The sequence below is a fragment of the Anopheles darlingi genome, chromosome 2 (assembly GCF_943734745.1).
Source record: "Anopheles darlingi chromosome 2, idAnoDarlMG_H_01, whole genome shotgun sequence".
NCBI classification, from domain to species: domain Eukaryota; kingdom Metazoa; phylum Arthropoda; class Insecta; order Diptera; family Culicidae; genus Anopheles; species Anopheles darlingi.
In genome coordinates, this window is record NC_064874.1 from 70041681 (window position 1) to 70185859 (window position 144179).

At 49.5% G+C, this 144179-nt stretch overlaps 2 protein-coding genes across 4 annotated transcripts; both read right to left on the reverse strand.

Moving 5' to 3' along the window:
• Positions 1–20480: 20480 nt before the first annotated feature.
• LOC125952431 (thioredoxin-like protein 4A) lies at positions 20481–21157 on the reverse strand. The gene is made up of 2 exons (XM_049681891.1): positions 20976–21157; positions 20481–20911 (listed from the first exon to the last, which is right to left on the reverse strand). Exons 1-2 carry the CDS (start codon positions 21051–21053, stop codon positions 20561–20563), a joined length of 429 nt encoding a protein of 142 aa, XP_049537848.1. The 5' UTR covers positions 21054–21157; the 3' UTR covers positions 20481–20560.
• A 1987-nt stretch (positions 21158–23144) lies between these two features.
• Positions 23145–114238, reverse strand: LOC125952308 (kinesin-related protein 8). Of its 3 annotated transcripts, none has more exons than XM_049681728.1 (8): positions 114130–114238; positions 107840–108659; positions 30923–31921; positions 30561–30852; positions 24266–24397; positions 24002–24189; positions 23736–23922; positions 23145–23638 (listed from the first exon to the last, which is right to left on the reverse strand). In XM_049681728.1, the coding sequence occupies exons 2-8, from the start codon at positions 108160–108162 to the stop codon at positions 23453–23455; spliced, it is 2307 nt and encodes a 768-aa protein (XP_049537685.1). In that variant the 5' UTR covers positions 108163–108659; positions 114130–114238; the 3' UTR covers positions 23145–23452. The 3 variants fall into 3 exon arrangements, with proteins under 3 accessions (XP_049537685.1, XP_049537686.1, XP_049537684.1); XM_049681729.1 differs by having other exon boundaries at positions 114032–114232; XM_049681727.1 differs by having other exon boundaries at positions 113977–114232.
• Between the last annotated feature and the right edge of the window lie 29941 nt (positions 114239–144179).

Consider the following 144179-nt stretch of genomic DNA (forward strand, 5'->3'; position numbering starts at 1 on the left):
AGGGGTGGAAAATGCTGAGAGGTACCAGGCGCCTCCATCGGTCGGGATGCAACTTTTGACGAACGCGTCGCGTCGCTCACTTTTGCGCCCCCAGATTGTGTCCGTTCGGCATCAACTTTCTCGTAAGCAGCGCGGCACTGCGACGACCAAAAAAAAAGGGGGGCCACAGAAAAGAGACCACACACCGGACCACAGTAACGGGCCAAATGCACGTGGCGTCCAACATGAAAGCTTCACTTTGCGCGTTGACAGGAATAAACCGTGAAATGCTGGGATACTCAAAGAGAAAGAGAGAGAGAGAAAAGGGCTCGTTTGCTGGTAACTATGCATTTCGTTAGAAAAGCACAAACGCTGCAACAATGACAACACATCCGATAACGACCACAACAGCAGCAGCAGCAGCAGTAACGGCGGCAGCGGCCGCAAGTTTGTGGCTTACTTTCGTTCGGTGGTTGTAAAAGTTGTGGATTAAAAGCAACAAACTCTGCGCCCTCGGTCTGCAACCGCGGACCACATTTTATGAAACAAATTCACACCGACGAGGATTACACGGTTACTGCTGCTTACTACGAGCGAAGGTACGTATCAGCATCCCATTAAATGCTATTTAAACAATGCACATCTCCAACACACATTTACAGCAGTAGCAGCAGCATCAGCTGGTACGCTGATTGATTGAAAAACCTGCCTAGATACGAAGGACGAACCATTGCTGCGCCATGCTTGATTGAACAGTACGTTCGCGTCTGCTAATCGCTTCATGATCGAAACCATTCCCGAGCGGTAGTGCTGCTGCAGATCCCCCGCTCAGAGATCGAAAACTCAATCTTCATTAATAATAATTACTTCTACCGGTGGTCCTGCGTCCCCCACGCGAAACATCATCTACCAGGGATGCTAAGGGAGCAAAAGTTACCGAGAGGAATTATTAGCGTACCAACAACGACCACCGTTTGTGTGTGTGTGTGACTCGACGAAGAGCATCAGCGTCTCCCCGGTTCACTGGCTACACATGCTACAGGTTCTGATTCCTCGTCTGTGCCGTACGGTACGAGGTCGAGGTGTATGTGTGTGCTGAGTGTTTTAATTAAATTTTAATTAGCCTCACATCACAATCATCGAGAACGTTTTGTTTGCTTCGACCTATGTGCCAGTGACTGTGCATGTGTGTGTGTGTGTGGCTGTGTGTGAGGCCGCGTCAGTGGGGCGTGTGTATTCCGAAGGGTCACAATTTATGGTCTCGTGTGCTGGCGACGGAGGCCACGAACCAGCAAACAATAACATCCTTTTTGATGATGCTGCAGCACCGCAGTGCCAGTAGTCATCAAGGCCGTCATTCAGTCATTGAGACAGGGAGGGGGAAGGGGAATTGGAGAGAGGGTCTCTCCGCGTATATGTAACCGGTAAGCTCGTCGGTGGTGGTGCTCGACGGGTTCATGCCATGCATGTTGCATGTCGCGCTGTGCGAAGGTGCGTTGGCGAGGGCGGCCAAATGGCGATAGACACCGACCGGACGTGGTGCGCTTCCGGTGCTCCGGTGGAGCGACGCATTCAAAATGCCACGACAGCGGTACGGTACTACGGTCCGGCCGGTGGCCGATGGGCGATGGACGGCTCTTTCGATATGTTAAGCTCTTATCAGCTCGCCGGGCACTTCCTGATGCTGGCTTATGGCGTGGCATGGCATGGCGTGGCATAGCATGGTAAAGCTGGCAGGCAGACAAACAAACGATGGGACTGCGCTCGGAGTTGCCCATCCGACCGCCCGTCCTCGACCGTCAATGAATTATTTATTCCCAGAGAGCATATTTTCCTTGGACCTTCGAGCCTTGCTCTGAGCTCCCCACGAAAATGTGTTTTTCTCTTCGAGCTTCGCTTTCATCTTTTGGAACGGTTTTTTGGTTCCTTTCTATTTCACCATCGCCTCCTTCCTTGGCGTTATCGTTCGGTCGTTCGTTTGGTCCTTCGGTCGGTTGGACGATGTTCTGTGTCGCGAGCATGGTCAGGGATTAATCTGACTGCTTCCCATTCTCTGACTGCTGCCTTCCACTGTCTTGGTGACCCTCACTGACACGAAAGGGCCACAAGGGTTTGGTGCCATCCGTACGCTCGCCCCAACGAACGGAAGCGCAGGATCGAGGAGTCCATTATGGGCATGGTGGCTCACAATCCTATTTAATGTGGCGCGTCGTACGCCGATCCTTGCCTTTCCGGACCTTCCCACGGTAGGGCTGATGCGAAAATCACTCCGGAACGATTCCGGCAAAGCCTTCCTCGAAGTGTCCGCAGGGGAGTGACGCTCAAAACAAAAAAAAAAAAACAAAAATACGAAGCGAAAGCAAGAATGCGAAGAATATTAAGTCAATTTCTCGAAACTGGCCCCCGGCCCGCCCCTCTAGGCCGGCCCCTCGGTGCGGATGGTTCTAATTTTTGCTACCAAGAAAGGAAAACATTAATTTGCAAGAATGATTAATTCCGTTGAAGGACCCTGCCGCGGGTCGTGCGCCCGGTCAGGGTGTACGGTTTGTTGTTTGATTTGTTCTTGTTGTTTTTGTTGTTGTTTTTTTTCTGCTTCGTATCCCAACGTGACTCGACGTATAATTGATGTGATGCATAATTTATCGTTAAACGCAATCGAAACAAAAAAAAAACACATGGAAGAACTTTACGTGTCTCGGGGAATTAGTGATGAAGTTGAACGAGTTATTGATGACCAAGAGTTTAAACACCTTATAATGCGTAAGTAATATGAGAAATACATATAGAATAAAGCCAGTGAATGATGGCATCTTTCTTTGGCGGTAAACTATTGTATTAACTATTAAGTCAGAATCAATGCTATCGATAAAGCCTTTCAGCATTTAAATGTGAATAGTTCATTTAGGTCTCGGACCATAATTCGTTACTGTAATACTGGTAGCGTTGCCAGACGTCCTGAAAGTTGACCGCAAAAAAACCATCGCAACATCGACAAAAAATGTTCGTCACCTAAAAAAGTCACCTACGGCCAGCGTGCACTGGTTACTTTGGCCGTTTGAATTTCATAATTCGTACCAAAGGTGACCAATTCGAACAAATTTAACTGTTTCTAAAATTTTATGAATTTCCCCATATCGTTTGGATTCTCTCAATAAAATCCGAACAAAACTAAAAATGTCATTTTACTTTGTTGCAGTTTTTTTGCCCTATAGATGATTTCAAGAGCACATTCAGCCAGGTTGATTTGTAGAATAATTACTGTGCAATGAATTTATTGCATGTTTACTGCTCGCCTACACGAACGCAATCCAGTAAAATTCGTTTTGACAGCTTCTATCATTAAATATTCCATTCTGGCACCGAAATGTGCGGTACAAGTCGCTTTGCATGTAGAGAGTTCAAACAGTACAACAAGAATTTCCAAGCAAGGAGCATTTCAATCGTGACATTGTCATTATAGTTGCAGCTGTTCCACACATTCGCCAGCCATTTTTATTCCAGCCACCCTTTTCTGACTCTCAAACACTCCGCTTCCCTTCCAAATCTATCTAAATCGCACTGAACTGGCAGCTGTCTAGTGTGGGAATGCTGCAAAAAGCGCAAACGCTTCCCAACATGAACCCGAACCCCAGTGCACCAATCTGGTATGTTGCTCTGTCTTCATTTCCCTCGCTGTTTTGTTCATCATTTCTCTCAATTCACTGGCTCACTTCACATCACAATCAGCGCTTCGGTCGGTTGCACTTCTTTCACATTCCTTGCCTGCGCCACCACCACCACCACCAGCAACTTCCTTGTCGTGTCATCAACACTAACACCACATCATAATACGCTCGTTTTGTTTCACTTTTAACCATTGTTTCGCTACACTCGGCGTCCACCGTGATTCCAGATGCCGCGATGGCGGCGCACACTCCGAGGCATGCCGTTGATAGTGGTTTTTGCCTTTCCGGCGGAGCGGAGCGCCAATGGCGAGGCAATGGAGCGCGATACCGAGTCTTTCATTTTCCGGTTTCCGGTCTTCCGGTCCACGTGTGTGTGTGTGTATGTCTGAGGCTTCCATTGTTTCGCCCTACACGCGCTGCCGGTCGCTATTCTCGACCGAACAGCGTTTGGTCTGGTGTGTCCTAGCAGTCGCCGCTTTTTTTCTTTTTCTACATTTCCTCGCCATCGCGCACCACAACGCAGCCATTTTCTTATGCCCTAACGCTTGCGGTGGCACCGTTTGACGTCGAACGACACGGTGGTTGGGTGCATTTTTGTCGTCTGACACATCAATTCACTCTTCCGTTCCGCTCCTTCACTCGCTGTATCCGTTATCCTTATTTAGTTCCGAACGCTTCCTGCAATCAAGCCATGCCGTAGGATGGTGCCGTTGTTCCAGAGGCCATTTTAGCGCACCAGCCACAACGACAACGGTGGCAACAAAGCTGCTGATAATGCAGATTTGAGCTGCGTTAATGCCACGTCGGGGGAATTGCGATGGATGGTCGAATGCCAATGATAAAATGTGTTGTTTTTTTCCTCAGCATGAGAACGGCACCATTTTGCATCTTCCACCAGGAACCAGGCACTGAATGATTTCCAACGAAACGATCGATAACGTCCAATCGCGGTGGGGGAAGAATGATTCAAAACAACAAACACGATGGAACTCAATTATTTCCCGAATTCCTAATCGATTCTCCCCATTCTTCCTTTCAGCCATTCAGCATTATCGTCCAGCATTTCCTTCCATTCAGCATTATCGTCGCTAACCTGTGGCTGCGTGCCAGTGGCCTGTGTTGCCCGAACTTGGCCATCAAAGCAACGGACGAATAATTACGAGCCGCTTGAGCAAGATCCTTGTGGATCGATCGAACGGAGTGGGAGTGATGGTGTTGGAATTTTCAAATTATGCTTTCCACCCTCAGAGCGATACCGAAAGCAAAAAAAAAAACAGGCAGCGCTCCTTAAACTGACCGAGGTTAATAAGGTGTTCGGGCTACCACTGCTGGGGGGGGTCATTTTCACAATTTCTTTCGCGACAGCTATGGAATGGACTTGACCCCGGTCGGCCGACAAAAGCGAACCGAATTAGTGCCAGCCAAAATGAACTGGAGCACGGTGGATGACGCTTCGCGATTGAAGTGAAAATGAAAAGAACGTTCAAGCGAAAAGCGAGAAGCGAGAAGATCCTTTTTGCGACCCCGGCACAACGCCACAACGGACTAACGATAATTTGACAGCTGCCCGAAACCGTTCTAAGTGGTTGGCTTAATTCTGTTTTCGTAGCACCAACCGCAGCGACGATTCGAAAATAAAAAAGAAACGCAACAAAAAAAAAGAAAAGAAACAGGATCCGACCGACATCCTTAATGAATAGGTTTAAACGAAGTGAGGTGTAGAGAGAGAGCGAGGGAGAGAGTCAGAGACAGGTTCAACAAGTTTCGTCGGTCGCCAGATGCTCGGTTTCTTTTTTTTGTGTCCCATAAATCGCGCCATGGTGTGCGCGCTCTCTCTCTCTATGGTCCCTCCCTGAATAGCGCACCTGGGGCCAATGCTTTCCCAAGTGCTTAAGCAGATCGAATTCTTTGCTTTAAACATTTTGCTCTTTTTCTCTCTTTCTCTCTACAAAGTGAAGCTTGATCGGAGGAAGAAAGTTGAGAAAAAAAAATCGATGAAAAAAAAATCACGAAAAGAAATCGCGCTCCGCGAGGCAAATGGCCAGAAGGACCAGAGCCCAGCTAAGACCCCGCAGAAGACGATCAGCTACTTTCCACAATATCCCATAATATCGTCTCGAGCGGATAAGCCGGTGTTACTTTTCCCGCGAAACAAAAACCAAAGAAACTTACTTGCGGCCCATCGCCCTCCGTTGTATTGCGCAGCAGCTGAAGACTGAGAACTGTCCATTCGAGCGAAACTGCTCTGCTACTGCTACGAACAGACAAGCTTCATGCGGAATAGCTTCATCCTCGAGGGCACCACGAGGAGCCGGCCAACTCGGGGTTGTTACATCGATGCGATTCGATATGCTTATAGCGTTCTCCACCTCCACGCAACATGCTCCGGGGGCGGGGGGTTAGGGTGGTTGTGGGACAGCATAATCGTAAAAGGATTCATTTCACTTTCACTCGTTCCTATGTCAATGTGGCTCTATTCGAAATCGAATACAGAACCCACGCTACTCCCGCCCCCCTGGGGGGAAGTAGGTGAATACGTTATCGAAAAATATTTGTTGTTTGGTTGGTTCCCCCAGAGGGAGGTCCCCCAGAGGGAGGACCCAAGGGTCTGAGGTACGCTTGCCGAGGGTTCTGAAATTGTGTTGCGAAAGGTTCCGATCGCTAAACATCACTTTATGTTGTTGGACGAACCGCACATTCGTTCTCGTTATGCCTTGGCGGCGCACATATTGAACCGCCATTTACATACGAGGCCCTACCTTTCCTCCATTGAATCCCCGGGATAGGGTTGCGCCCGATCAGACCCGGATACCCTAAGGAGTGTAGTACCACGAAGTGAATCGAAATGGATGGAAATAGTCTCCGAGGAGGGGGAGAGGAAGAACGAAACCGTTGAAAGGACCGTTTCGCTGGAGCATAAAAATGTTCAATCTCCTCCATCGCACCACAATCATTTCGAGGAGGGAAGGGGGATGTCTATCAACCGCCAAAGCGTGCGGCCAAGCAAATCACTCCTCGTACATCACGCGTCCTCGATTCCGATTCGATCAAATCGAAGCATCTTCATTCGTAACACTGTTCACTCCGGAACTGCACTTGAACGGTGGCAGTCTAGTAGGTTGGAGTCGGCCGGGGTGAAGAAAGACTCCGCTCTGTGTCCTCCTCCTGATGCCTCAACGCACGCAACGCTTACCAACGCTCCCCAATCGAATCTAATTTATGAGATGCACGTTGGGAGTGACAAACGCAGACGCAGATATACAACGCTCGTGGCGTGGTGTGGCGTGGCTCGTTCGAGCTACACCAGTCTTGGCATACGATGGCGCCAAACCGGGGTCTGCCACCCTGTCTCTGGTGTCCCATCTGTGGGCCTTCCATCTGTGGGTATCGATTTCGGGATGTCTCGAGGGTGTAAATTATTCATTCGCTCATAACTTCCACCCATCCATTTAGCACTCCATTAGCATAGAAAGCGTGCAAATTGGAAAACACAATCCCAAGCAGCATCAGGACACACAGACAGACACATCGTCAGCTCGTGTTTGGTGCGCTCTAAGTAACGAGAGGACGCAAAGAAGCGTTTCTCGCTCGTCGATTTCCATTATTCAAAGTTTGAATAATTTGATGTGATAAATGGATAACCGTTTTAACATTCAGCATCATCATTTCAACGAAAGGCATACATTCGATTCTTTGCTGGTATGTTCTTATTAGGATTGAAAGATGAAAAAGACAACCTAGCGGATATCTTTATGCTACGAGCAGTAAAAAGGTGAGGATAGAAATTTCCGTAAACTTCGAGTCTCACTTCCAACGCATTCCTAACACAAACAAACGGTCATCGTGGCCGAGTAGAACTGTTGCATTCAGCTTTTTGAACGATGCTGTTTGCGGACAGTTTAAGGCATTTCCGTGGGCAAAAGCCTCACTTCTGCGGTGGATAAGGGGAAGCATCCTGTAACCGTTTCTATTTCCATTTTCCAAGTCGTCCGAACTTTCTGCCTCTGTGTCTGGAGAGTAATGGCTGCTCCGTGCTCCCGGGAGTGCTTTTGTGTCACCGAAATCACTGTCTGGGGTTGCATCAGGCTGCATACACTGGCACTATAGAGGCCATCGCTGTCGGCCAGAAAAGTACCAGAGACCAAAAGCTGCGCCAGAATGACGGACGGACTCTGACAGGAAATTGTTTTGGTAAACATCAGACAACCGTTCCCCACTACCCTGCCGCATGCCGTTTCCGGGTGACGGAAGTTTGAACCGGCTATTCCAGCATCCAGTGCCTTCCAGGTTGCAGCGGGAGTGGACATGGGAACTTTCCGTTCTTTGGCGTAAAAGCAAATGGCACAAAGAAAAAAAGAACCCCCCCGGTGGAAATGTTGCAAATCTCTGTTGCACCTTTTTAACGCAACCGTAACGACCTTTGGCCGTGCGCCACCAGAGTTGAAGTTTGAAGACGGTGCAAACGCGCTCAACGAGCGAATGAGAAATGGGATTTTCGCGCGCGCTCGCGCGAGTCCGAGATTGAATTGCTGGGAAGCAGCATTTCTTTTGAATTATGCTGATGTTTCTTCATTCCTTTTTCGGGATTTTCCTTTTTTTCTGTTGAATCTCCCGTGAAGTGTTCATTCCGAAAGGTGCAAGGTGGATGAGTGTGTTTGCGAGTTTCCGGCGATTAAGTTGGGCTTTTTCGTAATAAACTCACCACCCCGGACCAGATCAGAGCTGCATTTACGGTTTTTTTTTTTGTTATCTTTCATCCATTTCCATTCATTCTCTTTTTCAACTGTTTGCTGGCAACTTTGGAGAGCCGAAACGAGGGCACAATAAGAGTGTTGAGTGGGTTCGGGATAGTTTTTCAATTATTTGGCCCCGGGAACTTTCGCTTAATTGAAATGGAATTCTGTAGATTGTTTCATTCACATTGCGCACTCTAACGCAATCCACGAATCGAGGAAGAGCATCATCGTGGCTGGAGAGTTGCTTGCGGTACCGAACCAACTTGACCTTCGATGTCCCATGCCCTAGAAGGCACCACATAGACCACGGGACACCGGGCAGCCCACCCCCAAACGGGGTGGTTCTTTAATATCTCGGGCTCATCTTTAATGCTTGCGATAATCCGCATCCGTTGACCCGCACCCCCACCGCCCGGAGGGTTGTTGGAGCCCGGACTAGTTCGGTAGGCTCGGTAGGTAGTGGCCATTACAGCCCCTAAACATTGAGCCCGGGAGTGTGAGCCGGTGTACATCAATAAGGAAGATGAGGATGATGATCCAGCCATTTTGACCATTTTCCGACCGCTGGTGCTACCGGCGATGGAGGCGCATGGTACCTCGGGTTGTTCGTGGAAAGAGGGAGGAAGGGGGAACACCTCCGCACAAACCCGGGGCCCCGGGAGTTTTCTAACCCAGCAAAAGCGGCAGGCTAATTAATGCCGGTGCCCGTACATGGATTTAATTAACATCGAAACTCACTCCTCCAGGCACCATTACGGTGGCTGGGACGAATGATGGCCCCGGGGGGCGGCTGCATGGGGTGGTGGTGGGTGGCGTGGGCTCGAGTGGCCGTGGCAGTCAGTAGCAGCGAAAACCGATATTATCCAGTGCGAAATAAAATATTCACCAACTGCTGCTGCTGCTGTTGCTGCCGCTCGTGAGTTTGTTGCGGTTCTGTGTCCCGGCCGGATTAGGATGAGGCATCCTCTTCCATCCAACCACCCAACCAGCACTGTTCTCCACTGCGACGATCAGCACCATCATCAGCATCATCATCATCATGTGCCACATACGCCTGTGTGTGTGTGCGTGTTCAGGCGATTTTACATTCGCCAGCGGGAGGTAATCTGGAAATTTTTGCCAGATGCTGTGGTACACTTCACTTCAAAACCGACCTCCAACAGCACCGTGTACAGTGCCGTGTACGCCTTAGGCCACCATCACACACACACACACATACACACACTGGCACTCTTTGGTAACAACTCTCGACAATCAACCAGTTGCTGCTGTTGCTGCTGTTGCTGCTGCTGATGATTTTACTTTTCTCATCCAGAATTCCTTCTTCTCCTTCAGCCTTCAGGCTGGAGAAAGTATTTCAAATCGCATCCGCAACAGCAAACATAAATTATGTGGCTCCCCTTTTCCTCTGCTTGCTTCTTTTGTTTTTCCTCCTCGCTTCTCTTCGCTTCTCCCCACTGGATGCTTTATTTCTTAGTTCCTTCTCTATCTTCCTTCTTCGCGAGAAGATAACTTTCTGTTCCCGAACAAGAGATGGCGCGAGGGCGCCCTGAAATACGGGAAACCATTTGTTGGCGTCCTTCGTTCGAAGTACCGCGACTCATACACACCAGGTGAGCATTTGCACCGTTGTTGTCTTCTTCTGCCACAAACCTGTTCATCAGCACAACGCAACGCAACCGAGCGCCAGACCAGACTCTCGGAAGCCCGATGGCTGCTCATGGCTAATGGTACTTCGCGTGCTGTGCTCATTGAACCTGCCTGTCCGTGTGTTCGTGTGTCTTCGTCGCTTTCAGTTCACTGGCACACTATGCTGCTCGTGTGCTTTTCAATTTCGCTTTGTCCTGGCGTGTGGCATCGTAGCGAGCCTCCTTTGCGGTGGCACCAAGCGGGTGGCAATAGTTCGCAAGGTTAGCGTGGCACAAGCTGGCAGAAGTACAAGAACCACATGGCCAGTAGCAGGCCGTCTTCTGGAAAGGAAGATGCAGCTACCAGCAGATGCCACAAGATGGCGCTAAATCCGTGTGAAAGGCACAAAAAAAGAATTCATATTCTCAACCGAAGAGAACCGTCTTGTTACGGAGCCTTTCAAGTGACAATAGGGGACTTTTGCTAAGGATTTGCTGCTCCAACACACACACACACACACACACGTACGCGCGTTTTGCAGTTCGCTGAGCTTAGCGCTGAAGCGTGCTGCAGCTCGCGAGACTTCCGTCGATGCAAAAGGGGGGAAAAGAATCATTTAAAGGCGTATGCTCGCGTCGCGCTATTCCTTGGCACTTTCACACCATACTTCATGCTTCCTTATTTCCCTTTTCAAAAGCCTGCCTCCCGTGCTCTTCTTCCGCTGCTCATCCACGTACCATCCACGTTCCACCACGAGACGGCCATTCACACGCTCCACAGCACACTTTGTTTCTCACGCGAACTCTCTCACTCACTCACTCCGCGTAGCGTGCCCGCAGTCGTAGGTAGGCGACGATGCAACAGTTACCGCTCCCTCGCCGTACGGTTGTCACACTTCACTGCGCACCACCACCACCACCGCCACCACCACCACCACCTGTCGCCACCGCGAAGACATCAAACGAAAGGTGAAGGCGAAGGCTGAGAGATCTGGAATGGGTCCCGACTCGGAGGAAGGAAGGAAGAAAAAACACCGGAATAAAACACAGACAGGCCGAGGCCGAGACCGGAAAGAATGGCAAAATGGCACGCAGCGTAAAGTTAACTTTACAACGGCGTAGCAACACTCCCATGCTGTTGCTGCTGCTGTTGCTGTTGGTGCTGTTGGTGCTACTACTGCTGCGCTAGTACGGATGATCATCGCCACATCGCGATCCGCGATTAGGAAAAGTGAAATATGTATTGAATTGAAGCGTTTGACCAAGCTTCGGCCTTGTGGACCCAAGTGATGGTGGAGGCGAGCGGAGTGGAATTGACTGGCATTTGTTATTCGCCGAGGGATGAAAATTAATATCGACCATAAAACGATGAGTTTTATGGCATCGGCATTGGCGATGGCGATTCTCGCGTTTCATGCGCACCGTTCCAGCCAGCCCCCACTCTCTTCCTCTCAATTTTGACCACATTTTATACTCCAACTTTTGCGTTTCATCGGTGGAAAGGAAAGGTGTTTTTTTTCTTCTTCAAGCCGGTCAGAAAGCGATAAGCTAAATTGATAGCATAGCGTACTTTATGAAGAAATTGTCTTTTCCATCCCGAGAGAGAGAGAAATTATGAGGTTTTTTTGGCGGTTGATGCGTATCGGTTTTATGCTCTCTTGCTGTTAGTTTGTTGATCTCGTTTACGTACATTGTACAAAAACCAAATGGAACGGTCTCTGTAAGTGGTGCAGACAACAGACAAGCTTCGTTAGTTTCCTTTTTCCAATTCTAACTCCAACCCACGATTCAACTAGTTACTAGCCCCAATGTTCTATTTTGCAAATTCCCAACAACTAATGATATGTCTGCAAACAGGAAGGAGGAGACCTGGGTCCCAAAGTCAACGGGTAGATTCCACTACAGAGCATCGGACAACCCCAGAACGCCGGGCACGTCCCGACTTGAGCCATATTTTAATGCATTTTTAATGAAAATTGATCCCGTTCGTTACACTGACTAGTGGTAGCAGCTCCTATCCTGTGGCCGTGGGCGCGTGTGTGTTTCTGGTCGGTTGTTCGGATCGGTCGGATGCTACTGGACACACACGCGGGGCTCAGCACGGGGCTTCCAACGGGTGATGCCAGCCGGAGAAGCAGCAGATCCGAGATGTGTTTGCACTTCCGTCGGTTGTTCACTTCTCGTCGTCTCGTCACCACACGGACACCGCTCGAAACTGCCGAACCCACTTTTCCATTCCTCGCACACAGACACACACACACACACACGCGTATAGACACTAGGTGGAACACCCGCGTTGCTCGTAGGCACACAATAATATTTTGCAATTTTCCTCCCTTTTTTTCTTTTTTGCTTTATAATTTGTATAAACTTTTTCCTTCTCTCTTTTTTCTTCTCTTTTTCTCTCTACCTCTCTTTCTCTCTGCCTCTCTCTCGTCACCTTGCGCACGATTTAACGAAACCAATGAGCTATGGCCGAAACACTTGCCAGCTTCCAGCCACCCAACATTGGCGATAAATCACGACGAACTTTTCCAATGGCTTGGTGTGCAAATTTTAAAACAAACTGTTGGCCCCCCCTCCCGTTTTTCGGCTTTTCTTCTGCTCACTACCCTCACTTGTTTTGGCCGTTGGCCTACAAACCGCGCGGCGCACTTATTCCTTGCCAGGCCAGGCACAACTGGGCTACCTTCGTTTCACTCCCGGATTACACACACGCACACTGCACGGGCACACGCACTAGCACATTAATCACGGAGGAGGATGCTGCGGAGCACTGTACTGTACTGTGCACACACACACACACACACGCACACACACACACACCTGGGGGCGTGGAGCTGCACTTGCAGTTGATGTGAGGCGTTGCGTATGCAAAGATTAATCAAAAATTACCGAAATGCGTTTCGGAATGCAGCTTCCAACGGTGCTCCATTGTGAAGCCCTTTCGAAACGAGTTTTAATATGGCCTAAGAACACAATTCAATGCAACGAAACACAAAGAAACGAAACAAAATCGATCCTTCTTCCTGAACGAAAGCGAATAAAATGAAGAAAAACTATTAACTAAAAACCAATTTCACCAAAACCGACTTCGAACACGTGCGAACACAGTGAACGGTTCCATCACGTTTCGATCCGACGATGTGCCCGGGATATGGTTTGATGGCACATGTTTAGATAACTTTTTGGGGTGAATAACTGAATAACCAGCTCTCGGAACACAGCACATTGGGCCTGGGCGGAGGAGCACCACATAGGAGTCACACACATCCACATCCACATCCAGAATCACTGTGATCCCGTCTCCCGTTGGCTACCTGCGCTCCACATTTGGCTTCGGCGAGCTCCCAGTCCCCAGGGCCTCGGGAAGCTGCAGCCCAAGATAATCCGTTTCCGGGGATGGATAGGTGTGTGTAGCGAGACCCTCGAGAAGTCCTGGGGATTCTGTGCGCTCGCTAGCAGTCCTTGGTGTTCCGTTTTTTGATTTTTCTGGATTTCGGATTTCTTATTTCTTTCGTTTGCTGGCTTTGCCGAGGTCTAGAACTGGGACCTTACTGGGAGCTTATTGCTCTGAGAAAACGGTGAAATAAAACGTCTGCAAAGAGTTAACCAAGGAGGGCTCAAGGGATCCGTACACCGTACGAACACGCACGAACACGCACGCACGCACGCACAGCAAAGGGGTCTGCAGGCCAGCAGAGCTCTGCTGGTGGAGCCGTATAGCGGTAGCGCTTTTGGGAAACGGTAGCGCCAAGCAGGCAGCACTCGCACTTAGTGACGATGGACCCACCACGGACGGCACCGCACGATTGTTCGCCTATTCACCACTGAATCAACAGCCGTTGTGGTGAGTATGCGCCGCCGGCGGATATCAAATGCTCGCCAGCATGCGGTAGGAGATACTGCCCCCTCTCGCCTCCAAATGGCAAGCAAGAGAGCAGAAGAGAGAGAGAAAGAGACTGAGAGAGACCGAGAGAGAGGCACCCAGAGAGCGGCCTACTCTGCTCCAGTACATTTTTTGGAAACGTTAAACACAAACGTGCTGTATGTTTGTGGATTGCAGAGATGAATTCGAAATATGATATCCATTTTAAAGCATAAAATCATCATGTTATAAATATCTGCCAACCAGTACAATGGTTGGAATGGCCTCCACACCTGAGGTCCGATTGGCGGGAAAACGAACGAGACGAGCACCGGTGGGGACTCATCCTGGCATGCTTCTTTTCCGAGCGGCCACTCTCTCGCCTGCTGAGGGTCTCACTCTCAGGCTCGCTGCACGCGCTCGCTTTCCTAATTAATCGCTTTCCGATCGAAGTCGGCCAGCTCAGAGGCCTCGACTCGCGAATAGACATCGCTTTTCCACCTGGGAAATGCGAACAGTATGCGACCTCGTTCCGTGGATGCTGTAGACCATTGGCATCAGTAGCAGCAACAGCATTATCAGTTCCTTGCAAAACACGGCCACTGCTCCGTGCACCCTCATCAAGGTGCCAATGGTGAGTGTTGGGCCGAGCAGAAACGTCATCATCCGTTCGGTGCACAGCGCTTCGGCCGCTCTGCCGTTTGGACCGGACAGCGAAGGTCAATTCGGTAGTTTTCGCTAGCAGACAGGCTGGCTGACTGGCTGAGGCCCGGTCCAGCATCCGGCCGAGCATTTGCGGTCGCTCACATGCGCTCACTTTAAGCTAATGAAGGTTCTGGCCGGCTGCTAGTGGCTGCAGCTATTGACCCAATAATGGTCCCAGACGGAATGACGCGAACCTCGAATCCAAAGCGAGCACAAAGAGGCCAGGACAGCCGGATGGTGTAGTAGACACCATCACCATCACGGCCCGAATCGGCCATAACCCAACGAAAACTCGAATTACCTTTTTTTGGGGGGGGGGGGGGGGGGGTGGGAGGAGGGGTTGGAGGGCAGCGAGCAAAAATGGTGCCCAAGAAGAATGCCAAACTAATTGCGATAATTATTTTTTACTGCCCGGTCCCGGGGGTACCGGGGACTGCCAGATCGATGTAATGTCTTTCTCTCACTCTCCTCTCTCTCTCCTCTCTCTCTCTCTCTCTCTCTCTCTTCTCTCTCTCTCACCCTTTGTAACATCGTGGGCTGGCGTAATGGATTTGGAACCCGCGTGCGATTTAGAATTGCGCCACGGACCGCCACGGGCGGGGATGGCGATTAACGAGCAGCATAAATGATGCAAGGAATAGAAGCTCCAGCATACGAACACGCGTCTGCTAAGCCAATTCCCGGCCGTTTTCTTTGGTCCCGCCCGCCCCCAACCCCAGGGGCAATTCCTTTGGCGTTAATTTGTTTGCATTACCATCCGGATGATTGACTTTGGCACAACAACACATTCTTGCTTGCTTACCCTTTTCTCCCCGGGCCGCAATAAAGCTTAACGAACGGAGCAAATCGATCAGCAACAACGGCGACGACGTAATTGAATAGAATTGTCGTTGCGTTGTTTCGAGCAAACAGAGGAACAAACGGCAAACATCCTTTATCCGGGGGAAGCCCCTTTCGTGGCGTTCCTCTTTCCCCGGAGCGGGGCCAAATCCGAAGTGCATGACGCGCTCCGTCGAGCACGACGATGACGACAACGACGACGAGTCGTAAGGGGTGTAAGCATAGCGAATACCTTAATCATAACAATTCAAATACAACAAATCTAATCATCCAACACCTTCGTCCCGATCGAAGCACCTTCCACGGCTATCCCTCCCATCGACCTTTCGCTCTGTTTGCTGGGAATGTTGTTGCCGTTGCCATGGCTTCACTTTTGTAATTTTGTAAAAAGGTTTACCAACGGAATTTTGATTGCATTTGCTGATGCCATCCGGGAGCGTGAGCCAGTAATTGTGTTTTTTTGTTGCTTACTTTTCCCCCACTCGCCGCCATTGGTTTGTAAACGCGAAAACGGTCACGTTCGGGTGGTAAGTGAGTTGGCCCGGGGGTTGGCTTTCCCTTTTTACTGCCATGCACTGAGGACTGGTGAGAGGTTATGTGAGGTTGCAGCACGTGCACGTTTCGTCCATTCGTTGGTAGCCGTGGTGTGGCGATTAGCGTTCCTATCGTCTCACACACGACACTGGCGCCAGGGCCAGTATGCTTGGCACATACCCAAGACCAATCGTGCTACCTGCATCAATCGAGCGACCGTCCGATCACTTCCGATGTTGACCATTATGGCGAAAAGCATCATGGCCGTCGAATGGCGTATGGAGGATGCCTCAGAACCGCTCAGGGTCCCTCTAATCGTTGAAGGTGTGAAGTGTATGAGTGGACACGGCACGGAACGGAAAACACTCCATCGATACGGTGACCGAGCGGTGGCCGAGGCTGGGGAGGGGGGAAACTTCAATCACTTAAGAGCTTTCCCTCAGTCATTATGCCTAAGCAAACAAGCAAACCGTTTTCGAGGAGAGCAAACAAAGTGCCCTGTCCTGTTCGTCGTATGTCGTGTGTGTGTGTGTGTGGAGATGGGCCTACAACACGTGTGGCGATCGCTTTGATGTGCTTCGACATCCGCAGTGTCCCGATGCCGAAGGAACTACTAGCATCTTGCGCCAACATTGCTCTCTCTCTCTCTCTCCTTCACCGGCCCTTCCCTCCTGGGCTGGTCGATGCAACGTTCTCGAAGAGAGGAAAACCCATTAGGAGGGAGCATCTTACGACAAGATGCGACTAATTTCTTGGCTCCCGTTCCATCTTCTCGAGTGTCTTGCCGTGCTCTAGATAGTGAGATAGTAAAAGCGCGCAAAAGAGAGAGAGAGAGAGAGAGAGAGAGAGAGAGAGAGAGAGAGAGAGAGCAAGAGCATAGGAGAGCATACATCTTAATCAGATACCCTGGGACTGCGACGGTGCGAGAGAGAAAGCAAGAACGCGATGTGGTGTCGCACTACCACCATCATCTCGAGCTACCTACTTCCTAATTGCCCCAACCCAACTCATTACCTCGTTCCGAGCAAACCGGCCATCTAGCCAGCTCCTTCAGAGGCCTCTGGTAAACATCGTGCCATGATGCCAGTGGAGTGAAGTGTGCCGGCTGGTGCCGGCTTGGAAGGAAGGTGCTAAGTAGCAGCAGCGTAATTACATCGACTTCTTGGTAACGCTCGGTTTGCTTACTTCGCCCAGTACAGCAGGATAGAGCGCAGCGAGGGGGTGGTTTAGAGGAAAAGAAAGTAACTTTCCCGTCCGCGTGTTCGCGGATCCTCGCTCCCTCCTCGCTGCTGGCATGCAACAAGTTCCTCGTAGCTCCAAACCAAACAGCTGCTGCCACTTGGATTGCAAGTAGCTTGTGCGGTGCACTAGACGATGCCTGATGCCTCTATTATCTCGGTGTTGGCGGAAGTCTGAATTCGGTAGTTATAGTAGTTACTACCGGACCACTTGAATGGTAATGTTCGCTCTCTTTGGTGTACATCTCAAGACGAAGGCGCAGATTAGGCGTGGCGGCAGGGTGAATGGTCATCGCATTCGCAGCATTGTAATAAAACTCATTACACTAACGAGAAGTTAGACAACAGAATGGCAACAATCGAATGGTCTGTGAAGGTCATGGGTCTGTGGTGTTTAAACTTTTCAACTTCAACAACAACCCTAGCACCTAGCACCAACCTTGTTTGCTAAAGCCAATCGGAAAGCCCTTTGCTGCCCTTGCACCCCTCAGGATCGCCACTGGCGTCGCGCTAGGTCAATTCTTTTGATAAAGTTAACTTGATGTTCGTTTCCCCTTCGTCTGCCGGGGTTGGTTTTTGTCCAGCCAGCTTTGCCAGCCCACAGCTTTTCCAAGACTTTGACTTCGTAAAGTAGCCGTTCTTCTCGGCCGGACTCGCCCCCTCGGACTGGTTGGCTGGTTGTTGTTTAATGTTTTTAATCCCTCTTCTTCGTTCGCAGCAGCGCCAGACGACGTCCATTCTCACCTGTTGAGGGGGTGGTTTTGAGCCAAAGGCAAATGATGGTCCGGGCGATGGGCGCCTAAGTCTCGCACCGGAAAGGGTGAGGTCTTTTACCGCAGCTAAACAATGGGGTGATGGGAGCAGTCTCTTCGTTTAACATTTTCGAAGCACAAAGAATAACAGGACCCACCAAGATTCCGGCCAGGCTCATGATATACGCTGTTCGACAATGGATCGATGATGGAGAGTCGGTTAATGAAGGTAGCTTACAGTATATCCCAGGTAATGCAACTCAAAAAGTGTTGTAGCGTTTTTAGGTCATCTGAGTTCTAAAGCTTATATTCATGAGACTCGATAAGAACACGAAAGGTCCCCGTTTTCGCCCCAAACATGGCGTCAGTTACTCTGACATCAACAGGTCGGATGAATGTGAACAGATAAATGCTTCGTTACTTTCACGCGCCACGCCTAACGATTCCAGCATCTACCTCAAGCATCTAGTGAGGACTCGGGACTCGGGACTACAAAATGGAAGCGATATGGTTCCGATACGTCCGGTATTACTACGCTGCTAGTGCAAGCGTTACACGTGCACTGGGGCATGAACGCCATTAGTTTGTTCAATCGATTGCACGAACGGAACGGAGTACGGGAATCATTGATCGCATCGTTAACGCGGGATGTCTGCATCGGGCGCTGACGTAAATTCCGCTTTTCCTCTGCTCCTCCCTCCGATGTCGGTCCCTTTTTGCATTTCAATCCTTCCCGCGTGTTCCTCCGGATAATGCTGCGTGGTACTTGCGGGTAGAATCATGCACGACGTCGAAGGCGTGTTCATGGAGTGTCCTTGTGGCGTACGCTGCAGACGCGTTCGCCTTGTATGAGCTGTCTCGTAGCATAAATTTAATCGTAACTATGCCGCGTCGTATACGCTCGCTGATACCACCCATCAACCACCATTCGCTGGCTTCGTCATCAAGCATCATCATCAGCATGCCAGCTCACTTCATTCGGGTTCGCGAGCCTCAGCAGCGCAGTAAATGATGAAATGAATCGTGCCAGCATTCCTTCCATCCTTGGAGTGTTTTCCTCTCGTCGCCTCGCTTTCTGCCTCTCTCCCTTACTGATAAGAGAGTATCTTTTGGGAAGGGAAAAAGGAGAGAACTACCAGCGATTCCGTGCAGCTGCCTGTAGAAGCTTCGAAGGCGAAACACGCGCGCCACAATTCCAATGCCTGCTGAAATGATAAATATCGATTTTCCCTGATTCAATGCTGTTGCTCGCGAGGGGCAGGAGGAAGGGTGCGGGGATGTCTCCTGCTTTTTTCGTTTTCATTCGTTTTCCCTCCTGGATACTCCGCAGCATCCTGTGGCAGCATAATTCAATGGTGTTTCCTGTGGTGTTTCCTCCTTCCAGGCACACGTGCCGTAAATGATCTGCTCTGCCTGTCTTGACGATGATGGTATTCCAGCGGCTCCATCATCATCATCATCGTCATCATTGCCCTTACTACATAATGCTCCGCTGGCAAGCTTAGCGTGTCACGCGGTGGAGTTACATTATCAGCTGTTCAGTGAGATGGAAAACGGCAAACTTGGGCTCCCCAGGACCAGGCACCACGGAGGCGAACTTTAAATCGATCTCTGCGCGCCAACCCCGGCAGTGCGGTTGTGGTGTATCGCATCACGAGGTTGGTTCTGGTTGACTCTCGACTCTGCCTTGCGTTCGGCTGTGCGGCGGCCTGACTTTGCCCTGCGGTTTTCATTATTCATGTTGAAAATTGCACAAAAGCCATGACATGATTATTTAACTAATGTCGTACCAGAGCCACCCCCCGGTGTGCTCCTCGGCCCGGTAGCAATCATCATGCAACCGGTATGTGATCACGTGTCCCGTCCGTTCTGGTGAGCTTTAAATGTGGCGAAAGCGAAGGCAACTCAGGGCCGCAGTAGTAGGGTTCTCTGAAGGGCAAAAAACCATAAAATGAAACGTCTTCTACGGTTAAATGTTGCGACGACGGAAACCCTGCGGTATGTGCTGACTAGCCAGAATCCGGCGGCGACGGTTGGCCCGGCTGTCGGCAGGTTATTCGCCAACAACCGAAAGCGGAGCAAACAAATCAAGAGCGAAACGAACGAAACGAGCCAAGACCCTAACGAGGTCGTTTTCGGTTTGCTGGCTTGATAGGGAACTCCGTCAACAGCGCTGAAGCGATTGAATAAGCGGATGCTCGGCTTGTGCTGCTACACACCACGTGCTTGCCAGCAGCAGCGTCTCCGCTTAAGCTTGATGATTATTTTCTCCTCAATTATTCATCCTCGGCACGAAAGGCCGCTGCCATGATTTTCAGCACGCCTCGTGCGGAAGGAGGGGACAGGTTTCATGGCTTTCCGGTGCCGAAAAATAAAAGTGTCAGGGTTTTTGGGACGCTTATTTCGGCAACCAGTGCCACGTATACTTTGCGACAAAGTCGTTCGATTGAATCGAATGGCTTTTGACCAAAACGTGTTTGCTACGAACGTTGGGAAATATAAGGAAATGAGAGACAAACACACGGGGAGTTAAATACTAAAATAGATGTTTTAATTAATTTATCGCCAGACAGATACGCTCTTTATACAAAAAGGGATGAAGCAACTCCAGGTGCCTAATATCGGTATTTGGTGGAGTAGTCCTTCGGTGAAACGACCAGACCGCGGCCCTTGCGAGCCCCTCGGTACACCGTTTCCACGATGTCGATCATCTCCTGCTTGTCCTCGAGTGGCCAGTTGATTTTGTTGTTATTTCCGGTGCCCAAATCGATCATGATGTGCTTGTTCCGGAAGAAGAACATGACCGTGCAGGGATCGTACAGTTCGTACATCTTGTTGAAGTCCGGAACCGCCGTGATATCGACCAGATAGATGACGGCAAAGTTCTTCACCTTCTCCGCGATGTTGTACAGCACCTCGTCCATTTTCATGCATGTCGGGTCCCAATCGTGGCCGAAACGGATTACCTGCAAAGAAAGTATCCGGGTTAGCCGGAACTCGCACGACGGATTTTCCGGAAATAGCGCTTACCACCACACGATCCTCCTCGGAAAGAATGGCCTGGTCCACCTGCCAGCCGTTGTGTAAATGAGCCAACATATACGACATGTTGCAGCCGAGTTTTATGCACTTTTTAAAGCAATAAATTTAAGAAATTTTAAGAAACTAATTTTTTGGTAAAACGATTTTGTTTACAAAATTTCGCGGCTCGATTTTTGCTGCAGCGGCTCGATTTTTGCTGCAGCGGCTGCTCGAAATAACGGCAAATGCCATTATTTCGAGCACAACAAACCAGGCCGCTCGAAAAACTGCTCGAAATAAAGAGACTTTTCGGAAATAACGCCCTCTATCGAGCACTAGCAGCTCGGTTTGAATAAACCGTTACTTTTGTAAATCCCAGAAAAATAAGGAATTATCAAAGTTTCCTGCACTGCAAATAATGAAAAATCATATTTTATAACTGGTACTTCGAGGAATATTTGCCAACAAATACAGCCATATGGTATGGGAAGGGATGTTTTCGAGAATGAACTCTTCAAAGTAGCGAAAGATTTATGAAGCTCAAAAATCGGTATCTTTGTCGGTTCTTTTACTCCAAAACTCCAAATTAATTAGATAAAATACGCAACCTCTCCTGAGTTCTAACGCACATTGTGATATATCTTCAATCCTCTTAGCCCACCAGTAATGTAACACGGAGAAGTAAGTTATTTTTCGGATTTTTATATTTATTTCAATATAAAACATTCTATCAACTATTAAATTAAAACGATATTTACAATTGCATGTTTCGTGTATGTGTGAATAGTGTGACCGATGGTGTATGCGGGCATTCGTTAACCGCCGCCGTCTCTGGCACGAACCATGTTGAGTGTGTTCGCAGCAGCTTTTATTTTTGGATTTTCCTTCATTTTCTCCGAATTTCGACCAAAAAGCAGTGAATGTGGATGACATGAAATGATACAGTTCAAAGAACGCGAGCAAAAGCTTCTGCCGGTTCCTCATGTGGTATTCGAATTAAGCTAAACCAACAAACTGTGAAGGTGAACCAACCGCCGTTCCGTGGCAAGTGGCCACTACCGAGCATTCTACGCGAGTCAATGGTTTCCCCCATTCCTAGCTCTTAAAGCATGATTCGAACATAAAGGGAATAAACCATCTCATGAAATTGTGTCAAGCCAAGCAGGAGAGGGGCCGACGTCTCACAGGCGCACGGACAGCTGCAGACACATTCCACGTGCAGTACACATTCCACAAACCCTCCTGGGCGGCAGAATGGGTGCACACTCGGTACTCACACACCCGGAATGCTATGCGGTGTTACTCTGCAATCATGACCCCTCATTAATGGCGATGATTTCCCAACCACCGATACACCGATCGGCAACGTCACACACCACAGAGTGGATTGTGCAAAATGTCTTCCATGACCGATCCGATCCGATCGCGCGAGCGCAAGATATCCTTTAACATCCATAAATCCGCCTTTTTCGCGCGCGCGCCGCCGGTTCCGATTGATCAATAACGCTCAATTTTACGATGATTTATGAAGCGCTGCCGCCACCGCCACCGTCGCGGTAAGTGTGACGGGAAAAGTGGTGCAAAAAGGGTACCATGTTTCAACACACACATGGGGCGCCGATTAGGTGAAGCGGGCCACACGCGAACCTACTACTTATGCTCCTGAACCATCCGGCAATCCGGGTACCCCGCGCGCCGGTCAAAGTTGCAGTCGTGCTCGTACAACATTTTACCGCGTTTTTTCTTCTGTTTTTTGCTGTTTTTGCTGTTGTTGTTGTGTGGAAATCGTTCCACCATAAACGGGTTGAGTCTTTCCTTCATCTTCTTCTATATAAAAACCAAACTTTTATAGGACAAGAGAAAGAAGAAAAGTTTGCCATTTTCGAAATTTGCAAATCGGTCCCCGCCTTTTATGCGGCGGGCGCCAGGATGGGGGGACCGAAAGGGCCATGATGAGGTCGTCAGCTTTTTCACTCTTCCTTCCGTCCTTTCTATTCTTTTATGCTACCAGACACCGTCGCTTTTCGTGTGCGCCATCGTGCCATTTTTCCTATCATTTTACAGTCAAAATTCAATAAATAACCAGCGTCACGGAAAATGTGAAAAGATAAAGAGACAGAGAGAGAGAGAGAGAGAGAGAGAGAGAGAGAGAGAGAGAGAGAGAGAGAGAGAAGAGAGAGAGGACCAAGAACAGGGAAAGAAGAGAAATAAGAGAAAAGAAAGAGGTGAAAAGAAAAGGGGGTAATGTGCTCGGATAAGGACCGATAATTAACCATCGAAGGATTCGCGTTGAAGGATTCGTAAACGACGCGACGTGGTATGTGGCTGGTGTGGTGTGATGCAAATGAGGGGGGGGGGGGGGGTCGATGTGTCTCTTCATTCATGTTTCATGTTCGTGTATGTGTGTGTGTGTTGTATGTGTGATGGGAGCAAGTGAAAACAAACAGTAATAATTTGTACAATTCGTGTCACGATCGGCATCACCATTACGTCGCACCGGCCACCTGTGGCTGCGGGCCCTTCGGTTTGATCATCATCGTGGCCTTCTTGAGCGTGTAATCCCAGCCTCTCCAGCGGAACCAAACGATACCCTGCCGGGCGGTCAGATCCTGCGGATCGTGCAGATACAGTCCATTCAGTCCTCGTCCACATGACTTCCACCACCAGCCGCCCTGGAAGAGGAGAGGAGGAGAAGAAGAAGAACAGGCGAGAACGAACCCTATTAGTTGAAGGATCTATCAGGAGCACAGAAAGGACGGGGACACAAACCTTCAGCATGCTGGCGCAATTGAGTGAGCTTCGATCGTTGTCTCGGTTGTACGTGGAGAAGGGACTGTTGTTCGAACCGTACCAGGGATCGTTGAGTGAGTCACCGGCATTACCCTCGTATCCGTCGATTTCCAGCTTGTAGTAGTCCTGCTCCGAATGGATCTTGAAGTGCGAATACTGCGCATACCTGAAGTGGCGAAATGAGAAACCGAGAAATAGAGGTCGTAAGGAGTGAACCACACTGCCGCCGACGACGAAGCGCGTACCTCTTGTTGCCTTCGAAATCCTCCAGCTCCACCCGCAGCGAATAGTCTTCGTTGTTCGTTAGCATGTAGATGTTCTCGTTACCGAGCCAGAACTCCTTGGCCGGATCGCCGAAACCGTTCTTATAGTCCGCCCAGTCGCGATTGAAGTTCTCACGCGGATCTCCGTAATCGTCACGCCGTTGAATGACCTGCAAGGAGTCCATTTCGAGGCGATGAGTAATGTTGAGTCGAACGATTGTACGCTTGTCCGCATCCTAGACATACCGTCCAGCCACCGTCGGCGATCTCCTGTTCGCAGAACACCTTCAGGAACCAGTAGGTGGTACCGCGGATCTGTAGATAGTAGACGCCCGATTGGCGCATGCCAGCGTTCATTAGGTCGACGCACGAGTAACCCTTAAGGACGTAGAACGTAGAACGAGAACGAGAACGAGAACGATAGAAGATTAGTAATTTGGTGCGATAAATTAATTGTAGATCAGTTGTAGGCACCCCACCGGTGAGGTCACACACACAAGGTGAGGCGCACCAAAGGCACCGAAGGCACCGGAGTATCACGATTTTCGCGCGTATAAATCGTTTACCAGTTTTGATGGAGAGAAATAAAAGAAGGAATAAATCAACCACGGGGCATGGTACCGAACGCCTCAAATCAAAGTCCGGTCCGGTACCACGATCACATAATGCCTCATGCCAATCGGAGATTAGAGGGAGGCTGGACTCTTTTCTCGCTCGCTGACCGCACCGGCCCCCGGCGGCTGCGGCAGCATCATCATCGACGAGCGAAACGTTCCGTTGCGTTCACACAGTTGGTTCGTTGAATCGTATTTCATTGCTAATGCTTGGATTTGAGCTTTTGTGCTTGGCTAATCCAAGGCTAGCGAGGGCCCGTGATATGCGGGGCAATGGCGGCGAATGGCGTATAAATGGCGATGCCATCAATCTCGGTGCCTCAGCGCCAGCGAACCAGCGAACAATGTGCGCCTGAAAGTACTGATTTGATTGTACGATCTTCTGTCCGCCGGCCAGGGTCCCCCCGGACTAGTGGCCTAGCGCGCTGTCATGTACGCTCTCTCGCGGGGTGGGAGCTTCTTCCTTATAATTAGCGAACGAATCGGTATTGACCTTGGCACTGGAGCTTAAGTGCTGCTTAGAGGGCCACAATACCGACAATCGCAGATTGCACCGACAGCCTTCTTGTGGTAGCGACGATGTTTTGGTGCTCTTGGTAGTAAACTATTATGTTTTGTGCGCCGAACGACGACTTAGTTAAAATGTTAATTTTGACAATGTTGCGGAGCTGTTGAAACGCAGCGAAAAGGGAATTGCACAAAGGAAGGGGATCCAAAGATGCAACCTGCTCTCAATGATCTTCATCAGCCTTAGTCAAAGCACGAATTTGCGTTTTTAGCACAAGCAGGAACATCGATACTGATGCCAAACTTCATGTCCAGCTTCGCATTTTGCATGTTACTTTCGAATCGAAAATTTATGCGATTATTTGCAACGATAATGGATGTTTCTTTTACCATCTCTCTCACAGGTCGTTACAACTTGTTATGAGAAGTTCAAACAAATAGAAAAGTACATTCTTCAAACAAATTTAAATATTGCAAACAAATAAGCGACAGGCCTAATGAAATGTGGACAAAGACTATGTAAATGAAAAGAAAATTGTTGTAGCACGGCAGCATTACATTAATTCGTGTCATAACTTTGCTCTCAAATGCGGATAAACTAAGTCTCTTCTCCCATACCAACTCTTCATGCAATATTTATGGTCGCTGAAATTAAGTCAAAATTCGCAATGTATACCGAGGTAAAAACGATATTGAAGCAATCGACCAAGGTTGTCAGCTTTGCTAATACAATGACTATCACAGACTTGTGACGAAAACCTCATAGTTCAGTATTCTTTCGCAAACTTGAATATCTTAACACTGATCTCGATGTTCTTAATTGAACAACAAAACAAAAGAAACTACGATCATATCTTGAAGAGACAAAAGCTGGCCAACAATCTGGGCGCTTTGCTCAAAATCCATGAAAAATTGCCATTACATTTCCACCATAATCACTATTAAGCTACTCATAAAGCCTCATGGGGCGCCTTCATTAACGGTCTGCGTGAGATCTCCTTATCAGCGTTTTGTGTGTGAAGTGTAGGTCCCGTTTCCTAACACACATAAAACCATATTCTCCTCTTCGCCCTTCTTCGCGTTCGAGAATCATTTAGCAGATCGATGCTAATAGCTCATAAAAATGCAAATAATGTAGACCCCTTAGCAGCAACGAAGCCGCTAATGGCATCCATAGGACCTAGTTGGTGAAATTAAATTTTCTAAAAAGCCATCTCTACGAATCTTCAAACACGGTTGTGTACTGTTTCAAGAGACGCACTTAATAGGGTTCTCGCACTCTGTAAGAACGGTAGAGAACGGGTCAACAGATGACGCAGAATCAACAGCCGGCGGGCCATCGTTTTTGGCAAAAGTTAAAGGTCAACCTAGAGTGGGCCCACCATTGCCGATGGGACACGCATTCCGCGTTGGAGCGGATCCAAGATAACGCGCGAACAAGATTTAGAGGATCATCTTTTACGGAGGTAGGGGACAGTCACCGCAAACAAAACCGACGACAACGGGCGTACCGACAACGTAAAACCAAAAAAACAAACCAAAACAACATTCACCATTTGGCAAAGTTCGCTTTTGGAGAGGAACCGGGGTGACCAAAGTGGGACATTAACGGGCAAACCGGTCACCGCTGAGAAGAACCCAGAAATGGCGCGGAATTAGCGTTAGAAATTCTAACCCTCCCGGCAGCTGGCATTTCCGTCCGTTCAGTGTCTTCGGAGGAAACAAACGTCTTGCCTCGCTTGCCCAGACCGACCGTCCGTCCGACCGCCCGCATCGGTTTGGTTAATTATTCCGTTGACCTTTGGCTGGTGCTCGAGCTCGTTCTTGGATTGGGAACACGATCACCAAGAACGGGCTTTTCGGTGGGCTTAGTGCTCAGTGACCTACCTCCGGTCGATCACAAACACTATGCTTTGCGCGGTGGTGGTTGCGCGTGATTTGTCACACGACAAATGGCGTTTCAAGCGGCGCAATAAAGAGTTCCAGTCCAGAGTTCCTTCAATAGTGACCAATTATGATGCAAATGGTAAATGTAGTCCAGTTGAATTCCAGCATCCCTTTTACCCTTCGATCGTACAGAAACATGCTTATGTTAGTGTGCATTTAGTACGTCAATCGTTTGCTACGGAACCGTTTCATCTAGTCTCACGAAACTAACGATTATGAAGTCCCTATCTCCTTTGGAGGGTCTGCTCCTGGATTCCCACGACCACCAGAAGAAGTGCAGACCACAAGAACGGTGATTAGCAAACATTAGACAGCATGGCAACCCCTACTGCAGGAGCCAGTAATGGTCGAGAACGAATTGAAATGTTTCCTAATTTCACACCTGAACAGCCATCACCCGGGTGTCCAGAAAGTCCAACGCCCGACATTCCGACTCGCTATCATGATCCGGTGGCCGAGACCCACACACACACATTATGGGGCGAGGCGGCGCATTTTAGCGAAATGTCAATCCGATTGACTTCCCACCACCATCAATTAACCTCTCGCTCCTCCTTGTTCTCCTCCACCTTCGGCTATGGCCCTCCGGCTTCGATAATCCATTTAGCACCGTCCGGCCACCCGGGGACACCCATTCACTTTCGTTCGCCCACACACTACTGCCACCCGCGTGCCACAGCCACACGTTCGCTGCTATGCACTCCCAGGAGCAGCAGCAGCAGCAGCAACATGGAGTTTGAACAACCGACGAACGATACGACGACATGATAAGGCATTTGAAATGTTTATTAACACCCTTTTTTGGGGCGTTACGATGTGTCGAGGAGTGCTCGAGAAGGAGAAAGGTCTCCGGAAGGGTAGGGGGACACTCACACGGGACCCGGGACCCCGGGAGCCGGGCGATGCTATCGGTGCCGAGCATAATGGGTGTTCCGTTCCGGTTCACCGTAACGGAACGCATTTCTCACTCTCGAACGAATCCGATCGAATAATGGACATCGAATTGGCCCGGCACCAAACATCACCATTAATTGGATAAGGGGAAGCCGGGAAGGTGACGGAGGTGGAGGCCATGGCCAAGCCATGACCTGTCTATCCTGGCCTGTTGAATCCGTTTTATTGCAGTCACAATCCTGGACAGTTTGGTGACGGATTCGCTCGAGGCTATTGTGAGGACTTCATTTCGTTGGGATCTCTGCGAAGATGAGACCCAATGAGCGGAGGCCTTAAGGGGTGATCACACAGTAAAGCACTTCCGGCGATGTTCTACGATTCGCGAAACGGAAATGTTTGCCCCTAAATCTCGGCACATCGGCCACCCCTTTGCGGGTACCGCGTTGCGTTTTTGGGGAATCGTGTGAAAGTGAAAGCCATCTACGACCTGCTGCTAAGGTGCGTTACATCAGTCGCACACACGTCGAGACTCGGACTATTGGAACGGATGCTGGATGCTGGGATTAACTTGCCACCAAAAAACACGACCCCTCGCGAGCGGCGCAAGAAATGAAATAGCGAAACCCGAACCGTGCAGCGGTCGGGAAGATTTGGCGAATGCATATACATTTCGCAAACATCCTGGAACCGATCCGGGCTACTGATCAATCATAATCCTTGCCTCGAGTGAGCGGCGCACGGTGGTCGCTTGTTAGAGTCAACGATCGACATCCATCGACGTTCGCTGCGGCTGTCCACCGTTTGCCAAAAAACTATTAATTCAATAACGAACGCCAATTAATCATCGTTTGTCGCGCGAGGGAAGAACTCATTCCGTCATTCCATCACCGGGTGCCAGGTGCCAAGCTGCCAGGTGGCGTTGCAGTAGCACTCGATCCCTCGATCGATCGAGTACCCTGTTTGCGGACGTTTTTGCGGACCCAGTATAAACCGGATGGATGAGGCCAGTGATCCTTCTCCGGAGAAGCAGAAGGGATGATCAGCATACGGCATCACCTCAGGGCGCCGCCATCGAAGCATCACCGACCGCTAACGCCGGAGGGTATTTAATTGGCCGTTTTTTTTGCCCCCGGTGCCGGCGGCTCGATGTGAGCTGCGGCTTCGGAGTTGGAGATCCTCAACCCCTCGACCGGATGGTACATTCTTGCTTCGGCTTAATGTGCCATTTTGATTTCGTAACATCATTAGCAATCCGATTGTGACAGGGATCTTCTTTGCAAGATCAACCAAACCAAACAAAAAATAAAAAAACCAACCAAATCGACGGAAACGATTACTTAATGTCAAACGATCATTTGTTCGTTGTGTGTTATCGGTTCACGATCGTGGTTTTGAATTAAATTTTGATGAACTTCAAATGGTTATCCAATTAGAATGCGTTCGAAATGATCAATTCTACTTGATTGCATATTTTATCCCAATAGGAAATCTATTAAAGAATATGGTGCAAACAGAGCTATATAAAGGTTCATAAAGTAATCCAAATATGGCTCACTCATTGACTCATGTTAGCATATTTTTTTATTAGTTAGCATTGATTGCTCTAATCTTGCTAATTTTTTTGATATGCAACCAAGCTAGTAATATGAAATTGATTGTCTCCATTTTACGATTTATTCTTCACATTTCTGATTGCCAAAGTCTGTTTCAAGAAGATGAACACAATCACAAACACATAAATGATTGTTGTGCGTTGGTTTTTTGGGAATATACAAAAACAATAGTACTTAGGTTGACTTGTAATTTTATATTAACATTACCAGTTCAAAATCAATTAGAAACTCGCAACAAAAAAGGGCTGTTAAACTACTCAGATGACAAACATGAAGGAGAGTGTTGCAAATAATTATCGTAGAGCAGTTATGGGGTTGGATAAAGATAAGTAATCACTTTCCTTCACACACTTCGTTTTGCTTAAAAAGAATATGGTGGTCTTCACAGTTCCTGATTCAGATATTTTGCTCTATTTGAAACATAGCAAACATGCAGCCCTATTCAAATGAGTGATAACAGCAGCTACTAACATACAATCGTGCACAAAAAATTAGAAAAGAATATGGCATAAAGAAAATCAAGTATCCTTCTGGCCCCAACCCAGTGGTTAACCCATTTAAGACCATTTCATCAAGCAGCATTCGATTCGATCGAGTCAATGCATAACCAATCGTCGAGCATAAACAATTCAAACCCTAGACACATGGAGGTATCTAGATTATACGCGAAACCGATCAATTCTCCAACTCCGGCGCAACTCAACGATTGCATCACATACACTCGACGGTCCTACTACAAACACCTTCCAAAACCCGAACTGACCGCTCCACCGATCGTGCTTGTGCACCTGCCATCATTCAAACGGTCAAACCTACGTTCGTATGTTCGAACAATTTATGCAACACCTCATAAATTAGATCTCCGCGTTGGTCAGAGCGTTGAGGGCACGCGAACGCACGCACAACGCGAACCAGTTCCACCGTGAAACCGACGGACTTTCCTTCGCTGCTCGTTCCCGTACGTACCTTGATGTCCTTTAGGAAGAGACTATCGCTAGCGAAGGTGCTGTTCAGGACGGAGGGCTTGTTCTTGACACTCGGGAAGATGATGCCACCCTTGCGGGACACATTCTTGGCCGTTCCGGTGGTACCGGACGCGATGTGGACACTATTGCTTTGCGTCGTGCTGCTGGTGCTGGTGCTCGAGGAGGTCGTGCTGGTCGACGACGAGCTGGACGATGAAGAGGAAGAGGCCGAAGAGGAAGACGTCGGATAGGTCGTCGTGGGCAGGGCTTCCGTGAAGTCTTCCACGATGTATCTGCGGAGGTACATACAACAGGTCAGTTACCTGCGATCGCGACACACACAAACACACCATCATGACCTACCTGTTGGGATCATACTCCACCAACCGATCGATGGTCGGATCCATGAGCAGTTCGGCGGGCACGGGACGTTGCGCTAGCACCGCCACATCGTCCTCCTGCTTCTTCAGCCGCTTCTCCACCATATCCAGATTGTTGATGATCAGGTTCGTCTTCGTCTTCAGATCGTGATGGATCTCACCGATCGCCCGCTCCTGCCGTTGGTTTTGCGTCAACAGTGCATCCGACTTGGGCACCAGATCATCGACGGAACTCTTCGTACCGACCACCACATCCCACACCTCGTCCATCTTCTCCGACACCGACATGATCGGACGGATCTGCTTCACCAGAATGTCGATCTTGCTCGACTTCACGTACGGCGGTAGCGTGGAGGTCGCATTGTAGCTACCAAAGTTAAGCCCATGATCGACGACGGCATCGTGCACGTCGTTCAGCAGATTGAGCGTCTTGCCCAGATTCTCCGACACCACGTTGATGTGGAACTGGAGCTTCTTGTCGATACCTTCGCTGATGCTGCGCAGCTGGCCCAGCTCCTTGGTGATGTGGCCCATCACCTCCGAGTGCATCGCCTTCGTGATCTCGGCCACGTTCATGCTGACCGTCTTCCGTTCGCTCGCCTCCGCATTGATATCGTCGACCGGCAGGAAGTTGCTGTCGATCTGGCTCTTCAGTCCGTTCAGCTTGCTGTCGATGTCGCTCACCTTCTGGTCCAACGATACCAGCCGGCTGTCGAGCGTGTTGGTCGACTTGGCCATACGCACACCGTTCGGGCGGTCCGCTCCCGCATCCACCACGTCCACCACCGACAGCTTGCTGTCGAGGGTGCGCAGCTTCGAGATGACCGAGTCCGTCTTCACGATGTTGTCCGCCACCTTGCTGTCGAGCGACTCGACCCGGCGCATCAGATGCTCGACCGCCTTATCGAGGTTGTCTATCCGCTGCAGCTTACCCTCGAGCGTCGACACGACGACCTCGAACACATTCAGTAGCTGCTGCTCCCTGTAGTAGAAGTAGAAGAGAAGCAAAGGCGGATTGCGAGAGGTGAGTAAAGTTGCCACTTAATAACGGTCATTTCAAATAATCGAAGGGTAAGGCGCCTTATGTAACCTCCATTACTCTATTTTTAATTCCCACGTCCCCGTCCCGTCTTTCGCCGGCTACCGTTTGCTGGCCGGCCAGGGCTGGCGTGACCTGTTAAATCCATTATCAGCGCCGAAAAAAAGGATGCAACGCCAGAAGTTCCAGTGAACGTGAAGAAAAGTGAACGTTTTTCCGTTCCGGCCGAACATAATTTAATTACAAACGTGCGCCGGCCGCCGGCCGCACTTTAATTAACATGATTTATTCATGTCACTGACATGAACGACGGGACGGGACGGGACGGGCTTCCCGCTGTGGCCGTCACCGAAAATAAATATCGAACACAAATCGGCCTTCCACCGTCCACTCATCGTACGTCGAACAGAATGGAGCGCGAAGTTGGTGCGAAGGAGGAGAAATTGGAAACTGAAAAGCCGATCGACCAAGCCGGAGTTCGGCGTTCGAACTGAGGACCACTTTCATCCTTCCTTCGTTTGCAGGTTGCCAGCAGGGATCCCTGAACTGGACGGATCCTTTCGATCATTTCGATCTCCTTCCCGGGCACTCTCTTTTACTTTCATCGCACACCGCGACCGATCCGACAATGTGGTCTCGGGCTATTATGGAAAATCAATCTTCTTTCTCTCCCTCTCGGATCCTGATATCGTTTATCAGGGCAGGGCAGCACCGCACACACGCTCTTTCCATGTTCGATGGCTTTCGGTTTCTCGCCGATATGGTCGAGAATGGTAAAATGATCAGGGCGCGATCGTCGGCGTCTGTCGCACTCTGTGCAACAACCAACAATCCTTTCCAATCGTTGCACCACCACACCGGGCAGTCGAGCGCAAAAGTGCAACAATTCGAATTCGAAACCTGCGCGATACGCATTTGGTGCAACTAATTAATCAATTAATTAGGTAAAGACATTAACATGCCATGCCGGTAATTGGGAAATCGGCGATCGGACAAACCGGTGATCGGTGTTCTGCGACAACGCGCGTTGGAGTTTCATGTTCGCTTCGATTCTAGTGGCTGGATGGCCATGGCTTTCCCTTATGCTCTCAACGTGACCGAGACGTTTGCTCGTGAGCACCGACGCTACCGAATCCTTTCACGACGATTCCAGCATCAATAAGCTAATTGAGTCTCCCGGCGATCCACTGCTCCGTACGTACGAAGCAGCAGGTCAGCATTCCAGGCCGCTTGGGTTTTTGGGGTACGCTCCATGTTGCGAATTGAAACAATTTAACTCTGTTCCAAATTGTCCGCTTTATTTTCGGGCCAGCGCCGGTAGACGGAGAAGGGAGTCTCGAAATGAATGTCGGTTTTCAGGTGGATTAACGGATCGGATTAAGACGGAATTAAGACCCTCCACGCGCACAGCAGTAGCACAGGTCCGGCCCCTTTGTGATCGTTGCTTTTGCGTAACTCCCGCGTCGAGCTCGTCGCCGAAAAATGCGAGCGAAATAATTGCGACCGCAACCGGCACCGTCATTGGGACGATGTCATTGATCTCTCTCTCTCTCTCGGTGCCACCGGACGGTACCTCCTCCCCCAACCGCTGCGCGCGTGACATGGCGGCTGTTTTTGGTGGAGTTTAATTTGCCGCAAAATTTCACTCCCAGAGCTTAAACGGTTTGCCGAACCCGTGGACCCGGTTTAAGGGAGGTTCTATCGATCCGTGGACCGGTCGCCCACCGCCCGGATACGGCCTGCGGTTCGGTTGTCAATTAATGGCAAATGTGCCATGTATGGACTGAAAGGAGCAGCACCAACAGCAGTACCGCCAGTCGGCATGCGGCGGTCTGGACTTTCGAATGGTACGCAGTGCACAAAACGACAAACGGACCGCCACTGAAGTGGGAATTAAAGGGGATGGAGGGCAGGGAATTGCAAAGAACTCCCTTGGCGGCTAAGGCGACTCCTGTTGGACGCATGACAAGCTTCTACGTTTAAAACGTCAACCGAATTCCAACGCCCAGAGTCCCCCAAGTAAAATGCGTCCACGGTGGCGTCCATTTCCAACACCTGCGGTCAGGTTGGACCCGTTTTCTTTTTGTTGGAAGCCGCCGCGTACGTCTAGCGGTAAATAGAATTCGATTTGGAAAATTGTACTGTCACATTCGTCTCTCGTCGTCGTCTAGCGTTTGTCCTGGCCGCGGCACTCCAGTGCTCCAATTTGGGGTGGAACGAAACGCTAGAAATCGTACACGGCACGGCATGGCATGGCATGGAGTAGTGAAGGTTAATGTTGCTGCTGTTGCGGCTGCTGCTGCTGCGGTGACGAGCTATCCGTGCTAATAGCGAAATAATTAATTTTCGTTTGACGTACGCGCGTACGTTTGGTGGAGCGGTGACGGTCGGTTGGTGACGAGCCAAAACGAGGTGTTGCAATGCAAATTACACACGCTTGACAGCCGACCTGATGTCTAACGATCATCGCGCCCGGCCGCAGACGGATCGTTATGAAATTCCTAATCACAAGGAGCACCACGAAGGGTCTCTCTCTCTCTCTCTCTCTCTCTCTCTCTCGGTTGATGCTTCGACGTCTAAATATTGCAATCACTATTTGAGTCACTGTATGTGCAGTGTGCGCAGGATTGATCTGCGCTCTTCAGTGAGAATAACTGCCTCACCGTCTGTCTCATTAAGCTCAGGTTGATGGACTGGCAACAATGCGACAGCAGCAGCAGCCAAGCAGGCTACCACCAATACGGCTGTCACGAATTGCTCCAAGCTACCAGCCGGGGGCCCGGTTCTTAGTAAAACTCCCGCACAAGGCGCCCAAAAGCGCGTGAAAGGTTCTTTCGCCAAACGGGGCAAACGGTCCGGTTCGGTCCACCCGGGGGGCTGGCAACGTGATGGAGATGCCGTGGCCGATATATGGACACCGCGTGCCGCGTGCGCAATTTCGATCAACCACGGGAGCAGCAGCGGTGGCGCTGGCGGTAGCGACTAGGACCTGGCATGGCGCGCGAGTAGCATTATTTAAATTCGATCATTGGCAGCACAGGGGGGGAGGGAGGGACATGAATAATGCATGGCATGGCGGCCTACTGTTTACTCCAGAGCGGGAGTATTCAGGAGCGCGATCTGCTGGAACTACCTTTTCCAGAGGCCACCGAACCGAACCGAATCTCCAATCAGGTGGACCCGGGTGCTGCGGTTCTATTCGTGAAGTGCGAGGGGGAGGCGAGGTGAGGTACAATCAAAACGATCGATCGTTTGGTGGAGAGCCGGAGAGCGGAGTGTGCCGCAATCCGGTGCCCGGCGTACACGGCAAGGCGGTTGTCGTGATGTGGATTTGGTTTCCACATCAACCATAGGCACTGCTGCTGCTGCTGCTGCTGAGCCGCAATTATGTCGATCGTCTAGGGAACGGGGCAAAATAAAAGGAAAGGAAGACTCCCTACCGGGGTGGTGGGGGGATGGTGTTGCTCTACTTCGTCAGATCGCAACGCACCGCGCCGTTCGGGGCGCTTCTAAGGAATGGAGGATGTGTATTAACAAGCGAGGCGAATCGTTCAGATCGCTCCGACGGTCTGATTCTCACACTATTATCCCTGATCTACTAGGGCAGTAGGTTTCTCGAAAGTCTGAGTGGCCCTTTTTGGGGGAGGGCTACAATAGCAAGGTACAGCATCGGTTGACAACTTTGGCGAAGGTTCTTGGATTTCTGTTGGCCCATGCTTCGAGTTTTCCAGGGCTCTTTTCATATCAAAGATTGATGATTGTTCTTCCAAATCATCTTCTATACACATAAATGAAAGTTCCGTACTTTCGAACGCCCATAACTTTCTCATTCTACATTCTTGGCGCTATGAATTCGTCTTGCTCTGCGGCAAATTTTGGGAAAATTCTATCTTTTTATGGCAAATTGAAACTCCTTTTTGCACTGGCTTTCCACTTCACAGGTACTTGATTTGATATTATTTCAAAACATTGGATGAAAACCTTTCAGGTCCAATGCATACTTCGATGAATTCGATATTCTTACCTAATTTGATCATCATTGCCTACAGCGGTACTTTCATTTTCTAAACCCATCAGACCAAAGAACGCTTGGTTTGTGCAAACCAAGGGTGGATTGGTTGATTCGCGATTTTGTCTTCCAACGGATATTTGTCAAGTGGTTAAAGTTTTTGCAATTATTGTGGTAGAACAAAAACTACGTTTAGTATATCAAGAACTACTTATGATGAAAAAAGTGGTTTGATTTTTATTAACTTATTTCATAATCAGAAAAAATGCCTCCAACCAAGAGATCAAGTAGAACGTTTGCATTGACGAAAAGAGACAAAATTTGAATGGTGATAAGAAAAAACTATGGCAGATAATTGAATTCTGTAAACTACATATGGAGGGTAATTTTATCAATTTACTTAAAAAACCTCTATCAGCCGAACTCTAAACGAGATGGCGAAAATAGTAAAGATTGCAACATTAAAAAAAGCACAGAAATAACAAAAAACACGTGCACACATATGTTTTCGTTCGCTACCGTTTAATTTATCGTCTAATTTACAGAACTCAAATATCTGTCTCAGTTTTTTTTCCTTGTCTTCAATCAAATCTTGTCTTTTTTTCTAATGCACACCTTAGGATTGCGCAGTCGAAAATGGAGGAGGCTTCAACAGTCAAGTGGCAGTCGAAGTTAGCGGGGTCAAGTAGTAAAATGCAACGAAGAACTTGTATTCTACACCTTATGTGCTTTTCTTGCCCTTTGTACTAATTTAGTGATTTTTTTTTATTTCTGGCGAATGCTGATAGCAAATGAACACAAATGTTACGGGGTGTGTCCATCTTTTACCATCATTCACCAGAAATTTACCCAAGATTCTTATAGTGTGGTCAAGGGGGGTTTTAAAGATCAGAATAAAACTTGGTAGATTCTAAAGGAAATCCACTTGATCGAGCAACTTCAACCCACACTGCCAACAGACTTATCCGGCTTGACTACGCAGTTAATCAATCAGCAGCAGCAGCAGCAGCCTTGAACCTTATCGGCACTCATGTCCCTGATGTCGTGTCCGATACCCATTACAACCAGATACTACAGTTTGCAGGTGATCTATTCTCTTCCAACGCACCACAATCGACCACTCCGACGACGACGATTGCCGACGTTAAAGCCAACCCCAATTAACCCAATTATCCCACGCACACCGCCCGTTGGCCGCTCGTAGTATGGTAGCTCCAAGGCAGGTCCAGGTCCACACTAGGTCCACGTCCACACAAGATAAGCATAGCGGCCGTTGCGGCTCTTTCACACCTCGTACAATATCGCCCGAAGCACGAGACTCCAAAAGCTCAGCGTTGCTCAACTGATCGACCGGCCTCTGGTCCGGTACTGTGTGACGTAAGCGAGGCGTATCGTGGACCAGGCATTTCGCACTATCAGCTCACTGTTGTTGCTGTTGTTGCTGTTGTGGCTGCGGCTGTTGCTGCTGCTATTGTGGTCCAAATGGGGGAAGAAATTTGCGTCAAGAGGTGGAGGAGGAGGGTGCGTGTGAGCTACGGTATGTCGGATAGGTTGGTGGGTTTGGTTTGGTGCGTTCGTGCGTCGTGGAATGGCTATAATCACTTCATTAATCCCGCAGGTGGCCGCATGGTGGATGACCTCCGGTGGGCTAAGCTACCTCTAAGCTAAGCTGGCTAAACCAACTATACTTCTCACAACTTCTGCTAACCGCGTTGTTGCTGCCACGAAGGAGTTCCCACAAAAGCTCATAATTGGTCACAGCTCGACGTCGTTGTGCTGGTTCCGTGGTTGGTTCTGTGGATTGATGGGAGTTGCTCCGAAAGGTCCACCATAATTCGAAGTCAATACAACTGGCAACGAGGAAAAGGGAACTAAATTGTTGTGCATATGACCAAATCGACCACCGTACCGTAGATTGTGTTTGGTGCTTTGAAGAGATTGAACAGCATCTTTGTACAAGACCTCTGCCAATGACGTCACAAGTAGAACTGCACAAAGAGTAAAATAACAAGAGTCCTATTCATCTTACAAACCTATATACAGAGCGCACTACCACCATTGGTGGTTCTTAATAGTGCCTTTATCTCCTCCACTGCATCCTCATCTGCATCCTCAGCCTCTAGCCTCGCCGGGGTATAAATATCAAAACATCAGACCACCGACGGGTACCAATTGGGAGACAATAGTAAAGGTCTCGAATAAATAGTGAACCATTAAACAAACAAAAACCTCCCCTTTCGCGGTAGTATGTATGTAGTATGTGACGCACCGTGGACTTCACACCGGCTCACTTGTCACTTGTTGGCAGCGAATTGGGCCACAAACAAGCGACCCTGCGTCTAGAGGTTGATTGTGTCCAAAAAAAGAGTGACCGAAAGATTGAAGAAAAAAAGCAACAGTGGAGTCTTTTTGCGACGGCCAAAATAAACAGAATGATAAATCATCTTCACGAGGTTACCACTGCTGTCGTACCACGAGCTTCCACCCTCGTTCGTCGAGTAGAATGAGGGAGAGAGAGATGGATCGTCGAAAGCCGACGTCTCGTCGTTGCGCCACCCGGGGGAAGTGATCTCCGGGGCCGGACAATAAGGGAAAACAAACAAAACTTTACCACGCGACGAATCGACGACGCCACGACGCAAACGCCTGTCATTACGGACCATGATCCCACCCGGAGGCTGGTTGGCTGGCTGGCTGGCTGGTGGTCATGCCGATGATTGGCAGCTGGTTCCAGGCCCCTGGTGGTTGGCCTCCTGTTCCGGCGTGACCACCGCCACTAGTTTGCATCCGTTCGCCCCCCTAAAAAGCCGTCACGACACCGTACGTTGTTACCCGGCCCCCACAGTGCACTGGTATCGCATCACACAACACAAATGAATGGCGTCCGTTCCGCAAGTGCCACCGGAGGGGGCGTAGGTAGCGGCAGTTTTGAAAGGGGGCCACCGTCGGACGGCATCGGACTGTCGCGAAAATGTCAAATGTTGGAGGGCACTATGGGCGGCCAGGCCGGGCCGGCCGGGTGGGTGATCAATCAAATGCTCAATTGTTTCCCTTTGTATATGCGGTCATACCGGGGCCGGGGCCGGTGCCAAGTTTGGGCGCAAGTTGTACGGCACTGCCACCGACTCCCTTTTCTATTGACTCTCGGATCAATCACAAATCACGCGCTACGAGTATTGGATTGGTTTGTTTCAATGGAAGTCACCGCAAATTGTGCTTCTATTGGGGGAAGGTGCCAATGCAATGGCCATGTTTTGTGTTCCATTTGCTCCAGTTACCACCAGATGCCAGATGTTGGACACCAAGCGTTGGTTCTCTCACCACGTTACACGGTGATCGGTGATCGTCGTCGTCGTCGGTGATTTCCCTAAGGTGGTGGCCCCCTATTTTGCGGACCAAATTGACGCCCGCCCGCTCCGGTCCGGATGGTTTGAAGGGCAAGCGTTTGCCTGATCCTGGGCCTGAGCAACAACACTCTTGGCAATTATTTAACCAAATGTCACCTTCGGTGTCCCTTCGCTGGCACCATCATAGGGCTCCGTGTTTGACGAAGCAGTTTGAGCTCTTTGTGTGTGTAGGGAGATCATTGCTTTCGTGCTAATACGCCAAAGGTACGCTGACCGAGTTACTAGTTGGAGTAACTTGGCCGTCGTTGTTGTTGGAGCAACTCATTACCGCGTACTGACCATTCACGCTCCATCCGTTTATGTGCCACACGATTTCACACGACTCCGGACGCGTATACGTATGAGTAGTTACACTCCCCGGCGGTAGGTCCGGTAGGTCCAGTGAAGCTAGGCCGAGGCCAAAGATCAATTGGAGCTGACGGGGGGTGGGGCTGTGAAACCTCAAACCCCGCTATGCCGCGCCGGGGAGGGGGCGCTAGCATTTTGCATAATTTTCTCCTTTCCAGTCCAGTCGCCCGCCCGGCACCAGCACCTCACAGGCACGCCCGGGCACCATTTTCACCTGATCGACACACACACGCACCTGACAGTGCGAAGGTGCGATCGCCATCATCGTTTACACCTACCACGTGGTGGTCGGTTCTTCGATTCCCACAACCTGCACCACTCCGTAACAAAGAGAAGGAAAGAGAGATGCCGGATTTGAGGAATCTGGTCAACTGCGTGGTGCCTTTTGTGTCCCTTCCCTGCCCCCGGGCCGGGTGTATGCGGGGGAACACGCTCGCGATGGTGTGAAACGATGAATAAATCAAAACCGAAATGAAGTGTTTATCAAGGGGACCGGATCAAATCGGAACTCGCGGCCAATGTTTTGGGGACACTGGCGGAGGGGAGGGGGGGGAGGGAGCATCCCAGCCTCCATCACAGCACATAATGCCCTGACACCCGGGACTACTTAGTGTCCAAAACCATTCTCTGGGGCCGCATTTCATTTCTGGAGCAAATTGGTCGCCAGCATCCGTACGATCCCCGATCCTGAAAGCGATCGGACTGGCGCGAAAGTGCGGAAATGTAAATGAGAGAGAGAAGAAAAAAATGAATAATTAAACCCGCTTCCGTCAGTCCACCGACGACGACGATGATGATGATAATGATGATGATGATGATGGCGATGATGATGATTATGACGCGATAGCAGCAGCTGCTGCTGCTGCTGCATGCATATAATTCTATTATCCTTTATAGACACCCCAACCCCGGGGTCTCCATTACGTGCCCTACGGACCACTAATTAGGGGAAACCGTTTGGCACTCTCTGTCCGCAGCCCATTACGGATTGGTCCGTCGATTGGTTGGTCGGTGTGTGATCAATCGGCCCTACAATCTGTTGGCCCTAGGGCCCGCTCGGCGTCGATGAGGATTACAGCTATTAGCTTACATCGAAAATCCGTCGCCCACGGCGCGGTGCGGCTTGCAGTTTCGCTCCCGTTGCTCAATTATTCACGTTGCTGGCCCTTGCGGAGTGCAGTCCGGCGGCCACCAATTCATCGATGGCCCTTTTTGAAAGGTGCGCCGCACCGCGTGACGTTCAATTTGTCGGCAGCCTTAAGTGTACCAATCGGATCGGATCGGATCGGTCCAATTAGATGGTCATTTCTCAAACGGACACCCGGGAGGGCCGCGCGTGAGGAAAGAAAGTTGCCACCGAAAGGTCCGCTCCACCTCCAAACGGGAAACCGGGAACGCTCTGGGGTGCGAGCTGTTACGAAATGATGGAGTTTGTTTTGGCCGGTACGAGGCTGCCCCCTTTTTTGGTATCCTCGGCATCATCCTCGGCAAGAATTTCGGCAGCACACCGGAAACTATCGCTCCAACGAAAGAAAAAAACGAGCGACCATTTGCGTAATCATCATCATCGTACTGGGAAGAGGACTCTCGAGACGAGACCATTAAATGTTGCATAAAGCAGTGTGACATTCGCGCGGCGTGTGACATTGAGCGTTTGAAGAAAAAGAAGACGAAGGTTTTGAAGGTTTTTCCCGTAAATCACCGGCACCGTGACGCGTGGTACGCTTCAAACGCATGTTCGCAATTTCGTCTTCTGTTGGTCTGCAATTTCTGCTGCTGCGTCGCGCACACACGATGTACAATGCGCCCTCCGACGGAGAAGATGATTTTATTGGAATTTGGAAGCTGCCGGGTGTTGTGTGTGTGGCCCTGAAATCCGGACCAAAACACTGACTTGGCACGGGGGCACCCAAAAGTGAAGAGGCTCGCTTGGATCACTCGGTTGGTTCCGTAATGTGACCATGGCAACCGTGGTGAAGGGTCACGCAAATTAGCAACATTTCTAAGCCACCATTAAGCGTCACTAATCGGTGCGAAGCGTCCAAGCGTCCAGCGTGCAGTGTCTGGCTACCGTACAGGACAAAAGGAAATGATTATCGGATCGTCAAACCGTACGGCTGCTCTCGACATCGCGGAGAGGAAAAAACACAAACAGGCAAACACAAAAACCGTCTTCATGGTGCGGTGATGGCGATGAAGATGACTTCTACTAATTAGTGTTTGCGAAAAAAAATAATAAACGATAGAAGGGAGCAAAGGCAAAAACCAAATCCCGATACGCACGATCGGTTCGGAAAGTGAATGTTCCGATTGCGTGAGAACGCCAGAGGACCGGGAAGGGGGTGGACAGCAGCATCACCATTCGCGCGCCGCTCGATCGCTGATCGTTCGCATGCCCGAAATCGATATCACTTTGCGCAATTTGCGCGATCGTTCGATGCAGTTATGAAGCCGTTACCTTCGGTGTCCTTCGGAGATCGGAGAAGCCATCTTTCAATTAGTGACAGCTGGTGTCCATGGTGATGTTGTGTGTGTGTGTATGATGAGCGATGATCGGTGGCCTGTTTCTAACGTTTGAAGGGATTTTGCGCGTTCGTTCAAGGTTTTCCGCCATTACGTGACACCTTAAACGAAGCCGTACTCCGAGGACCGATTTGAACCCGGTGTAATAAACATAAGAAAAAAACACAATCACTGCCATGTCGAGACGCCATGCGACGATCAACTACTCCATTAAACGCCTTATAAGTATCCAGGAAGCCAGCCCAGTCGATGCTTTGTACCTTACATGTCATGTAGCAGTAGCAGCAGCAACAGGTGGCGTTGTGAGGTCATTGTCATGTTATCACAGCGCGCCGTGCGAACCGATCGTCGCTCGCCACAGGGAAGCATCCTTCGCTCGATCTTTCAACAAAAAAGAAGCAGAACGTCGACGAGCAGTGATTGTGCTTATCGAAACACATGACAGTGGCCAAAAGCCAAGCTTCTGACGACTTTGAATCGTTAATCATGGGGTTGATGGCAGGCTGTATGATGAACTTTTGATGAGCCTGTCCACCAGCACCTGCCATGGCCATCAAGTGACGCAAGTGACGTAATCGCCATCGATTTGCCAAACGTTTGACACCGCGAAAAGGATTTTGGCGCAAAGATTTTTTGCCGAGTCAAAACGTTCTTCTGTAGGAGAGAAGCTAGCCATCAGTTGCTTCTACTACACTTTCTCGCCTCACCAGACGCGTCGGTGCGAAAGTGAAAGGAATTCTAGGAAACCAAACAGCACTCGCGAAGGTCCACGGGCGTCCATTTTCGAAATTAATAGGTTTTTTTCTTCTTACGCGCAGCATGTAAAGTTTGTCAGTATCTGTCATCGTGACACCTACCTCGTGAAACTCGTGAGCATTTTGTGACCCAAGTTAATCCCCTTGCGAACGAGCCTGAGCCCTTCATGGTGCTCCACAAACCGGGGCTGCCAGGAGAAGGGCCAACGGATTGAGTCGCCATAGTTGGACCCATAAGCCTGACCTGTCAACGAGCAGTCGATGACAATTGCGGCCAGAGTGTGTGAGTATGCCGGCCATGGACCATGGGTGGTTGCTCCACCCGCGTGAGGTTGACTAATTGCCTAATTTCGTGCTCCATGTCCATGTCCATTCGTCGCGACTCCACTCACTCGTAGCCACCAGCCATTGGCCACCACCTACCCCGCGTACTTCATAGCCACATCACCGAGTCCGAAGATCGAGTCTGGAGATCCGAGATGTTTACCAAAGTGATCGCAGCGCTAGAAGTGGACCCTCGACGCCTATAGCGGTCACACTTCGCAACCTAGAGTGGCCGCAGGGATGGTAGAGGCTGGCTAGGCATGACTCTACTGATGTCGCATTGTTTTAGCTTCACAATATTTCAATTATTTCTTGACCAAATGCCCCAACAAGGCGAGGCCATGGCTAGAGCAGTGTCATCGCAGGCAGAAGACACCGGCAGGACAGATCCCCATACCTTCAGGATTCCAGTGACCTCGCGCAACTTGAGAATGATGGATTGCTGTGCAAATAGTTATGGGAAGTGCTTCCCGTCTCGATGCTGAGAAAGCAACGAAGAAAGGTCTAGCAAAGGCGGAGTGGAATGTTGGCTGCCACTGTCCAATTCTCTATCGCTCGAAGGCGGAGGTCACCGCAGAGTGTGCTCCAGGTAAGCTGATGATTCCAACAAAATTAAACCCCCCCGTCGGTGCTATTTCGCGTTAATGATCACCACGCACGTGTGGGCAAAAGGCGTACTGATCACATCTTACTGACCATTATCCCCTCGCTAAATACGTAATGATTTCCATCAATGGCGGTGCGTGTGGGATGAACTTTTCACCAGCAGCAACAGCAGAAGCAGCAGCAACAGCAGAAGCAGCAGCAACAGCAGCAGTGGCTTGTGGTTCGCCCACCAGCGCGAATGGAGGGCACGCGCAATTGACGCAATTGTCGGTCCGATGGGGCTATTCAACAAGATCGTCAACGATCCTAATCTATCAAGAGAGTGATGAAAGCACGAATTAGAAAGAAGAAAAAGTTCCACTATCCTGACAGCTACCAAAGAGGCCACCAGATAAGTCTGAAGCGCTACTCGTGGGGTAAACCTTTCGAGCTCGAGATAAAGATCGCAGTGGCCACTCTTGGAGCCACTGCTTGGTGCTGGAGTGTAGTTAATCATTGCGGATCATGAAACCGTGCCCCGGGTATCGCATGACTGCGACCGACTGCGTTGATCTCGTCGGTGGCCCGAGCCACCGGTCCCGGTGAGCACGCGATTGAGATGTCAGACGAAATGGTGACTCAAATTTATCACCGAACCGAACCCCCTCCTCCCTTGGGAGATTTGGACCACTTTTTCATGTTGTTGGCCAATTTTTTTGAGCTTTAATCTTTATGGACCATTTGCACATTCGTGACAGCAGTCGGCGATGGTTGCAGATCGTTGCAGATATCCTTCTGGTCAGTATGGACTCCCATGAGGGGTGCTTCAGTGCTGTCCCTACAAACGGTCACCTGGTGGCGTCGAAACAGATGGTGCTTTGAATTGTAGGATTTGATTTATGCATTTTTTATTCTTCACACACACACACACGTGGAATGATCACCGCCAAACTGGTAAGTATGGTGGTGCCAAAAGCGCCGTCTATTGATCTATTTTCGCGCTCCCCTCGTTACGATATCATCGCTCACCGGCTGGGACCGCCTACCGGCACACATATGTGCACCCAGAACAACATTGTTGCGTTGTGTTGTGTGTGCTGCTGTGCAAGGTAAGGTGAGGCACTCCGGCTAGAGGCCTCCGGTGCTGACACAACTGCATTCTAGCCCTTTCAATCAACGTCAACTCGAATATCGTGAATATAATCAAATAATAATCTAATGGCGATCAGGCACCATCACACACACACACACATACACACGTGCGGCCACATTCGCGGTCGCCGCAGTGATTGATCGCGAGATGTCAACCAAAGAAGGCAGAACCGATGCTGACATATCGCTTAAGGTGCTGGTTGGGTGTTGTTTTTTTTTATTTTCGTCTCGCGATGACCTAAATCCCAACCGCCCGTCGCCGCGACACCTTTTGGGTTTATTCTGTGAATCCATTAGCACAAGCTGTCTGCTGCTTGTTTCGTGAACCCTTTTTATGGTGTATCGAAGCATAGATACTGTCCCACGGGGAGGATCACTCTAGGGACTCAAAGTTTTCAACATCAAAGCTTCACCATCTTGTCATGTCTTGACACTCTGGACGAGACTCTGGAGGAAAATGAAGACCCAGGAAACCCAGTTCCGGTCCTCCGTGTCGCGACGAGTATTCTGCCACGCCAGTGTATGCCGCGAGGAGTGTAATGTGTTTGCTCAAGAGTTCAACCACCTGGCCGGCGTGTGGCGTGTGACGATTATGTCTCAAGAAACAGAGAGGGAGAGCAGAGAAGGGAAGGAATTATTATGAATATTCATCCACATGAGGTTCGCACAGAGACCGTTTGCTGGAGGCAGCACCCGAAGCGCTACTCGAGAGGATCGAGGCACAGACGGATGATGTTTGGGGAAGATCGTCGCCAGGAAGCTGAACCAGGATCCGGAGAGCCAAAGCCGTGAGCTGAGCCGGTGGTTATTAAGCCGCGTAACTTTCGACTAGACGACATTACACGCCACTGCTCACCGGTCCTACAATTAAACTTTCCATAGACCACTCGGGGGTCGATCGATCGATGTCCGGGATGCTCGATCGATCGGAACAGTCGAGGGAACGTATGATTTGCATGCCGAGCTACGTCCAGTGCAAGTGGTTCCGGCAGTGCGGCAAAGTTGTTTCTCGCAGAAAAACAGATGCGACGACGCTCCAACGACGCATGTCACGAGCGATGAGGTTGAATGAAGCAGACCGGCTTCGCGGTGCGGAAAAAGTGAAATTATGCTAGACCAGCTTCTCCTCCAGCAGGGGCTTCGAGCAGGGTCGTTGTAGTAGACGAGCGAGTCGATTAGCGAAAAATTGCGCTCTTACGCTAACCAATCGGATGACAACGACAACGACGACGACGACGACTACCAAGACAGTGCGTGGTGGATCACGATTAAATAAACAGAGAGAGGGGCCGGGCCGCCAGCGGGGAGAGCTATGATTGCTGCACCCAACATGTGACAAACCGCCACGAGAGGAGCGTTTGGTGGGGTCGAAACCCGAAGCCACTAACAAGCTGGCCAGCAGCTGATAGATTAATCGATTACCAGAGCCATTCGATAATCGAGACGATCGTTCACCGCACCATCCACCAGGAGAAATAAAGATGAGCATCTGATAAGGAGAGAGAGGCTGGTGGAGGTGATGTACTCGTTAAACTCTGGCGACTTACGTCGTGGGGACAGCGGTTCGATAACCGGTCCTGGGATGAAGTCTTGCGTCGAGGTAGACCTAACGGTGCCATGCTGTTGCAAATCCGCACCGCACCGTACCGCAATAAAACCGATCACCGATCTTCGAGCATCCCCTGACAAAGGGGCGAAAATGGCTGACATTGCACGTTGGGAGTCGAGTTTCGAAGAATGTTGTGTGTGTGTGTGTGTGTGTGTGTGTATGTGAGCGAAGGAGCGACCGTTCGAGCGCGCCCAGTTTATTGAGATAGAAATGGGATGTTTGCGGCATAAAAATGTAAATTCTGCGCTTTGCTTCCCACCGCGCGTCTATTGAATTAGCGTCGTTCGATAGGTTCATTGAACTGGCGATGATGCTCGCTAACTACAGGTGAGCGAAGAAATGAAATCTCAAAGCCGATTGCTTCTCAGCCGGGTATTGTGGCGTAACAAAACAAAAAAAAACTGAAGGGTTATAAAACATCTCACTATTGAAGAACGTTGGTCGATGTTTTCCATTTCCAATCAAAATAATGGCCACAATGCGTTACCTGAAACGAGAAACAAGAGAAGATCAAATAAGTTAAATTTGCATTTTAATTGTTTGGAATGAAGGAGGATTGAGACCGTCAGTTGATATGCCGTTTGGAATGCCATTTTTTTTACTAAGTAAATGTTTAGCATGGTTAACGACGAATGCTCGTTTCGCTTGGCATTATAATGTTTTAGTGCTGCAGCTTTATTATTGGATGGAAAACGGCAGATTGTCTTCACAAAATATTTAAGATCTACTTATAGTCGTCATAATTACCGGTTGGCTGCCATCTCTAGGTTATAAAAAACATAACTGTTGGCTGCTAAGAAACGAAATCTTAACTAAAGCATCTCTTCAGCTTGGTGCTGCGATTGTAGGTAGAAAACCCGAATAAAAATTAATCTTTATTTGAGAGACCTCAATGCCACCTCTTGCTGCAACGTTTGTATCTTAAGCGTTGGCATCCATTCCTATTTTCTGTCAGTCCTCCTCTATAACGGTAACGCTTACGAAAACCGCTGACGAATCGTATCGTGGCCGTAATGGAAGCATAAATGACCGACCGCACCACGTGCATATCAATTATTTAATCTCTGGTTTCGAGTAAATCGTGCGGATCCAGATTTGTGCCGCACAATTTATGTAACAGCTTAAAACCGTTAAACGGTAGGCATTTAGCATTGGTTCCCTTTCGTCACTGGTTGCTTGTTTGCAGCTGACCCACACCACACCCCACTGCCGATCTCTATTGTTTTTATTATGTCCAATTCGTCGCTTGCTAGTTCACTCGTACGAACACGCGCACCGCGGACACGAACAGTGGCCTAGTGGCCAAAGAGAAACGTCAAATCACGCCCGATCGTGGGCAAATTTTCTTAGTGGCACACGCCCTTGCTACACTTTAAAACACCCAACTCGAGGCACAAACATAACCGTGGCACCGAAACGTTCTAAATAGTTCCTAGGCACCGGGCCACAGGAAAACCTGTTGGTAGGATTATTGCTTCTAAATTTTCGTCGCAAATGCAGGTCCGACCATTTATGGGAAATAACTGCATGTGCGCAATCATGGCAATACATGGATGCCGGTGCCGGTAACGGTCACGATAAATGTGACTCACAAGAAGGGCAAAAACACAACGAACTAAAATTAAATCTTGTCCGGCAACTTGTGTTATGCGCGGTTATTCGCGACCATTGGCTCAAATTCGGGCTCTGGAATGCCTCGCCTACCTGGCATGCTGGCTGGTGCACCTGGAAAAAACTTCCACCACCTCCACTACCACCATTTTCAAAACGGGGTCCATTAACAGGCTGGAGTGCTGGAAAAATGAAAGGGCATCAACCAGACCGTATGTCCACTCGAATTAAGCTCAAATCGGGCACCGGTGTGTTGCTTTTGTTGTTTGCTGCGCCAGAGCCGGAGCCGGAAAGGCCCGCGGCGTCACGCACAAACACACGCCGCATGCCCGAGATCGAACGGTGACAGGGCGCTCGAAAAACCGGGGAGGGCATTTTGGTAGCAAATCGTGACATTCCGGGCCCTAGCCTTCACAAATTTTCCTCATTTCATGCTGGCGAAACAATGCCGAGCTGCCAGCAGCTGGGCAGCCGAATCCAGGAGGCCTCGAGCAACGGCAGCAAAATAAATAACATAAACGAGATCCTTAAGACAACCACACCGGCCGCACGGTCCCCCCTCGAAAAAACAAAAAAATAAGGGTGGTAATAAGGGCGTTAATATGTTTCGAGCATGTGCCGGTTGTGATCGCCCTTGGCTATATGGGAGGCGAGGCTTTTGTTTTGCTGCTGCTAGTTCCTTTCTCCTCGGGATGATGGGATGATGTTCGAACGCTCGGCAGGAGAACTCGGTCGATCATTACGCCATTCCTCCAACCCCGGATGGTGTGCGTGTGTGTGTGAAGTGAAAACGGAGCGCGTAAATAAAATTACATCCCGTGCCCGGAGCGCCCCACGGCACAGAACCATTTCATTACGTCGAAAGAGCTTTTTGGTGATAATTTCCTCCATTTCGCATTTGCATTCGCTGCTGCGGCTCTTCCCCTCGCCACCCATTTTCACGCCTGCACGCATTCGCTGTTCATTCGCTTGACCGCATCGGGTCCAAACCGATACGATTCCCGCTGCTTCCCGTTTTCTGCAACTTTCTTGCAATATCTCGTTTTTTTTATCTCACGCAATTTGGCGCGCCGTGGCACGGTTCATTCGAAGGTGTGAATGGGATATCGTGCGTAGCGGGCAATGTTCGCGAGTGCAAGCGCCCGCGACACACACACAGACATGCACGTGGCCATGCAATGTTAATTCGATAAATTTACAACCGCCTCCAAAAAACGCGCGGTCCTTTCCCGCGGATTGGTAGCAAGCAAGATCAAAAGGCCCGATCATCGGTGGTGGGTGCACCGTGGTGGTGCGTCGTGTGCATTTTGGCAACAAAAAAAACCATTGCGGTTTTTGCGGCCACGATGTTCACACTTCATGTGCGCCGCGCGCGCGCGAAAAGGCGAAAGTCGATTTCATTATCGGCTTAATGCGAACCGATGTTAGTTATTTGTCATTGTTATGAACGCTTTTAATTGAGTACGAAATGTGGACGATGGCGGTTGTGCGTGCGATGACCAGCACCGTACAGCAGTCATCACGACCGTTGGTTCGATAATGGAAGGGATCGAATGGCGCCGAAAGCACTAACAAGACGAGATTCTCTCACCGGAGTGGACCCGGAGGACCGCGTTAAACGCTTAGTGAGATTTTCGTTAATCCGCCTTAATGGACGTATACCGGAGCGAATACAAAATGGTGTTAAAAGATAAAAATATGATTTCATAACAAGAAGAGGAGATTATCGCATGCAGTTGCAACGCTTTTCTTTTAGTGGCGGTAAATCTGTATTAATGTACGGCCTAAAACGGGAGACAGGATGTGCTATTTCAGCTGATTCCGCTTTCCGATAGGGTGCGTCGTTAAAAATAACTGAGAAGCTTATCACCATTTGCTTACAATTGGATTGTAAATCATTATTTAAAATTTGAATTGATAAATGTATTTTAAACTTATCTTTCTCATTAAAAAATGTAAGCGTTTTCCTTCTCGTCTTCTCTGACTAATTAAAACGTTACTTTCGGATAAACCTCACAGCCAATGCGTCAAATCCAGTGTCAGAAAATCCCGCCCAAAATATGTTGCGGACTGATCTTCAACTGGGCATCAAACCATTTTACAACCCCGACCACGGTGAGCTTCGCGTCTTTGTTTAAACGTTTTTTGGTAATTATGTTTGAGTTCCCACGATGAGCGTGACCGCAAAGGAATACGCTTAAACGCTTAAGCGCTTTAAAATCATGCGTCGTCACGCACTTCTTGTCGAGCGATAATGAAATGACCTTCGCACTCCGAGACCATGCTCTACTGGCTGGATAATCAGACACCTAAGTGAACGCGGAACATTACGCGTGACCTGCAAATGTGAAATGATGATTTCAGAGAGGCAAACGATCCGACACGGAACGTTTTTGCCTCCCTCCAGCGGACGTCGTCATCGTCTTGTGCCGTTTGCCCGAGTGTCAGGAGGTTAATATGCGGTGACCTCCCATCGGCATTATGTTGTGCTTTGCACTATACGATGTAGATACGGACACACACACATCGTCAAGCAACCTTCGCGTGCGGGGTATGAAGTAAAAAACAAAATATTTACTTAACTGAATCGCCACCGAGGTGACGTTCCGTTGCTCCGTTGGGAATGGATTGGAATTAGCACCTCGTCCGGGTGGTCGTCCAACGATATCTAACCAGATCCCGATATCCATCTCCCGCAAGAGGGCTATGGGCTGTGGAGGCTCATTCTGGACCGTTTTGCGCTAGCTAACCGCCTCTTAAAGAGATCCACAGATGCCCTCTCTGTGACGAAGATGTTCTTGGTAAGCATATTTACATAATTAATTCACGCACCCACCAACGAGCCCCTGCCACTCAGCTGGGCTCAGTGCCTGTACGCTGAGCTGACGAGGTGTCAGTTGACTATTTGGAGATTCCTTTGACTTGGAATAGCTAGGAATTGGTTTTTGTTTTGTTTTCTGTTTTGGCTAACACTTTGGCTGTTTGGCTATCATCGTCGTCGCTGACGGTGGAGGCATAGATGCTGAGCTCACCACGAAAGAAAGACCTTTTTGATTTTGCCAGAACGGAATAGAGAAGTTCGTTGGCAAACGTTTGGACTTACGGCGACCACCTTATCATCATCGTACCAAAAATAGAAGTTCAATGTCAGCCGCTGCTGGTAAGAACGCAAAGCGTGAGGGAACTACCGGAAGCGTTCTACTACAAATAAGGGCCAACCTATTGACATTGTCTATTGGGCATGCTGCTCAGCAAACAGCGAACCCGCCTGTAAACAGTCTCCGGCGCGATCCTTTTGGATGATAATTTTCTAATCTTTCAGCAAGATTTGGCATTAAAATTAACAACGCTAGACCGGAGAACAGACGCAAAGATCTTTCCTAAATGCTATGATAAGACAACATCCTTCATCCAAGATAAGATGCTTCCGCGAAATGCCGTAGTCACAGAAGCACAGTAGTAACATCGCCGTAATGGGTGGGAATGGGCGATACCGCCGGCAACGACGGTACAAAATTATCATATCTCATCGGTACATCCGCAAAGGACCAGCATCGGGATCGCTCGTATCAAGCTGGCCATCTTGTACGATCAGTCCGTTTCACGCGAAACCCGCTTGATATTCGGCCCGGTTGCTGGTGTGGACCGAAAAAATCGCAAAAAACTCCATCGCGATCATATCCGGTCGCGAAGTTGCGATTGCGGTGGGAACATCCCATGCCCATCCTCCGTAGCTGCCTTGATGTGGATGGAAACAACTTCGTCTCGACAACATCTGTTGGCGGTTCAGACGGTTGACTTCAGGTGGCAACCCCGTCGGTCCGTCGAATCGGCACGGCGGCTGTCATATTATGCAAAACGTCGTTGCTGCTTGCCCCGAAGCGTATTTCAAATTCTAGAGCGCGCAGAACATCGCGCAGACGACATTAAGTAGCGCAATGATGGCTTCCTAATGGCTTCATCTACATCGGCCACAACGTCGGCCGTGGTCCGGTGGCAATCCGGTGGCTTCCTGTTGGAGCCGGTTCCAGCAATTGGATTGGAGCGCGATCCGGCGCTGATTATCATTCGCTTCATTCTTCGTTGTTAGTTAGTGTTAATTAGTCTAACAAGTATATCAATCTCATAAACTACGATCCGTTCGCGTTGCTGACTGACGAAGCTGCCGGTCGATGCAGTTGGATTCATTGGGTTCCACCACAGGGTCAACACCACGAAAAGCGCCGGCTCAATGGCACTCTTAATTGATAAATTGTTTTCCAATTATGTTTATGGCAGCCGCCTAACATCGAATTCAAACTTTATTACCTTTACAACAACCGATCACTTTGCTCAACATTAGCAGCGGCCCATCCTCTGCGGGTTGCAATGGGGTTGCCCCTGACCTTGCGTGTTTCCGTCCATAGTTCACCTACATTAGCGCGGCACCTGGAGTTCCACCCTGTAGCCACCATCCACCGAGTGTGATCAGCCTCCGAGAGCCAGATGCATCGGATTCCAATCGAAACCAATCGAAACCAGCCAATCGCCGATAACTGGAGCAATGTCGAGTTTTGTTGTTGTTGATGGCGCCCTACCGTCGATCGCCTTCACTGCTCACGAACCGTCGATCCGTCGTATGCTCTTCACGCTCTCTTGCGTCTCTCGTGCGTTCGTGCGTCTGGGGAGTGCATCTCGAAGGCGTCTCGGTCGACGTTACTCAGTCGCTGCTTATAGCCCCCTCGGCGTCATTCTTCCAGCTGATGCCCTGACAACATTTTCACTTTTTTTAAAGCAGCTGAGGACCGAAGCAACGCACATTTCACGGTCATCATCATTCGTGGGATACGCTCGAGTGGCACGAGTGGCGCCAGTCATCTTCCCGTCCGGCGAGGCAGCTTGGCTTGGCGGGGAAAATATGAAGATGAGATCTCGTCGTTGTTTTAAATGTTTTTCTTTTTCCAAATCGCCTTTTCGCAATGTTTACGTCGCTTTCGCATTAGCTTTCGCATTTCGTTTGACCAGCAAGCCAAAAAAAAGCTCTAGGCCTCCGATGGAAACGCGATTTACTTTCCAAAGCCCGTCTGTGTGCGTGTGCTTCACGCACATCTCTCCAAGGTCCGTTGGACGCACCCTGATTACCTTACCGCGTCGCACTTGCACTTGAAAGCGCCGGGTGCTTATAATGTACTACCAGCACGGCCACCAGCATCATCCTCCGGCCCCCTTGGAGTAACGGGAGATTTCCTTCCTTTTCGAGTCGTGTAACGAGATCCTCCATTAGACCGCCACACGCGACACGCGATCGCGAAACCTTGCACAGCACACACACACAGTGTGCATCGATATGATCCCCCCGGACCGTACCTGACGGCCATTGCTGGTGACTTTTCGGGGCGGCATCGTCATGGTAGTGACGGCCACGCCGTTGCCATTTCCGGACGATCAGCTTTCCTCCCGGTGAAGGTGAAGGTTGGAACCGGAAGCCCCAGGAATCGGGGGGCTACTAATTACCGGAGGAGCGAGGAGCGTCCGCTGAACCCCGCTAGCCTAGCCTCCTTATTTGTCCTCATCTCCTCCGGCCGTACGTCGTTCGTACGCAAGATTCAAGTTCAACCAGTCCAGGTTTGGTAGCCGATAAGCAAATTGAGCTCCAAGTGTCGCCAGAGCCGCTTGCCAGCAGCACAACCGGAGTCCGGAGAAACAGGTCTTGCGCGGTGCACGAACGGACGGTGGCGAAAGTTTGTTTTTCTCTTTCGACAATCGACGATGGCGACGTCGCTGATGACGCTGATGACGCTTTGTGGTTGGGATGTTTCTTCATTATTTGTTCTTCGAAGAAAACAATCAACTCATTTGATGATGCAGACCCACAGACAAGTCTACCAACCCACCGGGGGCGGAAGAATAAATTCCGTGGATAGCCTAAAATGCATTGCCACCTGCTGCTGCTGTTGCTTTTGTTGCTGCTGCGCTATAAACATCCGCACAACAACCACAGCCGACCAATAAACCAATAAATCCACTTTGCTCCTTCATCGCACCGCAATCGAGCGCATTAAGGAAACTAACACATCAATCGACGCTCGCAGCATCCGCGAGCATTGTTTAATCCGAGCGAAGGCTTCAGCAGCATCGCGATCGCGACAACCTTCACTCGCTCTTGAAGATGACCAGCACCACCACCACCACAAGCTACGATCGCGACAAGAAAGTGAAGACACGATCACCCGGATCCCCTATCTACAGCTGACTTCTTCGTGGTCCAGTGGTAGTGGAGGTGGAGGTTGGTTGGTGACTTGGATTCGGGTGTTGACCAAACGGTCGCCGGTGAACCAGTTGACCCTCACCTTTTCTCTCGACTGCGAGGCGAAGATCAAGCCGGTCGGTATCCCGCGTGCCCTCCGGGCCTCTCAGACTCCTTCGCCTTCGCGGTTCTCATAATCCAGTTTATGGTTTCGCGAATTTCTCGCCATAGAGAGAGAGAGAGAAAGAGAGATGCTGCTGATGATGATGATGCAGATGATGCAGATGATCAAGTGCTGATGCGGTATTTGGGGTTTTGTTTCGTTGTTGGTGTGCGTATCGAGCGATTGCGGTTCGTGACAAACGAAGTGACAGATTCGGAGATTCTCTTCCTGCGTCATGCGCAGTGCATCGGAACACTGTCGCGGGTTACGCGATGCGGCCACACCAGTCATGCGTCATGTAACGTTGAATTTGGAAACTCGCGACGCTGCTAATGCCTAATTATGGTAATTCGTTCGTCGCCCCGTTCGTTTCCGTAAGTCATCCCCTGAACTGACTGACTGACTGACTGACGGATGATCATATCTAGCGATCGAAACGAACGGAGCTATTTTCGACAGCCGTTTTTCTGGTGTTGTTGTCCGTTTACTCTCACATTTCGGTCCTGGGTTTGGAGTTTTTTTTTGTTGGTTGGAATTTTCGTGTGAAAAGAGTTGTAGCAAGCCGTTGTCGTCGTCGTCGTCGGAGTAACAGGACAAAGCGCCATGACAAATTCGATTAAGCCGCTCATTTGTTTGGAATTCGTTAATCTCGTCGCCGATGGACGGGATCAGTGGCCGCATCACCCAGTCCTGGGCCGCGCTGCGCCGCGCCATGCTACGCCCGGTTTAATGCTGATTAATAAGAGATGCATCGGGCCCCTGGTAGGGAAGGAGGTGTTGCGTTGACGCCAGCAACCTGGCAAACCCGCCATACAGTCAACCAACCATCCGAGCATGGTTCGTGGACGGGGTTTGTTTGTTTTTCCTCCTCCTCCTCCCCTCCGGGAACCAAACGCTCGCACAAAGCGAGAAACCTTTATTTATGATGGATGAGGATTAAATCCGACAGAGTCAATTTGTTGCTGGCTGCCTCTACTCCGACATGGTTCGGACTCGGGATCGAATCGGGAGTGTCCGAAGCAAAGAAAGAAAGAAATAAGGAAGGAACGAAAGAAAGCAGTCAAAGGATTTCGTTCTTTTCGCTTTCCTCAACAACGTTCCTGGTTTAGTCGAAACTGAAAACAACAGCGTGGAGCGTGTTGTTAACGATGTAATTATGGCCAGCGCTACACTTCGGTCTGGGGTCTCGTGGCCCTGGTGGCCACGGCGAAAGTGATAATGCAGCGGGCGCGCCAGTTACACACACACACAGGAAAAACTGGTCAGCGGATGCTGCTGGTCAGGATGCGTCCGGTATGATGCGCCCGGGTCTCAGGAAATCCGGTTTCGGGGAACAACCCGGCTGGCTCGCTGGCTGGTCGGTCGGTCGTTGTCATTGTTGGCATCGAGGCGTAGAGAGTGCGTAGACCGCGTGGAGGCGCGTGAGAGTCAGTTCCTGGAGGTCGGTTGCTGACTTAATCATCGTCGTTTATGGAAGAAAGTGAAAGATGACGAAAATGGTCACCAGCACCACCACCACGGGGCATGTTCACTTGTTGAGCGCGCAGCACGTTTCGGTTTACGAAGAGTTGAATGGCTTGGGGAGTGAGGACCTGATGCTGCGTCGGTGCGTCAGTTGGTACCCCCCCGCGACGAGGATTATGTTCCGTTTTGTGGTTCAATTTCCATGCTATGAGGATCGAGCTGCCTTTGTTTGAGGCGAGACGCGTACATGACGCAGATGGCAGGGGGATGGCAGCATGTAGTGGAGAAGATGTGAACCACATTGTTGGAGCTGCCGTTGTGTGATGCTTTGTTTGGTTCGAGTGGTTAATCCAATGCAGCTCATGGAGAGGCGAGGTTCAAGCCGTTAATTTTCACTGTCAGAGCGCCTTTGACCTTCCTTTGTAGTGGTGGCATGTGTGCTCGGCTGCTCGCACACGTTAATAGAGCCTGTCAATCGACGTCACTTCATATACCTTTGATTTTCAGTACTTTCTATCTCGTTCCTCTATTAGTTTGTTATGAAGGTGTTACTTTGTTATGAAGGTTTTATGTTCTTTCAAGTAATGTTTCTATAGTTGGCTGTAGGGGAAGAACCCTTATGGAAGTGTCGAATAGTTTCATACAATTTTCAATTTCCTTTTTTTTAGATGAAGAGAAACAAAAATCTCAATTCTTAAAAAAAATCAGTGAGTATAATATTTCCAGTGTCGGAATAATAAATATGGTTTGGAAACACGCACATTACGAAATATGCTTCATGGTCACGAAACAGAGCCCAGATATTGGAAGCTATACTAACTTTGAAATGTACGAATCCATTTCTCAGGTCTCTTTTAACCAGAAAAAGTATGCTACGTTGAAGAACGATAAAGATTTGAAAACACTAATACCTTTTTTTTATAAATAAATCAATTGCTTCTCTCCAAAAGAGCCGTTTGTATCCTTATTATTATTATATTCCCGAAACATCACCGCCGTCATTCACGCGTCAACTTGGCGCGCTAACGCGACAGTCACGACGAACCAACCGACATCCTTTAACCAATGCAAATCCGTCCGCCGGTTGGATGATAAAACGGGAATAAACTTATTTTAACGATCCGCACTTATCCGCACGTTTGTCAAAATGATGGTCGCACTCGCAATAGCTCGCAAGTGGCCGGGCGTGCTTATGGTTGGCCGACGTTTCAATCATATTTAACATACCCGATGGGGGTGCAAACCACCCGGTATTCCAGGTCTTTCGCGATCCGGACGAGACCTTAAACACTACGACTAACAAGCACTAATTTTCCCACCTCACGGCACCCTTTCGAGGCCCATTACACCGACCGCCCTCAGAGCCAGTGGTCCAGGTTTTCTTTCCATTGATCTTTCGCTCTCTCACTCCGCGATGACCGGAGAGAACCCGGCAGCACTTTCCCTTATTAGCAGGTTCAAGAGCTGCCGGTTTGCTGCTGCTGGTGGTGGTGGTGGTGGTGGTGCTGGTGGACCACTTTCGCAACTCTTCGCAGACCAACCGTCTAGATGGCCGCCAGAGGGGCCAGGGCTTCAACCCTGGGGTCAACTGCACTCCGCGCGCACCGGATCCATTCACCTTCAGCGCAGCGTTTGCTTCAACTTTAAACCATCAAATTGCATTTCTCTAACCGGCGGACCTGTTGCCATGGTTTCCACGGGTATTTCAGTGCAACTTGGCGCAACTTCATTCAACTTCCCTTCCACGCCACGCGCGTCAAGGAGCATATGATTGACAAGGGGTGCAATGGTGAACCGAAAGAAAGACAGAAAGAAAAAAAAGATCAGGAAACATACACCCCCCTTTGGTCACATCGAACCGGGAACCGACCACCGGACAAGGTCTTTTTGCGTCTCTCTATAGTTGCTGCTGCAGCTGCCACCAATCAATCCTGGTGGTGCGACGATGAGGCAACGACGAGGGTAACGTATTCAAGGGTGTACCGTCCATAAATGCACCACCACCACCACCGAGTGCCAGGGCAAGGTGAGAAGAAAAAAAACTCGATCGATTGTTGTCGCCCCGATATGGCTTAATCTTGTTTCCGTTTGCTCCGCGCCCTTACAATGGTTTCCTCTGGTACTGAGGGCTGGTTGTGCGGAAGGTTCCACCAACGTCAGTTGGGCGGTATCACTTAATTTAATTCCATTTTTGCATCCACACACACACACGCACCGACTCGATTCGATGATGACGTTTATGATGAGTGCTATCTCAAGCCAAACAAACAGTTCAATTTCCGTGAACGCGCTTTTTAGTTCATCCTGTCAGAGGCTTCAGGTTCCCCCTTTTTCCAACATCGATGAAAGCATGAAATATCGGCGACCTCGGCCAAAGAATGGTGGCTACTGGGAGAATTGCAAATTGTGTGCCTGATTATTGATCCGAAGGCGGAAGAAAGCATTGGGAGATCGTTGGGCGCGGATCGGATCGGATCGGATAAGCGGAGCATGCGGAACCACGCAACCGCACGTGGATTGGTTTAACGAAGTAGACATTAAGATGCAATCAACAGAGGTGAACTGAGACTGACTGACAGATGGTATAATTTATGCGTTTTTCCATTTCCGTACCACGGTATAACATAAACAAAATGTTTAACAATGTTACAATACGTGATGAACGTGATTGAATGAAAGCAGTAACGACAGTTTTCGTTCACCATCAACGTTGTTGCGTACGCAAAGCCGCTCCTTTAAGCCACAAGCGTTACCTCAGCGTTCTAATGGACAGCGAAATCCAAAACGACAGGCGGCTGTCTTGGCATGTGATTTATGAAGGTCGCCCCGCCAGACCAACTCGTAGATGAATTTCACAGCATATTACTGGCTTTTTGCACATGCAACACGATCCAAGAGAATAACAACAACATCGACAAAAAACTTGTAGCTGATAAGCAAAAAACGGATTCGTGGAGCAACGTAGAGGTTGTTGCCGACGTTCGGAAGCGAAACAGTATTGGATAAGCGTTCGGTAGGTTCCCATGCTAGCGCCGTATTAACACGCAGACTCACACAAAACGTTGGTGAGTGAGGGTCGCTCGCACTTGCCAGTTGCCGGGATTGACAATGCCAAACACCAAACGACCAGCGTACGGGGAACAGTGGCGTTAACCACATGGTGGCATTATTATTGTTGTTGGTGCTGCTGCTGCTACGTCTGTATGAGCGTCTAGTATCTCTGTCTGTGACATTGTGAGCTGTACGTAACTGCAAGACAGAACAGCGTTTGCGAGTAGGTGTCTAAGTGTGTGATTAGATGCAGATTGGTTCAGGCTGTCGGACTAATTTCAAAGGTTCACCACACCAGATGTACGCACTCTACCGGAACTCTCATTGTGGTCTTTGAGACCCATGCGGCTCGATCGGATGCTTACTTCGAAAGCTAAGCTATAATCGAGCGCGATGGCGGATATATGTATATATGGAGCGGGCTGTTGTGACCTACTACAGCTTCGACTACAGAATGCGATAAGCGATCCCCCGGCGACCGCCACCGGAATGACCGAATGTGACAGCGAATGGGTGGCGGCGCAGAGTGCGCCCTTGGAGGAAGAGAGACAATTGATTAATGGTCATTGGCAAGCGAGAGATAATCGACAACGACGACGACGATCACCACCACTGTTCGAGAGCCTTGTACCAGTTGAGAGGGCCAGCGTGTGGCCAGCCGCCAGCGGGGCAGCATTGCACCGCGGACCTCCTCGCGGGCCTCAACACAAACAGGTCTCCGAGCACTGGTTCGTCGCGTCTCAACCAAATGAAGTCACCTGAGCAACGGGCGGAGTTGATCGTTGCTCTCGTTTCACGTCACCGATCGATCGGTGGTTCCGTTTTCCGTTGTTCCGTTCAAACGGTGCGCGATTAACATCGTTCCGATCGAACGCCACTTTCCAAAGATCGACAAATTAATTCAAACTTATGTTTCTGTGTATGTGTGTGCGTGTGTTTGGTTCACATTCCCGTGTCCTTTTCTGATATTTATCCTGCATTTTAAATGCAGCCAGCCCACCATCTTACACCCCGTACGCAGACTAGTGGGAAGACACGCCGTGGACCACATTCCCCTTCTGGGCATTTCACTCCCCCTTCCCCCGGACCTCTACGATCCACCTGGTAGATCCTAATCCGAGTGTAAGTGGGCACCACCACTCGTGTCATGGCGAAGGTTTCGTTATTACAGTTATTATGAAACGTTAGCCGCCCTTTGCTGGAGGAAGGGGAGAGGGATGCATGGCACGTGGCTCGCTTACGACTGCCGCATTCAGAATGAGGAGCAGGAGAAATGCATTGCAGTCTCCTTCCGGCCTCAGTCCCTCCCTTTTCAGTGGCGTGAGGAGGTGGCCCCCAACAGCCACAGTGCAAAAAGTGAAATGCTTTTTCTAATGTTTCTGATCGTCGTTGTCGTCGTTGGCTACCTTTGGGGTTGGGTGCAAGGCATGCCAACGCAGATCGCTACGACAAAGATTAGCGGCCAGAGAGAGCGGGAGGCCGTGGAGAGAATTACTTTGTGTTTCGAGTTTTCGATGAAAAGTAAAGATTGTAGCTGCTTTAATGATCCGGATAAAGAAATGGTCGTTTAATGTACAACAGTAAAGAAGAGTAAACAAAAAAGATCCCCAGTTTGTGGTGTACATTAATTGGAAAAAGTGGAATGTTTTATAAGCAAATCTAAATGCGTCATTGTTGCACAACAGTTGCGGTTGCGAATTGCCAAATTAGAAGGGATGAAACGTTCGGCTTAATAATGATTGATTTGCCCAAAACTGGTATCCAAACGATCACTCAAATCACTTATGACACTGATGAGCTTCACACGTTCGTTCGTTCGTTTCTTTCTTTTTACCGCCCAATGCCACCGCCACCGGATAATCCATCATTCCGCTTAAACTGACTTGGCATCTCGTTAATGTTCTGCCGCCCACATGCCAGTAGATTTGAGGTTTCAGGTGATGGGGTGGCATAATAAATTAGCCAGCAAAATGGTCACAATGCCACAAAACGCACCTTCAGCTGCTACCGGGAATCGTATAGCGATGATGAGGATGAGTTATTACGAGTAATTCGTTGTACCTGCCGTATTTCCTCAATTTTCTCTATTCTAAGCGACGGAAACTGGTGGTATTTACCAAAGGGTGCTATCTCGCTTCAAAAAAACCCATTGATGGCCAACCGACCATCCGGTTCGCGGACCACGGGCAAATGGTTATCCGAAGGTCACCCCAATAAATCTCGGATGGAGAGGGCAAACTCCGGTCGGTCGCTGCGAGTCGAGTGGCGAATGTAAAACAAACGTTGCATGATTACAAAACCCACCAAGAGCCCCACATTAGAGTATCGCGATCGACACTTGCGCTTGCCGGTTAAAACAGGATGGACGACTCTGCGCCACCTCCTCGCGCCTCAAAAAAAGGCCCAATTCTCGTTCGTGGCACATTCCCACGGATGTCATGTTTATGTCGATCAAAAAAGGGTAAACATTGTGTGGCCAGCCCTCTCGAAGAGGTGCTTATTGTCTGCTGCCTAGCGACGCCTGCCTACCAAAATATTTTAAAGGCGTCTCATTAGCGGCAATATAAATGCTACAAGTCGCCACAAGTCGGATCGCTTCGCGCGGGTGTCGCGGATGATGCTGAAGCAGCCGCGGTTTCGTAGGAATTCCCAGCACCGCGGAGCACCATTCTCCGTCGCCGTCGCGGCAAATTCTGTTTTGTTCCCTTGGCTCTGGCTCTTGACGCGGAATCCCCCGCGGTAGGTAGTAGTAACAATGGACAGTCTTTGCAAAGGACCACATTAAATTGGCAGCTAGGCACATTGTTAGATGGCGATGGGTGAGGTGCGCCAAATCACGGCAAGGGCGCCCACATTAATTGTGCGCCACAAAAGCGAGAGATTAGCCGGGTCGGTCCCGACCGAACTTCAAAAACCGCAGATAATCATTTGTAGGAGGAGGAGAAGGCGTTCCGGTTGCTGGCTCGCTGCCAGTTGTCCACGTCCACGGTGGTCTGTTGTTTGAATTTCCTCAAAGCATTGTACTGTGCTCAATAAGAATGGACCTCGTTGGCGTTCTTTGTATGTTTTACCTTTCAAAACATTGCTCTAATGCGATGTAACAGAGGAACCCAAATGAGTGCCCTTTGTAGTGACTTTCATGTACAGAAAACAAAAAAAACGCTGCAGCATGAATCATGCCCATACACCGATGGCTCATACACGACAGGACGACGTATCCGGCACGTTCTCGATCGTATGCACCTTCCAAACGCGAATCATGTCAGTCGTGGAACCATCGAGCGGATACTAATTTATTCAACCAAATCATGGTTCTGGAGCTGCTGCCTCACGACCACGCCGGCAACGACGTGTTTGCATAACCTTCGACAGCGCAAAGGGACGGAAATGATCTGTGCTACCGCCCCGGGGCGGCACTCAGAGGGCGAGCAGTGATTGGACATTTTGCCTTCTCCGAGCATTCGTTACCGGTACAGCACCTCAATCCGTGGCTAAGCTGTTGATTCTCAAGCCTTTTGGACTAAACTAAAGGAAGTCTAAAGGTGGATCATTTTGCTCCCCAAACGCGCGTGCTTCAACTCGATCAAACGCCTGAATCGAATAAAGTAGAAAACGGGTTGAAACAAAAACGAAAAGAAATAACATTAAAATATAAGTTACAGCCCGTCATGTGCGCGCCTGACATGCGACATCAAAAACACTATACTCCCCGAAAACCGGTTGCAACGCGGTGTGGTTCGTGGTTTTACAGCAAACGACGGGGTTTGCTGGCGGTTGCACTTCGAACAGGTTGCCACCAGCCCCACCACCAGTTGGCCGGGCAGGCCAGCCGAGATCGAGGATCAGGTTCGCTTTCCGCTGGCACTTATTTCGATACCGAATCGCGGACCGCCCGATTATCAGTCACTATCGTGGCGTGCTCAAATCACATCGCAATCTGCGTGGCCCCCACCAGCAGCACCAGCAGCAGCAAAAACGTTATCGGACGTGAACGGTGCACGCGCGTGTGGTCAAAGTAGAGCAGAGACCGCCCGCCAGTCTGTGGCTCCGGTTTTTACTTTTTTTTTAACTTTTCTTGGCCACGCGAAACCAAAACAAATCGAAACAATCTGCGGTGCTGATAAGGTTGAGGCGGGCGAGAGGGGTGAGGTCACTCAAAACGAGATTATGATATTACATAAAAGTCTACCATCGGGAGCTGCAATTCGTTTATGTTTGTTTTTTCCCCCCTTCTTTTTCCTTTTGCTGCTCCCCTTTTATTACTGGGTAATCGAAATGTAGTTCAACAAAAACTGCGCACACAAACCTGCGCAGATTCGCGAGCATGGCCAGCATCGTCGTCGGCGTCGTCGGCGTCGTTTGGAACCGTCAGGTGAGCGCAAAAAGCGCCAACCCAGCCAGCATTGGCCCAGCAATTAAACTCATTCGGGTGACTAGTCTTTTGGGGGCCGAATTGACCAAACATGGCATTACGGTGCCGGAGCGGAGCATTGGCATCATTATGTAATGGAGGCATGAGAGCCACACATTCCCGGGTGGACGGCGACTCATATGGCTTTCGGGTCACCATTAATTAGCATATGACTGAGCTCCCTGTCATCGGAGGTAGAGGTGTTCAGTTTAATGCTTTTTTTTTCTTCTGCTGGTTCAATGCTCAGGGATTCTAGAGGCGATAAATTACTTCAAATTACAAAAAAAAAGGATTTTTTTCCATCCATCTGGTCTTACTGTATAGCAATAGATTACTTCTTATAACTAAACTATTGCTTATCCCCTTTCTCATGTTGATTCAAAAAAAAAATGCTGTCTTTGTGAGTTTTCGAATAATCTATTTATATTCTAAACGAAAGATGTATTAACTGCGATTCGTTATATTACTATTTGAAGTGGGATCAATATAAGAAACCATTTAATTCAGTATTTATCAATTGAATTAAGGATATTTCTTAAGCTTCGCTATACGCTACTCAAAGAACTCTCCATTCTGGCAGCTACATTGTTACAGCAATAGACTGTATTTTCCCGCTGCTAATCATAGGCGGTCGGTGGTCGGTGCAGCTTTAGAAAAGTTGCTGCTTGGCGCCATCCCACCTCCCCCCTCCCAGTGGTTGTCGGTTGCAATTAACCAGAACCGACCGCTTAGCAAAAATGTCACGTCCTTCAATCAATCAACACACTGACGAAAAATTACTGCCACTGGGAGAAGAAGAAGAAAAAAAAATGGAAAAACGGTATCGGCAACAGCCACGCAGCTGTCCAATCTTTCGACGATCACCCAGCCAACACCCAACCCAACCGACACCCAAACGCAAACGCTCGCAGCAGCAAACCGTCATCAGCGGATAGTAGACCACCACACAGCGGTCTACCGGTGACTAAGGGCGCCCCTGTAGGGCCAATGCCCTACACGTCGCGACCGTTTGCACGATTTCGATGCTCGAGCGCTCGGAAAGAACTGAAACGCCACGGTAAGCGAGGAACCGCATAATCTCCTCGAATCGCCGCGCCATTGCACCGAGCAGCACCGTTTTGCAAAAAACTGGCAGCTGCTACTCCGGACACCGGACCACGGCCACCGTGCGTACGATGTGCGTGTGTGTGTGTGTGTGGTTAATGTCTCACTGGACCGATTACCGTCGCGACTAATAAAGGTGTGTATAATTATTAATTAACTGCTCCAATTTCGCAAAATCGGTGCGCAAACCGCGCCATGGAGCCGGAGTGTGCCACGTACCGCACACAACACATGGCCTGGTCCTGGTCAGGCCCCGGCGACCTAACACATCGACACATTAGGGCTTTTGATTTTCCTGCCTTGAAGTTTTTGTTTTTGCACAATTTCCACCTCCCTCTGGCCTGGCTCTGGTGTCTCGTTAGGTTCTGTGATCTTCGGTATGCAGGGAGGAAATCTTGTCGCCATCGCCAGCCACAAGCAGCAGCAGCAGCGGTAAACGATCCGGAACACCAGGCCGCTTGCGCAGTCAAGTCACGGAGCACGCGCCAATACGCACTCTTGAGCCCCTCGTTGGCCTCCTTTCGATGCTTGGTTCTCTCTTTTTCTCGCTCTCTCGTATGTGTGTTGCGGATCAATTCTGTTGCATTAATCCATCGTTAGCAAAGTCCATTTTCCCATAATTTGAAAACCATGATGCCGACCCGATTTGCAGCCGATCCCTTGTGCCCTTGTTTGTGCCTCACGCAAAACATGACCACCACTTCTCTCTGTACCTGTCTCTCTTTCTCTTTCTCTCTTGCCAACTGCCCAAATAAAGTGCCCGCATGTCCGCGTCTTCGGTTTGCATTTCTGGTGCACGGTTGCGCCACCAGAATCACCACCACCGAGACCAGTCCAGTCCAGTCCGGGCGGCTTATTACAACCTTACACCGTTTACATCGTCCCGCGACCAGCACCGAGCGTAACCGCAGACCGACCGTTCGTGTCCGTGGGTTCACGAGCAGGGAATGAGGAAGAGACGAACGGTATGCTGGAGGCTGGTCAGCTTTGATCGAAAGCAAACGGATCGCAGCTCACGATCTTAAATGCTCCGAATGTCCCATTCCTCGCACAGCCGCCTGCGATCAGTATGCGGCTTTATAGGGAAGTCGCTAGGAATTGATACCCTCCTTTGAGCTACCCCTAAATTGGACCATTGAAGGTGAATGGAGCCGATTGAAAACAGCTGGAATGGTCGCCTCGGAGGTCTAACAACAACAACAACTCCGATGGAAAATTGTATCCACCGAGCCGGTGATCGAACCGAAAGTAATGCCCTCCGCATGGATAGAGGGAGCATTTCGGTCGATGTTTCGGTAACGGGGTCGTCAGTTTACGTCAGTCTAGAGTCTAGAGCCCCGGCCGCCACTTTTGCCGATCGGAATCCCTAACAACATCATAACTGTCCCATCTCATTACGGGCTTTCGGTTTGTTTGTCGATTGAAAACTGACCCAGTTTGCCCGGGAATCAGCTGATCGAGCTTTTTGTAGGGCAGGGGGGGGGGGGGGGGTCATGAGGCATGAGAATCCCGGCCTATGCTCCATTTTCCGCACAATGGCGTGAATTGACGACGTTAGATAACGTCGATGTCGACGAGAGAAATGTTCATTAATAGTTTGGAATTAAAGTGTTGCAACTTACGCACTCCTAATCATTTTCAACATAAAATGGCACATAGCGTGGTGTTGTGTGGTTTACCTACCTGTAAAGAGAAATAAAATATTAGATTAGAGAATCAGTAGATAAAATTGTTTAGTTTAATCATTGCACGTTCTTAGCGACAAGCTACATGGCCGCAACTGAAAGCAACTTTCACAGTAAAGAAAACGTTCATTGCTTGTCATTTGGCGAGTTGCGAAACTATAGTTAGATGCATGGCTACGATAGGAACCTTGTTTTGCATCTATTAGGCAAGAGCTTTTACGAATGTCGCACATCTTGACAATAGAGTAGAAAATCGATCGTAAAGCAAATTTCTTCTATCTTAACCGTGCCTGTCCACGATAGCAACTTTATTTCAACCCCAGTATTGACACTTCTTAACGTACAGTTGCTATCGTGCCAACATCTCGGCTAACGATTCAATGGGTCATAAATTTCGATTTAAACCGTTTAGAGCTGTGCGACCTTCGCTTTGCTTCGATCGCCATCAGTCTTAATGTGATCGTTCACCATGCCCTAACCTTATCTGTGATAACTGTACGACCAAATTACACGCCTAGTACCCCCCGGGGAGGTTGAACGGAAATGAGCGGTCATAAAAGCGACTAATGTCGGCGAGTTCCGCCGACACCTAACGTAACGGGTGCTCAAGAGATCGATACCTTCCCATCACACACACAACTACCCACGGGAGGCCTGACAGGTCGAAAGGCGCGTCCCCGAAACCGAAATCCAGCGTCCCCATAAGTCATGCATGTTATTTGACGTCATTTGCACGCTCGAGCCGCTCGGACGAGATAAGGTCGAACCGAATGCTGAGTGAACTCCAGAGCCCCACCCAGCACGCGCCTGGTTGACCGCGTGGTCGAGACGATCGGAAACTAAAGAGTCGTAAAGAGCTGGGGCGGAAATGTGGTAAAATCGAGGTAAAGTCGATTCGATTAAGGAAGAAACGAAACAAAAACCAAAAAAACGACATCCTCCCAGCCTTTCTGTTGGTCTTTTACGTGCCTTACGATAAGACCTCCGCCCCAAAAGCGTGTGGACCATTTGCTGCTGCTGCTGCTGCTGTCGCTGTGTCCTCCAGATTGGACTCCAGGCCCCCCTGGGGCGGTGATCGCTTTCCGAAAAGCGAAAAATTGCGTTCGATTGCCGAGAGACAACGGGATCCAGTGGACAGTGAACAGCGGAGTGATCGCACAGAAGTAGCAGTTTTTTTGTACCGCGATCGTATTGTTTCAGACTCGAGACCAGTCTAGCGCGCTCAACGGTGGGAATGAATGGCGGTTGCTGTGACTGAAGGGAAAAATGCGCCACCATTTTAAAGATTAGAAGATTGGATTCCAGTCAAGGGTGTGTGCGTGCGTGCTGTACACCGAGGTAGCGCAACCTTGACCAGTGGCTCCGCTAGGTTTGAGGGAAACTCTCATTTTAATTATCACAACCTCTACCTAGCTAGCCATCCCAGACATTGACAGCATCACATTTGATCTAATCAAGATTTGATGGTTTGATGAATTTTAATTTGAATGAAACTCAGCATGGGGTCGAAGAATAGACAAATAGATTTCATTTTCATGTATTTTCAAAATTTTGTGAAAAGAAAACAGTTATTTTGCTTTCTAAACAATGTAAAAAATGTAAAAAAATGTGTTTGGTTTGGGTTCAGCATAATATCAAAACAACTCGCTACAAGAATTATTCCTTGAAATGTTGTATGGCTGAAAACTTAAACCAGTTTTGTTGGGTTTTATGCTTCGTTTGGTAGACTTCCATACAGCTACAAAGTCTATCAAATGCCAAATGAATGTATGTGTCGATAATCATAATTTCATTCCAACCAAGGCACCAGTAAAGGTTGACGTATGACCGTTAGCGAAGCATAAACAAACCACTAGACCGTCCGCCGCTAGACACTAAGCCGCTAGCGCTACCTAAATGTTCACCGGTAATCCACTGCAAATGTGAACCTGAGTTGTGGCGCATCCATTTGTCGCAGAGTTTGAGAACCTGCTTAGCGGGCAGGGGAATGTAACCGAGAGATGTAAATACTCGAGGAACACCATTCACTTCCTCCGTCTGCACTCGTTGGAAGCAGTATCAGATGCGAGCACTCACTGCCTCGGGTGGTGAGAGAGTTAGCAAACTATGACACCATCTGCAGTTCAGATAAGTATTTCTGACGATGCGTGTGATGAGATTAATTAGATGAATCCCCTTTACGCCTGATCGTGCAGGCAGGCTGGCGACGTGGTGAAGTGTAGATGTGACATTTAAAGTGTATGTTTGGCGTAAACAACTTACGTTAGATAGCTGTGTTGCTGATTGAAAATCTACAACTGACGATCGCTATCGTTATGTTAGCTATTCCAATGATTTATAAGAAAGCATAAAGTAGCAAAGGAGCAAACAGTGTTACATGTTTAAGAGAAAATAATATACAACTCAAACGTGTTCAATTCCAATTCCAACCTGTCCAATTTACAGAACGACCAATTCCATAGTAAAAGGTTAATTAAGCCAAATATTGCGTTGGTGATTTCAATTTTCTGTGACAAATATACGAAAATACCGCCACCTGACACATAAAGGAACAGGAAACGAGCTAAATAATCGTAAAACCCCCAAAAACCTGACATATGCTTTAAAAGGCTATCGATAACCATATTGCTTCCTACATTATTTCTGAATGGCAACTGTTTCGATGATGTTTTGAACCATTATTCGCCTTCAATGCTTCCTGTTCGGTGTCCTTTGCAAAGTGCAAACGCGTCGTTTCTGGAAGCGTGCTTATTTTTCTTGAAACAGAAAAGAACCGCGCTGAACGAATCTCTAGAACCAGGAAACCAGCCTGTTGGCATTTCGATTTTCAGACAAAAAGGGACGCGGGAACAAATGGTCCCGTAGCGAAGATAATGCATAATTGTCCGTTTCTTTGCTTCGCTCTTGTCTACTAGTCGTTGCTGGTGAAGGTTCTTGGTGCGTTTTCCTATCTAGAACTTTTGACCGACCAACCGAAGGACCGAAGGCCACCGACAGATAGCTAACGTATGGGATGAGAGGGAATTCTGCTCACAGGAAATCCTTGAACGAACTGTTGCCATGTGGTCCAACGGTGCAAGGGACTTTCCGATTCTCTCGGTGTATCGGCGCATTTCGAAGCAACTACCACAAAAGTTCGCCATCAGCATTTCAAACAACGCTCCCAGGGAGACTCAAGTTCTTTCATCATCATCATCATCATCATCTTCATCATTATCATGTTGTTCATACATTGAACGATCGGCAGTTTTTGCTTAAAAGCTGAGGACAACTACACTGTAGTAGGCTGCTGGTCTGCGCGCGCGTAAGAACTATCGAGATTACTTTCAGCCACCTGACCTTTTAACCAGCGTCGTGTACATCTACGCTGGTCCGCTGCACTGCAAACCGTACCGCTGTTGCGTTAGTTGCTTTGGCTTTAATTAGGCAAATTCAGCAAATTTGTCTTAAGACCTTTCGTTCAGTTGCCAACCAACCAACGAGCAAACCCCTCGCATGCGTAGAAGGAAGATGATTCGATCGTCCGCACACGGCATACCACGGCACACTTTGACCCCGTTGGTGGTCGGTGGTCGTCGTAGCCAACCCATCCCTCCTCTCTCTCTACCAGCTCGCATCGGTTAAATTGTGTTCATGTGGAGCATAATTTATCGTTAATTGTCCGACAAACGCATCGTCTGAGGGTGGGCTTACGCAAAGGTCTTCCTCGCCCCCGGGGAGGGAAGTGCGCAGGGGATGGATGCTGATTCGTCGCGTCGTTCCTCATCAAAGCGGGGTGCGAGGTGATCGTGTTGAGTGTTGGTTGGTACGGCTTGTGGTTCCTCGTGGCTTTCGAATGGCTTCTTGAGTCTTTAGCACTCTCGCAGCAGAAGCGTACAAGTGTTTTTTTGGAGTGCCGGATCGTGTAGTGGTGTTGGTGTGGATTCCATTTCCATAAGGCAAACTATTAGCCGCCAGTTCATCTTCTTCACCTTCGCCAGACCCTAACCACCAGAACAACCCGAAACCAATCCTATCGATATGACACGGCAACATATCACCAGCGATCGATCGATCGATCGATCGGTTGATCATCGCACCAACCAACCAGATGTTCGCACTGAGGGTGTGTGTGTAAGTGAAAAATTATGTATAATTTGCTGTTGAAAGTCTCTCTTCGCTTCTTCGGAGCTGCTTCTTCTTCGGTTCATGGTGGTGTGATTAGAAAGGCACACACGCACACACACGGACAGAGCACACTCTGCGCCACTTGACGCCTGACGTGGAGTCATTCGAGATTGCCCTTCGCACCTGATCGCAAAAGGTCCCCATTCACATAACGCTTCGTTTTGATACATTCTCAGTTGCAATGAGCAAGGAGCGGCAGCAGCAGCAGCAGCAGAAAGAGATAAACACCGAGACCGACAATCGTACCGCGGACGAGCGCTTTAGCCTGTTACGTCAATCCATCCGATGATGACCTCCGGGAGGAAATAATGATCGAAATTAAAACAAGAACTTGTTAGAAGCGGCGGACCTGGAGGCGAACGGTCACCATCTTCACTCGCGCAATGTCGCCAACGGTAGCAGCACCGGATCATTTGGATGCAGAAGAGAAAACCAAAAGGCAACTGCCGACTGCCGCCGGCTCATTAAAGCAGGTTCCATCATGTCAAAAGGGTCACGAAACAACGAACCCACACCGTTTATGTGCGTTTTGCATCCTCTGACACTGGTGTGTGTGTGTGTGCAAGAAGGGGGGTGGCATTAAGTATTTTGTTTTTCTGCCAACCAAACAACTCGCTACAGACGAGATTTCCTTTTCGGGCACTGTGCCTTTCGGTCCTCAGCCATTGGCCGACAAAAGAGATTGAGACGGCGATCGGTGGCACTGGCACCTTTCACTCCCTCTCTCCCTCTCCCTCGAACGTCCAGCAGCGGTCTGTTTTGGGTTTAGTTGCTTACTTGACATTTGAACTGAAAAATGGCCACCGCGCGTGGAGGGTATCAATTTAAATTCCATCGTTTTCCATCAAAATCACAATGAGGGGGTGGCCCTGGACCAGCCACGGGAGCGGTAAGGAACTATTCGGACAAAATCAGCGGCTGGGGATCATATAATTTTCCGAACCACAAACCTCCAGCTTGCCGTCGTTCGTTTGGTCAGAGAATCAAAGGAATGAGCCGCAACCGCCGAGCGATCGCGGCGACCCCGATCACAGTCACAGCGGCATCGGCATAACGTAACCCGTGGTGATAGACGACAATTTATCAACGCCCGGTTACGTGAAATGGGAGCTACGGAACGGGTAGAAACAAAATGGCAATGCTAAATGGTGATGAAATTGGTAGAAAACGATTTGTTGGCAAGAAAAGCAAGCGGCAGGTCGATGCCGCCTCGCGGAAGACGCGCCTCTCAAGCTCTCAAGCGAGGAGGTTTATGAGTTATGAGAGGAATGGTATGATACGGGATAATTGGATCGCGACGTAACGGCAATCGTACCAATCGTACCAGATTCGCATCTTCTTTGTTGCGTGTTGTGGGCGATGAAGACATGCGAGAGATTTGAGGCATTTTGATCGGTGGAAAAATGTCATTCAATGGCATTTTGAAATTTTTAGAAAACCTCATCGAGATAACGAGACTCAATTACTTGCACTCACTCGCTACATAAATATCAATCCTACCATTAATATCCACTCCCCCATTTTACGACACGGATCGAAACGATCAGACAAGTCTTCATATCTTGGTGCACACTTTATATTTTCCTTCTCAAGAACGCCGCTGAGCACTTTCAAGGCCAATGCCATGCAAAGAGCGTGCTAGTGTCTTTCGCCAAATTAGCCAAAAACCACCCCGGTAAACCCGTCGACCTTGCCAGAAGAGAGTTGCAAAGCACCAAACCGCACTCCACACGGTCCCTCCCAACAACGCATGGCAGTTCGATTTGGTAATCGTCCAGCTAAACTCTAAAGGCCTCCGCAGTGTCCGTGTCCGTCTCCGCCACCGTGTGTGTGTGTGTGTCCGGTGTTCAAACAAAATCTCCAAAAATTACACCCTGATAAAACATTTTACGATCCCGCACATTATTAGCGTCAATAAAGGGGTGGAAGTTGCTGTGAAGTAATAAAACCAAACACACACACGCGCGTGCACAGGCACACTCGCACCTTGGCCTTAGCCAGTTATGCAAGCAGTGCAATGGTTGCAAACGCCCGATCGGACCGGAGAGTAAGACATTTTATGTAGAAATTATCGATAAAATTCTTCAGACCGTTCATGGGCATGGACCATAAATCCACCAGCTTCATCGTGGGAGTGTGCTCGATATTGTTCTCGACCCCGGGGAAAAAGGGAAAGTAGCGAGCTCGACAGTACTGTCTGTCTGTCTGACTGCCACCTGGAAACAGTTGCTGGGGCGATGCAAACGATGCCCGATATGTGAACGACCAATGATGCAATGGATGCAATCGGCGAACGACACCCACGGAAAACGGTTTGTGGGCTGCAGCAGCTCCAGCAGCAGCAGAGTGCCACCTTTCGGTTGCATTCTCCAAAAGTGTTTTTTTTTTGTTAATGTCTTTATTTGCCCTTTCGTTTGCTCGACGCATATTTTCGCAATCGGGTGCTGGCATAATCTTTCGTAAAAAAAAAACCATAGAAACGATCCAAAAGAGGGAAAAAAGAAATTGAGGGAACCCGAATGAATGGCAGAAGGCGAAGCTTCAAGCATCATCCAACCAGTCCGCTACCAATTAGCAGCCCCATCATCGATGAGCAAAAGGCTGGCTGGCTGACTGGCTGACTGGCTGACTGACTGTCTGGCATGGCGTTACCGCAATGACCTGAATGAATTCGAAATTGTAAATCGTTTCACAATCCTGGAGTTCAAATGGTGGCCGGCCCCTTTTCTCTGTTAGCAGGCCAAACGTTTTCTCATGTCAAGGTTGATTGGGCTACTGACACGAATTGTTTCGGAGTAGGAAAAAAGGCGTTAAATAGCTTCGGAGCAGAGCAATGAGCTGCCTTGTCCTTCCCTGTAAGCATCGTAGATCCTGAAACAAATCGATTCCATTCGATCGTTCGACAATCGAACAAGCAACAGAACAATAATGATGGCAAACCGTTTGGTAGATTTTCCAGTGGCAATCGACTCGATCGATTGATTCCCCTCCCCCACCTATTCTTTTCCATTTCCAGAGCATTCGTTCCGGGGTTGAGTCTCAAACGGATTCATGCATCAGCACGGCGGATATGCGCCTTCGAGCAAGGGCCGATCTCACTTGTCACCTCCTATATACAGCCTGCTGCAGCACCACCACCACCACTCGTATGCATCCGGTGTGACCCCAAGCTACGCAAAACTTACAAAGAACCGTATCGGACTCAGCAGATCTGCGATAGCTTGCCACACCGAGACGGCTTCATTCAACGGCGCAACCGCGGGCGCATCGTAATTGCTGTCCGGATGCATTGCATACAATGCAATCGTACTGTGCCAGCAGCTGTGCCCGCTACGTGTGCCACCAGATGGTGGCTCCGATTGCAGTCCGCGCCGACACGCCGAACGGAAGACGAAACTCGTGGCAATCAGTCGGTGGTCCTCTCGGTCGGGTCTGTGGCGCATGCACAGACCCACCGATCTGTGCCGGAATAGATGATTTATTTGAATTGCAGCATCGTGCCCTAGCCTCCATTTTTCCCGACGGTTCAATTAACTTCCATTCATTCATTCAAATTCATTAGTATGCTATCAACGCCACCGTCTCGCCCTCCCATCGATGCCGATAAGTGGCGGTAAAGATTAATGCTTTTTTTGCATAAAGGCGAGTGTCGAGTTTCGACTGTGGCAGTGCAGAGCTTGAAATTGTTGCGCTGTGGGAGGATGGTATTTTAATTAGCAAAGGTTCACATTCAATTGGCGCTCTCTCGGTGGTCGTTACTATCTTGATTGGAAGCGCATTAAATGTAAACGAACTTTATCTACTATTTAATGCAGATTGGTCTAGAATTATCTGTGTTCGATAAAGGAACTAAAGTTTATACAAAAAAACACTTATTTATGAAACTATCAAGCAAAAACCGATGGTATACTGACGAATATGCTTATGATCTATCTGCTTCCAATCTCGCTATGCTTTTGTCAACAAAACGTGACACAGATACACTAACAATGGTCACCTCTTCTACCCCCGAGTGTAGCGAGCGATACATTCAAGCAGCAGAGAATAAAAAGAAAATTAAAATCGCAACCCCCGTCCCTCACGACACGACACTGACCGCGAACCCCTCGCACCGGCTGCTACCTCTTTTGATCCAGTTCTTCTTGTCGCGCAAGAAATGGCTATCCGATCGGCAAGATAGATCGATTCGCTGCAAATGCCCGCGTGAAGGACGTCCGGATGCCGCAGAGCTACGTGCGAGGAGTACGAGAAGGGAGCACCCCGTCGACCACAGCACCACACAGCAGCCCTCCGCATCACGACTCAGCACCGACGTGCCGTGTGAAGTAGTGCTTAGTTCCCTCCTATGATCACATCGGACATTGCGTCACAATTCGATTCTACATTCTGTGTCATGGGGAGGCTTGGCTTCAGGTAATGAAGTCTGAGACTGATGACCGATTGCTCGATAGCCCGGGCAAGGTAGCTTTGTCCAAGGAATCTAAAGACGAATAGTAAAACGCTTTCCGCAACAAATTCATTTGCGAAAGATTTGAAAGCATAGCCCGAGATATCGTTCTTAATGCGAAACTCTCAGCATAGAAAGCGTGCGAGAGAGAGAGAGAGAGCCCCAAAAGCACCCCGGTGTCAATGACCTCCTAATCGTGTAATCTTTACGTCCGTTGGCACGAAAGTTTGTTTCGATTTCCACCGGGGACCGAATTAGAACCCATTCCTGGCCGCTCGCTTATCCGGATAATTTATGCCAAGATTTATGGCACTATCAAATGAAACATTTGGATTTCGGGGAATCGAACGAATACGAATCAAAGGAACGGGAAAAGGAACGTTCACAAGAAGAGGAAAAAACTCTCTCTGTGGAGCTCGTGATGAAGTGAGAAGACTCCTGCAAAGGAAGGCCTCGCAGAACGCTCACGCACGCTCAACGCAGGTCAACAGTCGAAAGGTGAATATCAAGGTCACGACCGAGGCATATCCACAAATCCTACACCAGTGTAGGCCGGGACCAAGTGGACGGATCGCAAAAGATGTTCAAATTACTGCCCGCTGCTAAAGCGGATGGTCCGGTGCTTTTATGCAAATTTTCTTCCCGAAGGTTTTTGACCAAAACGAGCATAAAATCCAGCATCCAACAGTGGGCTGTCCCACGGGATCACTTTCGGAACACAGCCGCAACTTCCCCCTGTGTTGGTTGCTCCAGAGAAGATCCCGAGGGATGAAACTGTCCGACTCCGACGTAATTAATTCCCTCTGCTTTACCCCTTCACGGCCACCATCGCCATTTCCTTCCAAGACGCCATTCCGATCGATGTTATCATACGAATCGTGCCGCGTTTGCCGGAAAAGATGCTGGCCGTATTCGGTTCACAAAAGTGCCATCCTTCCGCTAATGGATCAATTTGGAAATGCCGTTTTTGCATTCCTTCACCCCGCCGACCGACCGACCGACCGACCGTCCAATGACCAGTTCTGGCACAGCGCCATTCTATTGCGCATTGGTGAGCTCCTAAATTGTTGGCATGTTTGCTCGCATCTGTCTTTGGAAACGGCAAAGGTTGTTGGTTTTGTTTTTGGATGTAATTAATTTGCTGCTTTATCGATTTTTGGCTTTCGTCGTTGCTCCGTCCGGCAAACGAGTTTGAAGTTTGGGAAGTTAGCAAATCTGTGAATATTGCGATATTCTGGCCATGAATTCTCGCGATGGCGTTAAGCAATTTTGAGTTATTTTGCCACACGGTAAACATTACAAACTAAAAGCATCACCAAGTGTGGGCATGAAAAACGAATAAACGTTCCGTTTGCGTACGCCAAGGACCAGTCAGCACAATGAAAACGTCAAGTTAAAGCATTATTTAGCCTTAATTAACCCCCATGCTATCTGCGGACATTATATACACAATTTACAAGTCAGGAGCGAACTGAAAGGCTTCTGTCCTAACCGTTGGTAAGTTTCCAAAGAACACAAGGCCTGGGTTAAACCTCACATCAGCACTACTCCAGCATCGGTTCACACGCCCTATATATCACGTTTCAATGTTCGCGATCGAACATGCAGCATGTTCGCAGCTTGTTGCACGATCGATGCAATGGCAGGATAATTAATGAGACACGCAGCACAATCGGGAGCGCTGAAAACCGTCCAAAGCATAAGTTATCGTGATGGCGATTCGGAAAATTCTATGGTTTTTTGACTCCACTGCCTCCAAAACATAATTAAAACTAGTAAAAAATTGCTAATTTGAGCCACTTTACGATCGATTATTTTCGCGACTGAAATTGTTGCTCACCGGAGGTTCTTGATGTTGATTGTATCACCCCGGGACCACACGACGGCCGCACACGATTCATGACAATCACATACAACTCACAAGCCTTTGAATGCGCCACCCCTCGCCCCCCTCCCTGGCCCCTCGGTCGCAGCAATTCAATTGCTTCCCAAGTATTTCCTCCAACATACCGCCGGTCCGGACTAATGCTCCTTATCGACCTTGCAGGCGACCATCGCATGCTTAGGCACCATGCGGCTGAACCTGCACTGGAATTCGGTGCACCGTGGACAACCTCTAATCACCCACACGGCCAACAGCAACATTCTACGGTACGAGTAGTGTACGGTACGAACTGAGGGGCTAATGTCGCCACGTAAGGGCGCGGTACTCGGCGGTCACCATTGAAGCATTTCCCACACGTTGCCAACCCTTCGAACCCTTGCTGCACCGCCACACATACACACACACAACCAACCGACATCGTTCACTTTGCGCTGACCGATCATCGCGATTGGTGTTGGAAGTCCTGTTGGGTGGCCAACGTTCGCTGGACCGAGATGACGTGACGTGATGTAAATTAGAGCAAGATAGTTCTCAAATAGATTTAATTACACAACACAAGCGACGGCTGGTGAGTGGTGTAGCTAGTCACAAGGCCCCCCCAGGAGGGTGGTCACCCTCGCATCGTATCTTCCATCTTGGTCGTTGTGTTTTAGGATTTTTAGAATGCAAACTACGTTCCATTGGGCGCATGTTGAGGCCCCTCCATTTTCTGTGCCACCCACACGAATGGCTACTGACCACCTATCGATGACTTCGATTCGGTTGGTCAGGAACGGTCGTGCCAGGTGTGCCAGGCAGAACATGTTACGAGATTTCTCGAAGCCCCCCGAAAATGAGGCAATCATCCGTTGCTGCTACTCATGACGTGCTTCTGGACGTGCCCTTGCTCTTCTCCAGCACACGACGCAGCAATTGCGTGTTTTCTTTCGGGATTTACATAATCCATTTTCCATTTGCTTAGCCTGCTTCAAATCAGGGCAGATATTTTCAACGAAACATACTCGACTCGACACTAACAGCCAACACTTATCACCTCGCCTAAACAGCCCTCAACAATAGGCCCCCTACAAAAGGGCGGTGGGAGGACCACAAGCGTTGGTACCGAGAGTGATTACATTGTTTTCCCTGCTTGGAAAACCCCCGATTTGGCTTTCCTGTGCGGCTCGGAGCTCGGTGTCTATTTCGACAGCCTCTTGGAGGTGGAGGAGGCGTGCACGGTGCCACTTCTCGCGCGCGCGCGCGCTCCATCTGTCTACTGAACAGCAGCCTCTGGTGCATCTGGTGCTGCCACTCTGCATCGCCAGCCCATATCCATGCGCATGCGGCCGCACACACATTTCACATTTCGCAAATGGATTCGATTTTTCCATACAATGATTTCCGCCACCCGTTTCCCACGGGCACGAGCGACGCGAGCAATTGTTTGGCCACCCAACCACCCTTTTTGGTTTCTTAAAAGCTCACAACACACAATCGGCTTGGTTGGTTGGTTGGTTTGGTGGAGTGGGCGCGAACACGGCGCGAGTGTGAGTATCGATTTCATAATTATTGGGATTTATGAGCTCAAAGCCGAGTTCAAACGACCAAAACTGTTCTGGTTGTCTGGATGGTTTTTCTTTTTTTTTCGATGCCCTTAACTGATCAGTAACCCCGCGCAGCGGACGGACCGTATGGACGGTGGTCGACGGTGGGCTACTAGCGTAACCAGAGCGCGGCGCCGGTGAACAGAATGTACACGCGCATTCCGGGAAGTGGCAGCAACCCCGAACCCGCAGCAACAGCAGCAGCAGCATCGATTGATCTGCTCCCGGGCCACGGCTACAACACGAGCGACACCATCATGTCGGTATGGGGTAGTGAACCGGTGCACGCCGTTATAAGCACACTATAACGGTACAGACATCGACAGGACAAGGACTTATGATGCTTATGTAACTCAAAACCACCGCCACCACATGCGGCGTGGTACAAGAGATCCATGGACATCACTGGTGGAAAGTAGAGTGCCCCGGTACAGAGGGAAGGTTGGTGCGACATTGCTTCTACTACTACTACTACTGCTGCAGCTGCTACTTCTTACAAAAAAGAGACAAGGAAACTATCAACTATACTCCACTGATGCTCGATTAAATTTTCAAACGTGACGTTTTCGGGCACTTTGTCTTCTGTCGCTTTTCTTTATTGTTTTTATCACCAGCAGTTCAGTTGCGTCGCATACTTTTCACCTTAAGTGACAAATCACCGATCAATGAGACAACGCAATAAAGGAATCAAACACCAGACCATGTTATGAATACCGGAATGCCCCGGCCCGGCCTGGCCCAGCCCGGTTCGGCCAGGTCCCGGAAACTATATCGAACCCTGCTTCGCTCCCTCCCACCCCGGGGAGGAAGAGGCTCGAATCGATCTCGAATTTCACACCCCACATACCAGGAACCACCGTAACACCGTAATGATCAATGGTTGACAGTCTGGCTTGGCTAGTCTTGGGGGTGGTTTGTTGCATGCGGAAATCGGCATCATGATACACACCTACGGAAGAAAAACGAGAGAGAATGGTATAAAAGAAATGTTAGCATAATTTGAACTAATGAGTACTCCCCACCCGGTGGGCAGGAGGCCGATCAGAGAAGTCTGTCTGCGCCAGTCAGGGGACCTCATACACCGGACAACAACACACAAACAATAACAATGTAACGATAATGATGCATGAAACGCTCTTCATTCATTCCTTGTATTCACTTCAGAAATGATGGTAACCGAGGTACTGGTCCGGCCGAAGTCGAACTCTGCCTGATAGTAGCCAACGCATTACGTTCGCATCCAATCATGCAGCATACTCACACACACACACATCGAGGAGTCTCTGGTAGCAAATTAGACACGACCGACTGATGCGACGGTAGGGGAAGAGTGCGCCAGTCATCATCCCACATCACAATCGAAGAGCAATTTTCCACTCGCTTGTCTTACGCCGCACCGGAGTCTCTCTCTCTCTCGCTATCAGTAGCGTTAGTTGCTGGCGCACTTGGCGTTGATGCTCTGTGATGGACGTGCCCCCAAGAAGTTGCCATTTAAATAGTCTATCAAACGTTGCACCACCGGTTGCGCCGCCCGAAAATGGATCGCACACACACACAGCCTCTCTGTACACTGTGTATGCTGCTGTGTGCGATGATGCAATCAGCATTTTCGTATTTCCGTGCTTCGCAGATGGAAGGAAAGAAAAACCTACTGACCGGTAGACCGGGCATGCTGCATGCGGTGAAGTGCATGCGTCTTATGCTCAGCTGCTATTTGGATAAGTTTCTTTCCTTCTTCTACTTCTTCTTTTTTTTCTTCTTCTTTCACTCAATGTCCCATCGCTTTTTATGTTTCGTTTTTTTTTTTATCTTCTTTTCGCTCGACCACATTTGGCGCTGGAAAGTGTTGGCTGGCTGGCTGCTTCGGTTCGGCCTTATGCTCCACACACGCCTCCGAAAGCAAGGCGTGCATTTTGTACAGTCATTGCCAGCCGGCAAACCAACCGGCCAGCAAGTCAGTCAGTCAGTCAGTCAGTCGGTCAGTTATCGATTCATTATGATCATGCGCCAGTCGCAATCGGACTCGGTTACGCCATTCGACCACAAGCGCACATGGGGGTGCGCTGCCGTCCACTGGGGCACGCCGCGAAAAAGTGGTACCCAGCGCATGGTCAAGCACGAGGTGACAGCCAATATACAAAGTCAATAAAAGTATTAAAGCACCTGTGAAGGTGCAAAATCTGTTATTTAATACATTTCTCCAGCCGCGTTACTGAGTGGGTTTTTGCCACAGTTTCTCACACCTCACCTACCTTACTGCTGCTTATGCTTCGTTATGCGCAATGTATATTACACGTACCGAGGGTTCGGGTAATGTAACGAAAATTGGTTCAATATTATGGTTGATTTTAGACAAGCAACAAATGTTAAATAAACAGTGAAGAAACATTCGAAAAAGAACGTCATTTTTCGCGCGCCCGAATCGTATTTCTCTTTACTTCATTCAAAAGAGCTCACCGGCCAGACAAGTGACGAACCTCCTTCGCAATAACGAAAAGAAAGCCAAAGAAATTGTTTGTCGCCGAGGTAGCGCACATACAAAACGACCTACAAAGACCTCTCAATAGAGTTGTTTGTACATTGGCTCAAGCATTGACGCCCAGCAGCAACTGAATCAATGCATTCCTTGTCATACGCGGCGACGCGGTGTGCCAGTGCCAAAAAGAATTTCAACTTTTCGTACAGGCCACCAAAGAGCCACTGGGGCCATTCACTGGGCATGCAAATCACCCCTTTATTGCCGCATTGTTCTCTTCCAGGTGCCGCCGTCGGGCCGGTGTCGGTGCCGAAAAAGTACAAAAAAGAGCAGCCGGTGGCAGTTCGCTGCAAAGGTTCCCAGCCAACGACAACAAATGTACCGTTTGTCGCTGGTAAAGATTGACCAGTCAAACCGGGACCGGGGGTGCTAAACAGGTGAAAAATTACCCCCCCTTGGGGGTAACAGGGTGAACCTTTGTAACACCAATCTCGAACAATCTCGTGGCCAACCTCTTCGGCCTTTGACGTTCGGCGCCATGGAACCAGGAACCATCCCTCTTAGGGAGGGGGTTCAAACCTTCATCCTTCATTCCCAATTGCTCGGAACTACGCAAACCGACGTTCGGTGTGGTGATGTAGCGCATGAAAGCATACGATTCGCAGCGCATCGAACCAACCAACCGAGTGACTCGAGGATTCCAACTTGTGCGGCTTTCACACTTTACATTTAACACCTTCGCTACGAGCTGGCATCGCTCTGGGCGGTGTTTGCTCTATTACTTACAGCTCGGTGCTGGGGAAAAAAACTTCAAAAATAAACCACAATGCTCTCGGTGAAGTGACAGCTCCACGGACCCATTATGACCGTTAGTCACCCCCCAAAAAGGGGCCTGGTTGCGGTGAACCAGGCGGACCTTTTGTTTAACCGCAGCAAACATTTTCAAAGTAGATTGCGGAGTTTGGAGAAGTGACCATCTTGGGTGGTGCTGGCCTCCCAAGCCATCAACGGGGACACATTGAAGCGAGATCGCGAGTCTTGAAAAGTGAAAAGTGTTGAACCGTGCGTCACCATCGTCGGTCTCATCAGTTATGGAGCATGATGATGACCAACCCAACACGATGCTCTCTAGCATCATCATCATCATTACCCAACAATGTCCGGTGACGAAGCGAGAAACTAGCGCACGGCAACGCCCTTCACACGGAAAGCAATTGGAATTGAAGTATGGCGTACCAGGAAGGAACACCGTGCGGAGAGAAATAAATCAATTAGCGGCATCGCTAGTAGCGATCCTCTCCAATTTCCACACAATGCACGCTAAACCGGAGGACGCCAATGATGAGCAGGTGGATTAGAGTGGCTAACAAATTGATTACTCCAGCCTGTCAATCTAGTTTTTAATCTTGTACACCCGACATTCCTTCCACTCGACGGCGGCTGGGAAAAGGAAAGCGTCTCAAAAGCAAATTGAAAAGGAAGTCATCATTGGATCATCACCAATGAAGCAGCACGGATAATGAGCATTTAATTTTAAATACCTATAACGCATCGCAACGGACGGAATCCTTCCGCTAAAGTGCCCCGTTGACAGCTAAACCCTTCCATCGCATTGCATAATACAGTCAGAATCGGCACAGCACGGAGCGTCAGCGCTAATGTTGCGCAAAATACATATCAAAATCTATATGATACACACGAGGTTTTATCATCATGAACATGATGTACGCGGTGTACGGGGAATCGGATTGCGACCCTGTGGTTTCACCATGAGCACGCGGGGCCAAGGCAGTCGTCCCTTAAAAACTCATTTGCACTTTGCTGGAAATGGACAATGTTTTGCATCATTTATGGCATGCGATTGCGCTCGGTCGGTCGCTCACTTGCGCGTTGTTGCAGTAAAAGCCACGAAATCGACCACCACACCGTTGTCAAAGGTTGACACCACTTTCTCCCTCCTCATTTCCTGTCCCTCGCTTCGCTCCCGTCCCGCACGACAACGCTGCAACCTGTGGTGCATAGAAGACGAAGAAGAAAGCAAGCAAGGAAAAAAACGAGACACGCAAACTGCTCCAAAACAGAACCATTTACGTACGGCGGATAGGTAGGTTTGCAGTTTTGTCAGCCCCAAATCAGGCCGATCGCACGATCGGTAGCTACGAGGTGGCCCAAAGCCCGTGCTCGTGCGAATGGTTGCTTGCGCTTACGCGAGCAGCAACCAGCGAGAGCGTCTCGCAAGACTCCCGCGTCTCGTCCATCTCGTTCAATTTCCAGCGACGCAACACGACGAATCCGCGATAACGTAAGGCATGCGTTATGGTCGCTGCGTGCGGTCTGCTGTTTCTACCGCTGGTCGGTTGGTCGAATTGCTGGCAGGCAGTTCCCGTTTTGGCAAGCTTTGCCGCACGCAGCGTTACAGCTTAGTGCCATCGCGGGACTGCTGACCATTTCCAGTGCGGCTAGTTCCCTCGTGCCCTTCGGCTTATGGTAAAGCTTTCGATCGGTCTCGGCAAAACATGTGGTACAAGTGGCGCTTGTACAGCACGTGGCCAAGCCAGATTGCCGATGCGCAGCGGACAAATTGAAGAGTATGATGTGGTGGTAGCTTTTCAATTCCCAATCAACACCAGTTTTCATAACCATATGATTCCAATTCAAAACCATATGATTTGTGAAATAAACTGCGAATTTTATTGATCATATGGATTATCTGATGAAATTAATCAAAAAACATATATTTTACTTAGTAGATACGTCGTAATAAATTTTCTATTCGAAAATCAACACCCAATCAGACAGTATTTTCCCTCCAACTGTCATGTCAAGAAATCATTTGTAAGTGGTTCGTTTTGATGGTCCATATTTCAATCCAAAACATTTCCTTTTCAACGCCATGAAAACGAAAGCAATACTTGCAATGCCACAATACAGGAAATTCAACCTGATCAAGCATAACCCTCCAAAGGAAACGGCGGGAGACAGTGAACAGAAATCCAATCTCAAACCGCTCAAAACCAACCAAAAACCAATTTGTCATAACCATTCACGAAGGTGATTTCAGTTTGATTACCTCGGGGACATCACGCGCGCACACACACACAGGCGCGCACACGCACATTATTCCCGTTTCCTAGTGATAACGATAGGAAAACGAAAGACCAACAACGGGCCAACGTTCCGTTTGGGCGAGCAGCCAAACGTGTGACATGGTATTTATTAATAACTTTATTGGATCATCAATTCCAAACATCAGCAGGATCGATGGGCTCCCCTGGTGATGAAATGTCTCATCATTATGCATTCGAGTTCGATCGAGTCGCTGGGAACAGCGTTTGGGTTCGTCGCTTCGCCGGCACCGGTAACGGTAAGGATGCACACACATGCAAAGGCGGAACGGCGGAACAGCAAACCAATCGGCCATGTTCACTATTACACTTCGTTAGCATTCGAGCCCCCGCCGTCACAAATCATAGCAAAAGTCAGGCAGGAAATATGATACGGGTTGATTAAATATTTTATATCTTTTCTATTGCTTGCCATTTTGGATGGTTGGACATTGCTGGCTTGCCAGGCGACGAAGACGACGACAGGTGGATCGGACATACCGTACGGCAGTCTAATTATGTGGCAAAAACCGCACGAGAAGCAACGACCTTTTCATCACGACAATCAATAACACCGGCAAACGAAACATTATCCATCGGGACAGCGCTTGCAGCATTGCTTATCTTCCGGGCCAACCATAGAGCAGCATCATACCGCATTGATGGCGGGATATTGATAAGTATGACTGAAGCTTTTACATCGGCCGCAGAAAGACCCACATCAATTTCCTTCCTCATTTGCGCCAGCAAAACGCATCAACGAAACGGGAATTGATATTTTGATGGAAATTGCAAAAAAGTAAAATGAAAAACTAACAACCAATCAACATTTGGCAAAGGCAGTCACGCTTTGATAAGCCGAAGTTGACAAAGCGAGACCAAAACATAATCAATGGGGGGTACCAAAAAAACAACACAATACACGCAGACGACAAGCAGAAGCAGCAAAGCGTTAGGCAAAAATCACTCTGCATAAACTTCACAATGCGCCTGGGGTGGCTTGGCAAATCAGGAGGCAAATTTTGGGCAGCTGTTTGTTGTTCCAACGTCCCGCTGATAAGCTGCCTCCTATGGGAAAGAGGAGAGGGGATGCCAACGTGCACCGTTATCCATTTGAACGTCTTTCACATTCGGCTTTTTTTGGTGAGGATCCTCACGCATAACCACCACCTGACCAGCGTTTGAGCTGCTCAGGCCCGATAAAAAAACGCTGATGCTGTGCTGATAAGAAAACCGAATCAACAGCCACGACGATGACGACGACGACGACGAATGTTGCGCCAACACGTATCATACGCACAGTCGAATCGACGTTGGACGTTGACTGGAATTGGGTTGTGAAACAATAAATTAATGATTGATTGCACAGCACCAGAGGGGGAGTGAGGCTTGGTGGTGCTCCGAGAAGAGAAAACCCACGAGAGCCAAGCCGAAGCAGAAGAGAACAGGTGAGAGATGAAAAGCCGGGTTAGATAACGGTCTCGGTGTTGGATGAATTTTAATCGATTCCCTCGAACGCTCGATCGATCGAACGACGACCTGCGACGCGACTGGCAGGCGAGACCCGCTCGTGCCTTTGTTTGCTGCTTCTGCTACCGGAGACACTCCGCTCATCAAGCTGATGATGATGATGGTGATGGTGATGGTGTTGATGTTGATGATATTAGGCTGCACCGAATCCGGCTCGGTTTTTGTGTCGCTCGCGACGCGTCGTCGTCGCCGTCGGGCTAAGAAGCTCTCTCGAACGGGCGATTTGCATACAAAACGAAATCCGTGAACGCGTGCGCGTACGTGCGTAAAACTTTGATTTGTCTTCGTATCGATTTCGATACGATTTGGCGTGAAGCGGATCGTGGATCGTGGTTCAGGCAGCCCCCTTTTTTCGGGGGATGTCTGCGCACACAGGGAGAATTTGAGCTGAAAGTACGAGTTTGTATTCTATGATCACATCCGAATGCAAATGACCTTGAATGTTTTTCGGCATGAGTCTAATTTTCGACTAGCTTTCATAATAATAAGCATGATATTATAAAAAATGCTATAACGGTTTGATAGACTTCGATATAAATTCGTCTCTGCTGCGAGACAAATCTGTTGTGATAATGAGAGCCATTATTCTTCGTCTGTTGGTCAACATTTCTTTCAACAACACTTTAACTGTGTGTCACTTTGACTTTGACTAAATCACGCGTCCATCTGTGTCGTCTCGTAAATCGTAAATCTAAATTTCTTCTAATCGTGCTATCACGATGTTTTGTCCAACGCGATTCGCAAATGCATTGCGAATATAATGACCAATCGTTTATCAAGTTGAAGAAGTGGCTGTCAGATTGAGAATATGCTGTAAGCTGTAAGCTGTACAAACATTAGGAAGTAATTTGTCAATGGCTCTTTTAAATAAAGCATTAACCGTAACGAAAGAATAATTGGTGGGAAAGAACAGATTTCAGCCAAAAGCGAAAAGAATCCAGAACTAATCCGTTCTTCTTCTCCCAATGTGACTTTGTCTTTCGACCCTTCAATGTGACATTAACGATCATCGACCAAATATCCTCGTCCTGGATACACAACACACACAGGCACACAAACCACCGCTCCGCTCCGCGAAGAAGGAGATGGTGATGAATTTCAGATAGAGTCTCGGTAGCTCATAACACCATCAACATCATAAGTTCATCGTCAATTTGGCTGCATTCAAAATGCCGTCAAGGTCGGTGGCCGAACCGTATTTTACTTTCGATCTTCTGCAAACTCAAGACCCAAGCACGAAGCGCATTACTCGCCAAAAGCACCACCAGCACCACCATCATTCAGAAGCTCGGTCAAGTTCGCTGCCTAGCGGCCGGTTGCCCTCGCCGGGGTCATCGCGTCATTAAATGTCATATGCGCGTATGCTGCAATGCACTCTCCAAAACCAAAAAAAACGAAACAAAACTCCACTTCAGCGCGTGCCAGGTGGCGAGAGCACCCTTGGCGCGAGGGTGAGGGCATTTTCGGCCGCGCGTTTGCGAACGGTGTCACAGGCCGCCGTACGCCATTTGCCGAATGAGACGTAAACATCGATGATGGATGCGGAGAGGCAACCGAACGCGATGGTGTGCGATGGTGCTACGCCAAACCTGATGCTGCTGCTGCTGCTGCCGGTGATGGTGGCGGTGTGTTGTGATTCGAAAGCTAAATGTCACCATATCTCATCCTGCGCTCGTCTTAAGCCGCCGTTCCAGCCGACAAAAACAAGTAAATTTGATAATGCCCAAAACGGCACCAGCGGTCCAGCCGCGAACCGCTTGACCGCATTTGACATCTTCACAAGTCTGACATAAACGGTCTGCCATCTTGACCGCTGCGCCGATAAAGCGCTTGCTTTGTTTCTATCAGCTGGCGGGCTAAGAGGTTAAATGCTGGTGCTGGCGCGCATGCGGACGCATTCAAACAGCAGCAGCAGACGTTTCAAGTAGCAAACCGCAACTCGGGGACGCCGTTGTGTCGCACTCATCTTGCGCGATCAATAAGTCTTTTTTGTGTGCTCATAGTGCACTCGAGCGAAATTATCGCTCGAGGATAGAATAGGAAAAGGTAACTGTGGTGGCTGATTGACGGGAAATAATTGCAAAACTAAATGCCTTGTCACACCGCTACACGGTGGCGCATTATATGTGTTCAATGTTGTGCCTCCAGCAACGCTTAAAGGTGCGGAAGTGAGACCACATTCTACCTAACGTATTAGTGCAACCACACAGCTGCAGCTTGTTAACATTATGAGGAATTTTAAGCAATGGCTACTGGTTCAATACCAACCTCTGAGCTCAGAGTGTACCAATGCAAATACTTCGATCCGTGCATCGTATGCGCTCTGAAGTATGTGGCTAGAACCGCACCGGTTCCAGCAATACTTAGCGAGAAAACGAAACACCTCGCGGATTGTAGTTGGTGGCAGTGTTGTAAAGTAAAACAACCACCACCAGTACCACACCAATCGTAGTTCCAAAGCGACCGAAGCGGCTAAATTAGGGTTCGTCGCTTGCATTGAAGTTCTTCGTATCGCCTCGACGAGTCGCACGTCCGTTACCACCCGTCGCTTCGGGTGTTTCATATGATTCCAAACACATTTCGCGAACACCGCGTGCGCCGACCATGCTGGCGGAGAAGCCAGACAGATGCGTATGAAATGCGCTCAAATGCGTCGAGCTCGTCCGCACGCAGAACGCTCATTACGCAATCTTTCTCGTTCTCGTTTTCTCTCCCTCTAGCACCCGGATGGATGGGTGGGTGGGAGGTGAGGTGAAAAAGGAGAAAAATATTTGATTACTATTTAGACGTTTTCCACGGGCATGCGTTTCGTTCGAGTTTCGAGGAGCCGTGACGCCGCGGAACTCTTTGCGCTGGGCTTGCAGCCCGCTCAAGGGGCGATGTTACGCCGCGGTTGGAACTAGTTCAATCCTCTAGACTTAAGGTGGACGGGCAGGCAGGCGGACAAGCATAGAGCAATGGCAAGTGGCTAGTGGAGAGTTAGTAGCCTGCATATTGCGCATACGCGAGTGATACGCGAGCGCGCGCACACACACAGTACAGTGCGCTGGTCATGTCGAGCGTGCCATAGAACACGATCACGGCCTAATGGGCTTCAGTTGGCCGCGGCCACGTCCGTGGCGTCGTCGTCGCCGTCGTCGTTGATTGATGAATCGATAAAAAGTAGTCGCCGTGGTTGTTGAGGCAAAAGGTTGTTCACTCTCTGCAGCATGTTACGTTGTGTGCGGTTCGGACTAACTAGAGCGATTTGTAGGCGCGATAGCAGATGCAAGATCAGTTCGATCAGTTCACTTGTGTTGGGGATAAGGGGAATAGATTAAAGCATCTTATATTTAATTAATTATTACTTTCTCTCTCAAAATGATAATAATATAGAGATCTCGCGGTATGCTAGGAAAGTAGAAACTGTGACAGACAAAACCGAAATCCATTATGCTGACAGGCAATAGGCTCATTGTGTCAGCCTCTTTTAAAGCGTAAACGGACCAAAGATTCATTGAATATTGAGTCTGCGACAGGCCACACGGTCTTACGGTTGCGTTGTGGCCACCGTTTGCTAATTTGCAAATAGCGCCGAGAGTATGAAGAAACGGCAACAAAAGCCATCGATCAATGGGTGCGAAAATAGATTAAGCCAAAGCCAAAGCGCTGCTCAAATGTTTGTTAAGCTAAGCCCAAAAAAGCCGACCCAACCCAACGCGGTGCACGGTACACACTGGGGGTCAGGTGATCGGCGAAATGAAAGGATCAAGTTAAGTAACGAGTTTTTAATTATGTGCTCTCCCGTGGGCTCCACCAACGACGACGAGTGACAAATTATGCAACGGTTCAGATACGCGATCAATCATCGTGCCAATGAGCGGTAGTGGCAGTAATTCCACAATAAAGAGAGGGAGAGAGAGATATCACCTGATAGAAACCATTTTGCGCTTTCGAGGTGTACTTAAGGGGATATTTTGTTCCTTATCGAACACACACACACCCTGCTATTGCTACATTCTTGCAGATCAGTTCTTAGCACAGCTTTGCAGAATTCTTCGTCCAATGCTAATGGAAATTCCTTCCATCTCCCTTCAAATCGAACCATAAATCAACGGCTATCAATAACTAGCGGGCCAATAAGTGGGGTAGCGGAAGGGGGGAAGGTTCAATCTCAGCCTTGTGACAAAGAGCTCACGAGAAGAAACCCCTCCTCCTACAGCCACCTTCGTTTGGAACAATCGATCGATTGGCGGCGGCGGGTCAGCTGTGAAGTTGGCCGTTAATTTCGGTTCATTCATCAATTCGCGTCCCTTAACGACTGCGACGGTGGATTCGGTCGGTCGGTTGGTCGGTCGTGGATACAAGCCTCTCTCCCCCCCGCCCCCTTCTACCATCATCACCGCATGCCGCAGGTGCTGTTTACCATAAAAAGTGTGTTTGCCTTCCGCAACACCAACCAACCAACCAACCGACCGACCGACCGACCGACCGCGATATGTGTATCTCGCGCCACACGCGCGGCTTAAAGTGATCTTTTATTTGTTTCCAAACCCAACGCCAAACCCCTAACGCGACTCCACAAACCACTCCAGCACTCCGAGGAGGCGCGAGTGCTTTCTGACGCTTCGGTTCGGTTCGGTTCGGTTCGAGGCGAAGAAAAAGAACCCAAGCATCAATGACATCCTTAATTGGCCACCATCACTGTAGCGAATGCGGCGACGATGGCGTGGCAATGTCGCTGCTGGTGGAGCAGTTTTTTGGAAAAGGCAATCACCATACGCGACGAGACACTGTGACGGGTTATATTCGGAATGCAACTGGTGCTGGTGGTGCTGGGGCTGGTGCTTTGTTTTTACCAATTGTTGTGTGGCCCCAGGGTCAACGCCTTTGGTCGCTTTGGATAAGAAACGAAGCGGAAAAAAATGAAACCAACGCTGGCAGCCAACCACCATTCACTCTCCCTCGCGCGAACTCTCTTTCGCTCGACATTCTTTCTGGCGTGGCACTCGATTCCATTCCATTCCATTCGGTGATTGCACGCGACTCGGTGTGTTCTTTGCCATCAAAAGCTCCCCCCTCTTCACGCCGCTTCATCGTAAATTAGTATCCTTCTTCGAGGCACCGAAACCGAAGCCCACGGGTTTTCAAGGTTGACGCCACCTGTGACCGGCTGTCGCGCGCTGTCGCCGAGCGCATGAACAATCGAAGAAACCAAGCCACAACAATCACCACCACCACCAGTGGAGTTTACAGGCCAGGCTTTTGAACCAATTATTCCCCCCCTCCCCCCAAAAAACCAGGACACGCTTTTGTGACGGCCACTCCATTGGCTGCGCACGGATTCTATGGATACAGTTGTTACTCCAGCCCCAGGAGCCCACCACTTATACCCATTAAAGGAGATGCCCTTCTTCCAGTTTTCGTCGCCACAGAATCTGCCAAAAATCTGCTCGAGCTCGAGCTCGAGAAAGTGAACCGGGAATCGAAGGTCTCACCCTCCTCGGGGGGCTGAACCGATCGATAATGCTGTCAAGGGGAGAGGGGAGGGGAAGGGAGCTCCAAAAACCTGGTGCCTGGCGGACACTGACGGTATCGCTCGTTAAAATCGAAAGTAAATCTTATTGTGACCATATTTTCCGTTTCGCAAGCACCACCCCGTCGCCTACCACCAATTTGAGGGGGAAGTCAAAAATCAAAATTAACGATCGCTGCTCTGCAAACCAGATTCAGCGGTCGTGGTGTATCGATGACCTTCGGATAATGGTGGTGTGCCCGAGTGCATTAATTAAGTTTAATTGATTTTTCCCAAACCGACCAAACGGGATGGACCGAAAGGTGTGTGTGTGTATGTTTGTGTTGATAAGAAACTGTTTATGATCCATTTCGCTCTGCCATATAAGTGGACCCGGTATATGTTCACTGACAGAAACGACGGAGAGTTTCCAGCTAATGGTATAGGCGGTTGACACACACGGGCGCACACACACACAAACAGTGCAGGGCAAGCGAGATTGGCTTCACCACCAACCAGGTGACGTTAATGGAACAGGTTTCGGTGGAGCGTTACTCAATGCACTTCAATTTGTTCTTAACGCCGCACTTGCACCATCATCATCATCATCACCACTACGACCAGCAGCGCCAACACCAGCACCACTTGCTGTTCGAGCATTCTGGCGAAGGACACTTTCCCGTTTTCAAAGGTATGCTGGTACGCGGAATGGCAATGGCATTGCGACGTTGATTGCGACCCAACCGATTACATCAGGTTACGAGTGTATGTGTGTGTTTGTCTGTGTGTCACATTCTGTCTCACCCTCCTTGTCCAGGTTATAAGCCAATTTACGGCGATAATTTCTATTTTCCACCGACAACACTATCACATTTTGGGCCAAGAAACTGGGGAAAATGTTAGCACAGCAACACTTAAGAAGTGTTGGAAAAAGTAGCTAAATTTATCGATGATTATTTCGATTTTCCGCCCTTTTATTATCGTAGCTAAAACAACGAGATCAGAGTGTAAAGTCAAAAATTTTTAAGAAAAGAATTTGCTTTAAAAATAATTTATCTGCTGCGCATACACCAATGCCAATGGTACAGAAAGTACAGAATTTCATGGTACAGAATGTCAAAAAAATTATTTACAGGCGGTGGAAAGACTTCCAGAAGGGTCGGGAACGTTTTGAAGAGGATGAACGCCCTGAACGACCACCAACGTCAATCGATGCAGCTCACGCCCAAAAACTTAAAGAATTAGTGTTGGAAAACCGTTGATTAACAACAATAGACTTTGCTGATGATTTTTAATTTTGAATTTTCAAAATTCGAATTGAAATTTGGCTTTTGGCTATCGGACAAGCTTAAAATTTCATTCCGGGGACACTGTTTTGACACGATAGAGCAGATTGAAGCCGCTGCGAAAAAGGTGCCAAAGGCCATTCCTAAAGACGACTTTTTCACGTGTTTCGAAAACTGGAAAATTCGTCGGAATAAATGCATTGTGTCTTTTACTTTTTGTGTCTAACTACTTTTCGTCTATAACTTTATTGTGTGATTACTTTGATGGCAAAAAAAAATGATTTGGAAGAAAAATTAAGGAATTTTCAAAATAAATCTAATGTTACCTTATGTTTTGGACCCAGTATCATTATAGCCTGAACGATGGTCAGACAGAGATCTGCGTTTGTTGAGAGATTGCCGAAGGTGAAGGTACTTTTAATGCGAGCATCAATTGTTTCCCTGGCATGTTCCCCGGGAAGAGCGAGACTACCAAAATTTGGCAATTACTTAGTTCGTAAAACTTTTATGAGCCACCGCCTCTCCTTCTTGGTCACATTAAACTTCACTCCCCCATCCCCCCATTTTGGAACTAATTTCCAATCGGCACAATGACCCCGATTTAGCTCATCAACTTCAAGCGCTTATCAGGCCAGCGTTTCCAGAAGGAGGTCCGACTAGGGCGGACTGCAGGTCGTTTGTTTTTGGACGCCGTAGACCGCAGCGTTGCTCAACCTGCAGCCAGCGGCACGCGGACACTCACCAATCAGCCGGCATCAAGCCGCTTAAACAAGCGACAAGCGGCTTTTGGTTCGCTGGCATCCGCAACAGCGACCTCTTGCGATCCGCTTGCGTTTGCCTCCAATCCTCACACTCCACAGACACCTCAATGTCCCAAACTCTCAACTCGCAGCGCGTTGAATCCAATCGAAGATCGAGTCCCCGCAGACCGCTCGGACGTGACCGAGATCGATTGTATTGTTTCGTGGTCGTGGCCGCTCGAGCGCGCGCGCCCGGCTTTGATTACGTGCGAACTTGTGAAGCGTGTGCCAGTCGCGCGCCCGTTCCGATGAAAAAGGGGGGACATCATTTAAGAGCGCCCCTCTCAAGAGGAGCGGGAGTGGGTGTGCCCGGTCCGTCCGCAACTGGAACGGACGGCTCTGGCTCTCTTCTGGTGCAGCCCGATTTCGACAGCATCCTCCCTCGCCTAAGGGCTTTTGGCTAACCGCGAGCGATCGATTCCGTGAAGGGCGATGGCGATGGAGTTGGCGCTGGAGGTGCGCCACTTTCGCTTTCAAGGTTGCGTCGAGTTCGGTTGAACGGCGCGATCACCGAGAAACAAGTTTTCAAGATTATGCTAGACTTGAAAGGGGGGGGGGGGGGGGTGACGTCCCATAATGGCCCCGTCGAACCCGGCACATCATCATCATCATCAACACCGTTCGCCCGAAATCGTGTTACAACTTTTCCTATTCCTTCACTTCGTTGGCTGGAACGGTGACTTCGATGCCTGGGATGCATCGAATGTTTGTCTTTTCTTCGTTTTTTTTATGTCGCGATCGCGATCACGGATGCGTAACTCCCATTCCATCTCCCTATCGACCAGCAGCCCGTTGCAGCAAGAGCCGGGAGTGGGATTTCGTGGTGAACGACGCGTGGGTCAACGGTCACATCCCACCTCAAAAGGAGTCCACGAAGATGACCCACTGACCGGCGACGACGACGACGCGTGACGCGTGACACGTTGGTGATGTATTCAAATCAGCATATTTCTATGCACGCAACCATCTTCTTCCCTCACGTCTCGTCGTCTTCTCGCATTCCCCCCTTTCCATCTTTGCTCAAATGCGTTGGATTTCGCAAAATGGCATTCGCGGCACAATGGGCACAATGGACAGATTCTGGCCAATGGTTCTTGGTCCAAATGTTGACAACCAGACACGTCGGTGCGAGGGAGTAAAATATCACGCCGATTGATTCTATGGCTACTTGGAGACTTGTGGCACTCCCTAGTCCGTCCGTCCATCCGACGCACATCCGATCGGGGAACGGTAGACGCATAGAAGTTGAATAACCTTTCGCGGCGACATTTACATCGCAATAGGCATCACTTATGGCAACAACGCTTGGAACTGCTCGGAGACCGGACACTTCCACTCAAAGTGCACCATAATTTAGCCACGATCGGTCGGTTTATGGAAAAGCCAAGGACCCCCAACGGCCGTGCCGGTGGTTAGATCGCCGCTTGTGCGCGCGGTTTATCGTTCGACATCACCATCAATAATGTATACTATTTGCTCCAGCATACTAAGCATAATGCGTGCGTGGTTTCCATACCACCACCACCCCGCCGGTTCTCTCTCACGGTTCCTATAATTGACCATTATTTACCAACGGTCTGACCAGGCGCGTGTGCGTGTGGCTGTGCGTGTGTACTTACTTTCAATTATTTAATCGGAACGTTATGGGGCTTCATTAAAATATTTGATACGATTACCCCATGGTTCAAGGTCACGACTGCAAGGGACGATAATCACGCGTTCGACGCTGTGTATTACTGTGTTTTGCGTACCTGGGAAAGAGAACAATAAATGTCGGTTAAGCTATTGTGTAAACAGGCCATTAAAAGTGCTCATTTTACTGACAATTTCAAGAATTAAATTCAGAGTATTATTTTAATGTTATCCTACATAAAGTGATCCTGATATTCGATAACAACTTTCACTTGCGATAAACTGTCATTAGCGTAGCGTAAACTGGCAATTTGTAGCTATACACGTTTATTAAATGATCATAACAACAGCCAGCCGGGTGGCATGGCGGAATTTCGTCCTAATTTTGTCAATAAACAAACCACTTCGTAAAGATCTATATAAAAGATTGAATAAAATCGTTCTTACCGCCTAAGTGGCACTCGTCTATCAACACAGTAACATTGTAAACAGTTAGATTGCAATTCAATTCAGTACCAAATGTTGCAACACTGTTTGTTTCCCCCGATGCAATCCTAGGATCGAAATCGAAATGAATAATGGAAAAAAAACTTCCTTATCAGAGTGCTGCTGCCACTCCAACCGGACCATAATTCCATGCAGTGAAAATTGACTTTTTCCACGCTGGAGGTCCACGATTGCTTTTCTGTTCATGAGCAGCAGCAACAGTAGCAGTAACAGTAGCAGCGTCCTTTTGAGGACGGCACCAGCACCGGTGCAGTCGGCCAGTGCAGAAGCCATTCCCAAACGATCGTCAAGTGCAGCATCGTTGCCGGCTGCTGGTGATGTCGATTACGTCGCCATGCCATCCATGCGCAGGCCGAAATGGTTTGTTGCTTGCGGTTTGCCCAATCGAAAGCATGTTGTGTGTTTGTGAGATTGAATCCCCCTCCAACCGGACGCGACAAATGGCCAAGTGATAAATCGATTAGTTGCACACTCCTCGGTATGAATGCGGTAGTGAGCGGACCCTCGCGCAAGTCCCACAATGAACCTTGCGCCTCGAAAAGGGCCAATGAAAAGCAAAACCGAAGAGGGGTTGGGGAGGGAGCTAAGACTCATAAGTCAACCACCCCATACAAGGCATCTCCACATGAGCCGAAAATGGCGACTCGTGGCTAGCTGCTACCTGCTAGCGGTCCATGTCCGTGCAGAATTGGTGCAGACTCTAAGCCTCCCTTCCACGCCCCTAAGCCATCCACGGAACCATCACAAATCAATCTGCACCAATCTCACGCAGGCGCAATGCAATGCAACTCTTCAGCTGCTTCGGTGCTCTAGTGCGGCCCCCTGGGAGCAGGAAAATGCTGCCAGCTCAGTGGCCCGCGCATTGCATAACTTACTCTCACACTCGCGAGCACCAACAAACCGTACACCGTCACCTCCGTGGTCCTTGGCAAAAGCAAAAAAGAACGCAGCATTTTTTAGCTCCAAACTTTGCTCGCAAACGGATTATTGCTCTCCGGACGGAATGAGAGCACCAGCTCCAAGGGTGGCTGCGCCCCCGGGGGCGAAGGTCTGGTCCACGCGAAACTCATCGTCATCGTGACCTAATAGCGCAAACCAGCGATTCCGAACCAGTTTTGCAGATTGCCAGATTGCCGATGGCGCGCCGTTTCCTGTGTAGCTCGAATCTAGCGGCCACGATCCAAGATCTCTCCATGATCCATTCCAAGACAGCTTTTCTAGCCAGGACGCTACTATCACTTGCACGAACACCGGACCGGTGGTGGCCTCGTCAAACGTTTTGTTGACCAGCAGGCGGCTGCACATACACACAACCCGCACCTCTCGCACCGCGCTCCTCAAACGAGACGTTCCGAAACGTGACATGAGGTCTAGGACCGGTGTGCTAGCTAATCAAACTCATTTCCAGGTTTTGCAGAAACGCGAGATCAATGCGACCACTCGGAACGTGTAGCTGGGCAAAAGGGCAGCGGTAAGCGTGTTAGCCACTGGAGCACCAGTGGCCAAAGGTTTCGGACCAACAGGTGCAGCTACTACTACTACTGTGGCACGCTACCCCCTGCCGCCAACGGTGGCTGCTTTCGTTGCGCCTGCATTTCTATGATCAGCAGACAAGCATTAATCATAGCGTTTTCGGTCTCGCTGGCTGCCAATTTTCGTGCCATTTTTTTTCTCTTCTCCTCTGTTGCTTTCCTACTGCGCCACCTGCACCACCTGCACAGAGGCGGCTTTTCAGAGCCACCATGCCATAGAAATTGGCAGAAAGAGTAAAGAGAGAAAAAAAACGGGAAAGAAATAGATCGTCATATATCTTCCATCGGATCGGCAGTGGACGAAGCTCGCGCTAGGCTTTGAAGTGGTTTCAGCTCAAAGTGGTGCACCGGTCGTGCGGTCGGTCGCAATCTGGCGCAAGATCGCGACGCGGCGCTGTTGTGCACTGGAGTCGCGCGAACTGCGAACTGTCGTGGTCCTAGGCCACGGGGGAAAGGGCGATTTCTTGGCGATTCCATTTTGGGCATTCCATTTTATTGGTGTATCTGGGGCTAGAATTGCGCATTCCGCAGCGGCGCGGTCGACTCCGGGATAGACCGTTTTTAAGGTCAGATCGATAAATTGTCTCTAGAGAAGACGGAGAAAAACAAGATTGATGTCCTGCACACGGGTTCGGGTGCGCAAGGTGTGCAGGAGAAAACACTACCGAACGATCCTAACGCGTTTGTGTTTGTTTGTGGGATAGGAGTGTAAGCGTAGTATTTGTCGCGCACGTGCTGGCATGCGGGACTTTTATCAGTTGCCGAAGCAAAAATTATTTCTTTAATCTGTTCACATAAAAGGAAAACATTATAAAATTGCACAGCATCTAAATATCATGCTTAGAAAGGCGTTGTGTAGACATTAGAAATGATTTGGTAAGTCATTTCGATACCTCAGGATGCATTCTAAAAAGCTTTGTATAAAATTTAAAAAAACCTGCTATTTTTTATTTCGAGTTCTTGTTAGTTCTTATTATGTTCGCATAAGGTTCTCCTTTCTAAATTTCACATATAAATTTCAAATAATATTTCTGAAAACGTTATGAGCAAAGCCTACAGCTCTAAAAACTGTATTGCTAACATCACAATTATCTCAATCCTTTCCATTTCATGTTAAGTAACTACTCATTTAAGATGTGACTACAATCAGAAACACTTTAGGTCTGTAACGGCTTGAATTGCGGCAACCGTTAGTGACGTTGAAATTGCTCTTAAACGGGTCTGTCTAACGAATAATGGTTTGACGATAGTTCGCCTCTTGCTTTATGATGTGTTACGTCTTCCGTTCGCTGCTTAGCTGATGAGAGAGATGCTTGAGCTCATCTCGAGCTCTCCAGTACTCACAGTGAATCGTAATAGCTTCCTATGGGTAGATCGGGCAAAGATGAAACGTAATGTGAAGTAATTCGTAGCAGGAAATGTTTTAACCCAATCCGTAAGCAGATGCTATTAGGTCTTCAGTTGGACCACAGCTCATAGTTTCGTTATCACTTTGCTATACCGTTCGTTCGTTCAATACCTTCAAGTTCGGAGGATTTACGTGATACATAATGATACCAAATCTAGCTCTAAGATCCCCACATGTAAAGAAATCCTCTCAAAATTTGAATCAAATTCCGTTCTTCTATTCTTTCTATCAAACCGATCAAATCCGATGCTCCGATGATTAGTGCCGCAAATCAGTTGCGCTTCATCGAACCTCGTTCCGAAGCTGATTTACACTTCGTCCTTGACAGTCACTGATAAACGCTGGTTACAGCGGACCCTCCACTTCCAGCCGAGCTTAGAACATTGCCCCCAGGGCATGCGTTTGCGTTCTGTTTGCGTTCAGGAAACGCTCGGCACATCATCGCGGAGTGATCGATGACTAGGGTCCCTGGAGTCACGAGCCTTCGTGATCGGATTGGCAATTGGCTAGCATCATCTGCCACCTCCTATGGTATGCTGATTGGCGTGCCCGTTGCGTCTAATGATCGATTGTTCTATCCTTGCTGGACGGAATGAGCCGCAAGTCGCCGCTTCCTGCTCACAATCCCAATCAATTCGCTCTTAGACACGCCGACACGTGACGTCCAAGCGAGCGAGCAAGTGCGAAGATGGGCTCACAGCGGAAAGCCCATTAAAACCGTCCGTGCGCTCTAGGAATCCTCCGCGACTCCGACACCGACCACAGTACAGCCCCGTACGCCACGTTGCCTTGGTCTCATAAATCACGCTTTACGAGCAGGGCAGAAGTGTTTTGAGTGATGGGTTTTCGTGTGCGAACGATCTTACAGCGTCTTCTTCTCCTCCTCCACGACCTCCTCATCATCATCATCATCATCAACAACTTTACCCATCTTCATCAACTAACCATTAGGATCTCGGAACGGGGAACTCACCCCAAACGGAGAAGTGAGAAATGTTAATTGCCAAGTAGCGCCCCGGTATCTAAAGCGTCAAGCTAACGCAAACCATAATGTCACAGAGACGCCATTCCGACTAGCCCAATTCGGATGAACTTGAAAGATACCCGGAGAATGACGATCCCTTGCCACGGTCGGCCAACCACTTCGGATGGCATTGGTTTCGCATTTTCTTCGGAGTCCTCCCAATCTCGGGGAGAAGGGGCCTTACGTAACGAGGCAACAATTTATTTACAGCTAGATTAAACGTTGCGACCCAGAACCAAACCCCCGCGATGTGCGGCGCGATGAGTGTTTTCCGAACCGAACCACACGATGATCCACGACGGATGCAACGATCGACCCTCAAGCGTTGGTCGTTGGTTGGAAAATGAGTAACGAGATGAAACAATGTGCGCACCAATGAAGGTGGTGGGTGAGTGGCGGTGGAATAGCACCACGCAATCGTTTCCTGTGCCCTATCCCCTTCTTCTGGCCTCTTAAAACCCGACTAAGGGCCTCTACCACAACGAGATTTCAGCACGATTTTCCCGCCGGCCTTCACGTCGTTCCCCGTCGTTCGTTCGTTCATTCGTTCGTTCGTTCATTCGTCATCCGTTTCCGCACCTCTGGCCAGCCCTGGAAGCTGCCCTTTCCAATTGCTGGCACGGTTTCTTGGCCAACGGATGTGCTTCGTTGCGGTGGCGGTGGCGACGGTGGCGCGCCGTTGCTAATGCATATCGCGGAACCTCATCTTCCGGTACGCGACCGCGCTCCGGAGTGCAAGTGCGCTGCAACCCCCATTCGATTCGATGAGCTCTGTTGCTCTCTCGCCGAACCAGTCCCTCCATTAGTCGATCCTAATCGCGTGATTCACGGTTTTCACCAATTGGCGCGGCAGAATTGGCCGCGGAGGGGTTCCGCAATCACGCTTGGTACGGTGTACCAACGGACGCAGAAATCTCGCAGCATCTCGCTTCGCAAGCTTGGCCGGGGCCGGGGCCGGCGCCATCCGCCAACCAACGAAAACGGCGCTGATGCTGATGCAAATGCTGCTTGATGCTGGTACGAGGCGACGACGAGGTGAGTGACAATGGGTTTAACCACTCAATTAGCTGGTGTCGGTGAGTATTAGATCGGAAGGAAGATAAAGTGCTTATACATCAGCGATTTCCACCATTAATTTTCCACCACCGTCGGCGAGGTCAGGGTCCGTGGCTTATCCCCAGCCGGTGGATCATGCAAATGGCGAACGAAAAACAATGTCATGGTGCTTAGAGCGGTGCTAGCGAAGGTACAATCATATTACTACAGTGTTGCTGATGTTGCGACGTGTATGTGTACGGATGTTCACCACACATTGGCTTTGCTGGCCATTTTCTGTTCAACTTTCTGAAAACTGTTAATAAAGGCCTGAAATAACAATTAACACAACAGATCGACTACTGGCTGGTGATCTCGAAATGGTCGAAAAGAAAATGGATTCTTTCATTATGGTGTCCCCATTCGCAAGCGCCACCGCGATAACGCGACCGCGGTGGTGGCTCGAGCGTCGAGGAAGAATATGAAAGGAATGACAGCGTCGGGTTTAGGGGTTGCAGCATCTGGCAAGCAGGTGGCAATGGTGAATGGTGTGCCGGTGCCAGGGTGCTTTCAATTAAGGCCAAACACGCGATTCGCGCTGTCAGTTTCGCAAACTTCTTTAATAATATAATTGAGATGAGTCCCAGACTGACTGCGCGACTGCGCGAGTGGAGAGCGCCCGACAAGAAGTGACAAGAAGTGACAAGTGAATGGCGATGAAGATGGTGTAGATGGCCACGGCATAAGGCCCTGTGACCCGCGGACACCGTATCAAAATCCGTACTCCCCCGGGCGGGGAGCGGTTATGGTGGTGAGAGGCCCGCAGCATAATTATGTCTGAAGATGTCTTTCGAAGGAAAAAAAATCGATTTCAATCCCGCGTATCGCGTGAGAGAGGAGCAGACAGTGGCGGAGAGTGGGAATGCAGATTACCGAAATCCACCAAACGGGCAAGAGCTAGAGCCAGAGGAGGACGCGATCACCTGTGAGCTGCTTAGCATTGGAGTTCACCGAGAGGTGACACAGGTTGCCCATATATTACATACACACACATGCGTAAGCATCGTATCAACGTATCGCGCTCGGGGAGAGGAGAGGCCAATCGGCCGTCCAGTTGGCCACTTTCTACATTCGCGAATCTTGAACAAACACTAGCCCATCCGCCCGTTCGGCCGTAGCGTCTCTGTAAACAAACGAAGTCGAGAGGAGGACTCCTTTCCTCCGGTGATCTTCGGACCCATTACAGAGGATTAGACGTCGAACTCGTTCGCCGCAGGCCCGAGCTTGTAAAACGACGACGGCGGCGGCGACGAGCCACCACATAAAGTTCATGGTTTGTTTTTCTTCTTCACCAAATTTTATGCCACTGCTCGAAGAGCCAAACACAGCACCGGGCCCTCTCGCCTGGCCGTTAACTGTATTAGATTAACATTTTGAAATGCAAAACCGGCGGCAGAAACCGGGGAAGGTGTGTAGGCTTCTCGCCGCGTTGATTCCAATAGGTGGGAGATGGGGAGCACCGCGGTGTTATCTTTGAGTTTGATGATATTCGGTGTGCGTGGCAGTGGCCAAAAGAAGCCAATGGCAAGGTGCTGTGCTGTGTGCGTGACCGCCAGACATACGCACCGACCACCAGGCAAGAAATCCTCCGAACTATTCAACTGGATGGTGAAGCGGTCCTTTAAAATGGTTCACTAAAATCAAGCTAATGATGGCCGCAAAAAACCGTGATGCTCGCCTAAATTCATCCATTTCAAGTTATTATGAAGATATCATCGAAAGGAATAGAACAATTGCCATGATGGGGCCATGTCTGCTCGAGACTGTCGCGTACTTGATCCTGGGACATCCACTACATACTCCTACCAATGATATCCGATAGATGTTCCGTGACATTCTGCGATGGTAACCAAACCAAAACATCACAAAAAGGAACTCAAACTGTCACCTACCTGTTCTAACGTAAAGTGCAAAGGTGAACAGCACACACACACATTCACGGCCACAGCGCAAAATGAGCGCAAATAATAAATGAGTCATAAAACACGATCACAACAGCCAACAGCATCACTGATAATGTGGTTGATGTTTGCGCAGCTCTCGATTGAATTCTTCGCCCAAAAAGCCATTTCGAATTCGATTCGAATTTCGTTTAGCTGGCGCTGGCTGGTGGCTTGAGAGATGGCCGCTTGGGAGATTCCTCAACCCCCCTTTTACTCACGTGACTGTTCCCCTCTGTCCTGCACACCACAGTCGACGCCGTGATACAATTAATGGCTTTGAGTTATAGGATGATCTGGTTCTTTTTTTTGTTTTGTTTTTTTTCGCCCAGTTCTGAGCCATAAAGAGGGTGAGGAGGAGGAGAAGGAGAAGGTGGAGGAGGTAGTTTTACGACCCAAACCTGAGCCATCGCGTCGAACCATTCTTGAGATTCTCCACCGATGCCACCGCTGTTCAATCAACAGCTTCTAATTTGCATTTTTTGCGTGTGCGTGTGTGTTCCACAGCCCTCGCAGCATGATTTCCGTTGACTCCGTTGATCGAATTCTAAACTGTGATGGAGACACCGGTGACGACGACGATGACGACGACCAGCGAATCGAAGGCATGCCAAGAACGAAATGTAGATACGAAGATGAGATTATGGGGGGCTTCGATCAGGGAAGTGAATATTGCCACCTGCTTCGATAGGTCAAGGTTATATTTATGCCAGTCTGATTTATGTTCAGTCGTGTGCTCGTGATTGGCTGTTGATCGAACTTTCACGAATTGCAAACCTCGCAAAGACACAGCATTCCATGAAGCAACAAAATTTTGCTCAAAGAAAGTGTTCCGATCGATCGCCTTCTGATCTAGTGCATCTGCAACCGGCCGCCATTGTCGCGTGATCGAACGCAGTGTCGATCGGTTGTTGCGCAATCACATCAGACATCCTTCTGGGCCGCCACCGCCACCGCCACTTCAAAAGCGAAAGGACGAGAACGGTATCGGAAGTTCTAGAATGTAAAACATGGCGCGACCTCGCCGCTGGCCAAGAAAGGGGGAGGGGGGTGGAAACGAACAACGAACACAAGAGTGCAAAAAAAAAAACATCACGGGCAGAACGGACAAGTGACTTCAACCAACGCACCGCACCGCACCCTACAGCCTCTCTGCCTCTCCCCCTCCCTCTTCACCGCTCACTATCTACCGGCAAAATTAATCTTGATCCGGCCCCCGGCCCTCCACGCGGCACTGTAACAGGTCCAACCGAAAGGAGGGAAGTGGGTGCGGGGTGGAAGGAGTGGGGGGGACTAGAGCAGTTTACACTCACGTTCATTACCTAGGCACAACGTGCAACGGGCACGGCATACGGCGTGGCAAGGACAACTAGTTCCACCCAACGCTTCAACCGCCACCGCCGCCGCCGCCGCCGCCATCGGTGACCTTCATGCGAAAGGAACTGTGTATGTGTGTGTGTGAATGTGTGATCCGGAGCGATCTATTTACGTGAGCAAAAGTCGCATTGGGGCGCGTTGAGGTCCACATGCTGGTGACAGCCGGTTCGACGACGTTACTGGAGCACTTTGCTGGAGCACCACACAACAGTGCGATGTGGTCCAAAGGGTGGTCAAAAGCGGAGGGGTAGTTGGACAGATAGCGCCTTTTAAATTTACATACAGCACTCTCAAGAAGAGATAGTGCAGAATCCAACCGGCATGATTGGAGATCCCGTTTTAAACTCGAATGACAAAGAGTTGAGACAAATGCCTCGCCGGTATCCTGCTTTAATGTGCTTTAAATCCTGTTTCTCTCTCTTTCTGTCTGTGCAGCCACTCGCCGCTTTTACCTTTGACCGATTAGACCGACAGCGGCTCCAGCTGACGCGACATTAAACAAAAGAAAATCCCGAAGAAATCCCGAACATAAAACACTTGAACCCCAACATGACTGGTGGCAAGGTGGTTGCGGACATTAAGTGGGGAGAGGTTGATGATGATGAGAGTTTATCAAATAACCACTGCGCTGCGCTGCGCTCCCTCTTCGCTGCCTTCTTTCGGGTCAATCGAACGAGGTGCAGAGATGAGAGATGCTGTTGCCCAAGTTGTCCACCCAACTTCATGACCCTTCTTCCACCTGCGCGAAACTTGACATTCCGCCGCCGCGAAAGGCAATAACTTTTCCTCTACCATTTGCTAAACCTAAAGTTTCTATCCAAAATTTAGTATCTCCCAGAAATGGCGAATTGATGTGTCCGCCATGTCGCGAAAGGTTGACGCCAAGTAGTAGTGGAGTGCCGAATGGTGCGCAAATTCGGCGCGTGAGTGAAGAACCGCGAAACCTCGTGCGGACTTTGCCCGTGACAGAAGGAGATTTATCATTCCCCGAAGCCGAAAGCCGAATTCGAGTGTATCGCGGTGATGGCCGGGCCGGTCGTGGCCAACCGCACCGACGATGATAGTCCGGTGAGAAATGTATTCGCAAGCGATATAGCTACAAACGGTGGAGGGCGGAGAGTGAGAGAGAGCGAAGCAATAGAGGCTGGTGGCTGTTGCCAATGAAAGATTGCTCGACGACGCAACGATCAGTTCCCCACCCTCCCTCTCGAGGAGGAGCGATACAACCCGATCCAGAGCCACGCGTGGTGTGTACGCACACACACACACACATACACTTACGACAGCTCGTGTACGCACGATGGGAGTATGGGAAAACGGCGTGAACCGCTCGGGACACCGAATCAGCAGAGATTGTCAACGAGTTTGTTGATCGCTATCGCCGATGCCTGTCTTGTCTATCGAAACCACACGCAACAGCATCGAGTGTGCGTGTGTGTGTGTTGTTGGAAGAGATGCAGACAAACTTGTTTAGGAAACGGACGCACTGGATAGGCTTTATCTGCGACTACTTTTTTGTGCTTTTACCCCATCCTCGCCTCATCCTCCTCATCGCATCGTTTCACCATTTTCTCTCTCTCTTTCTTCTGCACTTCTCTTTCTCTCTGTCTCTCTCTCTGCAGCTACGCACACGGTTTCGTGCGATAGAAATCAATATCTGTGCATGAGGCTCCCTCGTTCAACCTTCCCCCGGTGGGGTGGTTCAAGGTAGGGGTTCCCTGTGAGCAAAGAAAGTCTTGACGATTTGTGCGTTGTATCCCCACAAAAGGGGCCATTTTTTGTGAGAAAGAGAGAAAGAGAGAAAGAGAGTGAGAGAGCCGTTGGTGGAAATCCGTGCTGACCGGATGTGCTCCCGGGATCGCTGAAAGTAGCAAATAGCACGTTAAGTGTATGTGTGTGCGTCTTGCCCGTTACGTTGCCTCCAGGAGATGCTACTCGTGGCCAGTTCAGTGACCAGCTGAGAGTTCGATGGCGGATTCTTCCCTCCTATCGCTGTCTCGCTGAACGCCCGGAGTGAAGCAACAGCACAGTATCACCGCGATCACATCACATCACTATGCATCAGTCGTATGCTGAAGGACGAACAACACCCCTTCGGTCATTAGCTATCAGCCAAGCATTCCTTTCCTCTCCAGTTCGGCAGCAAGCGAAAACCAAAAAATCCAAGCGTGTGAAACAAATTAGCAAACTCATCCATCCCATCCATCATGATGTGCTGCCTAGGACCTAGGACATCAACAACAGCGACGAACCTGCGTGCATTCGCTTGCCCAATGCCCTGTACCCCTTTCGTTCAGTGAAGTCGTCACTAACGATACTGTGGATGGCGTGCGTTCATGTGTAGTAAGAGGCTCGGTAAGAGGCAAAGCAGGCAAATGGACGCTCGCGAAAAATTTCCTACCTGCACATGTCACTCTCTTGACCATGCCAAGTGGTCATTTTTCAGCAATTAATTTGGCAAAACGACAGTTGCCCACTAACGCGTGGCACACACTCGCGCACACACACACTCGTGCAGACGCGCGTACGCAATGTGTCTTGGACGGTGCCATACGTTTTCGCATCAAATGGTCATGCGGAAAGCTGCGCAAACGGCAAACCGAAGCCACCAACAACGCAAAATGAAGAAAAAAAGTCCCCTAGACAACGCGTCGACGCGGGTAAGTGTCATTAATTTGAGTGATGGCGAAACGCTTCTCTGGCGCACCATCCTCCCCCCGGGGGGCGTAGATGGTGCGCTGGTGCGAATGTCTAGCCACATTTTTTTTTTGGTTTGCGTTCATGTCTTTTCTTTTCGTTCCCTCTCTAATCAGTCTGCTGCTGCTGCTGCTGCTGAAGCGCCTTTAAAATGAGGCGCTTGCTTGCTTGCTTGCTTTTTTTGGTGGAATTTTGTGCAAATTTTTCAATTCCCTCACACGCGCTGCGCGGACAGCAACCTGCTGTGCTGACCGATTTGAAGCACCGAACGCAAACGAGCTCCCCGGAGATGGTAGCGATGGAAGCGCCGGACCGATCCACGGCTACCGGTACCACCGAGAGACCCGGTGATCTATTGGTCAGCGGCAGTAAGCGGCAGAGTCAGCGAGCTCCTACCGAAAAGCTGATTCCGATCGATGGAAGGAAGAAAGAGAAGAAACCAAACATTCCAACCACTCGGTGGGCTCGGCGGTCCGATACGCAGATAGCGCGTCTCCGTATTCGTTTCCAAACCAGCGACAGCCTTAGTGCTTGTGCCGAAGATGTTACGAGCAGCGATAGGGGATTAACTTTGACCTATCGCTACAAATTGGAGGATGATCGACACACGTTGCTGTGCCACGATGCCACGACTATGGCCGACCATAGCCGGACGGTTCACGGTCTGCCGAATGCCTATCCTACCTTCTAATCACGCGAAAGGAGCAGAAGGAAATTGGCAGATTGACACTGGGGGATAATTTGCACGCCACCGTCACCGCCGACGCATTCCAGCACCGGTCGCGGTCCAATGGTGGTCATTAAAAAGGAGTGAAACGCAGTTTTGTTTATCAATTACAGGTTCGGATCGTTACTAGAGATCGGAACGGAGACGAATATTGAAGGTTCCATTCACATTTTAAGGTCAATATTCGTAATTAGTATAATGGGCGCGGGTGTAAGACAATACTTTTCCAACATGTTAAGCTTATAGCATCGCGTGATGTATTCTTATGCTGTATCCTTCTTCATCATCGCATCTTTTAAAACAAATGTCAAAGTGCTTGCCAATGACCTTGCTAGATTCTAATCAATAATTTGCCGCGGAGCATTTTGTTCCTCTCAAACGTGGTTTTAACATGCTTCCATTAAAAAAACAATATGCTTTAGCTGCTTCTCTATACAAAACAAACAATGCTGTACTGATTCGCTAATTGAGAAAAAAAAAGCTCAAACGCTGCTCACAGCCACACAATAACCAACGGATGGATCATCGCAGGAAAAAATCTGAAACCATTAATAAAAGATGATCCCGTCATGAATTATAAACACTTTGCGAGAAACAATCAACAAGAACAATTCACGATTCTGTGGCTTCTGTCGCCAGCATTAGGAACCATCAACTTCGAACTGACCCTTACATTCGGAATGTACCATCCGCAAGCGACGAACCTTGTCAGCGTGAACTTACCTTGTTCTGTAGTTGCCACGGCCCTGAGCTGCTGTCTGCTGGGAGCTGGCGGTCGCGGAACTGTTACCGGTGCCAGCCTTGCCGGCCGAGCCGCGCGACGTCGCGGTGACATTGTTCTGTGCGGACAGCTGGCTGGCACTGGTCCGGGGTAACCTTGGTGACGGATTGCTGGCCCGGCCGCGTACCTGTGGTGGCGAAGCGCTACCACTACCGCCACCACCACCGCCACCGCCGGACGTGGACGTTCCGGCGGCCAATCCCGCGGCCAGATACAACAGCAACACGCCCAAACAAAAGAAACCGGCCCTCCGAAAGGCCATCATTCGGTAGTGTCGGCAGTGTCTGCAAGGTAAGGGCGAATGGAATCGACTCGAATCGATTCGAATGGCGGGGCCCCGATTAGAACCTGGCGCACATAAACACACACACAGACACACACACCACCTAACCACCCTACACGCTAGAACCGAACCAACGCGAACACCGAACGAGGAACGCACCGGAACACTACTGGAGAGAAAATCTTGCGGTCCCACCGCACCCACTCTAATCCCCACACACACACAGACAAACAACGGGGGAAAAACGCGAACACTACCGGAACCGTTTCACTCTACCGTCAGGCAGCAGGCAGCTATCAAAGTGATTAAAACCGATGGATGAACGACCAGAACCCGTGCCCGTAGAATCTTGGTCTCGATTCGGTTTTGGGTTTTTGGTTTTTTTGTTTTCAAGTTTCCGGACCGTACACTTGGCGTGTTTGTTTGGTTGCGCGGATACGCGGTGAGTAACTTGATACACTGAATATGCCGGCAAATCACTGTGGAAAAGAAGACAGAAGATGAAATCTACATAAGTAACGCTGGCTGGAAGATGAAGCAGCGAACGATCGACACATTCGGATGATAGTTGATGAGTCGAGACGAAGAAGGGTTGCCACCTGTTTAAATGTGGCTTTGATGTTGCTGAGCAAATTATCATTCACGCCGTCCACCACGATACGAAGCGATCTTTGATGTCAATTTGGTAAAGGTCCTTCATCAGTTCTATCGTTGGTAACGCGACCGGTCCGGTCTCGTTCTAGGCAAGCATTTTTTCTTACAAGTCTATTGAAATTTTGAAAGAACACTAGCACCACACACACACACAAATAGCTCGCCTTGTATTGCGCATGAAGTGTCCTTGGACTGCCGAGCGTGAAAAACGACACCTTGGGAGGGTGTCCTTGGGGGAATTTGAGGTGCCACCCATCGCGACCATTCCATTCGAATGCCACCGGACGTACGCGAATCACTATCATTAGTGACGGCACCGGTTACCGTTAGCCAATAAATGTATTCCCTCCACCGGCGCCGTTGGCGACCTTTCTGGCGAGTGAAATGATGCCTCCTCCTTCCAAAGGTTGCCCCGCCGCCGTGGCCGTTCGCTCGCTAATGGCTTTATTGGACATTTAGAGGCGTTCTTTGAGTGTCCCAAGTGAAAAGGCTCTTTGCACCTCGCTCCGCGGTACAAGCGTCCTTCACGCGTGTACATCGGTGCTCAATTCAATGCTGCTCCGTGCTCCGAGTGCTCCGGAGGCTAATGACATCTCGTTCGCAGGGGAATCCTTAAATTGGTTCACTCACGCATTGATCACTCCAGTGGCAGCCAGTGTCAGTGGAATCAATTTAATAAGATGCAAAATTGACGCCCTCGCAGCCACACGCGCGATCCGCCGTTTCACGGTCCGCGATCATCCGCGATCGCTTTCTAACACCTCGTGGATGCTGCCGCTGGAAAAAGTGGAGTACCTCCATGCCATAGTGTCCATGATCGCATCATTGCAACCCTTCTACGCCATGCCACAAGCATTCTGACCATTGGTGGCCGGTACGATCTAGCAAAAGGGGTGGTGAGTGGCGGTGAAATTGGAGCAAAGCAGCTTTACTGCAACGGACGGTATGTGCAGCAACAAAAACGAGGGTATTGCTGGCGCCTTCTTTTACGCTGTACTTCGTGCACTGCTAGCCCTGAACCACCGTTCAATGGCCCAACCTTCACCTTGTTTCAATTCTCCGCCGGCAACATGCTGCGGTAGGTGCGTAGTGCCAGACCCAGACGGCCGAGGGAGGTTAGGAAAATGATCGAAAAGTGAAGAACATCGGAGCAGCAACGGCGCTGCGAAGAGGCAATGAAATCAAAACGAAAACATTGGCCCGATCGGCGGGAGCGAGTGGAATGTTAATTAAGAGATTGATGATGGAACCATAAATTGGCCAGAAGATAATGAAGCACAAAAAGATTGATTGACTTCGCTGCTGCTGCTGTCGCTTGGCCGATGAAGTTGGTGGAAAATCGGACAGAACAACATAATGTGAAAATATCGATGGGCAGAATAGGCCGAACATTAGGAAATTTTACACCATAATTACGATGCCATCGCATTTGCCAAATCCATGGAGCTAAAGAGAACGTGGCGCTAAACAAGAAGAAGAAAAATCCACGTTTTTCGATCAGCAATTTTCGATTAAAAAGGAACAATAGAATGGAAGGAGACGTTGATTTTGGATGCAGGCGTGGTATTCATATCGACGAAAGAAGAATATCAAAAAATTGAATGAATAATAACAATTCAATCGATAGCATCACATAAGTGGTGATAACAGCGCTTCGTAACAAAATATCTTAAGGTGCCATTACACGAATACAATTGTTCATTTAATTTTAATTTTTTTCTTTATAATTTTCTGACAAATAGCGATTCCCTATCGACAAATTAATGGAAACTCTTTTAAATTCGTTTTTTATTGTTGTTCTGATTTAAGAAATTTCAATTCTGTTTGTTGTTCTGATCCTTTCTTGCGATAAGTTTGCTAACTACTTTTTGTAGCTTTGTCGTGCATCCGTGTATTAGTGCAAGTGTGAAATCAATATTGCAAGGTGATAACTTTGGCATTTACTGCTAATGAAATGAATATTTACCAATAATAAAATAAATTTCCTATATTAGCACCTTCACACCAATCAATAGTAAACGAATGAAATTTCCTTCTTCGACCAAACTTCTGAACAAACATTCAGAGTCAAACAACCGGGACAGCATCGATGTGAAATGATCAATGCGTTGTGCAGAATAATAAACAATAGCTTCATCAGACGCTCTCCGACTCCGTCCATAAAAATCATACGCAGCAACCAGACGCGTACATCTGCCACAAACGCGACAAAACGCGATGCCCATGCTGACGGACGCTGCAACTCGCACTCCGGTTGCACACCGATCCCGTGCCATTCCTATTTTCCCAATTCCCTCTCTCCGGCATCGCACTGCACTCTCGGGTGTCACTTGATCTCTCCCTTTGCTGACGCGCACGCCACCCTTTAAAGGTCACTGCCGCCAGTACGGGTGGCGATGATTTAAAGCCCAACGCTTCCGTTAACTCACTATCCTTGAAGCGGTCGCGACTTCGACGCCCCAAAATGCTCGCCTCATCGATCAGACTCATCGATAGCTGCTTCCCCGACGGCGTTGGTTACGATATTGCGTCTGAGACGCTGGTCGCTTAGATTACGCGGAGAATGAAAAAAAACGCGTCATACTCTCCGCCAGGCAGCAGCCCATGGAGTGCTCAATTTTGTTCTCGACAAACCTCAAAACACTTCATTCTCGTCACGTACTAGGGTCGCAATGCTCGAAAGCTCGATCTTAGCAAGCATCTCGCCGTTTAATGAAAGTAAGCAACCCTCGCCAAACAACCCTGAGAAAAACTGGTGCAATCCGTGCTCCGGTGCCCTCCAGTAAACAAAAACAAATGCTCGCCTCTGGCGTTAAATCACTGGCAGCACCCCTTCCCTCCCCGGGTCACCCTACGTTTCGGTTGCGTTGCTACGTGCGAACGCTTTTTTCTCTTTTCTTCCAAATGTCAGCCCGGGCTGGTCAGCGGCGTTGTTAGTGAAATCTTGACAAGCCAACTAACCGACCGACCGACCGACCGACCGAACCAACATGCGCATGACATTCTCACTGGCCTGCTTTGCCCGTGTTCACCCGGCTTATCACAGGTCTCCGAGATCCCGCCGATCGGTTTCTCTCGCATCTCGCCACAGCGCAAACACTACCAACAGCAGCACCAGCAGCAGCGACGGCAGCAGACGGTTGTGGTTGTGACATTGACAGCTTTGACCATAAATATCACTGCGTCAATAAATCGCTGCAACCGCTAGTTGGAGACAGCACAAACCATGGGCATCCACGTTAACCACCGGACGGCGTCGACGGCAGTCACTGCACCGTCAGTTGTTTAGAATCAGGCCAGCAGTAGTTTTGTTCAGAACCAAGAATGTGATGTTCTACTCGCCATTACTTCACTACAAGCCTCCACAGCGTTCACATCAATAGCCAATCAATCTAATTTCAACGGAGATCCCTGGTGATGGCATGCTGATAATCTCTTTATCGCAGCACAATATGTAATAATTGCATTTTGTTGAAAGATGGTTATGCTTATGTCACTTCTTTCTCTTACAAACCGTCCAGCTTCGATCGATTTCACACTGTTCATTATTGACTGTACGCCACCATTTTGTTCGCAACTTTTCGGTACAAACACTCAGTTTATAATGTTTTCCAAATTACTACCAGCATAACAAGGTTGTGAGAAATGTTTTCAGCGAGCAGCTCACCAAACCCAAGCTACCCACACACAAATACGTAAACACACGCACAAAACGCGACACTAACACTCGAGTCAACTACAGCCCGAAAAATCGGGCGGCACTTTCTATTTTGCGTTGCTCGTTGCTCGCAGGTCTACGATCGCGTGACAAACGCGCCGCCGGTTCGTACGCGGAAACCAGAGGTCTACGCATGACGACGACGCTGGCCAATGTCAACGCGCAACCCTGCACCCCTGTGCCGAGGACGTGGACGAGGGAAGCAGAAGGAAGCAGCAAACTAAACACAAACGCCAACAGCAGCCAACATTATCATCATTATCGACGAATGATCGATCGTTCGAATCGCCCTCACGCTCCGGAACCTGCTCGAAAAGTGGGGAGGCAATCGGACGGGTCGGGTGGAAAACTTCCGATTCCGAATGGCGGTTCCGCCATTCGGTTGACAAAATGGCGAGCGGCGAGGGTCACCGCTGGAGCAAATTTAAAAAAAAAAACAACAACAAAGCTCCGTCCGCTGGCTGTGCAAAATACTTGACGACGCACGACATTCCCTGCCTAGTGATCCGCCAGCCGTTGGGAATGGCATGCGCGAATGATCGGAAATCCTGTCCAACCATCCATTGGTCGGTCGGCCGGAACAGCGATTTGTGCAAAAAATCAAAATGAAATTGAAAATAAAATAGAAAAGCGTGCGTTACGCCATCGCGCCACGTTCCCGCGAGTGTGCCGGAGATAGTCGCACGCCGAAAAGGGAAGAAAAGATAAATCACCTTTCGGTGGTGGTCACGGTAGTAAAGGAAGCCGCCCGCGGTCCAGGCAAGGCCAATAGCCAATACTCGAACCGATCAAATATGCAGCTAATATACTGTCTCGAAAGCGTTTGTGTGCGCGTGTCGCGCGCTTGTTTGGTAACAATATTGGACAATTAATTAATGAGTGACAGAAAAGAAACGATTGTTAAAAATTGGTTCCCCCATAGCCGGACTACCACCATCTTCCGGATGGGTGGCCTCGCTGTTTCGTGGTTACGATGTTTTTTTTTCGCATTTCGAGACCGTCTTCGGGAACATATTTGAGGCAGCTGTTGGCCGTTCAACGGATTCACTGTTCACGCGAAAAGTTAACGTAGCTGTCACTGTTTTGATGCTGTTCTCACTTGGCGTGTCACAAATAGCGCTCCAGCATCCACTTTTCACTCAAATCAGCTTCACGCGTGCAAAATTAATTGTGTGAAAACAACCAAGTAGTGTACTCAGGCACACCAGCACACCGTCGAAGCCACTACACCACCAGTGGCTATGCTCCTGCCTCCCACCCCAAATATCCAGCACAAATTGTTGTGGTTCGCGGTGCGGTCACTATTCTCGCGTTTTCCATCCCCGGAATGCAAACGAACGTGAGAACCGTTTCGTTTTCCCCTTAAAACAATCGACTGTTCGCTGCACTCCGGAACGAAACGAAACGAAACGCAGGATCTTTACCGGTGTGGAAGGCCGTGTAGCCGTGTTCGTGGTTTTGGGTACTCCGTCAGCTTACGTTTGGTTTCGACAACAACAAAAAAACAACGGTGTGCTTCGAGAGCCTGAAGCCAACGAGGCAATATGCGCGGCACCTCGACACACACACACACTCACAGGTAGAAGGGAAAACCCGCGGCAGCCGTGCCGTCGTCTGTTTCGGGAGGCTGGTCCGTCTACTGCGGCAACAAAACGCTCTTCGCTGGTGCGACCGATTCGAACCGTGGTTTAGCGATTTCTGAGCCGGGCTGCGCGAAACGAAGAAAACCGAACCGACGATCGAGCGGGCGATTCATGGCAAGGAATCCCCTCCCCCCTCCCAACCTGCACCACCCATCGGAGGGGGGGACAGTTATAGCGTGCCAGCATCGCGCGCCAGCATGCGAATTATGCTTCTCGTGGTGGTCTCGTCGGTCGCGCGCTCGCGTGAACGGCGCACGCCGAACTTGGTCGATCGTACCCGTATGAGGGGGGCGGTGGGGTCTAGGCCTTCGGCATATCTCACCATGGTGGCCGCCTGCCTGGGCGAGTTGGGGATCAATGAGACGCGATCGCGATCGATCGCAGGTCGTCTGCGCTCTCACTTTCGTTGCGAGCGTGATCGCTCGGAGCTCAGCATTCGCTCATCCGGGGGCTGGTTGGTTCTCTCGTGAATCGCAGCCTCCCGCGATCTGTTTCGCTCTCGGACCACTGATCGGTGGACGCCCTCTTTCTCTCTCACTCTCGGTCTCGCTAGGTTTTTTCCTCTCCTTTCTAATGCCAAACGAGAGTGAAGGTGGCTTGGAGTGTGTCTCCGTGGCATGCGTACGGGGTTGCGATGCTGGAGCATCAGCAGCATAAGCGCGTCTGAACTGGAGCATCAGTATTATTGCATTCATTCATTGTTTCGCGAGGCGCTATGTGGCTGTTTGTTCCCTTGTTTACATATTATTCTTCTTCTTTCTTGGATCCCATTTCATTTCTGCTTTTCATTTGAACCACCCGCGAGTAGGTTTGAAGTGTGCGTTGCAATTGAACAGAAAGGGAAAATTTTTCTGTTTTTATTTATTTCTCTTGCATAATTTCATCTAAAAAATAAAATAATGCAGTAGTAGCATAGCTAAAGATTGTTAGTAAGCTATGGTAGCTATGAGCAACCGTAGCTACCAATAAAACATAGTTACCTTTACACGAGTTTGCAATGCGATACATAAAATTGATCATGCTTCTGATTCCCCACAACGAGATATGTTTTTCTTGTTTAAGAACTCTATGTTAGTAAGCAACAAAACTTACTAAAGCTCTTGTTGAATACACAAATCCAGTTGTGGTGAAAAAGAAGAAACAATCAAAAAGAAGAGTCGCTAATCGGGAAGCAAACATCGGGGTCGCACAGTATTCCGTTGCTACATTCCATTCCACGGCTCTAGAATCTCGAAATTACATAATATCCCCCATCCTCCCTGTATGCTCTCAGAGGTGGAAGGAACTTTCATTCGCCATCTGGTGGCGTGCGTGAACGTATCAGCGCTGCCGTAATCCTGCCCTCACCCTCCACGGACGGACACAACGTGACGGGCTCGCATATTGGCAGACACTAAAGGCCACCAGGCAGTTAATGCCAGCTTAGCGACGTTAAGTCAATTCAAGAACGCCGCTAAGTTTGACGACACGTTTTGCGCCGCCACGATTCGTGATCAATAAAGCTTCCTTCTTCTCCGCGGCGTGCCGGCCCGATATCGATTCACTTAAGCATAAGCGCGTGCTCGAAGATACTCGCTTCATCACGCGAGCCATCACGCACTTGACCTGAAGCTGCATGGCCCCCCCCCCCAGGACACCATCGATAAGAGCTCACGCCAAAAAGCGGCCAGATGCGTGCATGCTGCAGCAATTAAAAGCACTCCCTTGGCGTTGGCCGGATTGTAGCGGTATTGTTTCACGGTAAATGCATTACTACACTTTTCATTAGCTTTCCAAAACCGAAAACCCCCGACCGTCCACGTCCACGTAACATCCTCGCGCCCTCGCGCGATACGGATCGGATCGAACCCGGACCGAGGGGCGGCACTTTTACCTTAATATCTTCTTAATGACCATTAAGCCGCTTTTGCCAGCCGTCCCTGGAGCTGGTACGGAATCAAATGCCACCTGTACGCTGGGGTAGCTGGTGGCAGTAACAACAACATCATCATCAACAGCACTTAGGTGGTGGTGGTGATGCTGGTCGATCCGCCGGGCACGTTACTCGCTCGCTCGGCGCGCTCCGAAACACGACACGACATCCAACAATCAGCAACCACCCAGCCAGCTCAACCAAAACCAAAAGCAGTGCTCTCGGTGCTCGGTATTCATCACATCACTCAAAGCTGGAGCTTCAGCACGCGAAGGGAAGGAGGCACCGCAATACATATGCGAGCTTTCTTCCTGGGGTGGCTACTGCTACTACTACTACTGCTGCTGTTGCTGCTGCTGTTGCTGCTGCTGCTATTTCACTCAGTGAATCCTGCGAAACGCGCCGATCAGCGGTAGGGAACGAAAGAAAAATCATCTATCTCGCTTATGAGATGGTCCATCATCTGGGTGAGGCGTGTGCCAAGCGTTGCAGACTGTCGAAGAAAGTGGGTGGAAAAGCGCCAGGCTGCAACGGTATTTCATACTTTCTTCCCACGCACGCACCTATGGCTGGCGCAAAACGTTGCAGAAAATGATAAATACAACTTTACGATGATCGCACCAACGGTCATGTATAGCCAAGCTTTGATCTGAGGAATTTATGATGATGCTAGAGATTGCAAGCTATTTGTACTAACACCGAGTCTTGTCTGGTCACCAAAATATCCCAATTTTCATTTCCACAAATTGCAAACCGAACCGAAACCGATGTTGGAACATAAACAGGCTGCACCGTCAACACACATTGCGCACCGGAATCCGAAACGGCATTACCTCTTCCAAGCGTCGTGCGTCCCAAAAAAACATCGATCGATAGTGAGAGTCTCGAACACCTCGTGACGGTGCTAATGATGTTGTTTTTTTTTAAGTTTTATGCTACCGAAATGCAGGAAATCCATGAGACCTCATGATAGGCAATCGAATCGAATGTTATGCAATCGCGCGGGCGCGCGTTCTGCTGGTCGGTTGTCCAAAACTCCAAAAACCAGAACCGGAATACCGCGGAGAAGCTGGCTACCGAAGGATCGGAACACACACGCACCGTACCAGTACTCGTGAGCGGTAGTGATTCGAGCTCCTGTGGAACCACGAAACCAGGAACAGCCTTGCCAACGTTGCCCCACTTTTCACCGATTTGGCTTTTGTTTTGTTGGGCGCCCAGCGCCCGGTCCCGGAGCCAGAGCCTTCTCCATTACAAACCGGCGTGTCACCAAAAGGGGGGGAGGGGGAGAGGGGGCGCCACCCGGGAAGGGGAGTCACTTTCGCGCCGATGATTGATTATGTATGAAGCTTCCCTTTCCTTTCTCATTTCGCGTGTTGCCCGCAGGAGAAAGAAATTAAGCGGCACCGATAAAGGATTGCGAATTGGCGATAGCCTCGCGCGTGTGCGTTTGTGTGTTTGTTGTGCGGCCATGATAGCCTCTATCAATGCCGGCCGGTACGGTTCAACCGGAGGCGGGTTGGCGTTTGAGCAGCGTTTGAAATGGGTGTCGGCACTAAACAGCAAAAGGCCATCGTCGCCGCTGACGACGACGACGACTACAGAAGCAACAACGCGGGCGCGCCCGTGCCAAGATAAGATCGATAAGCGCGGCCTATGGCGTTGGACCAAGACGCATGCCACGCATCAAGCGCCATCATGGCATGATTAATGGAGGCCCCCGGAACGGAGATATCCCGGTTCGCAAAAAAAAAAAGTAAACCTCAGATTCGAACTCCGGAATCCGAAACCACATCGGTTTGGGGCCCGTACTCCAGGCCAACCACAAGCATACGCACGGCCACGAAGTGTGCTTTCGTCACATTTTCCCTGATTTCCCCTGGGGTACCGGAGTTTGCATCTTGACGTGTTAATAAGAAGGAGGTCTCCTTCTACTATTACAGTCCAGACCGTTTGATGCCCGGTACCTCCCAGTATCCGTGGCCGCGCACGGATGACGAATGATGCGTCAGGAAGGTGGAGTAGCTGTCAACACTGGGCCCATAATGGCTGTTCCTGTGTGACGCAACACGCACACAGCGAGCAGCAGGATAGTGAGTTCTGTCTGTCTTGAGTCACTCCGCACATAACACACATGAAACGCACGCACGCACGCACGTACGATCGGTGGTGGTGGCGGTCAAGCGGTCGAACTCCGTGGTCGGTGAAAGTGACCACGGGGTCCGCAGTGTCAGTGGCCCGCGGCCTCCGTAAGCACCATACAACAATAACACGCTAGATCCCATTAAGATAAGCGCCAGCTCGCCCGCGTGTGTGTGTGTGTGTGTGTGTGTTGCGAATGAGCGCAGCATAACCTTTGGCGTTCCATAATTTTTCCGGGAGGTTTCGATACACAGCTGCGTGATTCATGTGAGACCAGGACGGAGCAATCCAATTTGCTGCAACATCCATTCTTGACACCCACCTTACGGAGGGGTCGCACTGGTCGCACCGTAAAACGATTAGGAGAGAGAGAAAGAGAAGGGGGAGAGCGAGAAATGTGTTACGGGAAAGCATGATGACCACAGGTTGCTCCAGCTTCTATCAGCAGGGAATGATCTAAAAAGCTCGAGCTCTGGTCCATCGGCTCATGCATTAATGATGATTTATGTTTAAACATCATCGAAACAAAACGTACACTCCACGGAATCGCACAATCGAATGCTACCGATCGAATGTCTGGCTGCCGTTTGTGTTTTTGTTTTGAAAGACAAATTGGTTATCGAAAAGAAAATTTTCGAACCACCGCTTCTCACCAAACACCTTCCGGTTCCCTTTGCTCCACTCGTTTGTTACCGTTTGGCGCAACGGAAAACCATCTGGCGGTCGCTCCGTTCTGCTCCCCAAAAACCCCAAAAGGCAAAGAACTGGCAGCTGGCGCGATTGGACGCGGAAACGAAACGAAACCGAGCGCGTTGCGTGCGCGGAAAACTGATTACCACGCGACATTCCACGACGTTCCGTGCTGCAAGCATCGATGACGCCCCTTCACCACCGAGCACCCAACGCCCAACACAGCATCCATTTTCCACACCACACGCCCTCTCTGCCTCTCTCTCGGTGCGTGCGATAGCTAGGGGTCTCGTTTACGTTACCCAGCCCGGCCCGGCCCGGCCAGGCCCCGATCGAGGCAGCCTCCATTTCATGGAGACGTTTGCTACACTTTCGGATGGAGCGCGCACCGTACCCCGTGCCCCACCCGTGGGATTGCGCAATGCGAAGATTTTATGTCATAGCATAAGTTAGGCAGAAGAAGGAAAAGGCAATAATAAAAAGAAAATGCCCAACGTTTTAGCCACCGGGGAGTGAATGCGGAGTACTATCCCATCCCACCCAAAAGTAACCAATCCAAACCGGGAACTTGGCGTCACGGAAAACATCTTCTTCCCCAAAAAATTACGACCATTTTCTTCACATCACTCAATGTACCGTGCGCGAGAGAGAGAAAGAGCGAGAGATTCCATGATAAAATCACGTAAAGTGCTCGTGCCAGCATCCGTGAAGATGTCACAGCGTGACGCGAACTCCACGATAACCGCACCGTCGCCGGATGACGGATGACCCGGAAAGGTCGCCTTTCATCTCATCCGTTGAGTCGCAGGAAGCGAGGCTACTGTTTGCTGCAGCAGAAAATGTCGTGGAAAGCGGACTCAACTCGGTGACACACAAACACACACACATGCCACTGAACCCCACCTCCCACAACGAGTATGTGTGTGCAAATACATTCATTTCATTTATTATTTATTTATGTAATGAAAAGCAATCACCTCGATGATGGTGGTAGTGGTGGTGGTGGTGATGATGAAGCTGGGACAGCTCCCACACGGAACAGTTGGAGCGAAAGTCAACGAGTCAGCGGTACGAGGGAGTTTCGAGGTTCCGCGAGCCACACCAAACGCCGAGCCAGAACATCGAAACTCTTTCCTGTGACCTCTACTCGTGACGAAGCTGCGCCAAAAACTAACACACCACAAATCATGAGCACTGGGCAAAAGCAAAGAAAAAAGAAAGACATCATTATCCTCCGCAACATTCTCATGTGACATCATGCACGCCCGGTGAAGGCATCATAACGGAGCAGAGCTGCCACGATGTTTATAACAAGCAGCTCGCTCGCTACGTTTTCGCATCGCACACGAACGTTAAAAAGATACATACACGCGGGGAAGGGGAGGGGGAGAAGCCGTTAACACGCCCTGAGCTGTCAGCATAGGGGCTCACGGTCCATGCATTCATCTTCCTCGCGGCAGACTACGTAGCGCCACCACGTAGAGCGGGAGACTTGCACAGTGCATCAGCGACGAACTCGTAAGCAGTGCAGCGCAGCGCAGCGCAGACCGAATGAAGCAGGGAAAAGAAAGCCCGCTGAGCTGAAACAGGCCACCACCCGCGGGGAGGGGAGTAGAGACACATTAATAAAAGCAAATAAAGCCGTGCAGAAAAATGAAGCAATTTCTTTTAAATCGAATCCATCGCACGGAAGGGAGCAGCTAGCGGCAGCGAAAACCGAAGCACCCAAAAGATGGACGCCGATGGTTTGCTCCACTTTGCTTTCGCGCGTGATGCCGTGATGATGATGATGATGTTGGCATAAAGCAGACCGAAGGTACGAAACCGGGTACTGGGCCACACATCGCCACCGGGAGAAAGTTCTCGTTGCGCTGTGCTCATACGCTACGACAATGGTCTTTCCATGCAGCGAGCAGGCGGTTTTACGATCTAGATGCGCCGTCTAGCGGGGCCTGGCGGAGATTTTTACTTTTTGCACGTTTAGTGTTTGTTTCGTGTACTCGTGCGAAGAATTTTCCACATACTGAGCGATCATTATCACTCATCGCTCATCAGATGCTGATCTGAGTACAAGTAGAAGAAAGTTAACATATTACTTTTCAATCAATTGTTTCACCACAAAACAGCACCGACACTTTCCACGAGCACCGGCCCATCCATCTTTCGGTGCAACAGTAGGAGTCAGCAACCGGTATGATGATGTTTACTCAATATTCACATCGTTATGCGCCTCCTTCGTCATCTTCCCAATTTATCTCGCTAATTAATTTCATGTAATGTCTCTCGCGGCGCCTCACTAGAGGGGTGTTGGTGTGGGAGTGTGTGAATTTGTACCTCAAATGTATTGGATTTGTACCGCACATTGGTAACGGACACGCTACACCGAGCAGAAAGTGTTTGTCGCAATGTCGCAATGACAAAAATGCAACAGTAACAGTGACAAATGGATTGGACAGCTTATCGGGTTGCCAAACCCTTTGCCGGACTCCACGTCGTCCCCGTCGTGTGCGTATGTGGGACGATGCGATGCCTTTCGGCGTCAGGTTTTGATCTCGTTTTCCATCGGCCATCGGTCGGTCGGTTGGCACTTTGTTGCCAACCGAGCCAGCCGCTCGCTGGCAGCCCACGCCGCAACGGTGTAAGGGGATCGATCGATCAAAGCCCTCTTCCCTCGTGATCGGATCGGATAAAGGGGCAGTGTTGCAGTTTTGCATCACTTTCTTTCGCCCATCGCCCAATCTTTAAAAAGAAGAAAAGAAAAGGAAAAAGCGGATGGCGATCGCATAATCACGATGATTCGTTTGGTACATTGTCAGGCAACAGGCGCCAGGGTAAAGTGTCTTTTTTTTTTTTTTTGTTAAACCACGATGTCACATCGTAACGCGTTGTTTCGCGGCACGGAAATGTCAAATTAAACTCCACACGCTACACGCGCTTACAGCGCTGCTACCATCCAGCCCCACACCCGCGCTGGTTACATTGTAGTTAAAAATACAAACGCATTTAAAGCATGCGGCCTGGTGTGCCGGTGGCCTGGTGGCTGTGTCTGTGGTCAATCACGGGTACCACGGTGCGGGATCGGCATGCGAGCGGAGAGAAAAAGTAGAAAATCGCTTACGGCGCGCACCCATAATTGATTGGCCACGCGGTCCGAGTGCTAGGTTATCTAATTTTAATTAGTAAAATGCTCAACCGTTGAAACTCTGGTGACCATCAATGATCGTTGATCGAACACAACGACTACGTTGCCGCGCCACGGCTCTGCAGGGCCTTTGGAGATCGATTCCGTTTTTTCTTGCGTTTTTTACTTTGACCCTCCGAACATTTTCTACCAACATGTTTTCATTTTCTTACGAGGCTTTTTCATGAATGACCCAGAAGGGGGTGCGAGAAAAGAGTTGATGAATCCGCAATTGGCGTAGTCATTGGCGTAATGATGGATCACGGTGTTGATCACCGCAATGCGACGGTTAGCGCGATGATGAGTATGATCGATGCGTCGGTATTGAGAATTGGGAAAAAGCCGTTAGCTTAATCGATCGATATTGTCTTTACATTCATCATAAGCAGCTGTCGGTTGTTCTAGGGAATATAAACAATCTTCGACAATCAAATTGATGATAACTGCAGTGATAAAATACTCCAGATGATTTTTTCTATTAAATTACACTAAAAAAAAAGTTCTGTAATAGTAAGAGGAACCTCGACAAAGACTCAAATAAAGAAAAAACTCGACAAACTGAGCCATAATTGTTCAATTATCCTTTGCAAACAGAATGCGGATGACAACGAACCCAGATAACGGTAGATGGTCTGGTATTCCCGGTCATGTTTACGTCTCTTTTATGTTTTGCAACACAGCACCATCGTAATGATTGACATTAAAGAAAACATAACTCCACAATTAGATTCGACCTGATTCCACACACTTCCAAGTGCACGACGCTTCAGTAACACACACACAAAAACCGCCAACCTCAGCTAGCATTTAGTCAGAAGAAGGAAACGCAACGCAGTAGCGGTGCAACGGAGATGCTTGAGCATTAAACCATTGCTCAGTTTCATATTAAACGCATGCTGAAAAACCAATGACCGGAATCCAGCAATCAATGCTACCATTCCCCCGACACCTGTGTGTGTGTGTGTGTGTGTGTCGTTGCGTCGCACTCCTTCTCGTGCATTGCGTCACCAATCTCTGCGTCCACCATTCGAGGTGAGATTGTGGCGATCGGACGCGTCCGACTCGCAAAGTGGTTGTTGATTTTCAATCTTTATGGCAGGACCTAATACTCCTAAACCCCGGGGGGTGGATAAGACTACACTGCCCGTAACTCGTCCTTCTTTTCGCGAAATTTTCCTTACTTCTCCCTCCTATCCCCGCCCCCCCAGGTCGCATCATTCCATCATCATGAGGTGGCTGCTAAAAATTGGCAAATCATTGGCCAAAATTACTACGTGGCGAACGTGGGCACCGCGGTAAAAAAATAAAACAACATCGTCTGCGAGCAACATGCCCATGCAATATACCCCGCAGGTCTGGGCGGTTCGATTCGCAACAGCAATCGATTTTTATCACGCCCGGCCGTTGGGTGGGCTTGGTGCTGGTGCCACAACGATGCCACAACAAGGACGAAGGTAATGTGGTGCCTCCAACTGGTCGTACGGGTGCAAGTACGTGTGGTTTATATCACCTCCGGTCCCAGGCATCACCGCCGGTGGTCGATGTGCGCATCAATTAATTTCATTTTTCACTTATTTCACTGAATTGTGCTCCAGCACCAAGGTGTGCGTTTGTGTGTGCGCGCACTTCAAACAAATCAACACATCTGGAGAGAGAAAAAACTCCCAGGAGATGGTGACAGGTGAGAAGTTAGAGAAAACACGTATGTCTCCTTTCAAACACACATGAATCACGCTCCGATGTGAGGGGCAGGCGAACTGCTGCCGTCGTTACGGATCGTTTTGAACCCGTGTTTCTGGGCCGCGGTTTTCCCAGCAACCGGCGCAGGCATTTCCATTTTGTGAGATTTGGTTGGCCTATGCTAGCACAGGCCTGTCTAGCACCTGCAGCCCGCATCTTTCACGTGTGAAGCATAAGAGGAAAAGTACCGCAACGTAAGCAGCATGAGTTATGAGCATGCTGTCCAGCGGCTGGTGGCGGTGACTACATTGTCCCTGCTGGACCCAGTCTGTTGTGCGGCGGCATGGTTTACGAATTTATGCATCATAAAAATGATCCCGACAGCTCGACAGCGTTCGGTTTTAAGCCCGCAGCGTTTATTTGCTGAGTCGCTTGCGTTTAGGCAGTTACGGCCGAGAGTGTGTAAGTCTGTGAGGTAAAACTGTACAAACCACAAGCCGTTCACGGTGAAGGAGGTTGACATTCGTTGAAATTGCCTTTTAAGGCGTTTACCGCGTTGAACGGCAACCCTAAACATAAAACTCCGCATGCGCATTGTGCTTCCAGAAGGTTACAATTATGGTATTCGAATGGATTTAAAAAGTTCTCCAATGATTGTACGGGAATGTCTCATTCAAATCGAAGTAATGTTCGATTGTTTAAGCAACAAACTGCGGTGCTGTCCATCAATACAATTTCCCTAATCGCCTGCATTATTCATATGATTCCGACCGACTTCCTGCAAGCATGCACCACCGATAATCATGTTCGTCGTCCCCTCGAAAAACGGAACGCATTACGTCCGGCGGTACCGTATGTTATGATTAACGATTAACACGACGCCCGGTACGCCCGGATCGCGCCTCATCGATCACACACCGGTCTGATCGAGTGCTTTTCCCCGCAACCGGTGCGAAAAGCGAACGCGCAGCCGATGGTCGGATGTAATAATCGCAATCATTATGCTCGGACAAAATTGAGCCGGAGCGAAATGGTTTCCGTACCGACGGCGGTGTGCTGGCGCCAAGACATTGACGCCGGGGGAGGGGGGGGGGGGGGAGGAGGCTACACTGTCACACACGCACACGCCGTGCAATATGGTAGTACGGAATGTGTACCCAAAAACGCCCGACATGTACACAACACACACACACACAACGCATACACGCATCGCGGAAAAAGGAAGGAAAGTGGCGGCGTCTCGCCGCTGGTCCCGTTGGTTCGACTACCGTTCGACTTCATCGCACGGTTCATCCTCCCCGTTGCAAAGTAGTTGCGCATGCATTTGCCAAAGGAAAGCGAATCCGTTCTCGAAACCCTATAATTATCACAAACTCGTCTGTTTTGTGGCGTTGCGCAAGTTTCGGAATTCCGCCGTCGCCCGGGAATCGTCCGGGTGTGTGCTAAAAGTCTCGCTCCGCCAGGCCAAAGGCCCGGCCTGCATCGGGACCAACACACCCAGTGGCCGGTGGCCACCCTGCAGCCGCACCGAAGGATGTGATGTACTTGTTGCTTTTTTCCAGTTGGTTTTGTTTTTTTTTAACCGACCCTCCTTCTCCTCCTCCTCATCCAGGCCAGCGGCCGTCCAATACGCAATGTGTATGTTTCTTGCCTTGTAAAACATTTCGACTTGGTCAGCTCGGAATGACTTTCACTCCGTGTGTGCGGCTGGTTTTTGGCGTTGGCCGCGGCCGCGGTCGTGCCGCGAGAAACAATTACCAATGCACGCAATGGCGATCTTCGGTCATAAAACTTAAAAAATCAAAATCGAAACAATCGAATAGTGCATTGCATATCGCTGCATTAAAATGGGGTGAGGAAGGAGGTGGCACGGACGGATGAAGGATCAGTTTTTGCCGGCTGCTACCATTTTTTTTATTTTGTTTATTTGCTTGCGAATTGTTTTCCACTTTCTGACTTCCTTTCACTTGATATCGAGCGATAGCATGGAAATGGAAAGGTTATAATTACATCGTTGCTGCTGAAACCTTATCCCTAGACCCTAGACCCTAACATTATCGCTGCCCACAATCTGCACCACAAGTTGCGCGCTGCTGAGGTCGCTAATGTTCATTTGTATTCTTTCGATCGCCCTTGGCTTCAAGGTGGCCAGAAATCCGGACCGTGGCTCAGCCTCAGCTTCAGGGATCCAGCTTATCACACTCCCCGGCACAGGGTCGTAAAGACTTTCGCGTCGTCGGTCAGCAACGAGCCTGCTAACGAGAATGCTTAAGCTCCCCGGCCCTCGCTCGGTCCGCAAACATCGGACATCTGGTGGTGAGCAGGAACAAAAGGCCTGAACTGATCTGGACGGATTTTTGATAAATTTAACACCGTTTAGCATAAATTAGAATGCAAAGTGGTGTTCGGTGCCGCCGAACTCGGACTCCCTATCCTATCCTGTCGGCTGTCGTGTCGCTGCCAGCCATGCTGCTCTATGCGGAATCATTTCCTAAGAAGCGACTAATCGACTGATCGTTCGGTGTTTAAGATATGTGGGAGCTTTTGAAGGAATGCCCATTCCAACTGCCCGATTCCGGGTGGTGGATGGCTGAATGAAAGAGTCTTTTAGAAACTAAATCTTTTGCAAAAAAACTTAAATCACGAAGAGAGCAGAGGTAGGAGATTGAACTCGCGTTCGCATCAACGCGAAAAGCGATCGGTCAGCAATTAATGACCTCACCGTAGAGGAATGTTCGTCGATGTTTGGTCGACCTTTCGCTCGTTAACAAGGCGCTCGGAGGCGCTTGCACGCTCTGTTATCGGTATTCTTATGATAATTTGTGAACCAGACAGCGCTCAGCATGTCCTGGACGAGTCGCGATTAATTTCGGCTGCCTATCATACAGCGGATCTACAGTTCATTGTTAACATGCTGGGAGTTCGGTGAGCGGAGAAATGGTTTTCTGTTTTTCTTCTCTCCGTCTGACCTGATTGATACGACACATGCATGCGACGGGTGCATTGATAACCTGTCTAACCCTCGTCAAGGTAGCATATCCGCCCGCCTAAGACTCATCTCCTCCCAAACCAAAAAAAACCCGACTGACACTACGCTACGTGTGGTAAGATTGAAGAAATCCGATTAGAAAAACACACAGACAGCGCTAAAACATCGGTCGACAACCTGATCAACGACCATGAGTCCGACGTCCGAGCTATCATAAATATGATGCAGATGAATTAATCATAGAGCGATGCACCGTGATGGCATACATTAGGGAGTTAACGGAATACACAAACTAAAATGAGTTTAATGATTGTACAACTGGTAAAACTATTACCATACGAGGTTCTAATCGAGGCGCTAAATTGGTGGGAGAACCAGGCCTCACGTTCGCTCTGCAAATCGCGCGCGCTCGCGATCGTGAATGGAGACGGATTGCATAATGCTCACTCGCTACTATGCTGCACTACTATCACTCGAACGATTCCACACCACACAGACCACCACCGAGAGCAGACCAGTTCAGTTGAGTCACCGATGGAATTATCGTACTTCCCTGCTTGCTGACAAGCTATTTCTTCTTTCCCACTTGCTTCGCTTTTGCTTCGCTCTGAGTGATCGAACGATCGTCGACGGCAGCAGCGCGAGGTGAGCGATCGAAGGGATCGTAATTAAAATGAAATAAACCAAACAAAAACTAATCGCCATATCCTGAGGCTACGTGTAAGGGGGGTTTCGACATACGCCGTACGCATATTTGCCAGTTTTCTCATCACCATCACCTGCTGCTATCGTCCAGCAACAGCAGCAGCAGCAACAGCAGCAGCGTCAGCGACGGACCGTTCGCGCCTTCCAATAGAGAAAGCCCTCTTTGGCCGCTGAGCGAACAGATGCTGCTGCTGCTGCTGCTACTACTTCTGCTGCTAATGTAGCCACGTTGTCGTCGTCCTATCAAATGCGACCACATAGCATGGGCACGCGGTAGCACGGGCAGTGGCTCGGGCAACAAAGTGGTTCTACTTCGAAACTCGATCACGGCGATGTAAGCTTTGACGTCGTTGTCGTAGTTGTCGTAGTCGGGCCGATTGTTGGGCGGGTTTGCCGGTGCCGACCCCGTGCTCGATGCATGTGAGAGTCAGCTGCCCAACCAAGCAATCGCTTCTGGCCATTGCTTCGATTTGGTTTGATCTCGCTGAGTTATAACTTCCTGCCCGGCGGGGAAGACAAGCCAAATCCAATCCTAACGAAGCCGAATCGAACTGGGGTTGGTACTGTAACGAACGTGGCACCGAAGTGTTACCAACTCGTCGGCCGTGTCTTTGAAGCCAGCAACTTCATTCGTTATTTACTCTTGTTGGTCCTCTTGGTTGCTGTTGCTGCGACCGGGAACCAAGCGTCGAGCCGCCAGCCGCGAGGCGAGGCGAGGCGAGGCAGTGGCGCAGGGTGCAGTGGTTTGAACATGGGCTTTCAGTCGCGATCAATATATTGCTGTCATGGAATTAAAATAATTCCACTTGAGGGTGCTTTTTTTATTTTTAAAAAGAAATTTATCAAAAAACCTTCCGATGGTACCATGAGCAGGAGGGCGAATGGATTTGGTTCATTGGCATCGTTGCATTGTGCATTACGAATCAATGGGAATTCATGTTTCACAAACTCTCTCTTACACAATCACCTTAAAACGGTTGTCCACTTATCGCCGAACCCTCCCCGACGAACAACTCGAACCCCCGGAGCCCAGCCCAAGCTTACTCACTCGGTTCACTCTTTGCGCCCAATCAACACTAATGGTATTATAGCATCCACGAAGTTTTTTTTCTTAAACTAGGCCCATCGCAAACTGTGTCACTGATACTCAATCTGTACGACCAAGCGACGTGCTGGCTGGTGCTGGCAATTCTAGCAAATAACGCAAAACCACTCGAAACTCGTGAAGTGAACGAGTTCCTCGCTTACGGACGCATGCAGTCTTTCGTGCGGCACACGCAGCGACGACCGCAGCACGCTAGGAAACTCTGAACGGGCCGTGTGATTTGTGACAAGTAATCAGGTTCAAGTTTCATTGATCTTATTGAAATCATTTCCCACCAAAAACCAAACTCCTTCTCGCGTCTCGCGAGATCCAGTTTGATAGCGTTCGGGGGTATTTATTCAATAAACATCTGGTTAAAATTTGTTGCGTTGCGCTTACATTTATCGAAAATCAATCCATGATTCTTCGCCGGATAGCATCAAGCGGAGGGGCCGGCAGAAATTAGGACATTTTCCAACCCACTTCGTTACAGTGCTCGTTCGAGGTTGGCTTAAGATGCAACCAGCACGAGCTCCTCCTCTCGCGGGCCCATAAATCGTGAGGTAAACAAGCAGGCCAATCATCCACGCGAAATAGAGCGAACCGCTAATCGGGCGAAAAGTAGCAATAAAACGAATCTCTCTCGCTCTCTTCGTTTGGATGGCGAATCGGCAGAGAGAAAGAAAAAAAAGAAAGCGGTAAAACATAATTTGTCGTTGACATAACTTTTATAAACAAATCAATCCGCTTTCTTATCGACGATATTCAATCTACATCAGCGCCGCGAAATCCTATCGATCGGAGCTATAGAGCCAGAGATGCGGACTGAAAAGTGGGAAACGGGTACTACGGGAAATGCCATATTCTGATTTATTCATACTTGATGCACTTGTTCTGAGCAAAAGTAGGGATCTGGTATTGGCTAAGAATTTGTTTCAAGGAATAATGTTACAACAGTTGCAAACTGCTACATTGTTGTTGAATTTTAAAATGTCAATAAAATGTCAAATAAATGTTATTTGATCATAAAACCCTCGCATGTGACATACTACACCGAGGAAGCAATGTAGATGAATACTTCCTGATATCGTACTTCCTTCTTATCAGGGAAAAGCAAACATGCAATCACTTATCGGCCCCCAAAAGGGCAACGCCTCAGCGAATATCGTAATGCAAGCGGTGACCAAATTATATACCAATTACGGCAACCAACAAGTATCCCCATTCCTGCCAGCAGTCCGTAAGACGCACTCCTCCTGCTGGCATTGTTTTCGAAAGATGAAGGATAGTACTAAAATTAACTCTAAGTGTGACTCTGCGCTCGAGGCAATGGGACCAGAAATGGGTTAAAAGAGGTATCAATGCGTCACCGGTAATGTTGTTAATTGTGCGAAACCGATACTTAAACTATCCCGTCTCTAGATGCAGCTCTTGTATTCATATTACAAATACCTCTTACAGCAAGAAAACGACTTGCCGATCAGACCGCTGCGTGAGGGAATGTGGTAGACCTCTATGCCATTCCTTCTGGACCACTCGACGGACTGCATAATATTATACAACAGCCGCCGGAACTTCGGTCCTACATAATGAACACATCGAAGTCATTCTTGTCACTTTCGTTCTGCGCTAACAGTTCGCCGCTTTACGCGAGCGCTCTTTTTCACCTCACGGCTCACGTCGTCCCATCGCGGTCGTCTTGCCGGTCCGTCGATAAATATCAAGGTTAATTTCGGCCAGGAACTTCATTAAGGGTGACCCAACGGACGGGCGGTTGAGCCCGATGGCGCAAAACAAAACTGTAGCAACGTAACCTTTAACAACGGTGGTTTTAATTGTCTGGCACATTCCACTATCACGATGCACGTGACCCTAGAACCGCTAAGCCTGCGGTCGGCCTGAACACTGAATCACGGAAAACTCGCGTGGTCAGCGAAACAGCAAAGCGAAAGACGAAGAAATGGTCACCTTTAACATGGGTGTGGAACAGCCAGTCCGTCGTTATTGTTCACGCGAGCCTTAACCTTCGATCTATTTTAATACAAAAAAAAACACTACAAACACAACCTTGCCTGAGCCTCATTATAAACTGGAGTCAATCGTACTGGCGACTGTTGGAAGAAAAGTAGTAGAACGGCAGAGGTGAGGGCATAACATGTTTTAAAATATGTAACGAGCCGGTTTTGCGACATTTCCAAAGTAGAGTTACGACCGCTGATATGAGGGTACATGACTTTATTGCATCAAACATTTATAGAAAAAAAAAATAATAAACGCAAATTGTTTCATTACGCTTTCCGCTCTATGATGCCATTTCGCTTAATGCGCTCAAAACGTTACCGAGAATCCATGCTGCTCTGCAAAAGAATCCATTGCCCCAGGCAGTGAACGCGGACCAAAGGTAAACGTTACTGTCCCCCAAGGAATCATGTATCTTGATAAGCCTCAACGAAACCTCGCAAAACGGTTGCCAACTCACGAAAAACGGAACAAAAACTCTCGCCACAAGAGATCGCCTCGAAGAATGATCGCCCGGCCGCGAGATGTTTATCACAGCACCATAATACCACCCCCCCCCCCCACCCTTCCTCCCTCACCCTTGTTTCGGTGCTAACAGGCCTGGGCGGTCTTTGATGCCGATAGCGCCGTTTTGCAGGTGGACAAGACAGTCCACCGGTCCCGGCCTTTCGGTCCTTTCGCTTCGCAGATGATGATAGATAGGACGGATTCACCGGGCACCGGGGGTAAAAGTTTGCCAAAATGTTTATCCCATCTCCCGATTGTTGACTCATGCTGCGAGCCAGAGGTTAGGAGTTGGTTAAGGGAGGGGATTTAAAATTAAAAAAAAAAAAATAAACAGAAAAGCAAAACAAAAGAAAGCGATTGTCAACACTTGCGTTACCCACACCGACCGGGCGGCAAAGAATCGACTCAATCAATCATCTGACGGAACTGAGGAAGACAACACAGGGCAGCAGCTTAAGAAGGAGATTATTTTTTGGACCCCCTCTTACCATTGCCATTTCTATTTTATATTGTTCCTCTATTTATTTTTAAATTGAATGAGAAAGTTGGTTTCTGCAACGCCGGCTCCTGTGTCCTGCCAGCATGCCCAGCCAGCGGCCACTCGGGCCTAATCATTTAGGAATCACGTTACTGGACCGCACATGGTGCCGGCATTTAACTCTCTGGCTATTGTTGGCGCCGAAAAGTAGCAAACTGACAGTGAGTCGATATTGGATCGATGATCAAGTTATCCGCACTCCGGACGGACGGCAATGGCGTGCAATAAGGTTCACTTTTGCTTAAGGTAAATGCGGAATGCAATCGAACGTATTATGTCAAATGTTGGAATTTTTGGAAGCCGCACAACAGTTAAATGCCTTCAAAACCACGATCAGGGGCGTAGTTTTTGGTTTCTAAAATTTGTTTGATGGCAACATCATCTTCGTGTATCCTTTCTTTGAATATAGTTTGTAGAAATATGTTGGTATAAAACATTCGCTAACCTTTGGCGGTTACTGCGGTTGGTTCACTGGGACAGCCTTTCATCCTTTCTCCTGCGTCGTAGAAACAAACAAAATATTGTCACATTGTCATTCCAAGCATTGTGACCTCTGCTCCTCCCGCAAAGAAAAAATCGTGCCTTGGCGGACACCTCGTCTAATTCATGTCAGCAACATAATAGCATAATGAGCGAACTGCCCTCGCCACGACATCGGACGGTAGCACCATCGGAAGGAAATTCCTGCCGCGGTGACGCGATGCGATGCGGTGCGGTGCGGTGCGTCAGCCGGGCCGGGACGTGACTGACACTGCTCCCCAGCTCGCCAGCACACCATTGCATAACGCAATAGTTTACGAGGGGGGGCGCCCTTTCTAAAAGCGAAACAACGAAAATTACCTCGAAACGAGAAAACACCAAAACGGGACACACTCCGCTGTCCGCTCGTGCCACTCTCATCCATCTTGGCATCGCGGGCCAGGCAGGGCCAGGCCGGGTCGGGCCGGCTAGTGACCGGGGCGGGAAAAGTTGATCAGCTCAGCGGCACGCACCCGGGGGCCCCCCAAAACATTGTTTTACAAAGAAAAATGATGCGGCAATCTGGCGGGCCACTGGCGGCGCTCTAACTCTAAGCTGACAGTTCCGCTGCCCTGGTGTGCACTGCCTCTCCCCTCCCGGGGCCATGAACAGGTGGTTCCGGTGACCAGGTGCAGTAGTAGTTTAGCATATTTTCACTTTTCATTGTCACTAATTTTCACACCGCGCTGCGATGACCATTTGGTCAGTGACCGGGAGTGGCATGATTAGCCACCAAAAGCCGGGGAAGTCGATCTGGGAAGTTTCGCTCCGGTTGTAAGCGTCGTTAGAGAGAGAGGAGGTACAATAGAGATGTAACGCCATTTCCTTGATACTTTTACAGATCGCTTACAAGAAGCAATCTAGCAATTCATCCGCCGTGTCACGCCGATGCGTGGTGGTGGCGGGAGTGTGAGTGGCTTCATCAAGAAAACGTGGAGGGAAAACGCTTGAAAACCAGTGACCGGACTGTGTGGCATATTACTTATTAAAGGGACCAACCAGCATATTATTTGTTGTTGAGTCAGCAGCGCAACCTATTCGCATTCGCAAATCCTCGCTCTTTGGGCTGAATGGTAATCGGTTTTACGGACACTTGCCATTCGTCGCACATTACGCAAGTAAAACAAGCACCACCAGCACCAGTGCCACCAACTGGACCTTATGTAAGATGCACTCCCGTTCTTATCGAAGGTCCCATGCTTCCGCGTAACGTGTATGGACAACATTCGCACCTTTCGCCGAAAGTGAACCATTTTTGGGTTATTTTTTAATGTCAAACGGCTGAAATGATGAAGCGGTGTGCCGCCAGACAGAACATGTCAGGCCTGTCTGTCGTGCACGCTCTATCTCTCTTTCTCTCTTTCTCTCTCTTTCACTAGCGGTGGATTATACAAGAATCATTCTGCACTACGACGCTACCTTGACGCCATATGTTGCTGCCAATTCCTCCCCCGGAGATGCTGATACTCTGCAAAACCATATTCGGCAGCAACTGGACCGTAAGGAGGGCCCCCTGTTCTGGAAACGGCACGACCAAACACGGCTGGTACACACATACACACGGTAACCCATATTCGAAACTACTTTCCAATTTCCCACTTCCCCTCGCTACCGGCACCAGATACAAGCCGGGATGCTGGAGAACCTCGGGATCGCGGACAGAAGCCCACGTTAACAAAACGCCGCATTTCGCACTTGCCTCGATCGATCGATTCGAGGGGTGGGAGCAGGGTGGTCACAGAGTCCCGGGTACAGAGGCCCGGCTGGTGGCCATTGCATAATTGGATGGAACGGAAAATGAGGCAAGCTGGATATGTGTTGGAGTGCGCCGGCGAAGCGCCAGCTCACATTCGAATCAGGTGAAGCCTACCGGGTTGCAGAGGGGGTAAGATGCGTGCTGGATGCAGCTGGGGCGAACCGGTGACCGTGGGCAATCCGTTATTGCACAATTGTCGATGGTCACAATCCCAAAAAAAATTGATCTGGTTTCGGTTCTTTTTTTCTCATTTTTGCCAAACCTGCCCCACCGGTAATCGTAGAATGTGGCAGAAATGTCGCCCGATCAGCCACTAAATCTGGCCTTCCGACTGATCGGATGGCATTTACAGAGCAAGACACCAAGATGCATTGAGGGCATTCGCATTCACTGGGACATAAAGCATTATGCTCTCTTCTGTGGCTGGTGCTAAATGATGGTGTGCCAGAAGAAATTGGCCACATTATTACAAGATTGAAAGTAATCTTTTACAATACTGTTGGTAGTAGCTCAAACTTCTCGACCGTACGATGGCCCTTCTCCCAACAATTTTGGAACAATCTATTGGAAAGTACCGATTTCATTGCGCTAGTAAAATATGTAACCTGTTGTCCCTGGAACACGTCCACTGGCGAAGCGAAGAATGTCGTTTCTCGACCCAATCTGTTGGCCACGTATACATATAGAACGGATCTGAAAAGAGAGAACATTCGGGTTCATCGCTTGAGTCTTTCGTCTTCGGCAGCCACCGAGTCCATCGAGCCCACCGTCCTTTCACTTCACAATAATCCATCTGCGGGGTGCGTTTAATATATCTTCCACCGTATAATTAATGGAGTTCACACACACACACACAGAAAATGGACCACCCTTGAAAATTTATGAGCAAAAATTGCAAAAATCCGAGAAAGCCATCTCCGTTGCCATCCCACATCCAACGCGGTACGCGGTACGCGGACCGTGGAACGCGAGACTCTCGTGCGGGATCCAATTCCGTTCTGTAACCATCCACCGTGTGCCCTCGGTCGAACCCCTTTTTTTAGGGCGAACCGGTATGTGAAGAACGGGCGGGCCTCCGACCCAAACTACGGTCAGCCTACAGCGATTCGCACTATAATTTCTGGTAATTGTTCTCCGCCGCTTGTTGACCATCCGCTCGCTTGTCGACGCTTTGGGTTTGTGGGAGCGTTAAGAGAAATATTACCGAGGCTGTGTGTTGCTCCCATCTTTTTTTTTTCATTTATGTTTTCCATTATCCGCTCATAAATATTGGAGCAACGTTCTGCACGCTCCACGGTTCTTTGGTGCCATTCCTGCGGTCTGGAGTGTTGCTCTGGAAATCGGTTCGATGGTACTTCTGTACCTTGGCCGCCGATCGGTCCGATGAGGTCGTGTAGCGCTGTTGTTGAACATTTTAACAGCAGCAACAACAAGGCCCACACCGTTCGATAATAAAGACGTCCTGCGTCGACCGTTAATGTGCGACGCGAAAAGGAACAAGCCCTACCAACAAAGCATCACCTTCACGCTCGAGATCTCCTTTAGCTACACTTTATGCACCGTTCCAACAACAAAAAAGCGCCCAAAACGACTCCTTTGCGCGACACAACGCCACCGTCACACCAGCAGCAACAGAGCGTCTCCAATCATCGCATGCCCCGAGATAAAACGGCAAACTGGCCCCAATCGGCCAGTGGCCACCGTGAGGATGCCGTTGGTTCGTGATCGTGGTGGTTAATTTTCAATATCAGCCGAGCATGTTGTCTGGCTCTCGGAAGAAGAAGAAGAAGAAGAAGAAGAAGAAAAAAACAACACTCTCTTTCACTCCCTCTCCTTGCGCTTCCTTGCACAAAATGACAATGAACCGGACCATCAAATTAATGATCTGTGATTTGGTACAAAGCGAAACAACAGCCAACGAATTGAGCACGTGTTTTTTTTTTCGGTATAAATTTACATACAATGCGATTCGGCGTCATTTCGCTTGCTACAAGTATCAACGGACACATGCTGGTAGCAGCGGACCCCCGTACAAGACCGACCGATTGGATGCGACGATCGATTAAGTTATCATATTATCAAATTATTACTTACATACGACGCACATCCTACGAAATTTCACTCCGACCCCCGGCTATTAAAGCACATTCTACACGATGAGTCGCTTAATGATGAATATTTAAAAGTTGTGAGTGCGCAGAACGAAAATTGGTGGGTCGAAAATGCTAGACAATGTATGGCGTGCCTGATGGCAACACACCGATCCGCTGAGGATATCGTTGATCTTTCGCACATTGATGCGAGGTAGCGCAACGCTACGTGTTGCGTTGTTTGCAAATCGAATTGATGCTGCAGATAAGCCAATTAGCCCGTGCCATGCAATATTCCCATACGTAACGGTATCCGAGTTTATCTGTTGACTGTTGACTGCTGAGTAGCAGGGCTACATTCGGGCTGCTGATACTAAGCCTTTGCTAAGCGACCCACTAATTAAATTAACCTTGTCAACTGTCAACAGCGACAGCAGCAACGTTGCTTGATGCAACCTGCAACGCATGACGCTAGAACAATTCACGAAAAAACGGGAAAATTTCGAATGAAAAAAGCAATTAACATTCGGCGCATGATCTGTCAGATTGCTATTTTTTGTCTGTCTTCGGAATGTCTGATACGACCACACGCGATCGGCCCCATGTGTTATGGCACCATCAGGCACCGAGCTAGAACCACCGCCAGAATGGAATTTTAATAAGCAACCGATTTTGAAATCGAATCACCACCCGACAAAGGAGGATCGGCGAGTCCATTGGCGTCTCGCATTTCATCAGAATCAGCCAAGGTGCATGATTGATTCCACCTTTCAGCAGCAGCAGCAACAACAACACAGTCTTCTAACGAGCATTGGCGAGCAATGGTTTGCTGCTTCATTTGTGCGATGCCAACCGACGCTACTTCGGCTAATGATTATTGTGAGAATTTTGCCCCCAGGACTCACGGTACGGTACGGCACCAAAACCTATCCGTGCTCACTCCCGCTAACTACATTGCGACTAATTGACAGCCCCTAACGTGTCACCTCATTGCTGCATTGGGTTCTCGCGGGTAATCATCTCCGTATGCCTATGACACAATCATCGACTATCAACGATCACGACACTGATAACCGCGAAACGCCACGATTACCCAGGACCCAACTTTCACCACCATTACAACCGCATGCACCGCCCTGCTGCTTAGGTGGTTGCTAAATATGGCTTACGTTGTAGTGTTGGCAAGAAGGTGTTTCAAAGGGGTCACCGCGGTTATCTATAGCCACCCTCGCGTTGCTACTACTGCTGCTGCAAAGGCCCACTAATTAGTCAACTCCCCTGTAGTATGCTAACACACAAGCTCGTATCACGCACCGACTTGCGGCACGAATCGAAGGAAAAGACAAACAGAACGCACTCTTGGTAGGTTCACAACCTGCGGCCCCACCCGCCGCGCCCATCCGCCCGCAATCGACGCAACCCGCGACGCATATTGGCATTCGCTATCGCTTTCGCAATCACCAACTGGAGCAGCGATCGAGTAGGACGACGAGGGAATCGGTGCTGCCGGTGCGGAGATGTGGAGAACACCACCCAGCGCCGTCGATACGCTGCAGGGTTGCTGCCGGGTTGTCGATCTCGTGATCCACCGTGGGATCTACCTTACGCGGATTAGCAAACATTTGCCGCCCCCCATCCCAGCCCCCCAGATTGTGGGTTTACCGTGCCGTGGCGTGCAACATCGGTTAAGCAGCTAAACAGCAGTAGTAGCAACAGCAGCTACTAAGTAAGCAGCAGCAGCAGCAGCAACGGCAGATTAGATCTGCGCGATCGAAAACGCACTCGTACGGTCTCGCACCCAACGCCTGTCGGATGGCAAATTAGCGCGCGGCCCGGGCCCCAACACGCGGAACGGGGGAACCGACCGACATGCAAACGTATGCGCCATTTCCAATTCGCAATCTGGCCGACGATGAGAGAGGTCGGGGTTCGCTACCCGGGGGTTCTGTAAACACTGGTTTGGAGAAGAATTTCGAAAACCGAAAAGGCCAAAAATCAAACCCCGTGCCACGCACGAACGCACGAACGCACGCACGCACGGTGGAGTAGGTTGAGAAAATGGTTGCGACTTGCGAAATGCCCCGCGGCTTGTGTTCTGATGGCCGCAGTACCCGGCACCATGGTTTGCTGGGTCGCTGGACCCTCGAAAGATAAGCCATTCGGCGCGCGTTAATGAGTAATAATTCGCATGCATTAACCACCCGGTTGCGTACTGCTTGATGACGTTCGAGTGCGCAGGAAGAAATGAAACGGTTTCCAGGGATTAATGTTGCACTCATCTTGCACGCGCTGTTGTGAGATGATACGTTCGAAGCACAACTGTTACCACACACACACGAGTCTTTTGCCCTGCATATCGCCTTGATTGGGTTCAATCAAATTGTCCATAAACACATCGACTACAGCTTTCAGCAGCGGTCTTATCGAGAATGTAACGAAACGATCGGGTTCGTAAAGCGATTCGCTGAAGAGAATTACCTCAATTTATACTGCAATCCTGATACTTCCTGACCACCACCATCACCACCACACGTTACGTGACACTTTCTCCAGCAAGTCCAGAGTGACTCGCGTCATTCAACCGCGGCCCAACGGCGCAGCGGTGCATTAGGCAACTCCTCCGAAGTGAGCTGCTGTCCGGTCGACATCCGCCCGAACCTGGTGTCTCCCCGTATTCTGTGGACCACTTTGCGGCGTTTGGCAGCGAAACCAATTCCATTTGACCATTTGTGGCCATTTAGCAGAACCATTTAGCCGCCATCGGAGTGCCATCAAGTGGCACCGTCAGCAACAGCAACATTGTTGCAGCAGAGAGACGCTCGCGTACGCGGTTGCTGCAGCTGGACGGGGCCGGGGCCGCGCCGCGTGCACCGAACGTTGTGGCCAAGGCGACGTACCGGTTGCCACTCTTCATTTGATTCGCGATAAATTATATTTTTACCGAGGCACGCGGGATCGAATCGCAGAGGAGAAGTGCGCGGATCCGTCGCGGAACCACAAAGTTACGGTTGGCCGCGCCGCGCGTATGTGCGTGCGCGTTGCGATTGACACCGCGCGCGGTCTCAGTCTTGTATGACTGCCACCGGAGTCACCGGAGAATTTTCGCTTCTCGCGCACCCATCGATGGATCAGGCCAATCATGCAAAAATTGAATTCAACTGCCATCGGCGGTCGGCAATTTGTAACAATTACCGGCCAGAGTTGAAGGGGGTTTTATTTTTTAGTTTTATTTTTTCTTGCCACAATCCCCTTCCCCGTGTATGCGTGTATGTGCGGGGTTTGTGTTGCACTCCGTTTTTATTTTCGAAATCCCCATGACAGGTAGGACACACACCTTTCTTACCGGACCGGCGTTCTGTCGGGTTTCGCACGCAGCCCCCCAACCGGTGGTGATATATAATTGACCCAGAGGCCAGCTCCGCGTTTCAGCTAACTGTTGCTGATTTACAATTTGTTTTTATTTTATGTGCAACCCTCGACATTTTGCGGACTCATATTATTAATCCGCAAGACGATCATCGATCACGCGAGCAACGATGGCGAATGGTGCGTGCTACGAAGCTTCTAGTACAAAGTATCGTAGCCGCAGCCATCAGCCAGTAGCATTGAAACTATAAATTTGGGGATAAGCTATAATGAACCAAATACGCCAGGTAACGATGAATCATCCTCCATCCCGTTGCTATGAATTGCTTTATTATGCTATTCCGGCTCAGGAGTAGCACACACACACACACAAAAAATAAAGTTATTTCCATCGCGCGGCTCCCACACTTCGTTTAATGTGTTTCAAATATCGAACATTCAATGTCAGTTCCGGGTTGATCGTTTTTGTTCTCGTACCACAAGACACAAGACACAGTAATTAAAAGTGCCCCTTGGAAGAGGTCTCCCGGAAGCAATAATCGAAAAACGCGCCACAATGACCCATTAGGAACGTTGGAAGTTGTCCTCTTTTAGTTCCCAAGCAATAAATGTTTGTTTTTTGCCCCAACCCCAAGCCAATCACTGTGAACTCGCAAATCATCGCTACACCCGTTGGCACGAGACGAAGACTTCCAAGCGTCGATAAGCGTAGCATAAAGTGTCAACCAGCAAGGTCATCAAGCATTAGATATCATCAAGCCTTAAGGCTTCCCACATTACTCTACAACAGAGTGTCTTTTAGTAGATTTAACAAAACCGAAAATTCCTTGCAGTCATTGGCAATCATGAACATTCCCTTACTGCCTACACACACGGTGGGTACGCGAAGGGGCCATTCGAATGCGCTGATCCTGCGAAAAACCAGGAACAGCCACCACCGTGACACACGATCGCCAACGCCATGATGTCCACACCCTGATCCTTTTGCCCTTTCGAGCACGAATGAGCTGCATGCTCACCGGTACTCACCGGTGTCACCGAATTCGGTTTGCAGCGCTGGAATGCGATTCCACTGGACAGTCCGCGGATCTCTTGTGGACACATCTCTTGAGTAACGAACCCTTATAGCTGCGGTAACGACGAGGAAATTCTTCTCTCGAATAGTAGTGCTCGACTAGCGGCTGCGTGATCCTCGGGAGCTGAACATCTACGCGCACTACACCACCCAATCGTGGTGATGCTGGTGGTGGTGGTGGTGGTGCTCTTATCGGCTGCCATCGACCGACCAAAAACCCACTGCAGAGGCGCTGACAAATGGCCTCTTTCCCACCCGTACACTCACCGCCATGCAGGTGATGTTTGTGCGTTCCCAGAAAATCCCAGATCTCCAAATCCACCCACCCCTTGCAGGCCACCTGTTTCGCTCCGATCTCTCTCTTTGACAGAAGCAGACGGCGGTGGCGGTGGCAGCGTGTAAGCAAATCTCCCAACCGACACCGAAACTGGGCTGGAATGGCACCAGCAGCAGCGGCCTGAGCCTGAGATGCATCCATTGCTGCACCGCAACGAACCGGCGGCGATCGACAGAAAGCAAGGTGAAATTGTATAATCAACTTCACGCCGGCTTCGGCTTCGGCTTCACTCTCCCCGTTCGGTGCATTTGTTTAGTTTCGATTGCACCGCTGCTGCAACACGAGACGATCGCAAATCAGGCCTGGCCGGGCCGGTGCCGGTGCCGGCGCGGAAAAATTCAACCGACATAAATCTAAACGCACCACTACAGACGCTTTAGTGCGAGCGAAGGCGTTCAGAAGTCGAATTGGAGCCGCGGGAGTTACGGGGTCAACTGGATGGTGTGTAAGTGGCGAGGAAAGTGAATCGCAAGACGAGAACCGAGCGGGAGAGATACGCTCGAATGGGCTCGAAGCGACGAAGCGGAGATGGGAATCGAGGGAACCATCGACCATATGCGTTACACTACACATGCCCCCGCCGGGGGAGGTGCGAGCAACACAATAATTATGCAATTCTACGATCCCGTATTTTCTGTGGCCATCCTCCCTCCGAGCCCTGCCATGCCTTGCCCTGCCCTGCGTTCATCGACACTTCGTCGTCGACGGTAATTGGTGCATTCTTGCGCCAAAAACACAATCCGCTTGCAAGATCCAGCAAGGCAAGCGTCGATTGTTACGACGAGCATCGCGCATGGCGCCGCAATGGGGAGAAGTTGCATCGGGGCGATGCGTTTGCGGTCACCGTACCGCCGCAGCACCGCAGCACCGCCCTCCCGTGTGCAGACTCCCTCCGGGCGAAGGGCCGCCGTGGCCACCAGTCGGCGACCAGCTCCGTTTCGTTTGAATAGTTTCTCAAAATGCGGTTAATTAGGTGAGCGAACAAATGCGTCCAAAAAGAGGGAGGTGAGGGAGAGAGGGAGGTCTGCACGCCACGCCACGGCCAGAAGGGGAGGGTGAGTTGAACGTCCACACTGCCGGCTGTGCGGTGCGGTGCTGCGGATTAATTGTGTCTTCTGATGGGTTCGCTTTTGATCCACGTCAGCTCCCTTACCCCAAACCCTGGCGCTGCGAATGTATATCTTTCGGCGCCATCGACGGTGGTGGTGCATCGGCCATTGTGAAAGTGTGAAGCGACCAACCGACAGAAACAATGTTTTGCTCCTAATCGATTTCGATTGCGGCTCCGGCGTTTGAGGCCGACGCGTTTATGTTGATATCTATGAAATATATTACCGTGCGTATGTAAGCGAACCGCTTCTGCTGCTGCTGCTGCTGCCGCTACATGCCAGTGCCCCAATAATGTAGGATTGGTAAATTTGTACATGGTTTCACAATCACTCACTCACTGCTCCTTCTCCTCCTTCTTCTCCTCCTGCTGCTGCTGCTGCTGCTGCGTGGCCGTAACGATTCTTGCTCAAACACCTTCCTCCAGCCGCACCAAAATGGCAAATCAGCATCAAATCCTACGCAGAACCGGGCGCACATAGTAGCACCTCTGCTTCGCTCTCGATCTCTCGCGCGCTCCGAATGGTCATTGCGCACTTGAAAAGTGCCGCCACAGGTGAGACAGGTTTAAAGGGGGTGACTCCCCACGTCCACGGAGGGGGGGGGGGGGGAGAAAAATGTCATCCTGGGCCAACATGTGTCGGATTAATATTTCCCAACGAGCAAAATTTATTCTCGCCATATCTTATCCCTGGCAGGGCGCTCTAGATACGCGTTTGTTTCTGATCTTATCAACGGTGCACTCGATGGTCGCGAGTGCGAGAGCGCGCCATCGAGCGGAAATGCAGGGCCTTCAGGCCAGGCTAGCCAGCTGTCCGGTCAGTCAGTCCAGTCAGCAAGGTGTGTGTACACTTTGCCGTTGCCGCAATGCAAACCGTAATGGAACCCAAAACTGAAAAGTGGTTTACGGTCGCAGTCAGCCCAGAAGGATACGATATCAATTAGGAGTAGCAGGAGACGGTGTTGGTGGTAAGAGAACTTTGCCTTGAAGATCGGTGAACAGAACATCGAGAGAACGAGTAAGAAAGAAGAATGTATTTTAGGAGCTTAAGAACATAAGGACTAGAATGTCTGGTAGCACAACCTTATGCCAGGAAGCGAAGAAAACATACAACGATGTATGTGTGTGTGCATGTGTTTGTGTGTGTTATCATCTCTGCTGAAGGTTAGCGAGTGAGCTAGTTGCCAGTTTTGGTAGAATGTGCAACGCCAGGAGGCCAAGAACGTTCGTCCAGCGAGCTGAGCGGAACGTGCGATTGTCAAGGACTCCGACGGCCCCTCAATCCGGCGGCGGTAGGTCGAAAGGTTTACCAAGGACACAGAGGACCCCGGTTTTCGCTGCTACTGCGGCATGGAAACAGGCTTCGCCAAGATCAAGAACACTTTCGGTGCTAGGATAAGTTATGTTCTGGCCCCAAAAGTGAAAGGAATGCAGGACACGGTCCGGCGACATTGAAACGACAAAGAGTCCGTGTCCACAAACACGCTTGGAGCGTTCGGGCGGATCGGATCTTTCTAGCTTTCCGATTCCACTGGAATTACACGAGGAATTGTGCAACTGGTCAACCCATACACGCGACCGAACACTTCCGGCAGACATCAGCAGTCAGCACAATTGGTGTGTGGTTTACATTACCAATCGATGTAACTCCTGTGGATTCCTGTAGCACTAGTGATGCATATTCAAACGTTTGATCGGTTTGGCGACTGTTATCCAGACCGGGCGCATAGATTGAACGAATAAGCTACTCCAGTCGAATCGCAAGCAGCAGACAAATTCGTATTTCCAACGGATGAAACAATAAAAAGGAAACGCACAGCTCAAACCTCAACCAGAGACAGAGAGAAAGAGAGCGAACGAGAGAGCAGCAGCAGCAGCAGCATAAATCTAAGGCAAGCGTTAATGTATACGATAGGAAAAAGCTACACCGTACGATCGTAAACTAATTCCGAATGGTAATCCTCACCGCCAGTGTGTACCACATTGTTCCGGATTGGAATCGATCGACGAGATTTATGGTGTTCGCTCCTTTCACACGTTTTCACCGCGAACATAGGTTGATAGGGCAGTGGATATGGATCACACTCAGCGATGTGCGGTGCGAGCGAATTCCTTCGGGTTGTTTAAATTAAACTATTTAAATTAACGCCAATATTTGAACTTATCTAACGTTAGATGACTAGTTTTCATTTGATCACTCACACGTCCCGCTTTCGGTTGCAAAATTTGCTTGCGTGACGAAAGCTGACTGCAAATTCGAATGTTGACACATTTTCCCAAAATAAT

Coding starts and splice junctions, on each gene's coding strand:
- LOC125952308 (XM_049681728.1), bottom strand. CDS start 108,162: ATGATGGCCTTTCGGAGGGCCGGTTTCTTTTGTTTGGGCGTGTTGCTG. Junction 24,398..30,560: donor TCTTCCTAAAGGACATCAAG/GTACGTACGGGA, acceptor TACGTCCTTAAG/GGTTACTCGTGCGTCGACCT. Junction 23,923..24,001: donor GATTTCGAAGGCAACAAGAG/GTACGCGCTTCG, acceptor TCGCCACTTCAG/GTATGCGCAGTATTCGCACT.
- LOC125952431 (XM_049681891.1), bottom strand. CDS start 21,053: ATGTCGTATATGTTGGCTCATTTACACAACGGCTGGCAGGTGGACCAG. Junction 20,912..20,975: donor CCGAGGAGGATCGTGTGGTG/GTAAGCGCTATT, acceptor CTTTCTTTGCAG/GTAATCCGTTTCGGCCACGA.